This window comes from Chiloscyllium plagiosum, unplaced genomic scaffold (assembly GCF_037043375.1).
Source record: "Chiloscyllium plagiosum isolate Xiang-an unplaced genomic scaffold, Cpla_swu_hap1 HiC_scaffold_43, whole genome shotgun sequence".
NCBI lineage: Eukaryota > Metazoa > Chordata > Chondrichthyes > Orectolobiformes > Hemiscylliidae > Chiloscyllium > Chiloscyllium plagiosum.
The window spans coordinates 30,259,754-30,384,031 of NW_028270181.1; the positions used below are offsets into that span (position 1 = coordinate 30,259,754).

The following is a 124,278-nucleotide window of genomic DNA, read 5'->3' on the forward strand; positions in this document are numbered from 1 at the left end:
CCTATCTCAGTATACCCTGTCTCAGTGTGCTCTGAGTGTACCACGTTTCAGGGTGCTCTATCTCAGTGTACATGTCTCAACGTGCTCTATCTCAATGTGCTCTACTCAGTGAGCCCTATCTCAGTGTACCATGTCTCAATGTACCATGTCTCAGTGTGCTCTATCTCAGTTTGCAGTGTCTCAGCATGCAATATCTCAGTGTGCTCAATCTCAGTTTGATCTATCTCAGTGTGCAGAGTTTCAGTGTGCAGTATCTCCACATGCTATATCTCAGTGTGCAGTATCTCAGTGTGCAGCATCACAGTATGCAGCATCACAGTGTGCAGCATCACAGTGTGCAGCATCACAGTGTGCAGTGACTCAATGTGCTGAAGCTCCGTGTGCAATATCTCAGTGTGCAGTTCCTCAGTGAATAGTGGGCCAGGGTTCTCTATCTCTGCGTGCTCTGCCTCAGTGTGCTTCATCTTTGTCTGCAGTGTCTTGGTGGCGTCTATCTTACTGTGCAAAGTCTCAGTATGTTCTCCCTCAGTATGCATTGTCTTAGTGTGCTGTATCTCAGTATGCAATATCTGTGTGCTCTATCTCATTGTGCAGTATCTAAGTATATTGTGTCTCGTTGTGCAATGTTTCTGTATATTGTGTCTAAGTGTGCTGTATCTCAGTGTGCACTGTCTCAGTGTGTAATACATCAGCGTGCACTGACTCAGTGTGCTCTACCTCTGTGTGCAGTGTCTGATTGAGCTCTATCTCTGTGTGCAGTGTCTCAGTGTGCAGTATCTCAGCCTGCTCTAACTTATTGTGTGGTGTCTCCGTTTTTCAGTTACATAACTGAGCAGCACAATGGCACAGTGGTTAGCACTGCTGCCTCACAGTGCAAGACAGCCGGGTTCAATTCCCGCTTCAGGAGACTGTGTGGAGTTTGCACGTTCTCCCCGTGTCTGCGTGGGTTTCCTCTGGGTGCTCTGGTTTCCTCCCACAGTCCAGAAATGTGCAGGTCAGGTGAATTGGCTATACTAAATTGCCCGTAGTGTTAGGTGAAGGGGTAAATGTATGGGTGGGTTGCGCTTTGGCGGGTCGGTGTGGATTTGTTGGGCCGAAGGGCCTGTTTCCACACTGTAAGTAATCTAATCTAATAACAAAGTACTGTAGAAGTTAATGCTGACGAGGATTTAATAAAATTTGCATAGGCCCTGAAATCATTTCAATTGAATAGTAACCTTGAACATGGTCCTTGCAACATTGGAAAATAAAGATTCATACTTGAAATGCAATGGGACACAAACATGATTTTAGATGCTGCAGGTATCTCACTCATCAATTCGAGTAAGAATAAAGCTTATTGTACATTGCAGTTTTATTCTGTACTGGGAGTGATATTTATTTTTTCGATTGACTTTAGTGGGCACACAAATCTTCAGTTTCAACTTTAGATTCTTTATTTGTGGAACTTACATTTTGGAGACAATTGTAAGTGTTTGCTTTCATTTACAAAGTCTAAAGCGCGTATGTTCACTTTAAAATAGAGAGTGTTCCCTCAATATTGAAGTAAACTTAAAGTGCAGGCTCAGCTGCCTGTATGGAATGGCTCGGAAACAGGCTGTTCCAAAATAGACACATGTAACAATTGGTTGTTAAATGGATACTTGAGTTTTGGTTGCTGTTTTGACAACAATTTGAATGTAACCAATTAGTTTACATTATGCTCAGGTTACCAAAAGCCAATCGAGTTTGAACTTATTGTTTTGACAATTTCAGACCAATGACAGGGAATGATGTTGGGGGTTATGAAAAACATGGGCATTTTGAAAAGTCAGCAGAGCGACTGCCGTAGAGTTGGAGAACGAACTGCCCATCTAACATCTTCCTCTCAAAGAAATTAAAAGGTCCTCTCTCAATCAATGGTACCTTTTCCGGTAAAACACACTCAGAGTAAAAAGGAAGAAGAAGACCCAGAAAGATCAGCAAACGGAAGATTGAAGACAGCGGAGAAGATTAAGTTAATGGAATGTTTAATAAGTGTGTTATTGGAGCAGCATATTAATAGGACTGTGTTCAGTTAGGGGAAAGAATGTTCAGTTTGTTAAGACTATTGTTTGTTGACTATTCCATTTGCAAAATAAATTGTTATTTTTCTTTTAGTAGGGGAGATTAGGAGTTCTCTTTCACTCTCTTACACTTTTAACAGATTACGAGCTGAAATTAGATTTTCTGGACGTCAGGTTTTAATTAACAGAGAGGTTCGACCTCCACGTTGTAACACTTTCTACTAAGGGTTCCAGCTATCCGAATATGCGCGTAATTATAAAGCTCTGGGACCTGAGAACATTCTGGCATTGGTACAAAAGACTTATGCTCCAGCACTTGCCGCTCTCCTGACCAGTATATACAATACTAGTATCTGCCTGACAGTGTGAAAAATTGCCCAGATATGTTCTGTACACAAAATGCAGGACAAACCAACCTGACCAATTACCACCTCGTTGGTCCACTCTCGATTGTCGGTACAGTAATGGAAAGTGTCAAGCAGCACTGACTTCCCAATAACCTGCTCACTGACACTCAGTCTTGGTTCTGTCCAGGCCCCCCCCCCCCCCCCCATTTCAATCTTGGTTCAAACATGGACAAAAGACCTGAATTCCAGATGTCAGTTAAGAATGACTGCCTTTGACATCAAGGCTGCAACTGACCAATTGCACCATCAAAGAGCCTTAGCAAAACTGCAGTCAAAGAGAATTGAGGGTAAAACTTGCTGCTGGTTGGAGTCATACTCAATGGTCATAGTTGTTGTACTTTAGTCAGCTCAGCTCTGGGACATCTCTGCTGGAGTCCCTCAGAGTAGTGTCCTAGGCCCAACCATCTTCAGCTGCTTCATCAATGACCTTTTCTCCATCATAAGATCAGAAATGGGGTGTTTGCTGATGATTTGCACCATTTGCGATTCCTGAGATATGCAGCAGGCCACATCCAAATGCAACAAGCCTTGGACAATATCTAGGATCAGATTAACTACTGGCAAGTAACATTCATACCATATTAGTGCCAGGCAATGACCATCTGTAATAAGAGTCAAAGAGGCATATAGCACAGAAACAGATCCTTGAGGCCAACTAGTCCACGCCGACCATGTTTCCAAATTAAACTAGTCCTACTTGCCTGCATTTGGCTCAAATCCCTCCAAACCTTTCCTATTCATGTACTTATCTAAGTGCCTTTTAAATGTTATTAGTGTAACTGTATCCATTGCTTCCTCTGGCAGTCCATTCCACACACAAACCACTCTGTGTAAAAACGTTGCCCTCATGTCCTTTTTAAATGTTTCTCTTCTCACTTCTAAAATATGGTCCCTAGTCTCGAACCCCACACCTCCCCCCCAGCCCTGAGGAAAAAACACTTGCTATTCACCTTATCTGGCCTGTCATGATCTTATAAACCTCAAAAAGGTCACCCCTCAACCTCAAGTCGCTGCCTCTTTCTATAACTCAAACCCTCCATTCCCAGCAACATCCTGGTAAATCTTTTCTGATCCCACTCCAATTTAGTAATATCCTTCCTATAACAGGGTGACCAGCACAGCACACAGTACTCTAGAAAAGGCCGTGTGGGTGGCACGGTGGCACAGTGGTTAGCACTGCTGCCTCACAGCGCCAGAGACCCGGGTTCAATTCCCACCTCAGGCGACTGACTGTGTGGAGTTTGCACATTCTCCCCGTGTCTGCGTGGGTTTCCTCCGGGTGCTCCGGTTTCCTCCCACAGTCCAAAGATGTGCAGGTCAGGTGAATTGGCCATGCTAAATTGCCCGTAGTGTTAGGTAAGGGGTAGATGTAGGAGTATGGGTGGGTTGCGCTTCGGCGGGGCGGTGTAGACTTGTTGGGCTGAAGGGCCTGTTTCTAATCTAATCTAAACCAACCCATCTTGTACAATCTCATCATGATGTCCCAACCCATACACTCAAAGGTGTGAGCAATGAATGCAAGCATGCTAAAAACCTTCATAACCACCTGTGACGCAAATTTCAAAGAAGTATGTACCTGAACCCCCTAGGTCTTTCTGTCCTGCCATTGTTTATTTTACCAAAATACAATACCTTGAATTTTTCTAAATTAAACTCCATGTGCCATTCTTCAGCTCATTGACCCAATTGATCAATATCTCTTTGTCATCTTAGATAACCATCCTCACTATCAACTATACCACCAATTTTGGTGTCATGCGCAAACTTACTAACCATGCCTCATATAACCTCATCCAAATCATTTATATTAAATGACCAACAAAAATGGGCCCAGTATCAATCCCTGTGGAACACCACTGGTCATAGGTCTCCAGTCTGAAAAACAACCCTCTACCACCATCCTCTGTCTCCTACCATCAAGCCAATTTTGTGTCCAATTGGCAAGTTCACCCTGAGTCCCATGTAATCTTCATTTACTGATTACTCTGCCATGTGGAACTTTGTCAAAGGCTTTATTAAAATCCACATAAACAACATCTACTGCTCTTCTCTCATCAATCTTTTTGGTAACCTAACCATTTCTCCTTGACATTCAATTGGTTTATTATTACTGAAGCTCCCACTATCAACATCCTTGGGGTTATCATTGAACAGAAACTCAAATGGACTAGCCATATAAATAAATGGTTACAACAGCAGGCCAGAGGCTAGGAATCCTGCAGTGAGTAACTCACCTCCTGATGCCTATCCACAAGGCATAAGTCAGGAGTGTGATGGAATACTTTCCATTTGCCTGGATGGGTGTAGCTCCAGCAACACTCACGGAGCTCGACACCATCCGGGGCAAATCAGCCCACCTCTATATTGGGGAGACAGGCCTCCTACTTGCGGAGCGTTTCAGAGCACACCTTTGGGACACCCGGACCAACCAACCCAACCACCCTGTAGCTCAACATTTCAATTCCCCCTCCCACTCCACCAAGGATATGCAGGTCTTTGGACTCCTCCATCGTCAGACCACAGCAAAACGACGGTTGGAGGAAGAACGCCTCATCTTCCGGCTAGGAACCCTCCAACCACAAGGGGTGAACTCGGATTTCACCAGTTTTCTCATTTCCCCTCCCCCCAGCCTGTCTCAGTCAAATCCATCAAATTCAGCACCGCCTCCCTAACCTGCAATCTTCTTCCCGACCTCTCCGCCCCCACCCCAGTCTGACCTATCACCCTCACCTTGACCTCTTTCCACCTATCACATTTCCGACGCCCCTCCCCCAAGTCCCTCCTCCCTATCTTTTATCTTAGCCTGCTGGACAAACTGTCCTCATTCCTGAAGAAGGGCTAATGCCCGAAACGTCGATTCTCCTGTTCCCTGGATGCTGCCTGACCTGCTGCGCTTTTCCAGCAACACATTTCCATCACTTAATGGGCACCACATCTTGAAGCATCTTCTCCATTCACCATCATTGCTCAGTAGCAGAAGTGTGTACTATCTACAAGATGCACTACGGAAATTCTCCAAAGAGCCTTAGTCAGCACCTTCCAAACCCATGACCACTTCCATTGAGAAGGACAAGGACAGCCAATAGATTGGGACACCACTCCTGCAGGTTCCTCTCCAATGACTTGAAAATATATCACTGTTCCTTCGCTGTTGCTTGGATAAAATCCCAGAATTCCCTCACTAACAACAGATAGGGTTTACCTGCAGCATAGGAAATGCAACAATCAAGAATGAAGCCCACAGCACTTCCTTCATGGCAACTCAGGATGGGCAATAAACGCTAGCCCAGCCAGAGAAACACAGATCCTATGAATGACGGCAAAGAAATTCCATGAATTGAAATCAAACAGGTAGAAGAAGGTCAAGTGAACATGCTCAACAATCGTCCCGTCATATCATGGCTGGGTCATTGTGCCTTTTTGAATCAATGAGGAGAATTATTGATAAATCGCACTCTCTGGGCTTCAGAAATAGTGTAACCCACAAAGATCTGGTCCATTCATTGGAGATTGAATTTTGATCTTTAAGAGTTAGCTGACTGATAATCTCAGAGGAGGAGGTACAGAGAGTAGGGGTTATTAATCTCCTCCTCAGTCCATAATAAGGGGACATCAACCGCACTGGCATAAATTAAAAATTATTTTGCATTTTATACATATACAGACACAATCTCTCAAAACCAGCTGCCTAAAAACTGAACGTCAGATGATATTAGAAGGTACCATGCATCTGACTTTTTCTACTTTGCTCATCTGAAATGAAATTAGACCAAAAATTCAGCTTTGTCATGCATGGCACTGTTTGTTACTGTTTCACTGCCTGTTCACTGAGATGCCCCCTTGCTCTAAGTGACCCTTGACCCTAACCTATCCAGGTCGAACTGAACTGCCTGTATCCCAAAATGCCCAACTTGAAATCTGGCAAAACCTCAGTGCCAAGGCTGCCAACGTCGATGGCACTGTTATGAGACAGGGAAAGAATTCAGCATCTTTTTAACCTGCCCAGTGAAGCACAGCTTCTTCGCTCGGCAAGGTGCCAACTACAAGTCAACACTGACATCTAGTGACCACTGTGAGTAAAGTTGTAATGAAACCAAATCAGTGGTCAATACAGTTCGATATTCTGTCTGCCCGGTTCCTTCTGCTGCTTGTAGTTATTTGGAGAATGGTGGTGGTACATCACCTGCACCTCATCCAGTGACCCAACTCAAACCAGCAGTCATTATAACAACAACTCAAACTTGAGAAATATAAACGCATACTGACCTCATGCTGGTCCTGACCATGGCTCTGCCATAAGCTTCCAACCACTGAGCCACTGTGCCATCCTGGAAGGTATTGTCACAGGAGTCTTGGTGAGTGGATGCTGTGCACCTTGTTGATGCCTGATATTGTTGCAACAGTGCCTTGGTTGTGATGGTGAGAGTGAATGTTTAAGGCAGTGAATTTGGCATTGGTCAAGTGGACTCCTCTTTCATCGGTGGTATTGTGTTTCTTGAGTGTTGTTGGAGCTGCACTCATTCAGGAGAGTATTCCAACACATTCCTGACTTTTGCCTTGTGGATGGTGGACAGGCCTTGGGGAGTGAGGAAGTGTGTTACTCGATGCAGGATTCCTGTCCTCTGATCTGCTCTTGTCGCCATAGCATTTATATGGTTCATGCAGTACAGTTTCTAATCTATGGTAACCCCCAGGGTGTTGATATTGAGGGATTCAGCGATGGTGACCTCACTGAATGTCAAGGAGCGATAATTAAATTCTCTCTTGATGGAGACAGTGATTGCCTGGCACTTCACAGACTCATAGAAACTTGAACCCCAACAGAACAAGACCATTCAACCCTTTGAGTCTGCACTGACCCTCCAAACCCAGACTCCCACTCTATCCCTATCTCCTACATTTCCCACAGCTAACCCACCTAGCCTGCACATCCCTGGATACTACGGATGATTTAGCATGGCCAATCCACCCAACCTGCTCATCTTTTGATTTATTTAATATTGCCATTAAAGTGAAAAGTGGATAATATCACCACGTTCCCGCACCATCTTGATTTATAGAATAAATTACCAAATATATTGTACATATGATAAAATGCTGAATAAATTAATAATAAATTGATATTACTAAAACAAAAGCAGCTTCATCTTTCCCTCTAAGTAGCCTTTAGCCTCTCTGCTCCTCCAGTCGCTGCTGTCTGACACCATCCCCAGGGTCTTGGCAACATGCTCCTTTCCTGTCACCACCGGCACCATCGCTTCCGTGTCCACTGCCTCCAAGCTGGAGACGGTCACACTCCAAGGTCCCACACCTCATCCTGCCCTGGGTCCGAGTCAACCAATGAGATCCTGGCACCAACTTGACCGATGGGGTCCTGGCTCCGAGTTGTCCAATGGGGTCTTGGCTTTGAGTCGTCCGATGGGGTCCTGGCTCCGAGTTGTCAAATGGGGTCCTGGCTCCAAGTTGTCCAATGGGGTTCTGGCTCCAAGTTGTCCAATGGGGTCTTGGCTCCGAGTTGACGGAGGGGGCATTGGCTCCAAGTTGTCCAATGGGGTCCTGGCTCCAAGTTGTCCAATGGGGTCTTGGCTCCGAGTTGGCGGAGGGGGCATTGGCTCCAAGTTGTCCAATGGGGTCTTGGCTCCGAGTTGTCCAATGGGGTCTTGGCTCCGAGTTGACCGAGGAGTTCTAGGCTCAATGCCGCCACCCAAGATGGAGACAAAAAGACTGCAGGTGCTGGAATCCAAGGTAGACATGCTGGAGGGTGGAAGAACACAGCAAGCCAGGCAGCATCAGGAGGTGGAGAAGTTGATAGAGTGGGGGTGGGGCCCCGACTTCCTGCAGGAGGACATCAGAAGGAGGCCCCAAGGCAACCAAATCAGTTGGAAAAACAATGATGATTCATCCGGACCTTTGATGAGGGGCCAAGCCCACATTCAGGAGCTGAACGCTGCTGTCCCCACCACTGCCCATCTTCATCCTGGAATGATCTTTGGTCTGTTGGAGGAAAGGCGAGCATAGACAGGAAAGAATCTGGTTTTATATATTCGCGGCATGTGGACCGATGGATCATTGGTGAGGCGGTACACATTTAAAGCAAGGGGCTAGAGGTTTTGGGGGATTGTGAGGCAATATTTTTAACCCAGAGGGTGCTGGGAATCTGGAACTCACTGTCTTTAAGGGGGGATAGAAGCAGAAACTCTCATAACATTGAGGAATTATTTGGACATTCACTTGCAATGCCAAAGCACTCAAGGATCGAGGCCAAGTGCTGGAAAATGGAATTCGGTTAGACAGATGGTTGTTTTTGAGTGGTACAGACTCAAAGGGCCTTTATTTGTGCTGTAGACCTCTATGACTGATCCTAACATTGCCTAATGAACACGAGTACATGTCTATGACATTCTGCCTAAGGATGCTCAGGAGTTTTAGACAAGGCTTCTAAAGGCCTATCACAACATCAGGTATCATTCTAGTAAATAAGCAACTCACCAAGACTCCTTCAACCACACCTTGCAAACCCATGACCACTTCAGAGCACAAGGGCACCAGGTACATGGGAATGCCACACCCTCCAAGTTCCCCTCCAAGCCACGCACCATCTTGAGCTGGAAAGATATCACTGTTCCTTCACTGTCACTGGGTCAAAATCCTAGAACTCCCTCCCTAAGGGCATTGCCAGTGCTCTCTACCACCAGAACTACAATGGTTCAAGAAGTCAGCATCACCTCCTTATGGGCTATTAGCGGTGGGTAGTACATGTTGACCCAGCCAAGACCACCCACATCGCATGAATGTACTTCTTTTTTATCTTTGCCCCATTTCCTGGAAGACCAATATCTCCTTTTTGTGTACCCTGAACTGTGCACAATTAATCCAGGTGTAGTCTGACCCTGGCTTTGTCTAGTTGAAGTATGATTTGTAATCTTTATAGTGTTTCTAGTCCAACAGATACAAAGCTCAGTATTTTGTGACCGTCTCTGTCATTTCAGGACATGTTAATGATCTATGGACTGGGAGCCCCAATCTCTTTGAACTGCAGATGTGCCTGATATTTGCCTCCATTAAAATCCATTCAATGGCCATCTTCAGTTGCAATGTTCTTACAAAAGCAATTCTCCCCATTCTGCTGCAGAGCTGTCACTACTAATTAGAGGTGTTCAATCAGCAAACGTTGCTATTTCATGTTATTAACTCATAACGTATGCACAGCAGTATAAACATTGATCCTCACCTCTGACTATAAATTGTCTCATTCTCAACTCCAAACAGGGCATTACTACTTTACTGGAGTTCCAATAATTATGTTATGATGGAGTGTGTTATCTTGAACTCCATCAAATATTCAGGTCCTATTTTATGCTCATTATCTTAGTAAAGGATAAATTGTATTAGCATTTATCATTTTTGCTGGTTCTGGATTGGTGAGTTACAGGGGGGCACCATTACTTAACATGATGAATGGTAGGAAAAAAATAATAATGATCTTCAATAAGTTGGATGCTTTGACTTTATATCGTATTCAGCCAACATTAGCCAGAAGATCGATGTCCTTAATGTTAAATATTTTAATGAAACTCACGTTATTCTTTATAGACCTGACTACAAATCGCAGCCTGAATTATCGTGGTTAACCATTGAGGGGCTGATCAAATGACAACTTTTCTCTAATAATCACTGAAAAACACAAAATGAACAGATAGTGGTGCAGATCACAGATCTCTTGATTTATTGGAAGTTTCATAATGGGGAAAGTAACTTGTTCAGAAAGCATCGCAATGTGATTACAGTTTGAATTCGCAAGGGTCACTTACACAGGCTCCTTATGGAAAGGATCCTTCAGGCAGCAGAAATGTCAAGACCTTGTCCACGCTCCTCACACTCCTCACACCCACTGTCCACTCTCCTCACACTCTGCACATCCACCGTCCACTCTCCTCACACCCACCGTCCACTCTCCTCACACCCCTCACACCCACTGTCCACTCTCCTCACACTCTGCACACCCACCGTCCACTCTCCTCACACCCACTGTCCACTCTCCTCACACCGCTCACACCCACTGCCCACTCTCCTCACACCCATCATCCACCCTCCTCACTCTCCTCACACCCACTGTCCACTCTCCTCACATCTCTCACACCCACCATCCACTCACCTCACACCCACTGTCCACTCTCCACACACCCCTCACACCCACTATCCACTCTCCTCACAACCACTGTCCACTCTCCTCACACCTCTCACACCCACCATCCACTCTCCTCACACCCACTGTCCACTCTCCACACACCCCTCACACCCACTGTCCACTCTCCTCACACCACTCACACCCCGTGGGCGGCACGGTGGCGCAGTGGTTAGCACTGCTGCCTCACAGCACCAGAGACCCAGGTTCAATTCCCGACTCAGGTTACTGACTGTGTGGAGTTTGCACATTCTCCCCGTGTCTGTGTGGGTTTTCTCCGGGTGCTCCAGTTTCCTCCCACAGTCCAAAGATGTGCAGGTCAGGTGAATTGGCCATGCTAAATTGCCCGTAGTGTTAGGTAAAGGGGTAAATGTAGGGGTATGGGTGGGTTGCGCTTCGGCGGGTCGGTGTGGACTGGTTGGGCCGAAGGGCTTGTTTCCACACTATAAGTAATCTAATCTAACCCACTGTCCACTCTCCTAATACCTACTGTCCACTCTCCTCACACCCACCGTCCACTCTCCTCACACCAACTGTCCACTCTCCTCACACCCCTTACACCCACTGTCCACTCTCCTCACACCCCTCACACCCACTGTCCACTCTCCTCAAGCCCCTCACACCCACCGTCCACTCTCCTCATACCCACTGTCCACCCTCCTCACACTCCTCACACCCACTGTCCACTCTCCTCACACCCACCATCCACTCTCCTCACACCCCTCACACCCACCGTCCACTCTCCTCATACCCACTGTCCACTCTCCTCACATCCACTGTCCACACTCCTCATACACACTGTCCACTCTCCTCACTCCTACCGTCCACTCTCTTCACACACACTGTCCATTCTCCTCACACCCACTGTCCACTCTCTTCACATTCCTTACACCCATTGTCCACTCTCCCCACACTCACTGTCCACTCTCCTCACACCTACTGTCCACAATCCTCACACCCACTGTCCACTCTCCTCACACACACTGATCACTCTCCTCACACCCACTGTCCACTCTCCTCACACCCACTGTCCACTCTCCTCACACCTACTGTCCACAATCCTCACACCCACTGTCCACTCTCCTCACACACACTGATCACTCTCCTCACACCCACTGTCCACTCTCCTCACACCCACTGTCCACTCTCCTCACACCCACTGTCCACTCTCCTCACACACACTGATCACATTCCTCACACCCACTGTCCACTCTCCTCATACCCACTGTCCACTCTCCTCACACCCATTGTCCACTCTCCACACACTCACTGTCCACTCTCCTCACTCTCCTCACTCCTACCGTCCACTCTCTTCACACCCACTGTCCATTCTCCTCACACTCCTCACACCCACTGTCTACTCTCCTCACATTCCTCACACCCATTGTCCACTCTCCCCACACTCACTGTCTACTCTCCTCACACCTACTGTCCACAATCCTCACACCCACTGTCCATTCTCCTCACACTCCTCACACCCACTGTCCACTCTCCTCACATTCCTCACACCCATTGTCCACTCTCCCCACACTCACTGTCCACTCTCCTCACACCTACTGTCCACTCTCCCCACACTCACTGTCCACTCTCCTCACACCTACTGTCCACAATCCTCACACCCACTGTCCACTCTCCTCACACACACTGATCACACTCCTCACACCCACTGTCCACTCTCCTCACACCCACTGTCCACTCTCCTCACACTCCTCACACACACTGATCACACTCCTCACACCCACTGTCCACTCTCCTCATACCCACTGTTCACTCTCCTCACACCCACCACCCACTCTCCTCACACCCACTGTCCACTCTCCTCATACCCACTGTCCACTCTCCTCACACCCACCACCCACTCTCCTCACACCCACTGTCCACTCTCCTCACACCCACCACCCACTCTCCTCACACTCACTGTCCACTCTCCTCACATGCACTGACCACACTCCTCGCACCCACTATCCAAACTCCTCACACACACTGACCACAATCCTCATACCCACTGTCCACTCTCCTCACACCCACTGTCCACTCTCCTCACACTCCTCACACACACTGATCACATTCCTCACACCCATTGTCCACTTTCCTCACACTCCTCACACCCACTGTCTACTCTCCTGGATCCCTCTTATCCAGATTCCTCACAGCTGCTGTCCAGGTCGCTGTCTGGACATTTCACAGCCACTGTGCTGACTCCTCATACTCATTATCCACTCTCCTCATACCCATTGTCCCATCTCCACATCCAATTCCCAATCCCCACAGGCATTGTCCAGACTTCAAACGCCCATAGTCCAGGATGCTCAATGAAGAATAATAAAGATGATAAAAAGCATTTCAAACTGCACCTTTATTGTTATGGCATGTCCTGAGCCATCTCATACTTCAAGCACTTCATAACCGAACAGCAAAATGAGAAAGGTTTGCAAAAGGCAGAAAGTGAAATCCAACCGTTAGCTATGTTGGGAGAAGAGAAAAATTGCATTATTATAGCAACTTCTGCAATGACAGGACATAGTAAATTCACTGAAATTATTTTGAAGTGTTGTCACTGTTATAAAGTAAGTGCAGCAGCCAATTTGCACACAGAAAGCTCTCACATACAGCAGCCATCTGTTTTAGAATGGTGTTGAGGAATAAATACTGGTCAAGTCACTGAGAGCACATTTTTCTTAGCCTACACTATTACATTTTTTTTTAAAGTTAGATTCTTCTGTACACACTCAATTTTACGTGTTATTTATCTTAACTTTCCAAAAAATGTTCCAACAATCTCTCACAAATTCATTCTTAAAGCAAGCCACGTGTTCAGTTCAAAACTGGATACCAGAAAACAGAGAAGAATTCTCAAAGTGTTTGGGGCGATTGGGGTAATTGGGCTGTGTTGATCAGTAGAGATCTTTAGGGGTCATCTCTGAGATCCCAACAATCCGGAACATTCACCCATGACTGTAGCCTTTGTCCATGTTAATGTCTAATGACATTTCGCAAATGACACGAGATTTTATGGGAAGGGATTAAATGATGAACAAATGAGACTGACAGTTATTTGCGAGGTGGGCAGATCAATGATAAGTGAAATGAAATATAGATAAATGATGATGCTAATTTGTATAGATACCAAAATGTCAATTATGATACACAATGAAGGGGAGGTCAGTAAATGGTATGGTGCAATTAGACACTTTGATTTCAGAAAATGACCAAACAATCATAGCAAGATCATATTGTTGAAAAGAGATTGCCAGAGCTACTAAAATCTTGGGCCATTGCATTAAGAGAACAATTTCAAGTGCCTATTTTAAATAAATATTATTAAAAGGACATTGGAAAGGTTTGACAGGGAAGAAGACCAAAAATCAATGAACAAAAACCTTTGATTAGATTAGATATCTTATGGTGTGGAAACAGGCCCTTCGGCCCAACAAGTCCACACCGACCCGCCGAAGTGCAACCCACCCATTCCCCTACATTTACCCCTTCACCTAACACTATGGGCAATTTAGCATGGCCAATCTACTTAGCCTGCACATTTTTGGATTGTGTTAGAATAAAATGGATAAGAGCAAAATGAGAGAGGAGACAAATATTTAAAATGTTTGGTACAGATGATTTAGTCCTGAGCTTGGGAGAGAACTGGAGAATTCATAATGGATGGAGATATTGAGCTAACCGACTTTTAAAGAGTAACCAACTTAGATTGATTTAGTGTCCATTTTAAAGCTCTCAAACCTGGGTTCAATTCCCGACTCAGGCGACTGACTGTGTGGAGTTTGCACATTCTCCCTGTGTCTGCGTGGGTTTCCTCCGGGTGCTCCGGTTTCCTCCCACAGTCCAAAGATGTGCAGGTCAGGTGAATTGGCCATGCTAAATTGCCCGTAGTGTTAGGTAAAAGGGATAAATGTAGGGGAATGGGCGGGTCGGTGTGGACTTGTTGGCCCGAAGGGCCTGTTTCCACACTGTAAGTAATCTAAGTAAACTAATCTAATCTAATGCCAAATATTCTGTTACAACAAAAACATTCATGTAAATGAAGGTTTCATCATCCACTATCTCAGGACGTCCCACAGTCTGCTGAACTGATATATAAACTGCTATAGCCAATTTGCATGCTGCAAGCTCAGTAAAAAGACAGTATGGTAATAACTCAATATGTTGCTTTTATACTGTTGGTTGTCGGATAAACAGGGCCAGGTCACTAGGAAGTAATCCTCTTCTTTAAAAAAAATGCCACCGGATCTGCTACATTCACCTAGGAGGGTAAATTCTTAACATCTCACCCAAAAAGTGACACCCTTGACATTACAGCAGTCTGTGCCAATCTGGATTATGTACTCCTAAATAGAACAGGAACCTATGACAATTTGGCACAGACAGGATGCGTTTAGATTTTTTTTTTAAATTCTGCCATGGGAAAAGGGTAGTATTTGTAGATCATCTTAAATTTCCCTTGAGCTGAGTGATTTGCTTGGCAGCATGGTACCTCGGTAGTCAGTACTGAAGCCTCAAAGTGCCAGGGACCCCGATTCAATTCCACTCTTGGGTGACCGTGTGTGGAGTTTGCACATTCTGCATGTGGCCTTCATCTGGGTGCTCCGGTTTCCAATCCAGAGATGTGCAGACAGGTGAATTAGACAATGTGAAATACAGGAGTGGGGGAAGGAAGGGATACTCTCCAAGGGGGTGGGTGTGGTTATGATGGGCCAAACGACCTGTTTCTGCAGTGTAGGGAATCTGGGATTTCAGAGAGCAGTTAACCGCATTGCTATAGGTCGACCAGACCAGGTGAGAATGGCAGACTTCTCTCCCTAAAGTACATTAAATTAGATTCCCTACAGTGCGGAAACAGGCCCTTCAGCCCAACTAGTCCACACCGACCCTCCGAAGAGTAACCCACCCAGACCCATTCCCCCTAACTAATGCACCTAACTCTACGGGCAATTTAGCATGGCCAATTCACCTGACCTGCACATCTTTGGACTGTGGGAGGAAACCGGAGCACCCGGAGGAAACCCACGCAGACACTGGAAGAATGTGCAAACTCCACACAGACAGTCGCCCGATGCCGGAATCAAACCGGGTCCCTGGCGCTGTGGAGCAGCATTGCTAACCACTGAGCCACCATACTGCCCCATTAGTGAACCAGATGGATGTTTACAGTTGATGATAATTTTGAGGTCAGTATTACTGAGACTATCGATTCCAGATTTCTTAATTGAATTAAAATTTCACCAGCTGCCATGATGGGATTTGAACCCAAGTCCCAGAAAATAAACCTTTGCTTTTGGATAATTAGTCCAGCCTATTACCACCAAGCATACGTTCCCCTCCTCCCCTGTAGTTACAGTAGGCCTCAGTGAGGAGGAGACAGTGAGATATCAGATGTGCAACATTCATGGCTATTCTCTGCTGTTACACAAACAGCTCTCAGTAGGAACACGAATGACAAAAATACACAGTTGACCAACTGACACGACAGGGTTTAAACCTGCATATTGCGCCTGTTTTATTGAATTTGACTCTGGGCCAACAACCAAATATGTCATCTCCTTGCCCCCCCGCCATACACACACACACACACACACCACCCAACATGTCCTCAACTGCCTCTAGCTGCAGCTGCTTAGGTTAGACCTTTCCAGCCAATCCTAACCATGCGTCCTGAAAATTGAGCATTTCATTTTAAAAATGTTGCGTTCTGATTAATTTCCAAAACAAGTTTCTGCTTCACAGCTGACAGATTTTAATCCATAAATAAAATTTCAACGAGTTCATTGGCAGTCACCTGGAGTACTGCTTTGAATCGGTTTTAAAGATTCTAACAGCAGAGGGCACCCTTACACACCACAGATGATAATTAATATCAAACTAGAAACCCAGGTCGATTACAATTTTCCCCAAATGATACAATATTCTTGGATGGGTTAAAGACCTTTCAAATTAAGACAGAATTCTTGACTGTAGAGCTAGTTTCCTCAGCTGAACAAGAACATGAATACATTCACCAGCGGCTACATCAAAAATGGAGAGCCCAGAGAACAGGAGGTGCATGATAGCAAAAAATGATTCAGAAAATTTAGGCCTATTCATCCTCATTCACACTACCCCAAAGCTGACTCTGCCTCAACCTCTCTGTCTGTTGTCTACTCTTTCCTCCTTTAAGAAACCCCTTATTTATTCTTTTTGGGGGCTTGGGTATTGCTGGCCAGGTTAGCATGTATTGACCATTGCCGGATTGCCTCTCGGTGGTGCAGCAGATTGCTTCAATTACATGGCTTGCTGCACCATTAAGAGGATCATTAAGAATCAACTAGTGCTGGGGAAGGAGGGATCTGTTCCAATGGGACAGGCTCCATCTGAGTCATGTTGGGACCAGAGACATCTGACAAACTGCATAATGAATGAACTGTCATGTATTCAAATAAGTACAGCATAGTGGCTCAGTGGTCAGCACTGCTGCCTCACAGAGCCAGGAATCCGGGTTCAATTCCAGCTGTGGGTGACTGTCTGTGTGGAGTTTGAGTATTCTCTCCGTGCCTGTGTGGGTTTCCTCCCACAGATGTGCAGGGTAGGGTGGATTGATGATGGGAAATAGCCCATAGTGTCCAGGGATGTGTAAATTAGGTGGATTAGCAATGGGAAATGCAGGGTTACAGGGATGGGGGGGGGGGTTGAGTCTGGGTAGAATGCTCTTTGAAGAGTCAGTATGGACTTATTGGCCCAAATGACCTGTTTCCACACTGTAGGGATTCTGTGAAACGAGTTCAGTGAATGTTTATGAGTTGCTACTTACAGCGCCATCTTGGGTACAAAGGTATTCGGTGCAGGTTCTTCAGATACAACATTAGTTACAATGTAACAATGTCACCAACATGCAATGCTATCTCAGGTACAGTGTACCAAGGTACAATCCTTAGTTACAGAATAGAGAAATAAACAAAAGTTACATTACAGCTATACACAGTATAACCATGGGTCAGTTACATTCCAGCTATACACAGTATAAGCATAGGTCAGTTACATACAGCTATACACAGTATAAGCATAGGTCAGTTACATACAGCTATACACAGTATAACCATGGATCAGTTACATTACAGCTATACACAGTATAACCATGGGTCAGTTACATTACAGCTATACACAGTATAAGCATAGGTCAGTTACATACAGCTATACACAGTATAACCATGGGTCAGTTATATTACAGCTATACACAGTGTAACCATGGGTCAGTTATATTACAGCTATACACAGTGTAACCATGGGTCAGTTATATTACAGCTATACACAGTGTAAACATGGGTCAGTTATATTACAGCTATACACAGTGTAAACATGGGTCAGTTATATTACAGCTATACACAGTGTAAACATGGGTCAGTTATATTACAGCTATACACAGTGTAAACATGGGTCAGTTATATTACAGCTATACACAGTGTAAACATAGGTCAGTTATATTACAGCTATACACAGTATAAGCATGGGTCAGTTACATTACAGCTATACACAGTGTAAACATGGGTCAGTTATATTACAGCTATACACAGTGTAAACATAGGTCAGAAACACAAGAAGCAAAGTTAGAAAAACAAACATCCCAGTCTCTTTCCAAAGGCATAGGGGGCCTCCATGTGGACTGACTGCTCACTGCCGCTGCTCCAATCAGGCCATCAGGAACTAGGGAATGTAGATAGGGCTTCAAACTAAATAGTGGGTTCAGTCACATGGAAAAGTGTAAAATCAAAAGTAAAGGTAGGATTGCAGGTTTGTAATGGGGCTGATTGTAATCAGGAAATGAGAGGAAGCGACAGAATGTATTATTGCCATTTTGTATCTTTGAACCATAAAAATGTCAAGAAATTCAATAATACAACAAGCTTAAAGGCTTTGTATTTTAATGCATGAAGCATTTGGAATAAGATAGGTGAAATGATGACACAAATTGAGGTAAATGAATTTGATTTCATAGCCTCACAAAAACATGGTTACAAGGAGATGACTTCTACACACTCTCCAATGCATTCACATCCTTCCTGTAATGTGGCGTCCACAATTTTAAACAATACTCAAGTGAGGTCTAACAAGTGCCTTATGCAAGTGCAACATCACATCCCAGTAGTTGTACTCTGTGTCCCTATTAATAAAGCTGAAGATATTGTATGCTTTGGTCACTGCTCTCTTTACCTATCTTACCATCCTCAATACTCTGTGCACACATACATCCAGACACCGCTGTGTCTGTGCTCCTTCTTAGAGCTGTACCCCTATTTTACGTTGTCTTTCAATGTTTTTCCAACCAAATGTATCACTTCACACCTCCCTGTATTGAAACCTATTTGCTACCTTTCCAGCCACTCTACTAATTTGTCAATGTGCTTGTGACATTTCACACTGTCCTCCTCAAAGTCTACAATTCTTGCAAGTTCTGTGTCATCTGCAATCTTTAAATTGTCTGTCTGGATGTATTTGCACACAAATCATTGAAGGTAGTCGGACAGGTAGAGAGAGCAGTGAGTTAAGAATGCAATATCTTCGGCTTTATGGGAAGCTCAAAGAATATTTTTGGAATTTGTTTCAGAACACCACGTTCTAATGCTAACTAGAGGGCAGGCTATGTGATATCTAAGGTAAAAACAATGACTGCAGATGCTGGAAACCAGAGTCTAGATTAGAATGGTGCTGGAAAAGCACAGCAGTTCAGGCAGCATTCGAGGATTTTGGGCAAAAGCCCTTCATCAGGAATACTGCTCCTCGGATGCTTTCTGAACTGCTGTGCTTTTCCAGCACCATTCTAATCTAATCTATGTGATATCTAAGGCAAACTTACTGTGCTTCTGTTTCCAGAAGGCATTTGATAAGGTTATTCTGGAAAACAAGAGCTCAGGAAGTGGGAGGCATTGTGAGAAGATTGGTTAGCTAACAGAAAATAGAGTTGGCATAAATGGGACTTTATCAAGTTGACAAGAAATAACGAGTGCTGTGCCACAGGATCTTTGTTGGGATCTCAACTGTTCACATAAATTCATTAAATAAAGGTATAGTTGCTAGGTTTGCTGCCAATACAAAGACAGAAAAGAAAGTAAGTTGTGAAAAGGACACGAGGAGGCTACAAAAAAGAGAATGATGTGTCAGGCGAGTAGTACAAGATATGGTGAAATGGAATGTAGTGGGTAAATCTAAAAATGTCCATTCTGGTAGAAAAAAATTTAAAATATCTTATCTAAATGCTGAGTTTTCCAAGATCTAGATGGAAGGCGAACTGGGTATCCTAGTGCATGAATCACAAAAGGCGATATGCAGGTTAGATTTTTAGATCAGATTACTTACAGTGTGGAAACAGGCCCTTCGGCCCAACAAGTCCACACCGACCCTCCGAAGAGCAACCCACCCAGACCCACACCCCTACATTTACCCCTTCACCTAACACTACAGGCAATTTAGCATGGCCAATTCACCTGACCTGCACATTTTTGGACTGTGGGAGGAAACCGGAGCACCAGGAGGAAATCCACGCAGACACGGGGAGAATGTGCAAACTCCACACAGACAGTTGCCTGAGGCGGGAACTGGACTCGGGTCTCTGGTGCTGTGAGGCAGCAGTGCTAACCACTGTGCCGCCTTAAATTGATAATATTTCATCTTGTCACTTCTTCCAGCACTGTGGTGATTGTTCAGATCACGCCCATTAGTATCTTTGCAATTGAAATCAAAGATCTGTGAAAGGAAAGGTTGCTGAACTTGTATTTATTGTGTGGAACTGTGAAAGAATCATAAAATCCCCACAGTGTGGAAACAGGCCTTTCAGCCCAACAAGTCCACACCAACCCTCCGAAGAGCAACCCACCCAGACTCATCCCCACATACCTTGCCCAACTAATGTAGCAAACCTACACATCCCTGAACACTATGGACAATTTAGCATGACCAATTCACCTGACCTGCGCATCTTTGCACTGTGGGAGGAAAACAGAGTACCCAGAGGAAGCTAATGCAAACACGAGGAGAATGTGCAAACTTCACACAGACAGTCGCCCGAGGCTGGAATGGAACCTGGGTCCCTGGCACAGTGAAGCAAGTAATTAGCAAAGTTAATTCTCAAATTTACTGGAAGTTTTTGAGGATGTAACTTGTACAGTAGATCATGGAGAGCCGGTAGGTATGATTTACTTGGGCTTTCAGAAGACTATGAATAAGGTTCCACAAATGAGATTAAACCTGCAAAATTAAAGCATCTGGGATTGGGATAGTGTACTGACATGGATTGAGAATTGTTGGCAGACAGGAAACAAAGAGTAGGCATAAACAGGTCATTGCTCAAGTGGTAACCAGTGACTTGTGTGGTATGAGAGATATCAGTGCTTGGACCCCAGCTAACAATGACATACATTAATGATTTGGTTCAGAGGAGCAAAACCAGAAAGGTAGATTATTATTATTATATTGTTATTATGTTATTATTAATAATAATATAGGTGCCCCTATATTCTAGTCACTGAAAGTAAGCAATGCAGTGCATCAGGCAGTCAAAAAGGTAAATGGTATGCTCAACTTCATCGCGAGAGGATTCACGTGTAGAGATGTCTTGCTGCAATTGTACTTGGCCTTATTCAGGCCACACCTGGAGTATTGCTTGCAGTTTTAGTCACCTTGTTTGATGAAAGATGTTCTGTCTATGGAGAATTGCAACAAAGGATTACCAGCCTAAGTCTTGGGCATGACTGACCTACGAGGAACAATCAGATTGCTTGGGATTATATTCACTGGAGTTATAAATGAGGGAATGATGTTCCTGATGATGGAGAGTCCAGGACCAGGGAATCACAGCCTAAGGATATGGGATAACCCTGTTAGAACTGAGATCAAGGGAAATTTCTACACCCTTGTGAGTGGTGAGCCTCTAAAGTTCGCTGCCACAGAAAGAGATTGGATCAAAGTATTGAATGTTTTCAAGAAGGAGTTTTGTATAGTTCTTAGAGCCAAATGAATCAAACAGTATGGGGAGAAATCAGGAGCAGGGGACTGAGTTAGATGGTCAGCCACGATCATATTGAATGGCGGAGCAGGCTTGAAGGGCCCAATGGGGGGGCCTACTTATGCTTATATTTTCTATTTTTCTATGTTACCCAAACTGTTCCCACTTTTTGCTGCATTACATTGCTCAATTGGATTTCTGCCCTCAGTTCATGACCTTTGCATTCCAAACGAGACCACCACACCGGGACATTGAAGTTTAAAAGTGCTGGATATCCAGAAGGCAGAAAGTTGATAGTGTTCTCGGCCACATGTCTACGATGAGCTCTTTCAGAATGGAGAATGAGTTGGGATGAGGAGTCGAACATCGCAGGAGCAGTGCTGCACGTCAGCCAGTGGATCTCCATATTTGTTCAACTGCTGTAAGATTAATCGTCTTCACATCATAGCATAGGAAGAGGATTCAGGATACACCACCAGATGTATCTGAATAAGATACCTGCGTAATTATAAAAAGGCAAACTGAATAGCCCCTTACTTAAATGTGCACAGTACTCCGAACAAATAATATCACAAATTGGGACTAATGACTGTGAGCTTTTAGCCATTACAGAGACATGGTTACAAGGAGATCAAAGCAGGGAGCTAAATATTTAGGGGCATGACCCCTTTCAATTAGAAATACACACAGGACGAAAAAGGTGGTGGGTCGCATTTTTAATACGGGATAGAATAAGTACAATAGCAAGAAATATGTCGAATCCATGTGGATGGAAGAAGGAAAGAACAATGGGAGGAAAACCATAGACTCCCCTAACAGTAGATAGATGGTTGGTCAGAGAATAAATCATTCCTGAAGAAGGGCTTATGCCCGAAACGTCGATTCTCCTGTTCCTTTGATGCTGCCTGACCTGCTGCGCTTTTCCAGCAACACATTTTCAGCAGGGAATAAATCAGCACATAACGAGGGTGTGAGAAAACATGACTCAAATATTCAAGTAGATTTGGACAACTTATTTTTTTAAGAATGAGGAAAAATTCATAGATTATATTCAGGACAGTTTCTGGGAACAATATATTATGGATTTAACTAAGTGTCGGGCTACTTTAGATCTGATAATTTGTAATGTGACAGGATTAATAAATAATCTCAGAGCAAAATATCTCTGAGGAAATATGATTTGGAGATGCCGGTGTTGAACTGGGGTGTACAAAGTTAAAAATCACACAACACCAGGTTATAGTCCAACAGGTTTAATTGGAAGCACTAGCTTTCGGAGCGCTGCTCCTTCATCAGGTTCCAATTAAAGGAACAGGAGAATCGACGTTTCAAGCATCAGCCCTTCTTCAGGAATCATTCCTGAAGAAGGCCTTATGCCCGAAACGTCGATTCTCCTGTTACTTTGATGCTGCCTGACCTGCTGCGCTTTTCCAGCAACACATTTTTAAGCTCTGATCTCCAGCATCTGCAGTCCTCACTTTCTCCTGCTTCCAATTAAACCTGTTGGGCTACAACCTGGTGTTGTGTGATTTTTAACTCTGAGGAAACAGGAAGCATAACATACTGGAATGTAGTATTCAGTTTGCAAGTGAGCAACAGGGGTCGGAAGCAATTGTGTTATACCTGAATAAAAGTAATTACAAAGGAATGTGAGCAGGGTTGGCTGGAGTGGATTGGAAAAGAGGTTCAACAGGAAAGATTGATGATGAACAAAGGCAGATATTTAGGAAAACAGTTCAAGATTCAGAGCTAAGATATATTCTAGTGAGGAAGAAGAATTCTAGGAAGGGACTACAACCATGGAACGTTAGCATCCAACTGAAGCAAAAAAAAACATGCAGCATGTCAAAGATTAGTGATAAACCAGAGGATTGGGAAAGCATTAAAAACCAACAAAAATAACAAAAAGGGACAAAATTAACTATTAAGGTAAACTAGCTGGTAATATAAGAAAGGAGAGTAAGAGATTCTTTAAATATATAAAAATGAAGACAGAGGCTAACACGAGCACACGTCCAGTGTGCCTGCAATAAAAACAAGGTGGGAGGCAAAGACTGAGGATGTCACGAAGAGTCTGCAGAGGAATAGAGACAGGTTATGTGCATGGGTAAAAACCTGGCAGGTACAATGGAATGTTGGAAAACACAAGGTTGTGTAATTTGGCAGGAAGAGTAGAGGAGCTGAATGATATTTAAATGGAGAAAGACCGCAGAAAGCTACAGCACAGAGAGATTTGGGAGTCCTTGTGCATAAATCGTAAAAGGTTAGCATCCCAAGTTCATCAGATAATAGGGAAGGCAAATAGAATATTGGTCTTTACTTCAAAGGAAATGGTCATAGAGATAGCAAAGTCATGCTAAAACTATACAAGGTACTAGTTAAACCATACCTAGAATACTATGGACATGCTTTGTCTTTTTATCTAAGGAAAGATGAACAGGCATTGAAGACAGTTCAGAGAAGTTTCACTAGGTTGATTTGGGGTATGGGGTGCATGTTTTACGATGAGAAATCATGTAGGTCTGCGCCCATTGCAGTCTAGAGGTGACTTTATTGAAACGTATAAGATTCTTGGGGGCTTGACAGGGCAGATGGTGAAAGATTATTTTCCCTTCTAGACTCTTTCAGAAGAATTTAGAACCAAAGGGTATCATCTCAGAATAAGAGGTCACACATTTAAAACAGAGACAAGAAGGGATTTCTAATCTCGGGCGGTAGTGAATTTGTGGAATTATTTCATGTATTTCTACAGAGGTTAGGTCACCAAATATATTCAAGGCTGATATAGACAAGTTTTTTTAATCAGTAAGGGAATCAAAGGGTCATGAGGAAAAGGTAGGAACGAGAATTCTAAAGAAGTGGGCGGCACGGTGGCACAGTGGTTAGACCCGGGTTCAATTCCCGACTCAGGCGACTGACTGTGTGGAGTTTGCACGTTCTCCCCGTGTCTGCGTGGGTTTCCTCCGGGGGCACCGGTTTCCTCCCACAGTCCAAAGATGTGCAAGTCAGGTGAATTGGCCATGCTAAATTGCCCGTAGTGTTAGGTAAAGGGGTAAATGTAGCGGTATGGGTGGGTTACGCTTTGGCGGGTCGGTGTGGACTTGTTGGGCCGAAGGGCCTGTTTCCACACTGTAAGTAATCTAATCTAATCTAAAGTGTCATTCCTGACTCCCTACAAATGCTGCCAGACCTGATGAGTTTCTCCTGTGTTCTCTGTGTTTGTTTTAGGAAAGAGAACTATCATGATCTCATTGAATTGTGGAGCAGACTTGGACTGGCTGGCTGACCTATTTCTACTCTCACTTTTTACGATCTTCTGCACAATCTTTGGAGAGTCAGGAACTGAATTACTTGGAACCATATTCCTAGCCTCTGATCTGCTCCCGTGGATATTTCAATTCCCGGTGAGATTTCCTCTTGTTGGAGATGGAAATAGCCTGGCGCTTGTGTGGCCCTGAGCGTAATTTTCTGCTTGTTAGTCCCAGCCTGGATGTTGTCCAGGCCTTACCACTTTTGAATATGGACTGCGTAAATATCTGAGGAGTGGCGAATGGTGCTGAACACTATGCAATCATTGGCGAATATTCTCATTTCTGAACTTATGACAGAAGGAAAGTCATGACCCTATCCTGAGGAACTGCTGCAGCAATGTCCCGTGGATAAGATCATACACCTCCAGCAAAAACAACCATCATCCTTTGTGCTCGGTGTAACTCCAACCAATAGAGAGGTTTCTGCCTGATTCCCTTTGATTCCAGTTTCTATAGTGTTCCTTTATGCCACACTTGGTCAAATGCTATCTTGTTGTCAAGGGCAGTCACTCTCATCTCAGCTCTTATACCTAGATCTAGATCTAGACTGGCATGAGATCAGCAGCCAAATGGCTCCGGCCTTAACCAAACTGAGTGTCATGTGCAGGTTATTGCCCAGTCTTCCATCAGCTTTTTGATGATCAAGAGTAGATTGATGAGGCAGTAATTAACTGGGTTCAATTTGTCCTTTTTATTTGTGTACAGGACATTAAGTGGGCCATTTTCAGCTCAGGTAGGTTCCATTGTTGTAGCTGTGCTGGGCAGTTTGGTTAGGGGTGCAGAAAGTCCTGGAGCGTAAGTCTTCAGTACTCTTGCTTGAATGTTGTCAGGGCCCATAGCTTTCAGCCATTCCTTGATATCATATGGAGTGAATCGAATTGGCTGAAGACAGTGAATCTGTGATGCTGGGGATCTCAGGAGAATACTACACTTGGCACTTCTGACTGAACATTGTTACGGTTGCTTCAGTCTCACCTTTGCAGTGATGTGCCACATTCCTCCATCATTGAGGATGAAGATAATTGTGGATCCTCACCCTCCACTGAGAGGCTGAAATATCCATTTGTAACTGGATTTAGCATGGATCGAGAGCTTAGAAATTATCCATTGATTGTGGGATCAGTTCGCCGAATCACTTGTTGCTTATTTTGTTTGGCACACAATTATCTCTATGTTATAGTTTCACTCGGATGACATCTCATTTTTAGGGATATCTATTCCTGTTATGTCCTTCTGCACTCTTCATTCATCCAGGATTGATCCCTTGGCTTGACGATACTGGTAGAGTGGGGGATATGCAGGGCCATGAGGGTTGTATATTGTATTGGAATACAATTCTGCTGTTGTTGGTTCACAGTGGTTCATAGATGCCCAGTTTTCAGTTGCCAGCTCCATTCAAAGTCTGTCCCATTTAATTTTGTCATAGTGCCATACATCATGTTAGAGGACATCCTCAATGTGACTTCATTGTCAGAAGAACTGTTCAGTGACCACCCCTACAAATACTGCCACAGACAAATGCATCTGCAACAGGTCGATTGGTGAGGATGATCTCAAGTAGCTTTGTGCCTTTGGTTGATTTCCTCACCAGCTGCCACAGATTCAGTCCAGCTGCTATGTCTTTAGGATTCAACTAGTTCAGACTGCAGTATTGCTACTGAGCAATCCCTGGTGGTGGACATTGAATTCCTCCAGCCAGAGTACATTCTTTGCCCTTGCTGCCTTCGAGCTGGTGTTCCACACATGAGAAGTGGCAACGGTGGGAGAAGGGGCTGGGAGACTGGAGAATTCACAGCCAGGGATTTGAAGACTGAAGTTTTTAATTATACTCTGATGTCCCTTACAGCAGTTATCTCTTTTACAGCTCTCAAAACCCACACGATTTCAGCTGCACAGTGCTGACACGGTGTTCTCTGTGTCATCTTTAATGGCGTCTCTCTCCAAGCTGGACCTATATCTGAGGTCACATGACTAACTTACTGCAGTTCATCTTACAGATGGTTACACTGAGTGTTGATAGTGAAGGAAATGGATGCAATGCTAATCAAACAGATTTCTTTGTCCTGGACGGTGTAGAATTTCTTGAGCGCTGTTGGAGGTGCACTCATTCAGACAAGTGGGAAGTATTCCTGCACATTCCTGAGTTGTGCCTTACAGATGGTGGACAGTCTTTGAGGAGTCAGGTGAGTTAACCACAGAATTCCCAGCCACAATCATGCTCTTTGCGTGATGTTTTTGTGGCCAAAATGTTATTTGCCATTTACCAGCCAAGACAGAACGCTGCCCAGCGTTTGCTGCGTATGAACATGGACTATTTCACTGCCTGAGGAGTTATGAATAGTAGCAGACAGTGTCTGAACATCAGCAAACTTTCCCAATTCTGATTTAGGTGGTGGTGATGGTTGGGCCTATGATTCTGCACCAAGCAACTCCTGCAGGGACTACCTGGAACTGAGAGTCCAAGCCTTGTGACTCCAACCAGTGGAGAGTTTTCCCCTGCTTCCCACTGACATTAGTTTCACTGGAGCTTGCTGAGGCCACACTCAATCTCATGCTCCACTAATGTCAGGGATAATATCACTCGCACTTACTTCCTCTAGAATGCAGTCCATTTCTCCACGTTTGACACAATGCTGTAGTCAGCTGAGTGCCTCCAGCAGAACCCAAACTGAACATCAAGGACCACATTATAACTGCTGTGTCATTTATCCCAGGAGAAAGTGAGGACTGCAGACACTGGAGAGTCAGGGTCGAAACGTGTGGTGCTGGAAAAGCATAGCAGGTCAGGCAGCATCGGAGGAGTGGGAGAATCGACGCAGTGCCAAGTTGGAGGGTTGGATCTGGGATGAAGTGGAGGGAGGGGAGATTTCAAAACTGATGTAGTCAATGTTGATGGCGTGTGATTGGAGGGTTCCAAGGTGGAATATGAGGCGTTCTTCTTCCAGGCATTGGGTGGCTTGAATTTGACAGTGGAGGAGGCCCAGGAAATGAAGTAGTTGGCTACATGGCTGTAAGGTTGGTTGGTGTGCGTGGACCAGAGATATTCCCTGAATGGCTCTGCAAGTTGGCGCTCAGTTTCCCCGATGTAGAGGAGATCGCATCAAGAGTAACAGATGCTGTAAATGAGGTGGGTGGATATGCAGGAAAATCTTTTGTTGGATTTGAAATTATCCTTTAGGGCCTCGGACGGAGGTGAGAGGGGAGGTATAGGTGCAGGTTTTGCACCTCAGGCGCAGCAAGGGAAGATGCCAGGTGTGGAGGGTGGGTTGGTGGGAGGGCGTAGACATAACAGAGGAGTCATGGAGCGAATGGTCTCCGTGGAATGCTAATAGGAGTGGAACGAGAAATATGTTTTTGGTGGTGGAGTCTGACAGTGATGGAAATGGCGGAGCATGAGGCATTGTATCCGGAGATTCGTGAGTTGGAAGGTGAGGACAGGGAAGTTTTATCCTTGTTGCGGTTGGAGGGATGGCATTCAAGGGTGGAGGTGCGGGAAGTGGATGAGATGTGCTGGAGGGCAATGTTGAGCATGTGGGAGGGAAAATCATGATCCTTGAAATAGGAGGTCATCTGGGATGTCCTGGAGTGAAATTGCTCCTCCTGGGAGCAGATACGGCGGAGGCGGAGGAATTGAGTGTAAGAGATAGCATTTTTACCTGGGGGGGGGGGGGCGAGGGTGGAATGGGAGGAGGTGTAGTCCAGGTAGCTGTGGGATTCATAGGTTTGAAATAGATTTCTGTGTTGGGTTGGTCACCAGAGACAGAGACAGAGAGGTTCAGGAAGGGGAGGGAGATGTCGGAGATGGTCCAGGTGAACTTAAAGTCAGGGTGGAAGGTCCTCCTCATGGAAGCACAAAGTGGGGTTTAATAGCATAGACCACTTTGTGTGTGTGTTAGGTATTTTACTAGTTCTTGATTTCATTGAACCTGTGAAAATGTTGAAACCTGAGAACATTGACTGTCCACTGTGTAGAATGTAGCTCTCTCCGGGTTACATATTAGCACCGGGAACCTACTGCTGCTGCTAAGTCCCCGGCTCTGCTGAGCATGTGGCTCCATGTGTTAGTTAGCGCCAGAGTTCCTTCTAACATTGTGCTGCACAGGAAGACTCCCCGACTTGCACAATGAAGCCTTGTTGCTCCCTGACTGCTCTAGGCCACAGACCTGCACCCCCAAGGGGAACCCAGCTAGAGTACGTATCTCCCTCTCTGTCTAACCATGTCGCATGCTGAGCTTGTTTGTCACCGCTCGCTGAGAGCATTTAAGGAGAAGGTGTCAGTTCATTAGAGTTTAATTCATATCAAATAGACTGCTCACCAATCCATGGTACAGTGAAATTCAACTAACAGATAAAGTACCAGCAGGAGACGCTCTCCATGGCTTTGTAAGTAATGGCAAAAGACAACAAGCAAAAAGATCCTGCTCAGTAGGCTGCTGATGTGCACAGAACTTCTGACTGTTTATAACAAAAGTTCAGACATTCATTAGGGATGCTTTTCGTACGGCTCAGTAATTCTGAAAAGTTTTTTTTTACATTCAGTCCAATGTAAAGAAACAGCTCGTCTGAAGAAAACATGTTACATCCTTTGTTATCTTCAAAGTGCATTGATTAGCAGGTCCCAAACAATTTATCGTCCAGGTTACTTAGAAAATTAATGTTTTGACTATAATTTGCCCATGCTCCTTGGCAGCAGACTTGCTGTTTAATAAAAAGACAAGAGGGATAGACTGAGTAATTACTGCTCATTCCTGGTGTGAACAAATTGCAGCAAAAATTGTTGAGGGATAGGATATATTCACTATTCAAAAATGAAACAAATACAGAACGTGCTGGAAGAACTCAGCAGGTCTGGCAGCATCTGTGGAGAGACAGCAACAGAATTAACATCTCCAGTTTAGTATGACTCTTCTTCAGAACTGATTTAAGAAAAGTCACATTGGACTCAAAATGGTAACTCTGCTTTCTCTCCCACAGATACTGCCAGACTTGCTGGGGTCCTCCAGCATGCTCAGAGTTGGTTTCAGATTTCCAGCTTTTGCAGTGTTTTGCTTTCATTATTTGGAAAGGTTAAGCAAGAACAATTACTTGATCTAACAAAGGCTGCATCTGAATAACTTGTTGGAATTTCTTTTGAGGAGGTGACAAGGAGGGTCAATGAGGGGAGCATTGTTGACGTCATGTAGCAAAATCTATGGTCAAGGTCCCACGTAGGCTGGCCAGAAAAATAAAAACCTATTGGGTGCAGGACAGTGACAAATTCAATCCGGAATTGGTTGAGTGGCAGGAAGTACAATGGTTAATTGTACTTGTGATTGTTTCCAGTGGGTTCCATTGGGTTCAATACTCGTCCCTTGTCGTTACTGCACGTATCAATGACTTAGACTTAAATGCAGGGGACCCCTTTAGAACATTTGGAGATGATGCAAATTTTGTTTATGTGGTGAGGATCGAGGCTGCATGATAACAGCGATGGATTTGTCAGGCAGTCAGGAAATTGCCAAAAGGGTTTCAATCGAGAGACTGTAAAGTGCTGCATTTGGAGAAGACATACGAGATAAAGGAATACAGAGTAAACGCATGTTGGAAAGTATTGAGAAACCATGGGACCTTTGAAGTGCATGTCCATTAATCTCTGAAAGTAACAGACCAGATGAATAATGTGCTGAAGAATGTTATTGTTTATGTTTAAATGGCGATGTTGGCAGCACGGGCAGGGTCAGCATTTGCTGCCCATTCCTAATTGCCCATGAACTCAATGTCTTGCTACACCATTTCAGAGGGCAATTAAGAGACAACCACACTGCTGTGGGTCTGGAGTCACATGGAGGACAGACCTAATAGGTATGGTCGATTTTCTTCCTTCACCTACTTTGGTGAACCAGATGGCCCTTTAAAATGAAAGCTTCATGGTCCTCATTACTGAGATTAGCTTTATATTCCAGAGGGTGGCTCAGTGGTCAGCACTGCTGCCTCACAGCACCAGGGACCAAGGTTCGATTCCATCATCAAGCGACTGCGTATGGAGTTTGCACATTCTTCCTGTTTCAATGTGCGTTTCCTCTGGGTGCTCTGGTTTCCTCTCTCAGTGTGTGCAGTTTAGGTGGATTGGCTTTGCTAAATTGCCCTGTAGTTTCCAGGGATGTGCAGGCTCGGCAGGTTAGCCATGGGAAATGCAGGGGTACAGGGATAGGGTAGAGGGAATGGGTCTGGCTGGGATCCTCTTCAGATTGTTGATGGGCTGAACGGCTCCTTTCCAAACTGTAGGGATGCAACAATTCATTCATTAAACACCACCAGCCCCTATGCTGGGAATTGAACCCATATTTCCAGTAGATTACCCTGGTCTCTGGGTTGCTAAGCTAGTGCACTGCCATCTCTGTAGATTGGTGTTTACTAAAGGTCTGGGGATGTGGGCCATAAGGTAACAAATGATCTAGAACCTAATTCTATTGAAGCTGTGTTTCCAGATATTAGCCCAGGTCTCAGGGTTACTAGGATAGAGACATTACCACCCCACTACTGCCTCCCCTAGGCACGCTTCTCTTATTGGTCTAGGTGTAGTGAATAAGAGCAGGAAGGTCATGCTAGATCGCAGCTAGAGTACTCCTTATTGTTCTGGTCACCATCTTACAAAAAAGATCTAATTATAAGAGATTCACAACGATGCTGCCCAGAATGGAGAATTTTAGTGATGAGGAAAGATTTGGTGGGTTCAAGTGATGTTCTTTGGAACGGTGAAAGCCAGAGTGTACAAAATTACAAGGGGCTTGGATAGAGTGGATAATAAGGATCTACTCAGTCATCAGAAAAGTCAATAACCAATAATTTATGTATCTTATTTGGCAGAAAGAGTTGAGGGGAAAGGTTTTCACTCAGGAAGTGCTGCAGATTAGTAACTCACTCTTTGAAAGGCAAAAACCATTTAAAAACAACCCTTTGATCTGTGTTTGAAATGCTGTAACCTGAAGGAGTGCTGACCAGGAGATGGAAGTTGGAGTAATATTGCACAGCTCTTTACCAGACAGCAAACACAAGTTTGGGTAGAACATAGAACATAGAACAATACAGCACAGAACAGGCCCTTCGGCCCACGATGTTGTGCCGAACATTTGTCCTAGCTTAAGCACCCATCCATGTACCTATCCAATTGCCGCTTAAAGTCGCCAATGATTCTGACTCTGCCACTCCCACAGGCAGCGCATTCCCCACCACTCTCTGGGTAAAGAGAGTGACCCCTGACATCCCCCCTATACCTTCCACCCTTCACCTTAAATTTATGTCCCCTTGTAACACTCTGTTGTACCCGGGGAAAAAGTTTCTGACTGTCTACTCTATCTATTCCTCTGATCATCTTATAAACCTCTATCAAGTCACCCCTCATCCTTCGCCGTTCCAATGAGAAAAGGCCTAGTATTCTCAACCTATCCTCGTACGACCTATTCTCCATTCCAAGCAACATCCTGGTAAATCTTCTCTGCACCCTCTCCAAAGCTTCCACATCTTTCCTAAAGTGAGGCGACCAGAACTGCACACAGTACTCCAAATGTGGCCTAACCAAGGTCCTGTACAGCTGCAACATCACTTCACGACTCTTGAATTCAATCCCTCTGCTAATAAACGCTAATACACCATAGGCCTTCTTACAAGCTCTATCCACCTGAGTGGAAACTTTCAAAGATCTATGAACATAGACTCCAAGATTCCTCTGCTCCTCCACCTTACTAAGAATCCTACCGTTAACCCTGTATTCTGCATTCTTATTTGTCCTTCCAAAATGGACAACCTCACACTTGACAGGGTTGAACTCCATCTGCCACTCCTCAGCCCAGCTCTGCATCATATCTAAGTCCCTTTGCAGCCGACAACAGCCCTCCTCACTATCCACCAATCTTCGTATCATCTGCAAATTTACTGACCCACCCTTCAACTCCTTCTTCCAAGTCATTAATAAAAATTACAAACAGCAGAGGACCCAGAACTGATCCCTGCGGAACTCCACTTGTAACTGGGCTCAAGGCTGAATATTTACCATCTACCACCACTCTCTGACTTCGACCGGTTAGCCAGTTTTCTATCCAACTGGCCAAATTTCCCTCTATCCCATGCCTCCTGACTTTCCGCATAAGCCTACCATGCGGAACTTTATCAAATGCCTTACTAAAATCCATGTACACTACATCCACTGCTCTACCCTCATCCACATGCTTGGTCACCTCCTCAAAGAATTCAATAAGACTTGTAAGGCAAGACCTACCCCTCACAAATCCATGCTGGCTGTCCCTAATCAAGCAGTGTCTTTCCAGATACTCATAAATCCTATCCCTCAGTACCCTTTCCATTACTTTGCCTACCACCGAAGTAAGACTAACTGGCCTGTAATTCCCAGGGTTATCCCTATTCCCTTTTTTGAACAGGGGCACAACATTCGCCACGATCCAGTCCCCTGGTACCACCCCCATTGACAGTGAAGACAAAAAGATCATTGCCAACGGTTCTGCAATTTCCTCTCTTGCTTCCCACATAATCCTAGGATATATCCCGTCAGGCCCAGGGGACTTGTCTATCCTCAGGTTGTTCAAAATGTCCAACACATCTTCCTTCCTAACAAGTATCTCCTCTAGCTTACCAGTCCGTTTCACACTCTCCTCTTCAACAATATGGTCCCTCTCGTTTGTAAATACTGAAGTACTCATTCAAGACCTCTCCTATCTCTTCCGACTCAATACACAGTCTCCCACTACTGTCCTTGATCGGACCTACCCTCGTTCTCATCATTCTCATGTCTCTCACATACGCATAAAATGCCTTGGGGTTATCCTTGATCCTATCCGCCAAAGATTTTTCATGCCCTCTCTTAGCTCTCCTAATCCTTTTCTTCAGCTCCCTTCTGGCTATCCTGTATCCCTCCAATGCTCTGTCTGAACCTTGTTTCCTCAACCTTATGTAAGCCTGCTTCTTCCTCTTTACAAGACATTCAACCTCCCTCGTCAACCAAGGTTCCCTCACACGACCATTTCTTTCCTGCCTGACAGGTACATACATATCAAGAACACGTCGTATCTGTTCCATGAAAAAGTTCCACATTTCCACGACATCCTTCCCTGACAGCCTATGCTCCCAACTTATGCTCCTCAGATCCTGTCTTACAGCATCGTATTTACCCTTCCCCCAATTGTAAAACCTACCCTGTTGCACGCACCTATCTCTCTCCATAACTAAGGTGAAAGTCACAGAATTGTGGTCACCATCACCAAAATGTTCACCCACTAACAAGCCCATCACTTGTCCCGGTTCGTTGCCAAGTACCAAATCCAATATGGCCTCCCCTCTGGTCGGACAATCTACATACTGAGTTAGAAAAGCTTCCTGGACACACTGCACAAACACCGCCCCATCCAATCTACTTGGTCTAAAGAGCTTCCAATCAATATTTGGGAAGTTGAAATTGCCCATGACTACTACCCTGTGGCTTCTGCACCTTTCCAAAATCTGTTTCCCAATCTGTTTCTCCACATCTCTGCTGCTATTGGGGGGCCTGTAGTAAACACCCAACAAGGTGACTGCTCCTTTCCTATTTCTGACTTCAGCCCATACTACCTCCAAAGGCAGATCCCCCTCAAACTGCCTTTCTGCAGCCGTTATACCATTTCTAATTAGCAACACCACCCTCCTTTTTTACCACCCTCCCTAAGCTTACTGAAACATTTGTAACCAGGAACCTCCAACAATCATTCCTGTCCCTCTTCTATCCACGTTTCCGTGATAGCCACAACATCGTAGTCCCAGGTACCGATCCACGCTTTAAGTTCACCCACCTTATTTCTGATACTCCTTGCGTTGAAGTATACACACTTGAACCCATCTCTGTGTCCGCAAGTAGTCCCTGTCAGTGCTACCTTCTCCACAGCCTCCCTACATTCTTGGACATCCTGACAAACAGCTAACCTACTTGCTGGACTACAAGTCCGGATCCCATCCCCCTGCCAAATTAGTTTAAACCCCCCCGAAGAGTGCTAGCAAACCTACCTCCCAGGATATTGGTGCCCTTCTGGTTCAGGTGCAACCCGTCCTGCTTGTACAGGTCCCACCTTCCCCAGAATGCAGTCCAATTGTCCAAATACCTGAAGCCCTCCCTCCTACACCATCCTTGCAGCCACGTGTTCAAGTGTACTCTCTCCCTATTCCTTGCCTCACTGTCACTGAGGATAGTGCTGCAAATTGTCTGTGTAATAACACTCAAAGGGAATAGAATCCATGCTTGTAAGGAGCATTCTGACAAAAGAGCAGGCCTACTCAGAGTACTGTCAATAGATAGTTCTTTCAAAGAGTTGATACAAAAGCAAAGTCCAAATGGCTTCCTGTGGGCTGGAGGATTTTAAACCCTCAATTTAAAATCATTCCACCCCTGACGACCAAGACTTCAATATTGAACTCAGAAAATCACACACTAACCTTTCTACCTTTCTCATCTCATCTAAGACATACATCTGATACCACTCCTGCGAAGCAGTCTGAAATGTCTTCACTCTGTTAGAAACACGCCAGACTCCTCTGTGTAAAACAACATTGTACTGAGAGGTGCTGCGATAAGTTGTTGCTGCTTCTAGTGACGTCATTGACAGGCTGGGGAACTGATCCATACAAAGACCCATCTCCATGTCCGACCTGTGCCAGGTTAACTGACCTGAGCTAGGACTTAACAACAAAATGCTGGAAAGGCTCAGCAGGTCTAGCAGCATCCGTGGAGACAAATCAAGAGTTAACGTTTCGGGTTGAGTGATCCTTCCTGAGATGCTGCCACACCTGCTGAGCTTTTCCAGCAACATGTTTTCGTTTCTGATTTACAGTATCTGCACTTCTTTGAGTTTTTATTGAGCTAGGACTTCATTTGGCCTCTGGCTAGAAACGTGAAAGTGCCCAAGAGGCATACAGGCTGTTATCTTAAGCCTTACCAAGAGGCATTGGGCAAAATGTTATGCATAGACTGGAACTGGCTCAGTAATGATGCCTCTTGCAGTTCAATAGTCTTTTAATATTCAGCGAGCTTTTACCTGAATACTTCAGGCTTGGGTGAAGCCGTGAAACTGGAGAGCTTATCAATGAAGTGGGAAGAGCAGTGTCCTCTGGAAACGAGAGGATGGGGGAGAGAACAGTCCCATAGGAGGAGAGATGGGAGAATAAAGGATCAAAACAAACCACCAGGAGCTGATGGATGAAATATAAAGGACTTAAAAAACAAAGTGGTAACCAATTGTAGTTTAGTGGTGTCTCATTACATTCGAGAGGCATTTGTACTGCGTGATTACAGAAGTCTGTTACTTTTTTTTAGAAAAATGGTGTAACAAATGTAGTTAGTGGTATCTTCTGTACATAGGTAGGCATGCAAGCAGGGTCACTTATTTCACAGGATATGGAAGACGGTGCCTCAGATCGTAGCTTATGACTTGGGGAAGACCGTGACAACATCGTAGCCCTCAGGGACAGTGGTCCGCTCCTTGGCGTGCTGTTCGCAGTAGATCTTGTCTCCGATGAAAAAATGTCCTTTCTGCTTCAAGGTTGTTCCACAGTCAGCGCAAGTGTAGCACTCAGGGTGACGGAACTGGTCACGGACTTTCACAATCATCCCCCTGTAACATTGCAGACAGGAAAAAAACAAATCAATTAATTCAAGACAGCCAATGGTGCTGAGTTTCAACCCAAGTCGCTTACATTTTGTAAAACCTTTGCCCCACTTGGTTTCTCCCCTCCCATTCCTGTTGTGTAGGATGTTTCCATGTGTTTATTTGTCCCCCTGGTTGTGACCTGTACTGATTACAGCATCACTCAGTTGTCCCTTGATTTGGTACTGGATCCTGGCTTAATGGTGCTGAGGCCAGTTGGACTGAGCCTCGCTGCTGTAGTTTGGGGATCCATGGACACCAGGAATCTCCGTCATCCAAACCTGAATTGTTCAGTCCAGAAGGAGAGTGCGACTGGGATACTCAACCACATTTGGCATCGCATCAGGAACCTAACCCATACACTCACCAGCAATTAATGTTTCCACTCAGGAGCAGATGCCCAGAGGATTTTCCTTTCTCTTGTGTCTCAGGAAATAAGTCGCTGACCACTCCTGGTTTGCGTCTCAGCGACACATTGTGTAAGTGAGCAAGGGTCTGAGGGGTTAATACTGAGGACTGGGTTAGGTCCCCAACTCTATGAAGTTGCCATACGGATACACATGAGGGCACCACCTCCTGCACAGTCCCCTCCACGTTCCCCTCGGATTCTGCCTGCCTTCCTGAGAGACTGTGAATGAGCCAGTGGAGTTAAGGTGAACACGGACCTCCCTGCTACGTCCTGTCCCATGACTACTATTGAACACTGGAAGTTAAGAACTCATTTATTGAAAAAAAAATTATGGTCTCCATAATTCCCTATATTCCCCCCTCTAGGCACCCCTTCCCCACCCTGCACCCCCCAACCCCAAAGGTTTTGGCCATCTGCTCCTGGTGCTAGACCATGAGGAGAAAGTGAGGACCACAGATGCTGGAGATGAGAATCAAAAGGCGTGATGCTGGAAAAGCACAGCCGATCAGGCAACATCCGAGGAGCAGGAGAGTCAACGTTTCGAGCACAGGCCCTTCATGCCAGGGCTCAACAGCAGCGACTTGTTAGCAATCAGGACTGGGATTGTAGCCAGTTGGCACAACAAATGCACCCGCCTTTACACCCCTCACCTACCATGGTGCTGTGCCACTAGATAAATGGTATTGCCCACTTACACTATTCCGGAGCCACAGGCCTCACACACAGGCAACTTCTGCCCACTGCCAACCGAGGTACCAACCTTCGTGGCTGGGGCTTTCACCTTGCGGAATCCAGACGGTTTATCCGGCTGTTCTGGAAATATCGGGATAAGGACATAGTTACAAAGTTAGTCCATTCCATACTTGCAATAGTTACTGCCCCAACATTGCTCGAGAGGTTACCACACTTAGAAAGTCTCTAACATCCCTAAGGCAAATGGCCAAGGCATTCTCCACAGGATCTCCCAAACCCACAACAGCAGGGCTAAGGGCAGCAGGTTTATGGTTACACCACGAAACCAATTCTCCTACAAGTTCATAACTCAGGCATGTAATGCCACGACACCATTAGTGAACTCTCTCTAACAACCGGGTGCACCTACAGCAGACAGACCTGCACAGATCCGAACAGGTCACCAGCCAGGACCTTCTCAACAACCAATAGGCATGTTTCATTGGTGCTAGCTTTGTCAGTGGCTCCCCTATCCTAGAGAGTTCATTAAAAATAATCTTTTAAGTGTATGTGTCTTGTGAACTGAGTCGCAAAGGAGCAAGTTTATTCAGCATTCACTCCATTCCTTGCACCCCCTCTCCTATCCCTGTGTCGGACAGTCAAACTGTTACTCTTTCCATTTATTCCCAATCCCATTCTCTGGTATGTTACAACTGCAGTTAGTTTCGAATTAGACCTGCTGTCAGTTCAGGGTCAAAAACTTGTCCAACTCTAGACGTCTGGCAGTTAATGCTATTCCAGGACTAGAGCTGTCCTTCCATACCGTATTGAGGGCATGCTGCATTTGCATTAGTGCCTTCTTTTCAGATGAGTCATTAAACCAAATACCCTCTGACCTGCTTGGGCAACGTCGACGAACTGAGCATGCTCGTTTCTCTACCGAAAATTCTTCCCTCAGACCGACCATCAAAAATTGATGATCCGTTCAGCTCATTTATCTGTGTAAATTAGCTTTTCTCCACTGCAATGCATGACTGCACTTTGAAACAAAGTCCTTGGATTTGAGGCACTTTGCAGCACGTAATAATTGAGAGATTTTCCCACTTTGGCCAGAAGAGTGGAAATGCAGGATATTATCTAAATGAGAAAAGATTGCAGAATGCTATGGCGCAGAGCAATTTGGGCGCCCTTATACATGAACCACAAAATGTTAAAGTGCTCTTTCAGCAAGTGTCTATGAAGGCAAATCAATCGTTGATGTTTATCACAAAGGGGCAGAGTGTTAAAGCAGAGAAATCTTCCAGCATCTGTACTGGACATTGGTGAGACTATCAATGCAGTAAAGTTTTGGTCCTGTTACTGAAGCAGGCATGCACTTCCATTGGAAGCGGTTTAGAGATGTTTCACTCGGCTGATTCCTGGCCTGATGGGATTCGTCTTGTGAGAAAAGGTTCAGCTTATACTCACTGGGATTTAGAAGAATGTCTCTAATGCCCTTTTGGGGAATGATATCTGCCATCCATACCCTGTCCAGCCTACACGTGACTCCATACCCACAGTGACAAGACTGACCCTTAACTGTGCTTTGAAATGGCTGAGCAAGCTTAAGAACATAACAACTAGGAGCAAGAGCAGACCTTTCAGCTTCTCAAACCTCTTCCCCCATTCAATATGATTACGGCTAACCAAACACTTCAATGCCTTTTAGCTATCCCTTCTCCATAACCTCTTACACGATAATTGACCTTCATTGCTCAGTCCTTCGATTAGAGTTGGGACGCCATGTTGAGGTTGTACAGGACATTGGTGAGGCCTTGTCTGGATTTGCGTGTCTAGTTCTGGTTGCCCAGTTATAGGAAGGATATTATTAAGTTAGAGAAGGCTCAGAAGAGATTTAACAGAACGTTGCCAGGAATAGGAATGCTTGAGTTATAATGAAAGGATATGCTGGGACATTTTCACTGCAGCACAGGAGGTTCAGAGGTAACCCTTGTAGAAGTTTAAACTGTCTCACAGACAATCAAAAATCGATCAATCTCTACCTTAAACAAACTCAATGGCACGGTTTCCACAGTCTCTACCTCCTTGTCCACTCCCCATAATGCTTTAACCCATTACTAGTTAAAAATCTCCCTCCTCCTCAAATTTATTCATTGTCCCAGTATCCACTCAATTCAAGGACAACCAGGAATGGGCAATAAATGCTGGCCCTACCAAGGGCACGCACATCTGATGAAAGAACAGAGAAACCAGAAAAGCTCCGTTGGGAGTCCAGGCGTGGTAAGGTGCATGGTCTTACACTGCGGTCAGTCTCTGTTGGGCACAGTGACCTTACCATTGCCTTCAGACTCCAGGATCTCCTGTAGCACACGGAATGAGGCTGACTGTCTGGGCAGCTCCTCTGGCTCCTGGTTCTCTTGCAGCATTTTGTAAACTTCAGACTCCGTATCCACGGTGGGTCTGCACGGCTGCTTCACCGGTTCGAAACTGCGATGGAAACAAAAGACAAGCCAGAGGATCAGAGACTTCCAGATTCATTCCCTGATCATCAGTGCGCGGAAAAGTGCAGCGTTGAACAAAGCTTTCCCCAATGTCCGGATCGCATCTTAACTGTGAAGGATGATGGGAAAAGTAATGTTCAAATCGGCCAATTTGTGTCGAATACAGACAGTGACTCTCAGATTTCCACCGGATGGAGATGATTGGCTGGAAGTTCCTGCATGGCTGAAAGTGAACGGGATTAACATTACAGATAAAATTTGTTATCATGTTACTATCCCCCACTTGCTGTATTTTGCTGGAGAAACCACACTGCTTTTATCCAGAGACATTGCTGTAGTCCTACTGGTGAGCTCTATTTGTTAGAATAGATTCTGTAGACTGTTTGTTATAGCATGATGTTTAAAGAGACACTGCTGTATAGAAGACCAGGTGTGTGTCTAGCTAGATACCTGCCCCATCACCAACTCACTGGTTAACACAGTGGTGCAATATGCTGTATAAACTGGTGGTAGGGCTCTTGTTTGCTTGGAGTAAGGATTAGACACCTGGGGTAGAGTTTTGGATTTCTGTTGAAGACAGTCTGCATGTGGGCACAGGTGGTCACTGGCATCAGAACCCAGTGTCAAATTGTTGACATGTTTGTGCTGAAGTGGCATTCTCATTCTGGCTAACCCTACCCAGCTGGTCAGAGGGGAGGGAGAAACCCATTAGGGAAATGATCTATTCAAAAGGCACTCAGCAGAAGCCAACTGGAGTCTTCTCAGCCAGGTTATGGGCCTGTTACTGAAGCCATAAGATGGAGAATGGGGACGAGTGAGTGAGTGGGTCGGCAAGACCCAGGGGGGACAGGAGTGGGGTGGGTGGATGGTGTTGGGGTGGCAGTCACTCACTCACTAGGCACCTGCAGCCCCCATACCCAAGGCAGCTGCTGACTGACTGCTTAGACCCTCTGCATTGACAATATAGCAGCTGAAGTTGAAGATTTGATGGAGGTACCCACCTCTCTCTCTCTCTCTTACAGATGCTGGAAGCTCCCATTTGGTTAGTGGGACTGCAACAGGAGCTTCCCATTGACCCTCCAGTGTTGACAGCCTGTTTGTCATCTCCAATGGAAGCCAATTCATTATTCCCACAACTTCATAGTCTGATGGAGCTCAGAGATACTATACTTATCTCCCACCTGCCAGCACCCGGCCCATATCCCTCCTAACCCTTCCTGTTCATATACCCATCCAAATGCCTCTTAAATGTTGCAATTGTACCAGCCTCCACCACTTCCTCTGGCAGCTCATTCCACACACGTACCACTCTGTGTGAAAAAGTTGCCCCTTAGGTCCCTTTTATGTATTTCCCCTCTCACCCTAAACCTATGCCCTCTAGTTCTGGACTCCCCGACCCCAGGGAAAAGACTTTACCTATTTACCCTATCCATGCCCCTCATAATTTTGTAAACCTCTATAAGGTCACCCCTCAGCCTCCGACGCTCCAGGGAAAACAGGTGGAGTGCGGGGTCTTGAGGGGGAATTGTTACATGGGTGTTAGCTGGAAACATACCAATCATGCAGTAGGATTAGTGAAACGATAACATTGGCCCAACCGACTTGCAAATCCTGCTATCCTCACTGTTCGTTTCTCATGGCCCTGCCAATCTTCAAAGCAAAGAGGTGGGGGATCGAATACCCAAAGATCAGCAACCTTTCGTCAATAATCGCAGTTGGGATTTGGAAGGTGAGGGCTCAGAAAGGGGGGGGAAGAGCAGAGTGTGGAAATCACTCCTACAGAAGCTGGTTGAGGTCAATAAAGGGAAGATAGAAAAGAACACAAGGGAAAATGGATGGATATAGTGCAGCTTATGTGAAGCACAAGTACCAGCAGAGATGGACCAAATGGCCTGTCTCGATGCTGTACATTCTACAAAAGGGTGGGGAGGTCAGGACTCCCTAATGTGATATCCATGTAAAAGTGCTGTTCACTCCTTCCTGTCTACTCGTGACATGCTGAGTGTGTCCAGGTCCCCTCAAACCAAAACCAAAACGAGAGGCATGCAAGAGGCCAGGCTGCGGTGAGGTGCAAGTGTGCAGCATAGAAAGAAAACCACACACACCCGCACGGAGTATTGCGCAGAGCTTGTGTTACCTGATTGCGGAAGGGCTTAGTGTTGAGATCTGTCCCTGCAAACTGTCCACAATGTTTTGTTGAGAATAAAGTTGCAGAGGAGAGTTAAACTGAGTGTGTAGCACTCGCAGCCCTGGTACATCCACCTCCACGGGACCCACTGCACAGTACTGGGCTGCTTGCTTCAACTCCTCGGGTCCAACCCTGAGCCGGCTGGGGATGGAGGAGGTGCTATGCCTCCTGAATAAAGCTGATGGAGAGCAAGAGGGAGAAGGAGCATAGACTGTAGCAATGGGAGCTTTAAAGATTCCACTGGCAGACACTGGACTAAAGTATAACATGTTTAATTTAAGGAAAGATGGATAGCAAAGAGAACAGAGGGATGATTTCATAAAGCAAGTAATGGCATGATGATGAAAAAAAACAGAGTCACCGTCAGAACCTGAGCAAGCATTAATCCATCAGCAATATATTTGTCACAATCACACAGTGCAATGTCAGAGCCACAGTGTTGTCACCAGGATTATTCTTTCACGGACTGAGAATTTCCAAAATATTTTTGTGTTATAATCATTTTAGGAAGTAATTCTCTTTCTTACACTGACACAGTCTCAGGGCCTGTTGCTGATTGTTCCTCATAAGGACCAATCAGAAGTAGGCAGTCAGGTCACTGATTCACTAAAACTGTCCTTAAACAAAGATTTTAAATTGTTTCCAACATAACTTACAAATGTGTCCCCATCGGTACTGTATCCCAGTGTCATACAGTTACAGACTGTCCCCACCAGTACTGGACCCCTGAGTTACACAGTGACAGACCTGTCCCCAACAGTACTGTACCTCAGTATTAAACAGTGACAGACCTGTCCCCACCCGTACTGTACCTCAGTGTTATATAGTGACAGACTTGTCCTCATGAACTGTGTACACTAGAGTTATACAGTGACAAACCTGTCCCCACCAATACTTTAATGTTTTACAGTGACAAACCTGTACCTACCAATACTGTACCCCAATGTTATATTGTGAGAGACCTGACCCCACCAGTACTGCACCCGTGCTATACAGAGTCACACACCTGTTCCCCACCAATACTGCACCTGTGTTATACAGTGATAGACCTGTCCCCACCAGTACTGTACTCCAATGTTATATAGTGACAGACCTGTCCCCACCAATACTGCACCCCAGTGTTATACAGTGACAAACCTGTCCCCACCAGTACTGTACCCCAGTGTTATACAGTGACAGGAGAAAGTGAGGTCTGTAGATGCTGGAGATCAAAGTTGAAACTTTATTGCTGGAACAGCACAGCAGGTCAGGCAGCATCCAGGGAACAGGAGATTCGACGTTTCGGGCACAGGCCCTTCTTCAGGAATGAGCAGAGAGTGTTCAGCAGGAGAAGATAAAAGGTAGGGAGGAGGGACTTGGAGGAGGGGAGTTGGAAATGTGATAGGTGGAAAGAGGTCAAGGTGAGGGTGATAGGTCGGAGTAGGATGGAGGCGGAGAGGTAAAGAAGAAGACTGCAGGTCAGGAAGGCGGTGCCGGGCTGGAGGGATCCGGCTGAGACAAGGTGGGGGGAGGGGGGATGAAGAAACTGGTGAAGTCCAAGTTCATCCCCTGCGGTTGGAGGGTTCCCAGTCGGAAGATAAGACGCTCCTCCTCCGACCGTCGGGTTGTTGTGGTTTGGCGGTGGATGAGTCCAATGACCTGCATATCCTCGGTGGAGTGGGAGGGGGAGTTGAAATGCTGTGCCACAGGTTGGTTGGGTTGGTTCGTCCAGGTGGCCCAGAGGTGCTCTCTGAATCGCTCCGCAAGTAGGCGGCCTGTCTCCCCAATATAGAGGAGGCCACACCGGCTGCAGCGGATGCAGTAGATGATGTGGGTGGAGGTGCAGGTGAATCTGTGGCGGATATGGAAGTTTCCCTTGGGGCCTTGGAGAGAAGTGAGGGGGGAGGTGTGGGCGCAAGTGTTGCACCTCCTGCGGTTGCAAGGGAAGGTGCCGGGAGTGGAGGTTGGGTCGGTGGGGGGTGTGGATCTGACAAGGGAGTCGCGGAGGGAGTGGTCTCTACGGAAAGCTGATAGGGGAGGGGAGGGAAATATATCCTTGGTGCTGGGGTCTGTTTGGAGGTGGCGGAAGTGACGGCGGATGATGCGCTGTACATGGAGATTGGTGGGGTGGTAGGTGAGGACCAGTGGGGTTCTGTCCTGGTGGCGGTTGGAGGGGCGGGGCTCAAGGGCGGAGGAGCGGGAAGTGGAGGAGATGCGGTGGAGGGCACCGTCGACCACGTCGGGGGGGAAATTGCGGTCCTTGAAGAAGGAGGCCATCTGTGTTGTACGTATTTTGAACTGGTCCTCCTGGGAGCAGATGCGGCGGAGACGAAGGAATTGGGAGAATGGGATGGCGTTTTTACAGGGGGCAGGATGGGAGGAGGTGTAGTCCAGGTAGCTGTGGGAGTCGGTTGGTTTGTAGTAGATGTCCGTGTTGATTCGGTCGCCTGAGATAGAAACAGAAAGGTCTAGGAAGGGGAGGGAGGAGTCCGAGACTGTCCAGGTGAATTTGAGGTCGGGGTGGAAGGTGTTAGTGTAGTGGATGAACTGTTCAACCTCCTCGTGGGAGCACGAGGTAGCGCCGATACAGTCATCAATGTAGCGAAGAAAAAGATGGGGGGTGGGGCCAGTGTAGTTGCGGAAGATGGATTGTTCCACATACCCTACGAAGAGGCAGGCATAGCTGGGGCCCATGCGGGTGCCCATGGCTACTCCTTTTGTTTGGAGAAAGTGGGAGGATTGGAAAGAAACGTTGTTCAGGGTGAGGACCAGTTCGGTCAGTCGAAGGAGGGTGTCGGTGGAAGGGTACTGGGTGGTACGGCGGGAAAGGAAGAAGCGGAGTGCTTTGAGTCCTTCGTGATGGGGGATGGAGGTGTACAGGGACTGGATGTCCATGGTGAAGATGAGGCGTTGGGGACCGGGGAAGCGGAAATCCTGGAGGAGGTGGAGGGCGTGGGTGGTGTCACGAACGTAGGTGGGGAGTTCTTGGACTAATGGGGACAGGAGAGAATCCTCCCACTTTCTCCAAACAAAAGGAGTAGCCATGGGCACCCGCATGGGCCCCAGCTATGCCTGCCTCTTCGTAGGGTATGTGGAACAATCCATCTTCCGCAACTACACTGGCCCCACCCCCCATCTTTTTCTTCGCTACATTGATGACTGTATCGGCGCTACCTCGTGCTCCCACGAGGAGGTTGAACAGTTCATCCACTACACTAACACCTTCCACCCCGACCTCAAATTCACCTGGACAGTCTCGGACTCCTCCCTCCCCTTCCTAGACCTTTCTGTTTCTATCTCAGGCGACCGAATCAACACGGACATCTACTACAAACCAACCGACTCCCACAGCTACCTGGACTACACCTCCTCCCATCCTGCCCCCTGTAAAAACGCCATCCCATTCTCCCAATTCCTTCGTCTCCGCCGCATCTGCTCCCAGGAGGACCAGTTCAAAATACGTACAACACAGATGGCCTCCTTCTTCAAGGACCGCAATTTCCCCCCCGACGTGGTCGACGGTGCCCTCCACCGCATCTCCTCCACTTCCCGCTCCTCCGCCCTTGAGCCCCGCCCCTCCAACCGCCACCAGGACAGAACCCCACTGGTCCTCACCTACCACCCCACCAATCTCCATGTACAGCGCATCATCCGCCGTCACTTCCGCCACCTCCAAACAGACCCCAGCACCAAGGATATATTTCCCTCCCCTCCCCTATCAGCTTTCCGTAGAGACCACTCCCTCCGCGACTCCCTTGTCAGATCCACACCCCCCACCGACCCAACCTCCACTCCCGGCACCTTCCCTTGCAACCGCAGGAGGTGCAACACTTGCGCCCACACCTCCCCCCTCACTTCTCTCCAAGGCCCCAAGGGAAACTTCCATATCCGCCACAGATTCACCTGCACCTCCACCCACATCATCTACTGCATCCGCTGCAGCCGGTGTGGCCTCCTCTATATTGGGGAGACAGGCCGCCTACTTGCGGAGCGATTCAGAGAGCACCTCTGGGCCACCCGGACGAACCAACCCAACCAACCTGTGGCACAGCATTTCAACTCCCCCTCCCACTCCACCGAGGATATGCAGGTCATTGGACTCATCCACCGCCAAACCACAACAACCCGACGGTCGGAGGAGGAGCGTCTTATCTTCCGACTGGGAACCCTCCAACCGCAGGGGATGAACTTGGACTTCACCAGTTTCTTCATCCCCCCTCCCCCCACCTTGTCTCAGCCGGATCCCTCCAGCCCGGCACCGCCTTCCTGACCTGCAGTCTTCTTCTTTACCTCTCCGCCTCCATCCTACTCCGACCTATCACCCTCACCTTGACCTCTTTCCACCTATCACATTTCCAACTCCCCTCCTCCAAGTCCCTCCTCCCTACCTTTTATCTTCTCCTGCTGAACACTCTCTGCTCATTCCTGAAGAAGGGCCTGTGCCCGAAACGTCGAATCTCCTGTTCCCTGGATGCTGCCTGACCTGCTGTGCTGTTCCAGCAATAAAGTTTCAACTTATACAGTGACAGACCTATCCCCACCAGTTCTGTACCTCAGTGTTAAATAGCGACAGACCAATCCCACCAGTACTGTACCCCAGTGTTATATACCATGACAGACATGTCCCCATGAATTCTGTACACTAGTGTTATACAGTGACAAATATGTCCCCACCAATACTGTACCCAAATGTTATACAGTGACAGACCTGTCCCCACTAGTACTGTACCACAGTTTTATACAGTGACAGACCTGCACCCACCAGTGCTGTATCTCAGTGAAATATACAGTGACAGACCTGTCCCCATGAGTTCTGTACACTAGTGTTATACAGTGACAGAAATGTCCCCCAAACTACACTGCAGTGTTATACAGAGACTGTAACTATCAGTGAGTGTTGTTTCTAGTTTAAGTCGACATTAACTCAATTATTATACTTGACTGAAATCCGAGTGGCAACACTGCATAACAAGAAGTTAATCATGAGAGATCATCCTGAATCATGCAGAAATAATTAAGTATTTAGCAAAAGGTCAGTCCAAATATTGTCAGTGACTGGTATATAATCATGCAGGTTGGTTTAGTATAACATTTACTTTCAAGAGATAGTGAGATTTGTGAAGACTACTTTTCAAGAATAGGATAGGTTTTGTGTGAAGACATTGAGGTTTTGAGGGTCTCCACTGCCTGGATGGTGTCAGTGCATATTGGAAAGGTGGACGTGGCTGGACTCTCATGCAGTGCGAGTCAGGGAGGCTGCACACAGGCAGCACAGACATTAAACTCGCCCCAAAAGTGTGGGTCATCCTCAGGATGCAGCTTGTGAACGTCACAAGGTAGACTCAAAGCTGTGGTAAATCAAAGTTTCAGGCACCTGCTTACACCCGGCGATCGTTTAACGGGTGGGTTTACCAGGCTGTATGTGCGCTGCAATTGAGCTGGTCTCTGAAAAAATACACAGTGAATACAGACAGAGGAGTTATTGGTGTTTCACACTTTGGAAAGTCAGAACATCAGTTTAAATTAAGCAGCATCCAGCAGACTCTGTAGACCACCTGAAAGAACCTGCAAGGAGAGACCAGAAGACATCAGGGAAAGAGATTTTCTTCCCATTATTTAGCAGTGAACAAATCAACTAGTTCGGGGTAACTCAGCTGGTATAAGTCACTGAACTTTCGAGATCTTCTCCCATGAGCCTTTCTGACAGATAGGAATCTACACCATCACGTGACCACAAGTTTAATTTCCAGGGGAAATGGTTCTGATCAATTCTGACCCAAATCTTGGGTTTGACAGTCATGTACCAATTCAGATTGGCATGTGATATTCTTTGCCCCCATGAGACACAGGTCGGACAATCCAATGAAAGCAGTTCTTCTGTAACAGTCAAACACACAACGAGAGGGAGCACAAACCCACAAGGTGTTCAGCGTGAAGCCGTGCAGTCCGATAGTATCCTGCACTGGTGTAGACGTGAATCCAGAAATATGCGAGGATATGGGGTACTTACGATTTGCTTGGCTCGGGGTTGTTGGAGACTGCTCTTGACTCGAGGGCACTGTTGACTTTCTCCACGTTGGCTGCAGAATAAAGGCCAGCTGGACTGTTGTACTGTGAGGTAATGACTTTGGGAGATGAGCTGGAAACGGCACAGAATGGCTTAGCGCTCCGGTTGTGAGCACTTCCTATGTGTTTAGCCTCCTGCGTGCAAGGACAAAGATAGATGGCTACATGCAGGCGTGAGGTGGTGGCCAAGTAACATGCAATGCCAAATCTCCACCATTAGGGATGTGCAACCACTGTCTACCCATCATGGACATTTTGATATTCAACCCCTCACAATGAGAAATCCTAAAACTAAAAAGAAGAGATTTCAACTTATTTGTTGCACGTCATCAAGGATAGACTGAGGGAGGGAATCGGTCTACTGGAGTACTCTTTCAAAGAGCTGTTATTGGCACAAGGGGATGAATGGCCTCCTTCTCTGCTATTAGTGACCAATTTTAAAACAAACCAAATCTACAGGACCAGTGTGAAGATTCATTTTGTCTCCTTGTCAAATATCACTTTCCACTGAATACAATGGGTCAAACCATGCAGAGTGTAAGATCAACATTGTATCGAAGTTCATGCCAAACAGGTCATTTGGGGTAAAATTGGATCAATGAGCTGTCTGCCCTCTGGGAGTTGAATCCAAAACTTTCTCCGCCACAAATCCACAAAATTAATTGGGTAAGAGACGAAACAGAAACCGAGTAAACCATTCCAGTTGAAAGGCGTCAACAGTGATTACACATCCCTAATACGAATGCTCGCTCAGTGTCCTCCATTCCAACTGTGCGCAAAACAGAGTGGAAAACTGCTGGATATTGCAGCTCACTGTCCACTGCAGAAACAGACCAGAGAAAGAGACTGTACATCAACATACTGGCTGGAATGAATACCATTCATTGTCATCTACAACATACATTGACATAAAATACATACCCAAAGGAAATCAAAGGGCAAAAAATTGCAAGTGATGACCAAGGAGGTGATATTGTGAGGGGTGACCAGTCAAAATCCAGCCAAAGAAATGGATTTATCGAGGGGTCTTTAATTAGGGGATCAGGGCGCCATTTTGGAAAGTTGAGCTTGGAAAAGCTGAAGGACCAGCTCCCATTTTTGTGTGAAAAGATTTGAATCAAGGACAGGAAAGATCTTGATGGAGTTTAAGAATCAGAATTGTAAAAATGACAGCTTTCAGATCCTCAGGAGGAGCATAAACTAAAGCAGTAGGTCAACATAGACAGCAGTGATAAGCAAAAAAGACTTGGAATGGATGACAGCACATATAGCAGAGATTCTAATGAATTAATGTGCCCAGAGGGCGGAGGATGTGAGATGAATTATAGAATCACTATCGTGTCGAAGCAGGCCATTTGGTTTATCAAGTCCACACTGCCCCTCCAAACAAGCATCCCAACCAATCCCTGTAACCCTGCATCTTCCATGGTTAATCCACCCGACCTACACACCGCTGGACATTATTAGATTAGATTAGATGAGATTCCCTACAGTGTGGAAACTGGCCCTTTGGCCCAACCAGTCCACACAGACCCTCCGAAGAGTAACCCACCCAGACCCGTTTCCCTCTGACTAATGCACCTAACGCAATGGGCAATTTAGCATGGCCAATTCACCTAACCTGCACATCTTTGGACAGTGGGAGGAAACCAGAGCACCCGGAGGAAATCCACGCAGACATGGGAAGAATGTGCAAACTTCACACAGACAGTCACCCGAACCTGGAACCCTGGCAGTGTGAGGCAGCAGTGCTAACCACTGAGCCACCGTGCTGCCCAAGCAGCAGGGAATAAGCGACAGGGGAATAATTGAGTAATCATGCTTGATGCTAATGGAGATCCTACTGAGGGTTCAAGCAGCAAAGTGATATGATATTGGTGAAAATGGAAGTCAGTGTGCTGGAGAGAATTATGGGATTAGACAGCCAGCTCAAATCTCTTGGAGGATAAACTTGCTATCACTCCAATCATCCTGGAACTAGGGGAAACAAATGAAGAGCCAAACGTTTGTGGTGGGACCAAAGATTTTGGTCTGACCAATGTTTGGCTGAAATTTACTCCAGTTTACTAAAGACTGGCTAAATAGACTGACAATACCAGGTCAGTGGTTGGGTTGGGAGAAGTGGGGGATTGATAGAGCATCAGTGGATGTGGAAGATGACATGTTCACAGATAGCTTCTGCAAGGGGAAGAACATGCATGAGTTAGAAAGGTAAGAGCCTTGAGACAATAATGGAGAGATAGGAAGTTTATAGGGCAAAGGGATGGGTTAAAGTGTGTCTGTTTCAATGCAAGGAGTGTCAGGAATAGAGTGATGAACTTAGAGCATGGATCAGTACTTGGAACTACAGTGCTGTGGCCATAATGGAGACATGGATTTCACAGGGCAGGCTACTGGAAGTTCCAGGGTTTAGACCTTTTATAAAAGAACGGGGGGGGTGGTAAAAGAGGAGGGGGCATTGTTAATTAGAGAGTGCATCACAGCTGCAGAAAAGAAGATTGTTGAGGAGGGTTTATCTACTGAGTCAGTATGGGTGGAAGTCAGTAAGAGGAAAGGAGCAGTTACTTTATTGGGTGTTTTCTATACACACATCCCCCCCTCCCCCAATAGCAGCAGAGAGATGGAAGAACAGATTAGATCTTGGAAAGGTGCAAATGTAATGGAGTTGTTGTCATGGGTGACTTCAACTTCCCTAATATTGATTGGAAATTCCCTAGGGCAGATGGTCTGGATGCAGCCAATTTCGTCAGGTGTATCCAGGAAGGATTCTTGGCTCAATATGTTGATAGGCCGACTAGGGGGGCAGGCCATATTGGATTTGGTGCTAGGAAACAAGCCAGGCCAGGTGTCAGATCTCTCAGTGGGAGAGCATTTTGGGGACAGTGACTACAACTGCCTCATCTTCACCATTGCCATGGAGAGGGATAGGGACAGACAGTATGGGAAGGTATTTAATTGGGGGAGAGGAAATTATACTGATATTAGACAGGAGCTATGGAGTACAAAAATGCACAACAGAAATGTGGAGGCTGTTTAAGGAGCATTTGTTGCGAGTGTTGGATACCTTTGTCCCATTGAGACAGGCAAGGAATGGTAAGGTGAGGGAGCCTTGGATGACAAGAGAAGAGGAGCTCCTCTTCAAGATGAAGAAGGAAGCTTACTTAAGGTTGAGGAAGCAAGGATCTGGCACAGCTTTAGAGGATTACAGGGTAGATTAGATTCCCTACAGTGTGAAAACAGTCCCTTCAGCCCAACAAGTCCACACCAACCCTCCTAAGAGTAACCCACCCAGACCCACTGCCCTCTGACTAATACAGCTATCGCTACGGGAAATTTAGCATGGCCAATTCACCTGACCTGTACATCTTTGGACTGTGGGAGGAAACTGGAGCACCCGGAGGAAACCTGCACAGACACGGGGAGAATGTGCAAACTCCACACAGACAGTCGCCCGAGGCTGGAATTGAACCTGAAACCCTGGTGCTGTGAGGCCGCAGTGCTAACCACTGAGCCACCATGCCGCCCTAGCTAGGAAATAACTCAAAAACGGCCTGAGGAGAGCTAGGAGGGGGCACGGGAGAACCTTGGTGGGAAGGATTAGGGAAAACCCAAAGGCGTTCTACACACACACACATGAGGAATAAGAGAATGATCAGAGAGAGGGCCAATCAAGGATAGTGGAGGGAACTTGTGCCTGGAGTAGGGGAGGCCCTAAGTTCACAAGAGAGAGAGACCTTGTTGGTAGTGAGAACACCGTGGACCAGGTTAATAGGCTTGAACAGATTGAGATTAAGGAAGTGGATGTGCTGGAAATTCTTGGAAGCATCAAGATAGATAAATCCCTATGGCCAGACCAGATATATCCAAGGTTACTACGGGAAATGAGGAATGAGATTGCTGCATCTCTGGCGATGATCTCCACGGGAGTAGTACCGGATGATAGGAAGGAGGCAAATGTTGTTCCTCTGTTCAAGAAAGGGAAGAGGGAAATCCCTGGGAATTACAGACCAGTCAGTCTTACATCTGTGATAAGCAAGGTACTGAGAAGGATTCTGAAAGATAGGATTAATGACTATTTGGAAAAAGATAGTTTGATTAAAGATAGTCAGCATGGGGCAGGTCATGCCTCACAAGCCTTATTGAATTATTTGAGGATGTGATTTGATGAAGGTTGAGCAGTGGATGTGGTGTGTATGGATTTCAGTAAGGCATTTGATAAGGTTCCTCATGGTAGGCTCATTCAGAAAGTTAGGAGGTATGGGATACAGGGAAATTTGTCTGTCAGGATACAGAATTGGCTGGCCGAAAGAAGACAGCTAGTGGTAGTGAATGGAAAATATTCCGCCTGGAGGTCAGTGACCAGTGGTGTCCCATGGGGATCTGTTCATAGGCCTCTTACCTTTATAGTTTTTATAAATGACTTGGATAAAGAAGTGGAAGGGTGGGTTAGTAACTTTGCTGATGACACAAAGGACAGTGGTGTTGTAGATAGATCGAGGGCTGTTACAGGCTACAAGACATTGACAGGATGCAGAGATGGGCTGAGAAGTGGCAGATGGAGTTCAACCTGGATAAATGCAAAGTGATTCATTTTGGATTGTCGAATACAGGATTAAAGACAGGGTTCTTGGTAGTGTGGAGGAACCATGGGATTTTGGGGTCGATGTACATAGATCCCTCAAAGTTGTCACCCAAGTTGATAGGGCTGTTAAGAAGGAGTATGGTGTGTTTATTTTCATTGACAGGGGGATTGACTTTAAGAGCCATGACGTTTTGCTGCAGCTTTGTAAAACCCTGGTTAGACCAGGCTTGGAATACTGTGTCCATTTCTGGTCACCTCATTATAGGAAGGATGTAGATGCTTTACAGAGGGGGCAGAGGAGATTTACTAGGATGCTGCCTAGATTGGAGGGCGTGTCTTATGAAGAGAGATTGAGTGAGCTAGGGCTTTTCACACTGGAGAGAGGATGGGAGAGAGGTGACTTGATGGAGGTGTACAAGGTAATGAGAGGCATCGATAGAGTAGCTAGACAGAGACTTTTACCCAGGGCAGAAATGGCTCACAACGGGCCATAATTTTAAGGTGACCGGAGGAAGGTGTCGGGCAGATATCAGAGGTAGGGTCATTATGCAGAGAGTGGTGGGTGCGTGGAATGCACTGCCAGTGGTGGTAGTAGAGTCAGAAACATTAGGGATATTTAAGCGACTGTTGGACAAGCACATGGACGGCAGCAAATGTGGGGGGGGTGTAGGTTAGTTTGATGTTAGATTAAGGGAAATGCTCAGCACAACATTGTGGACCAAAAGGGCTGTATTGTGCTGTACTGTTCTATGTTCTGTGAACTCATTGCAGGAATACCCTGCATTCAATCAGACACAGTAAAGGTTGTTGTGCATTTTTCTTATTGTGCTTTTTAAATGAAAAAGAGCAGCCTTCAAACCAACATTTTAAAGCAACTCTCCATGTTTTGAACAACTTGACACTCACGGCTGGCACACTTTCAACAGTTGGGTGAAAGTGGGTACTGCAGATGCTGGAGATTGGAGTCAAGATCAGGGTGGTGCTGGAAAAGCACAGCAGGTCAGGCAGCATCCGAGGAGCAGGAAAATCAGCGTTTCAGGCAAAAGCCCTTCACCAGGAATGAGGCAGGGAGCCTCCAGGGTGGAGAGATAAATGAGGGAGGGGGGGGGAGGGCTGGGGGGAAGATACCACTCTAATCTTGACTCCCGTTCAACAGTTGCTTGAGCAAGGAGTTATTGAAAATTAGGCTGCAAACTGGAAACAAGATGGAGACTGGGGGCTGGTAACAAGCAGTCAATTGCTCTATGGATAGTTATCGGTTAGCAATTACAGATGTCTTTTGGCTATCAACAGCCACGTGATTATTTCCCAGGAAACTGAACCCCTTGAGGCTGGGAACAAGTTACAGAGAATTGATCAGAACCCCAGGTGCTGTCTCGCTGCTCCCTGCAGTTTATCTTGCTTTCAGCATTTGGTTTAAGTTATGACTTTTTAATGGATAGAGATTTTTAAACAGGTGAAATGGACTAAGAGCCAATTGTGACACTGTTCAGGATTCTTGTGTTTACTGATGAGTATAATATGACTGTAAATGAAGCATTAAGGAACAGGCACTGAAGAGGGAACACATGGGATCCATGACTATGTATCAGATCTTTGCCCATTGGTATTACATCTTCTCATAAAACACTACTTTGATTGGTTTGAAGCTGAATTTTTGATTTGTGTTACAAAGCACCTTTAGGGGTCTGTCACTAGTTCATTTTGCTTAATTAAACAATTTTTGTTTGAAAGAGCTCACAAACACAGTGGAGAGGAGGAAGGGCTCCTGTGCCGCAGGGGTAGCGTCCCTACCCCCTGCACCACGAAGCCTCGGTTCAAGTCCCACCTACTCCAGAGGGTGTAATAAAATCCCCAAACAGGATTGATTATAGTAGGAAAGGGGAAGAGTTCTGAGATTGAAATATTGTCCGTCCAGCAAAAGCAAACAGCACTGCAGCGTCGTGTCTAGAATAATCCTGCCTTTCCTGAATCCCTCTCTCCACAGGGTGTTGGGGAGCTAACAACGGCTACCCTCCTGTTCCTTATCCAAGTAAGAATTGTCACGAACAATACAGTGGAGAGCATGGTGGGCTTAGTAGCCATTCCCAGCTGTGAGCAGTGACACAGTAGCAGCTTATGGAGAAACAGATTATTTAATACATTCTCATCTACCCCCTTGCCCTGTCAAACCAAAACTAACCAACCATTACTTCTTTGTTTATTCTTCCTTGGGATATGAGCAACACCTCTATTTATTGCCTATTCCTAATTGCCCTTGAACTGAGAGGCCTGTTCTGTCATTTCTGTCAGCCCTACTGCTGTGGGTCTGGAGTCACATGTAGGCCAGACCAGGTAAGGATGGCAGATTCCCTTCCCTAAAGAACATTGGTGAACTAGGTGAGTTTTTACAATAATTGACACCATTTCTGAGGCTAGTTTTACATTCAGGATTTTGATAATTGAGGTCAAATTCCTTCAGTTGCCCTGTCCCTCAAACATTAACCAAGACATTTTAGCTACTGCTCCAGTAACTTTACACAACTCCCCCCTCTCCCCTAAAAGCATGAAGGGACAAAAGTGGAAACCAATCTTAAATTTAAGACAAAAACCTCAGGATATGGTCACTGCTGGCAAGACTGTGATGTATCCCGACTTCCCACAGCACGGTGGCACATTGGTTAGCACTGCTGCCTCATAGCGCCAGGGTCCCAGGTTCGATTCCAACTTTGGGCAACTGTCTGTGTTGAGTTTGCATGTTCTCCTCATGTCTGTGTGGGTTTCTTCTGGGTGACCTGGTTTCCTTCCATGGTCCAAAGATGTGCAGGATAGGTGAATTGGCCATGGGAAATGCAGGATCACAGGGATGGTCTTTGGAGGGTCAGTGTGGACCCAAGGGGCCTGCTTCACACTGTAGGGATTCATTGAGAATGAAGCAGCTTTATGAAACATTACTGTTGCTTAATATAATGGAGTGGCTTGCCAGATTGAATCAAAGGTCTGTTAATGTAGCATAATGGTAGCATAAGGACTGGAGTCATGTAGAGACCAAACTTTCATGTTCCTAATGGAGGAATTGAATCCTTGCTTTATTACTAAGAATATGACTGCTTCATAGCCACTCCCACTAACACCAAGTTTTCAGTTCCACTTTTTGTTTTAGTTGAATTTCAATTCTCAAGTTTCCATGCTGGGTTCTGAACGCAGGTATTCTCCCAGATCTCCACATTACAGACCCAGTAACATAATTACAAAACACAACTGTCTCCCAATCATCAGTGTGTGTTTAAATATTGCAAAAACCTACAGCACAACATTGTGTTACAGTCTTTATATCAACACCAAAATGACTACTGCTTCATGAGCAGTTACTGTGCTTGCTTGGCATGGTGGCCTATGTGCATGACTATGAACCAGGAGGCATTGGGGGGGTGGTTACCCAGAGAGGCTTCACAGTAACCCAGTTAGCTCCATCATTCCCAAAGCAGGTAACAGTGAGAAGGGGAAGCCTTTGTCTCATCAACAAACAGGGTTTCATTTAAACACACTAGAATCAGGATAGAACAGTTATGACATCTTGTAGGCAACATTTCTGACAGCTGGCATCCAACAGACAAGGCCACATGGACTTTTTTTAAAGACCATGACCCCTTATGTACCAGCGAAGGGGCAGAGGGATCTGGGTGACCTGGTACAGGATCACACAACATTAGTAAGCAGTTGCAGCAAGTAATGAGAAAGGCAACTAGAATATTGCGGATTACTTAAAGGAGAACTGAACGTAAAAATAGGGATGTTTTGCTTCAGTTGTACAGAGCATGGGTAAGACTGAATCTGGAGTACTTTGTACAGTTTTGATCTTTTTTAAGAAAGAATGATAGACGTGAGAAGCAATTCATAGAAGATTGTCTTAAGCTGAAAGTTTGGGCTTGTAATCAATCAAAAAATTAGAAGTTATCACATTGAGATTTATAAAATATATTGGTTCAGTCATTTGTTACCACATTCTGCCTCACAATGCCATGGAGCTGGGTTCAATTCCGCCCTCGGGTAACTGTCTGTGTGGAGTTTGCACATTCTTCCCATACCTGCTTCAGTTTCCCCCAGGTTCTCTGGTTTCATAATAAATCATAGAATCCCTACAGTGTGGAAACAGGCCCAACAAGTCCACACTTGTTGGACCCTCCAAACTGACCCTCCAAAGAGTAACCCACCCAGACCCATTCTCCTACCCTAATGACTAATGCACCTAACCTCCACATCCTTGCACACTATGGGCAATTTAGCATGACCAATCCACCTAACCTGCACACCTTTGGAGTGTGGGAGGAAACTGGAGCACCTGGAGGAAACACACACTGACATGGGGAGAATGTGCAAACTCCACACAGACAGTCGCCCAAGGCTGGAATCAAACTCGGATCCCTGGCGCTGTAAGGCAGCAGTGCTAACCGCTGAGCCACTGTGTCGCTTATTTGGTGGATTGGCCATGCTAAATTTCCCTCAGCGTCCAGGGATTTGCAGGCTGGTATAGCTGTGGGGATTGCAGGGTTACAGGGATAGGATGAGGGGAACTGGATCTAGGAGAAATACTCTTCAGAGGGTCAGTACGGACTTAAATTACCTGTTTCCATAACGTAGACATTCTATGATCCTACGATAAGATCCTGAAGGGATCTGGTAAGGTGGATGATGGGAAGAGGTTTCCACTTATGGGACAGTCAAGGACCAGAGGACATCATCTCAGAATCAGAGGTTAGCTGGCAGAGATGAGGAGGAATTTCTTCTCCCAGTGAGATTAGAGCAAGTAATTTAAACATAAGCAATCTTCCATTTAAGCCAGAAATGACCAGGATTTCTTTTTCTCTCACCAGTTCATGAGTCTTCGGAACTGTGTTCCTAGAGGTGGTGGAGACAGGGTCATTGAATGCTTTTAAGTTAGAGGGTAGATACAATGGATACTGCAGGTAAACAGGAAAATCGAATCCAGGCTGATACAGATCGGCCCGGATCTTATTAAATCACAGAGCAGATTCGGGAAGCGGGGGGAGCAGCTTGAATATTTACTCCTGTTTCTAATTCACATGTTTGCAGTTTTCCTAGTGAGGTTCTCACATTTTTCAAGGATACTCTCTCTCTCTTTCTCTCTCTCCCTCTCCCTCTCCCGGACAAGGAAACACGCCCTCCTCCAACCAGTTATCAATTCTACATTTAGTGACAGTAGTTTGCTGATTGTTTCAGAGTGAGTGGTCTGGGGTCTGCCAATGTAAACAGGACCGTGCGAATGTGCAATCCCCTTGCTATAAGAAATGGGAGGAGGAGGAAGCTGGCCAGCTGCTTGAGGCTGCTCTGTCATTCAATAAGATATTGTGTAATCTTCGAGATCAACTCCAATGAGTTGCCCTGTCCCTAAATCTGTGACAGATTTGTGACAGATCTGTGACAGTGGGTTAGTATAGGTTAGGTGGGCTTGGATCGGCGCAACATCGAGGGCCAAAGGGCCTGTACTGCGCTGTATTCTTCTATGTTCTATGTAAATCCACTGCTTCCTTTGGTGCTGAAAATTCTGTCAACATGGATTTTGATCATACTCCATATCAAAGCATCGCAAGCCATCTGGGGTGGAGAATTCGAAAGATCCCAAACTCTCCGAATGGAAAGATTTGTCCTTATCTCAGTCAGGTAGCTGCCTGATGAGGAAGCAGCGCTCCAAAAACTTGTACTTTCAAATAAACCTGTTGGACTATAATCTGATGTTGTGTGATTTTCAACTCTGTCCACCCCAGTCCAACACCAGCCCCTCGGCATCAGTCCTTAATGGTGGAACACCTCTTCCTGAGGTTCTGTCACATTCACCCGCCGCAAACCACACACACACACACACACACACACACACACACACACACACACACACACACACACACACACACACACACACACACACACACACACACACACACACACACACACACACACACACACACACACACACCATGTTTTAGACCTCCGTCCAGGGACAACAGCCTCTACAAATCTATGGAAAGAACATAGAACATAGAAGAATACAGCGCAGTACAGGCCCTTCGGCCCTCAATGTTGCGCCGATCCAAGCCCACCTAACCTACACTAGCCCACTATCCTCCATATGCCTATTCGATGCCCGCTTAAATGCCCATAATGAGGGAGAGTCCACCACTGCTACTGGCAGGGCATTCCATGAACTCACGACTCGCTGAGTAAAGAACCTACCCCTAACATCTGTCCTATACCTACCCCCCCTTAATTTAAAGCTATGCCCCCTTGTAATAGCTGACTCCATACGTGGAAAAAGATTCTCACTGTCGACCCTATCTAAACCCCTAATCATCTTATACACCTCTATCAAGTCTCCCCTAAACCTTCTTTTCTCCAATGAAAACAACCCCAAGTGCCTCAGCCTTTCCTCATACGATCTTTCTACCATACCAGGCAACATCCTGGTAAACCTCCTCTGCACCCGTTCCAGTGCCTCCACATCCTTCCTATAGTATGGCGACCAAAACTGCACACAATACTCCAGATGTGGCCGCACCAGAGTCTTATACAACTGCAACATGACCTCAGTACTCCGGAACTCAATTCCTCTACCAATAAAAGCCAGTACGCCATATGCCTTCTTCACCGCACTTTTTACCTGGGTGGCAACTTTCAAAGATTTGTGTACATGGACACCAAGATCCCTGTGCTCATCCACACTACCAAGTATCCGACCGTTAGCCCAGTACCCCATCTTTTTATTACTCTTACCAAAGTGAATCACCTCACACTTAGCTACATTGAACTACATTGAAAGGATACAACTTCCGAAGCATTTAGTTACATTGTGGCTCTCTCCCCTTTCCAAAACAAAATGGCATCCAATTGTTTCCACATGGAGTGTAGAAGCATCAATTCTGACAGTAATTGATTAACAGAAACAAAAAATTGCTGTGAAAAGATATGAATGATTTGGAGATGCCGGTGTTGGACTGGGGTGGACAAAGTTAAAAATCACACAACACCAGGTTACAGTCCAACAGGTTTAATTGGAAGCACTAGCTTTCGGAGCGCTGCTCCTTCATCAGGTGGTTGTGGAGGACACAATTGTAAGACTCAGAATTTATAGCAAAAGTTTACAGTGTGATGTAACTGAAATTATCCATTGAAAGATACCTTGATTGTTTGTTAAGTCTCTCATCTGTTAGAATGACCGTGTTAATTTCACTTCTTTTATATGTAAATCACAAAACGTTTTGTACAAGTTACATTCTCAAGTGAACTTTAGCAATTGTTGTCAGCCCAGATAATGTGTTGAAGGTGTTAGCCCCCTGTGTGCTGCTGTCTGTGCCATAATGTTTAGACTTATTCTAATTTCAGTATAGTTTCAGTTACATCACACTATAAATGTTTGCTATAAATTCTGTGTCCTACAATCATGTACTCCACAACCACCTGATGAAGGAGCAGTGCTCCGAAAGCTAGTGCTTCCAATTAAACCTGTTGGACTATAACCTGGTATTATGTGATTTTTTTTAAAAAGATATGAATTTGACGTTTTATGTCTCACACTCATCAGAACTGAACTGCAAGAAAAGCAAGTTTCAAAAGGAAACAACAATTTATTCAGCAAGAATAATGGGTGTTGATTGATTGGATAATGGTTGACATGAAGGATTAGAAGGGACTGTTAACTGTCATGCATGACCAGGCATGTCCAAGAACAGTTCACAGTTTAGATTAGATTAGATTACATTACAGTGTGGATACAGGCCCTTCGGCCCAACAAATCCACACCGACCCGCCGAAGTGCAACCCACCCATACCCCTACATTTACCCCTTACCTAACACTACGGGCAATTTAGCATGGCCAATTCACCTGACCTGCACATCTTTGGACTGTGGGAGGAAACCGGAGCACCCGGAGGAAACCCACGCAGACACGGGGAGAACGTGCAAACTCCACACAGTCAGTCGCCTGAGGCAGGAATTGAACCCGGGTCTCTGGCGCTGTGAGGCAGCAGTGCTAACCACTGTGCCACCGTGCCGCCCAGTTCCTGCTATACTTGGTCCCAATCTGCTTCCCTTGTTGTTTAATTGTCGTTCCCTTTATAAAACTCATTTTCTTGCAGTTCAGTCCAGACGAGAGTGGGAGACGAAAAATGTTGACTCATGTCTCTTGTTCAACAATGTTTAAGTCTGTGGGGAAAGCTTTAAAAGGGACCTAAGGGGCAACTTTTTCATGCAGACGTGTTTAAACTCTGACAACGCTGAACTGAGATTCTGTATTGGTGAAGCAAAGTGAAGCTTTGGTTCAGGAAAGTTCTAAAAAAAAATGCTGCTGCAAAATTAGGCTTCTGTTTTAACTGAGAAGAATAATTGTGGAAATTTGAAACAAAAGACTGTTCAATTGTGGAGGCCACCATTGGTACACCTTGTCCAGCTGCACCATTCTAAAATAGACACTAGGTGGAGCCCACTGTCCATGCTTTATTGCCTTTTCTAACTGAGGAAACCCAAGAGCAAACTCACAGCAATCAGTAACAAAGTAAAGGTAATTCTTTTCATACTGAATGTATTGCAGGATCATTCTGGTTACACAGAACCACACAAATGTATAACCCACACAGCAAGAGTGAGCTGATTTAGACTTTGATCATATGGAATAAAAAATAAATTGCAGAGTTTCTGGAAAAATTAAAGTGACATGGTCCGCAGAGATGGGAAAACGTAGATTCAATTTACATAGAACTGACAAGACAAACACTGGTCACTCAAACAATAGGTCCATATTTTTTTTCCACACAAACTTCCTGAAACCTTCACCAAGCCTATCGCAAGACTGTGTGGAGTTTGCACATTCTCCCCGTGTCTGCGTGGGTTTCCTCTGAGTGCTCCGGTTTCCTCCCACAGTCCAAAGATGTGCAGGTTAGGTGAATTGGCCATGCTAAATTGCCAGTAGTGTTAGGTGCAGGGGTAAAATGTAGGGGAATGGGTCTGGGTGGGTTGCGCTTCGGTGGGTCGGGGTGGACTTGTTGGGCCGAAGGGCCTGTTTCCACGCTGTAGGGAATCTAAATCTAAAATCTAAATCTAAATCTAAATAATCTTGACTGTCTTTCCACTCCTGCGTTTACCTCGCTTCCTTCTAAATATCCGAACATAGGAACAGGAGGTCATTCGGCCGCCTCACGCCTGTCCCATCCTTCAATCAGTTCATGGCTGATCTGTGGCCAAACTCCATGTACCTGCCTTAGGCCCACATCCCATTATACCTACGCTTAATAAAAATTTATCTAACTCAGATTTAAAATTAACAAGTGACCCAATACCTGCTGCCATTTGTGGAAGAGATTCCAAACATGTCCTACCAGTTGTATATAGGAGTGCTTCTTAACTTCTTTCCTGACAGTTTGGCCCTAATTCACAGACTGTGGAAATAATTTATCTTCATCTTATGGTCTGCCCCTTATGTATTCCATATGTTCTCTCTCAGCAAAAGGGTTTCTCCATAATTTCCTATTTGATTTATTAGCGGTAATGTCACTAGTTTAATGTCCCAGACACATTGTTTGAGAATATGGATTCAAATCCCACCATGGAATCTAGGTTCCACTAATTAATCAGCAACTTCAAGCCATTGGTAGTTTGCTTTGTAAAAGCTTATAAGTTTTGCCTTTGGCAAGTCAGGAAATCTGCTGTTTTAACCTGGTCTGGACTACATGTGACAGTAATGTGGGTTTACTCCTGACTGGCCTCTGAAAAGGCCCAGCAAGCTCTTCAAGTGAGGGTAATGTTTGCCTTACCAGTGATGCCAATATCTTAAAAAGGACAATCAAGTCAAGTTGCCATAATCTTACCAGGAGAAAGTGAGGACTGCAGGATGCTGGAGATCAGAGCTGAAAAACGTGTTGCTGGAAAAGCGCAGCAGGTCAGGCAGCATCCAGGGAACAGGAGAATCAACATTTCAGGAATAATCTTACCAGCCCATAGGGGGCTGCTCTCTCTTCAGAGAGAGATGGCCGGTGGTGATTTAGCCTGAAGGCCACCATACCTCAGGCAAGGCGGGGGGGTTGAGAAGGAGAGTCCTTCATGGAACCTGAGCCGGTGATGGGATTTGAACCCACGTTGTTGGCATCATATTGTTTTGTTTACCAATCATCCACCCAACTGAATTAAACTGACCCCCCACCCCAAACAAAAGAATAAACAGCCCCTCTGCATCCCTACCCTTTCAAAAGAATCACATTCTTAATATCCTCAGCCTGATCCTTCATTCCTGGTAATTAGACTCTCATTGATTTATTCTAAAGTGTAGATTATAATCATAAATACTGATATGGTTGTTAGCTTGAACTAAGGCCTGGTTTGAAAGGGTCACTAAATAGACTACCACAATTTTGTCGCTATCCTATTAGATTAGATCCCCTACAGTGTGGAAACAGGCCCTTCGGCCCAACAAGTCCACACAGACCCTCCGAAGAGTAACCCACCCAGACCCATTTCCCTCTGACTAATGCACCTAACATGATGGGCAACTTAGCATGGCCAATTCAGCTGACCTGCACATCTTTGGAGTGTGGGAGGAAACCGGAACACCCGGAGAAAACCCACGCAGACACAGGGAGATTGTGCAAACTCCACACAGACAATTCCCTGAGGCTGGAATCAAACCTGGGACCCTGGTGTTGCGAGGCAGCAGTGCTAACCACTGAGCCACCATCTGCCTCTATCAAACAGTTAGAGCAGGGCTTTCGGATGCGGTCAAGGTAAGAATTTGGGCAGTATGGAGATTGTTTTAGAAAAGACAAATTAGGTTTAACCAACATATTGGCGTTATTTGAAGAGGTAACACATGCTGTAGATAAAGGGAACCAGTGGATATACTATATTCAGATTTCCAGAAGGCGCATTAAAGGTAATTGCAGAAAATAAAAGCTCACGGTGCAACACATTGGCATGGATTAAAAAAACTGGCTGGCAAACAGGAAATAGAGAGTAAGAGTAATTGGGTCTTTTCTCAATCTGGCAAGATGTACGTTGTAGCACAGCGATCAGTTGACTGTGACCGATTTATGTCACTGGATGAAGGGATGGAAGGAATGGTTACTAAAATTGCTGGTGACATAAAACAAGGTAGGAAAGTTGTGAAGAGGACAAAGGAGGCTACAAAAAATATCGATAAGCGAGTGGACCAAGATGAGACAAATGAAAAATGAAAATGAAACTGAGACGAGACGCCCACTCTCATCTGCCCACACCAATGGCATACATTGGGCAATACTGGTGTCGAGTGAGATTCTTTAAAGTTCAGTTGGCCTGGGAGTATTTAATTATAAATAATGATTTACAAATAAAGAATATGAAACTGCTGACTTTGCTCTGTCTCTTTTATAGGAGTGAGCAGGTGTGGGCTGGACAGCCAAATTCTTTGAAATGATCCCCCTGCCCCTGTCCAGTCAAAACACGCATGGGCACGGTCACACTGAACCAACCTTGTTCAGTTCCCTCACACCTTTGGCCTTCATCAGTTCTCCCTTTAGTAGTCAAGGTTACAACAAGATTACACAGACAAAATTTAAAGCTGTCCCAAATTCTTGACAAAACAAGTGGAATACATTTGAGAGATTGTGATGGCTATCTCCAGCTCTTCGCAGCTTTCAATGCCGCCTTCAGTTTAGGGCTATCAAGAAGCTCATTGAGTCATAGAGGAAAAAGGCCCTGCAGTCCAGCCTGCCCAAGTCCTTGTCGCAGCCCACAAAATCACTACTGGGATAACATATCCCAGCTCTGTCACTGTTTCATTCCAATGTTGGAAGGGCCGGGAGGAAGAGAGAGAGATTGACACTATTGGAAAGCACAGCAATCTTACAGGTCCTTCGGCCCAACTCGTCCATGCTGACCAAGTTTCCTGAACTAGTGGGTGGCACGATGGCACAGTGGTTAGCACTGCTGCCTCACAGCGCCATGGTCCCAGGTTCGATTCCTGCCTCAGGCGACTGACTGTGTGGAGTTTGCACATTCTCCCCGCGTCTGCGTGGGTTTCCTCCGGGTGCTCCGGTTTCCTCCCACACTCCAAAGATGTGCAGGTCAGGTGAATTGGCCACGCTAAATTGCCCGTAGTGTTAGGTGCATTAGTCAGAGGGAAGTGGGTCTGGGTGGGTTACTCTTCGGAGGGTCGGTGTGGACTGGTTGGGCCAAAGGGCCTGTTTCCACACTGTAGGGAATCTAATCTAATCTAACCTAAACTAGTCCTATTTGCCAGCGTTTGGCCCATATCCTTCTAAACCTTTCCTATCCATGTAAATGTCCAAATATCTTTTAAATGTTGCAATTATACCAGCCTTCACCAATTCCCCAAGCAGCTCGTTCCATGCATGCACCACCCTCTGCGTGAAAAAGTTTCCCTTCAAGTCCCCTTTAAATCCTTCCCCTCTCACCTTAAACCTTTGCCCTCTAGTTTCGGACTCCCCTACCAGTCTTTAGTGCAGGGAGGCTGGGCGAACCTCCGCTAATGTGAAGGAAAATGGGTCGTTGTTGAAGTTCATAACAAGAAATACGAAGGGCTTTTGGAAGCAGGACAAATAGAGTGACGATGAGCGACTGGTGGGTTCAGCTGCAGCAGCTCAGCAATTGTTAACGTCGAGTCCAGTCTCCACTTTAATCCAAAACTGAGAATTGCATCAGCTCTCTATAAGAGGTTGCACCCTCCTATTATGTTTCCAGGGAAACAGTTCGCAAACACCACCAAACAACTGCCTGCATCGGGATTGAGCTGAGAAATGTTTAGACACTGACAACACTCAGAACAGGACTGGAAACACTTTCAAACATGTACCAGCCCAAACAGCTGATCACCCACATGCTCCTCACGGGACAGGCTGGAAGCACAGGCAGCAGTGGGGGTGGTCTAACCATGGCCCATGCTATACAATCAATCTGCCCAACCTCCACACCCACCTTGATTCACCAAAATGGCTAAAATACCTCTGCTCCCGAGCCTCAGCACAGTCACCCACTGGGTTTCCATTTCTCTGGCAACGGGGACTGGCACATTCCAGTGCCCAGGGAGAGTGGGCACATCAGTCTGAGGGAATGTTGCTCTGCGAGATATAACATCCTCCACTGGTCCCTTAAACCCAAGCCTGCGTCCGCAGGTTCGGGTGGATGTAGAAAACGATATGACACTCTGAAGAAAGTAAGGGAGAACGTTTGGTGTCACGGCCAGTGCTTTCTCACAGCTGACACTGTCTGAACATGATTTATTGCAATCTTCTTTGTGGGAGCTTGCTGTGCAGTTGTGTTTCCTCTGTGATAGTGTTTCCAATCTCACCTGGAAGGAAGGCGAATAAAGATCAGGTGTTCCTGACAGCACCTGATCTGACAGCCAATTGATCAAGTGCTTATAAAGCGCTTTGGACCTTCTGGGGATGCTACAGGTGCCACATAAATGCACGTCCTTAAATTGTTTTTTTTAGATTTAGGCATTACAATCTCTGGCCTATCACCGGTCCTGTCATCAGTTTGCCTTCCCAACTCAAAAGGCAGTAATTGACAAGAATACAATGTCCCCAAACAGGCCACATGTCGAGCTGGTTAGGTGCTAGCTTGACATAGGCAACTGATTGCTCCTGGGGACGATCACCAAGGAGGCCATCAACATAAGATAGTTCAGCATGAAATCCAACTGAAGAATTCAACAGAAATGACTTTCCTTAATCCAGTGCATTATGAGAATTTACAATTCCCTGTCGCGGGAAGAGAGTACAGAACAGCGCACATATATTTTCAGGGAGAAAGTTAAAAAATCACACAACATCAGGTTGTAGACCAACAGGTTTATTTGGAAGCACACTAGCTTTCACAGCACCGCTCCCTCAACCACCTGATGAAGGAGGAACGCTCCAAAAGCTAGAGCTTCCAATTAAACCTGTTGGACTATAACCTTGTGCGATTCTTAACTTTGTCCACCCCAGTCCAACGCCAGCACCTCCAAATTTTAGGGAATGTTAGACAAAAATATGAGACCAAAGGGAAAAGAGGGCTTTAGATGAGAAAGGATAGATAGAGCTGGAGTGTAGCATAAATACCAGAATGGACAGCTTGGACAGCTATGTAAGTATTTAAATCATCGAAGCATTTGCATGAAGTGCCTCCCTACACATACTTCAAGGAAGTTGAATCTTGCAATAAGCAACTTGCGCGTGTCATACCAGTCATACAGGGCTGGAGACAGACCCTTCAATCAAACTAATCAAAGCTGACCATGTTCCCAAGCTCAACCAGTCCCACCTGCCTGCTCCGAGCCCATATCCTTTTAAACCTTTCCTAATCAGGTACTTATCCAAATGTATTTTAAACAATGTAACTGTATTCACCTCCACCACTTCCTGCAGCAGTTCATTTCACACACAAGCCACTTTCTGTGTAAAAACGTCGCCCTCATGTCCTTTTTAAAACTCTCTCCTCTCATCTTAAAAACATGCCCCCTAATTATGAACTCCCCACACTAGGGAAAAGACATTTGCTATTCACCTTATCTACACCCCTCATTATTTTATAAACCTTTATAATGGTTCACCCCTCAAACTCCTAGGCTCCAGTGAAAAAAATCCCAGTCTGTCCAGCCTCTCTTTATAACTCAACTCCTCCAGTCCCAGCAACATCCTGGTAAACCTTTCCGGAACCCTCTCCAGTTTAATAATATCCTTCCTATAGAAGGGCAACCAGAACTGCATACAGTATTCCAGAAGAGGTCTCACCAACATCCTGTGCAATCTCAACATGACATCCCAACTCCTATATTTAAAGGTCTATGCAATGAAGGTAAGCGTGCTAAATGCCTTCTTAAACACCCTGTCTATATGAGATGCAAACTTCTGAGAGTTATGTACCTGAACCCCTGGGTCTCTGTGTCCTACAACAATACCCACGACCCTACTTTTAACTGTAGAAGTCATGTCCTTGTTTGCAATGCAATACCTCGCATTTATCCACATCCCACAAACGAATATGAAAAAATGTCTTTACCTGTTGTTCAGATGCCAAGTTCATCTTATATGCATGTTGCTTTCCTTCCTCATTAGACAGAGGTGACCAGATTTTGGATTCAGACCTATCAAAAGGAAAGGACACTGTACTAATTATTCAATTTTACACAAAACAATCAAATTCACACAGCTGTAAGCTGTGAAATATTCTCCCCAAACCTCTCCGCCTCATTCTCTCTCTTCCCTCCTTTAAAACTCTCTTTGACCTAATTTTGATCAGTTGTCTTAATATCGCCGTGCGTGGCTCAAGGTGAAATTTTGTTGCTGTAAAGTCCTTTGTGATGTCCAACTGTGTTTCAGTTTCTTTATAAACAAGAGCAGTGCATGTTGTTGGTACTTTACCAGGTCACCCAGGCCCGATTGATTTGGTTCCGTACAGGAGAATATTTGGACAGTGAAACAGAGAGTGCTGAACTCTTGCAGCCTGAATCAGTAACAAAGGCAGATATTCTGAAACAATGACAATTGCATTACGCTCGTCAATGTCTTACCTCCATTCTGAATGGAGGGTTAGAGGGGGACGAGAAGGGAGTATGGGACTACAAAGACTTCTGCACCTCCTGATAAGTCCAATTGTGCTCCTTAAGGCACTCGCTAAAAGCTTCACATCTCTACACACAACTCCCTTGAAGTGGCCATGAGGGGTCACATGATTCTTCACTGTCCTTCTTGTACCCATACATTAGAATCCCTTCAGTGTGGAAACGGGCCCTTGGGCCCAACAAGTCCGCACCCACCTTCTGAAGAGTATCCCACCCAGACCCTTTCTCCTACCCTATATTTATCCCTGACTAGCGCACCAAACCTACACATCCCTGAACGCTATGGGCAATTCACCTAACCAGCACATCTTTGGATTGTGGGAGGAAACCAAAGCACCCACAGGAAACCCACACAGACACAGGGAGAACAGCGTTCACGCAGCCGCCCGAGGCTAGAATCGAACCCAGATCCTTGACGCTGCAAGGCAGCGGTGCTGACCACTGAGCCAACATGCTGCATTACAAAAATGTTTCTTCTCTCACATCCCAGTGCTTCCAAATAAACCTGTTGGACTATAACCTGGTGTCGTGTGATTTTTAACTTTGTCCTCGCCAGTCCACATCATGACCCCTAATTTGTGCCATGTAGATAATCGACAGTTTTTGAAGTGTTCAGGAGATGAGTTACTCCCACAGTATTTCTAAGCTTTGACCTATTCTTGTAACCACTATATTTAGGTGGCAAGTCCAGTTGAGTTTCTGGTCAATGATATTCCCCACACTGTTGATAGTAGGGGGTTCAGTGATGGTAACACCATTGAATGTCAAGGAGTGGTGGTTAGATTGTCTCTTATTGGTGATTGTCATTACCTGGCATTTGTGTGGTGCGAATGTTACTTGCCACTTGTCAGCCCAAGCCTGGATGTTGCCCAGATGTTCAGTGCTTGAGGAGTCACGAATGGCACTGAACATTATGCAACCATCCGTGAACATCCCCACTTCTTACCTGATGGAGGGAAGGTCATTGATGAATCAGCTGAAGATAATTGGGCCTAGGACACCACCCTGAGAAAGGTCTGCAGAGATGTCCTGGAGCTGAGATGACTGATCTTCAACCACCACAACCATCTTCCTACGTGCCTGGTATGACTCCAAGCTGCAGAGAATTTGCCCCCGATACCCATTGATTCTAGTTTTGCTAGGGCTCCTTGATCCTACACTTGTCACTCTCAGCTCCCCTCTGGAATTCAGCTCTTTTGTTCACGTTTGAACCAAAGCTGTAATGAGGTCAGGAGCTGGGTGGAACCCAAACGGGGCATCATTGAGCAGGTTATTGCTGAGCAGCTGCTGCTTCATAGCACTGTTGATAACACCTTCCATTATTCTACTGATGGTCAAAGGTAGACTGATGAGCAATAATTGACTGGGTTGGATTTGTCCTGCATTTTGTTTAATATACAGGGCAAACCTGGGCAATCTTCCACATTGTCAGGTCAATGCTAGTGTTGTAACTGTACTGGGACAGCTTGGCTAGGGGAGCAGCAAGTTCTAATACAAGTCCTCAGCACTAATCTTTACTAAGATTACAAAGAGATCTTGATCAATTGGGTGAATAGATTGAAGAGTGGCAGTTGAAGTTTAATTTGGATAAATGCAAGGTATTACACTTTGGTAAAACAAACAAAGGTAAGACTTATACAATTAAAAGTAAGGTCTTGGGTAGTGTTGTAGAACAGAAAGGCCACAATATTGCCAGGAATAGAGGGTTTGAGTTATAAGGAGAGTCTGGATAGGCTGGGACTTTTTACAGTGTCGAGAGGTGCTGGAAAAGCAAAGCAGGTCAGGCAGCATCCGAGGAGCAGGAGAATCTCCATTTCGGGCAAGATTCTTTCGTCAGGAATGATAGAGGAAAGGCCACTGATGCAGCAGCTGAAGAAAGTTGGGCCTCAGACACCACCCCGAGAAACCCCTGCAGAGATATCCTGGAGCTGAGGTGACTGACCTTCAACAACCACAACCATCTTCCTACGTGCCTGGTATGACTCCAACCTGTAGAGAATTTGCTCCCTGATCCCCATTGATTCAAGTTTTGCTAGGGCTCCTTGATCCTACATTCGGGCACACGCGGCCTTGCTGAAAGGCTCTTGCCCAAAACACCGACTCTCCTGTTCCTCAGATGCTGTGCTTTTCCAGCACCACACTCTCAACTCTGATCTCCAGCATCTGCAGTCCTCACTTTCCCCCGGGTCATTTTGCACTAGAGCATAGGAGGTTGAGAGGTGACCTTATACAGGTTTATAAAATAATAAAACTTTTAGATAACATGAATATAAGGTGTCCTTTCCCTAAATGGGGTAATTCAAGACTAGGGGACATATTTTTAAGGTGAGAGGAGAAAGATTTAAAAATGGCATGCGTTGCCTTATTTTTTATAGAGAGTGGCTCATGTGAGGAATGAACTTCCAGAGGAAGCAGTGGATTCAGTACAATTTAAAAGAGAAGTACAGTGGTTAGCGCTGCTGCCTCACAGCGCTAGAGACCTGGGTTCAATTCCCACCTCAGGCGACTGACTGTGTGAGTTTGCCTGTCTGCGTGGGTTTCCTCCGGGTGCTCCGGTTTCCTCCCACAGTCCAAAACTGTGCAGGTTAGGTGAATTGGCCATGTTGCCCGTAGTATTAGGGGCAGGGGTAAATGTAGGGGAATGGGTCTGGGTGGGTTGCACTTCGGCGGGTTGGTGTGGACTTGTTGGGCCGAAGGGCCTGTTTCCACACTGTAAGTAATCTAAAAAGAAAAATGTTTGGAGCGATATGGGCCATGTACAGGCAGGTGGGGCTAGTTTAGTTTGGGATTATCGTCGGCATAAACTGGTTGGGCCGAAGGGTCTGTTTCTTGTTCTGTACGACTCTGTGACACTATTGCTGGAACGTTGTCAGGGCCCATAACCTATTCAGTATCGAGTGTCGCCAACCGTTTCTTGATAATACATGGAGTGTATTGAATTGGCTGTAGATTGGAGGAGGCCAAGATGAATCATCCACTCAGCACTTCTGGCCAAAGGTTGCTGCAAATGCATCAGCCTTATCTTTTGCACTGAAGTGCTGAGCTCCTCCATAACTAGAGGGCTTAGGTTTAAGGTCAGAGGGGAAAGATATAAAAGGGACATAAGGGACAACCTTTTCAGGCAGAGGGCAGTGCATATATGGAACGAGCTGCCAGAGGAAGTGGTTGAGGCTGGTACAATTCCAACATTTAAAAGGTATCTGGATGGGCATATCAATAGGAAAGGCTTAGATTAGATTCCCTACAGTGTGGAAACAGGCCCTTCGGCCCAACAAGTCCACACCGACCCTCCGAAGAGCAACCCAACCCCCTCTAATGCACCTAACACTACGGGCAATTTAGCATGGCCAATTCACCTGGCCTGCACATGACTGTGGGAGGAAACTGGAGCACCCGGAGAAAACCCATGCAGTCACGGGGAGAATGTGTAAACTCCACACAGACAGTCGCCCAAGGCTGGAATTGAACCTAGGACCCTGGTACTGTGAGGCAGCAGTGCTAACCACTGAGCCTCCTTACATAAACACATCAGCGTAAATAGAAGAGAATGCAGATATAGTGTTACAGCGACAGAGAAGGGGCAGAGAAAGATCAACTCTAACATATGAGAGATCCATTCATAAGTATTGAAAGTGTGTTGCTGGAAAAGCACAGCAGGTTAGGCAGCATCCGAGGAGCGGGAAAATCGACTCTCAACTCTGATCTCTAGCATCTGCAGACCTCACTGTCTCCCATTCTTAAATATGATAACAGCGGAGAAGAAGCTGTTCGTAAATCTGTTGGAATGTGTTTTCAAAGTTTTGTATCTTTTGCGCGATGGAAGACAGTGGAAGGGAGTATAAGCAGGGTGGGAGAGGTCTTTGATTATGTTGGCTGCTTCTGCAAGACAGCAGGAAGTGTATACAGGGTCAATGGTTGGGATGGCTGGTTTTTGCGATAGACTGTGTTGCATTCACAACTCGAATTTCTTGTGGTCCTGAGCAGAACAATTGCCATCCCAAGCTTTGACGCAACTGGATGGGACGCTTTCTATGGTGCATTTATAAAAATTGGTGCAAGTCATTGAAGACATGCCAAATTTGCTTAAACTCCTCAGGAAGAGGCCTTGGTGTGCTTTCTTGACCGGAGCATTGATGTGGATGGATCAGGATAGATCATTGGTGATTTTTACTCCTAGGAACTTGAATTCTCAATCATCTCCACCTCAGCACCATTGATACAGACAGAGACATGTCTTCCAGATTAGTGTGGAATCATATTCTTTTGGCAATGGCATGAGGAAGCTCTTTAGTCAATTACTGATTTAAATAATTTACATAATTACTGATTTTCATCATTTATATAAATGATTTGGATGTGAGCAGAAGAGTATAGTTAGTAAGTTTGCAGATGACACCAAAATTGGGAGGTGTAGTGGACAGTGAAGAAGGCTACTTCAGATTACAACAGGATCTTAATCAGATGGGCCAATGGACTGACAAGTGGCAGGTGGAGTTTAATTCAGATTAATGCAAGGTGCTGCATTTTGGGAAAACAAATCTTAGCAGGACTTATACACTTAATGGTAAGGTCCTAGGGAGTGTTGCTGAACAAAGAGACCTTGGAGTGCAGGTTCATAGCTCCTTGAAAGTAATGTCACAGGTAGATAGGATAGTGAAGAAGGCGTTTGGTATGCTTTTCTTTATTGGTCAGTGTATTGAGTACAGGAGTTGGGAGGTCATGTTGCGGCTGTACAAGACATTGGTTAGGCCACCGTTGGAATATTGCGTGCAGTTCTGGTCTCCTTCCTATCGGAAAGATGTTGTGAAACTTGAAAGGGTTCAGAAAAGATTTACAAGGATGTTGCCAGGGTTGAAGGATCTGAGCTACAGGGAGAGGCTGAATAGGCTGGGGCTGTTTTCCCTGGAACATCAGAGGCTAAGGGGTGACTTTATCGAGGTTTATAAAATCATGAGGAGCATTGATACAATAAATAGACAAAGTCTTTTTCCTGGGGTGGGAGAGTCCAGAACTAGAAGGCATAGGTTGAGAGTGAGAGGGGAAAGATATAAAAGGGACGTAAGGGGCAACTTTTTCACACAGAGAATGGTGCATGTATGGAATGAGCTGCCAGAGGAAGTGGTAGAGGCTGGTACAATTGCAACATTTAAAAAGCACCTGGATGGGTATATGAATAGAAAGGGTTTGGTGGGATATGGGCTGGGTGCTGGCAGGTGGGACTAGATTACATTGCGATATCTGGTCAGCATAGATGAGTTGGACTGAAGAGTCTGTTTCCAGGCTGTACATCTCCATGACTCTATAAATGCATGAAGTATGAATGTTAAAATGGATACGTGAGTGCAATGTAGAAAGGACAGATGGTGACAGAATGGACCGATTCCTGTATTGACTGTAGACCTGCCTCCTTGCTTTCCAGAATACTTTCAGAATGGGGCCCCATATGTAACCTGTGAAGAGAGATTCCTAAGGTCCTTTACAAACTATAACTGATTACTGAAGTGTTTTATGAATAAAGTGCAAACTAATACTCCTGTAAATTATGGAGGAGTGTTGCACTGTTGGATGTGCCTTCTTTCAGATAGTATTGTGCCAATGTCATGTCTACCCTCTCACACAGATGTCAATCAACAATAGCGACCATGATAACTATCTGTGATTGTTTTAAAATCCCATGTAATTTACAAATGACCAATAGGAAAGGAGATCTGACATCCTTACTCAGTCAGTGACCTTCTTCACTTCTCCAGTATGAGTGGCACCATCATCTCTCTGATACCTCACACTCACTCTGTGCCTGTTGCTGTACCAACCTCCCACCAAGGCTCACGCTCTAGCATCCTCAATACTGCCCACAACCTCTTCCCTCTGTCACTTCCACCCACTCCAACCTCTGACATCACTAACCCTCAATGCCCTCTATACTGCCCACGCACTCATCCAAGACACCCCCTTCCCACCCTGCACCTACAGTAACAGCTGTGCCACCAACCTTCCTCTCCTGTAATGTCTGCCTTTCTCTCAGTCCAGGAGAGAGGGAGCCCACAACAGGTCAGCAAGTATCAAGGCAGGTGGTGGGCTGCCCATTATTCTGCCCCTTACCACTCCTATGAAGAGAATCTCGACTCATAGCTCCTCAACTGTCTGTTTGTGTCCAAGTCCCTGGAATGGTGTCAGATGTGGCCCTTGAATGACTGGGCTGGGTCACTCTGAGTGAAGGCCACACCCACCTTGACATGACTGAGGCCTGCTGACAACCGCGATAAGCCTACGGTCTGTGCCAAACAGCAAGAAGAGACAGAAGCAATGTGAACCTGTTGCCCCTGGCTGGGTGGGGTTGGGCAGTATAAGGCAGGGGATCTGAGAAGTAGGCTCAGAGTGAGTGAGCACTTGGGAAGTAAGCGAAGAATCCAACTTGGTCCAGTCCACGAGCTAGGTGCAGTCCCTGAGCACACAGTGTCCTTGCTACAGCGTTACAATCATAGGTGCAGTGTTGAAATGTAGACATGTAAGTGGATCAAAGATGTCTATGATGCTCCTTAGACGCTAGCATCTGTCAGATGCCAATGCTCTAATAATACGACTGTATGTAGCTGATGCCCAGAAAGCATGCCCCAAGATGTTGGTGTCCAGTGTCCAACACGGAGCAATAAACAGGCTGAATCCACCATGCCACTTTTTCCAACAGTCTAGTTTGTTTGGTAAAATGGGAATGAATTGAGTTAGGCCATTAACAAGGCATTTAAGAAGCAACTTGCTGCTACCTCAGGAGAAACTCTCCACGCTGTTGTGAAAAGCATAAAAGATGCTCCCAAAGATGAGATGGGCCTCACTAGATTTCTCATCTGATTCTGCCACAAATCTCACCACACACCCGTCTAAGATGCCACCCAGAGAATCCTGAGTTCCATTCCCTTTGCACATGGCAGTCAGATTTGTACAGTGAATAAATTCCTTGCTCTTGAGAGGGACTGTCTATTTTTAGACTGTGGATGCCAAAATGTTTAGAAGAACTGTTCTAACTGCTCAAAACTGCTGCTTTTCTGCCAACTTCAGAATCTGTCAGTCCCAAGATGGACTTCATATTCACGTGAAATAGCTTTGTTTCCCACAGAGCTAAACCCGACCATGATTCTAGCAGATTGTTCAGAGAGGCCAAAAATAAAAGGGACTTCAGTTGTTTGCCCACCACATTTTGTGACTAAGCTTGAAGAAGTTGACCAGCGCAGACTGCAACTCCCAAAGTGCTGTGCAGCCAATGAAGTGCTCTTGTAAACAGGAAATGCAACAGCTACTTCATTAAGATCAATGTTCCACAAACAATATTGTGGTAATATCTAGATAATCTGTCTGTAGGTGAAAGGTAAGGGATGGATGTTCCTCAGGACTCTACACAGACTGCATTACTCTTCAAGGCGGAGGTGGGTACTGCAGATGCTGGAGATTAGATTCGAGATTAGAGTGGTGCTGGAAAAGCACAGCAGGTCAGGCAGCATCTGAGGAGCAGGAAAATTGATGTTTCGGGCAAAAGCCCTTCATCAGGAGTGAGAAGCCCTCACTCCTGATGAAGGGCTTTTGCCCAAAACATTGATTTTCCTGCTCCTCGGATGCTGCCTGACCTGCTTTGCTTTTGCAGCACCACTCTAAACTCGAATGCATTACTCTTCATCTCACAGACAGAATGGGAGAGACCTGATAAAATTCCTGGTCACTTACCAACTCGAGCAAGTTCTTTGTTGGTTTAAATTTTAAAAAACATCCAATTAGTTGCTCACTCTTAAATCTAACACCACAGGACTCTCTTACTTACATTTGTGGGCGGCACGGTGGCACAGTGGTTAGCACTGTTGCCTCACAGCACCAGAGACCCTGGTTCAATTCCCGCCTCAGGCGACTGACTGTGTGGAGTTTGCACGTTCTCCCCGTGTCTGCGTGGGTTTCCTCCGGGTGCTCTGGTTTCCTCCCACAGTCCAAAGATGTGCAGGGCCAGGTGAATTGGCCATACTAAATTGCCCGTAGTGTTAGGTAAGGGGTAAATGTAGGGGTATGGGTGGGTTTCGCTTCGGCGGGTCGGTGTGGACTTGTTGGGCCATAGGGCCTGTTTCTACACTGTAATGTAATCTAATCTAATCTACACGCGCACACACACACAAACGCACTCTCAAGGCAAGTACAATTATGCACTTTAACAGGTTAAAAGCAAATAAAAAGTTTTGCAACTCATGTGATTGCCTTGTGCAGCAAATCATATTCTTCAGACCTAATGAAGAAGTGGTCGTCAGGATTTTGCAGGTCACAAAGTTAGTCATTTGTGGTCTCATTACTCGTTTATTGTGTTGGTTAACCAACAAACAGCTGAGTGGAGATTTTACAATGTTATAGCCTCTGATTCCGAAATGGCACAGATGTTACTGATTATTCTGCTGCTTATTTCCTGACTGATTTCTTAATTTCTTTACTTGATTAGCATTTTAAGATTATAAAGGGACAAAAATTGTTTGCTTTATCATGTGTCTCCTAACAATTGTAATTTATTTTCTAACTATGATGGCAGTCTTAGGTTGATTAGTTATGTCCTACTTTATTGTTTGAAGATATTCATCCTGAAGGGGTTCAGGCAGTCATTATCTTTGCTTCAAAATAAAAAGATCCATTCAATTCAGCAATGTCTTTTGATGGTCTGAGCATTCTTTCATCTATTACATGCATTTTTGTTTCATTGAATCATTTTTGAATACATAAGGCAGGTCACCTGACCTTCAGCAGCCATCTTTACAGCTCTTTGAATCTTTCCTTTAAAAAGTGGGCATTTTTACACAAAATCTACATTGAATAATACTTGTATCATAATTCAGAAAATCATGTCTTTATTGGCTGCACACAATTCCAAAAGAGAACAGTATAACTTTAATGTGCAGATAAGAGAGAAAGGCAGAGCCTTATTTTAATATCTTTCTGATTGTTGACCCTTCTAATAGCACATCTCATCCCTAGGACCACAATTGCAATATTAACCTGCTGAAGCCAATATTCTGCTCACCTCCTTCTGTCTTGATAATAGCAGACCAGCCATTGAACTATTGAGACATTTTACTTTGTCATCACCTCTTCTGAATCCAATTAGTGCAATGAACCACATCCAAGTGGCCCTTCTTCAAGCACAGGCTGGATAGTAGCCATTGGCAAGCTATGGGACTATAGTAAGGCACAGCAACCAAAATCAGTATCTCATACCAACATGCCCTTAGTAGCTTTTACCAGACAAAGAAATCATGGCTCATTTTCTTCCTCCTTCTTCTCATCCTGGAGCTAGTTCCAATGCTCAGGAGCCATACTGACCTATCGTAGTATAGGGTGGATATTGAACCTGCAACTGGGACACAAAAGACAATGCCTCTACCAATTGCCACCAAATAGAAAGGGCTTTGGAATTGCTACTGGTGGAGCTCGAATGCTTGGAGCATAACATGGGAATGGGTGAACTTCCTGCCTTTATGCCTTATTGGAAAGGCATAAGCTTCTAACCGGACCTTTGCCTGACATCAGGAATAAAATCAGACCCAGTGACCGAGTATCCAAACAAAGAAATGTGGTTCAAGCACCAACTTGGAGCTGTCAGGTGGCAGAGAGGTTTAGAGATGTAGTTCTAGAGTTTACAGCCCAGACAGCTGATGGCAATGCTGTAAATGATGGAGAAAAGGAAATTCGGAATGATCCAGGAACAGCCATCTGAAGAGTATGGAGATGTAACGCTGCGACAGGTTAGAGGATGGAGGCTGTGGAGGGACTCGAACACAGCAATGAGAATTTTAAAATGGAGATGTTGCGAGTCCGGCAGCCAATGGCAGTCAGGAAGGCAGGTCAGCCAACACTTCCAGGTCAACCATCTACTCTTGGCTCCAAAGCATCTTGCCCCATAAACCAGTGGAAAGCTTCAGATCTCAAAACGGTTATATTATGCCCTGATAAATTATTTTGTTTTTTACTGCAAAGAGTATACAAGGATAAGTTTACATTAGCAGTGAAAAACAATATATTAATCTAATTCTATTTAAAACTGCTGCGTGTTGGCACAATAACAGTTACACCAAGACAACATCAGAAACGTATAACTTCAAAATAAGAATTTAACTTCACTTAGCAAGAGCGTAACTATAGTAAGTGCAGATTAACCCATCCCTTAAATGGCAACAAATCAGGAAACTGGGTCAATAAAACAACCTGAAGGCTGACAGATCTAAATGCCTGTATATGGGCACAGAAAGGCTTTGCTCTCTTGTTAGTGTCTCCAAATCCCGACAGTAACTTACTCACAACACTGCCTTCCCCAGAAGGGTTACCAACAATAGAAGACAGACGAGAACACCTTGTGATATTGAGCTGGGTATTGTTTGGCTTTGATAGTCTTTCATACCATTTCGATGGGAGACATGCTTTATAAAAACATTCTAGCAGGGCACCTCCCACCATTACTTGGCAGAAGCAAAGATAGCACAGCATGATTTGGGAGTGTGGAACCTAAAGAATATAAAACAGTACAGCACAGTACAGGCCCTTTGGCCCTCGGTGTTGTGCCGGCCTTTAGCCCTACTCTGAGATCAGACCAACCTACATACCCTACATTGTACTATCATCCATGTGCCTATCCAAGCATCACTTAAATGTCTCTAATGTCTCTGACTCTCCTACCACCGCTGGCAGTGCATTCCATGCACCCACCACTCTATGTGAAGAACCTATCTCTGACATCTCCCCTAAAGCTTCCTCCAATTACTTTAAAATTATGCCCCCTTGTGATTGACATTTCCACTATAGACGGAATCTTACATTTTATTTTGGCTGTCCGAGTTGTTTTTTTGTAGTGTTTGTTGGTACAAGGCCTAACGAGTTCTCTCCCTGTATCTTACTAAGCGGACCTCATTAATTACTCACCACACCCCTACAGTGTCTCCCCGATCTCCACACCATTTTCCTACGGTGCTGTTACACCAAGACTGTGGCTATCCTGGAATTCATTGGTGTCCTTTGCAGCCACGCCATCTTTAAAAGGTCATTGTGTACTGGGACAACGGCAGCCAGTCCGGAGGTGTCTTGCACAGTTCCCAACACTTGCACCTGACATGGCAGACAAGGGGATGTCAGCAACTCACTGTGCAGGCAGGGATAGGGAGGTCCTGCAGATGGGCTATGCCAGTCTGATCCAAGGTTGCCATCCAGGTCAGTGAAGTCTTAGCTTTCTGAAGGAAGAGTGTTTTCTCAATGCTGCCAGTGGAAGTGCTACCATTTTCTCTCTGAAGCTCACAGTCACTCTCTCTTCGCTATCGTACCCACCTTCCACCAAAGCTCATGCTCTACCTCTCTCACAGCTTCCCTATTTGCCCGAGGGCACCCCATCCCTTGATACATGCTTACTCTACACACCCTCTGTGCTACCTACTCACTCACTTGGAACGCCTCCCTACTTGCACCTACAGTTACAGCTGTGCCACCCATTTTCCTGGTCATTGATCCTCCCACACGGGTGAAACATTTCTCCCTTTCTAACCTATCTACGTCCCTCACAATTGGTGCACTGGAGATTACATCCCATTGTTCCTGGAGTAATCGCAAATGCAAGTATTTGATGAAACCACCAGATTTCCCAGTTTTACCTCACTGTCTGAATCAGGATAAACCAAGTTCTTCCCATCCACAAAATATAGCTATTTATTACAACCCAATTGTTTTTAACCAAATGGCAAAAAAAAAGATAAGCCCAAAGATGTGCAGGTTCGGTGGATTCGCCATGGTAAATGGAGGGTAACAGGGAGGGGGTCAGGGGCTAGATCGGAGTACTATGCTCTTCGGAGGGTTAGTGCAGATTCGATGGGCCAAACGGCCTCTTTCTGCACTATCAGCATTATATAATTCTATGGTAGCTGCTATTCTATAACTACCTAACTTAAACTCCATCCTTTGCTTAAACTTCCCATAACATACAAACAGATACACCAAGAGATAAGACACAGTGGCTCAGTCTCACAGTGCTAAGGGCCCGGTTCAATTCCAGCCTTGGGTAACTGTCTGTCTGTGTGGAGTTTTGGAGTTTGCACATTCTCCCCCTGTCTGCGTGGGTTTCCTCCAACTGCTCTGGGGTTCATCCCTTAAGTCCAAAGATGTGCAGATTAGGTGGATTGATACTAAATTGCCCATAGTGTCCAGGCTAGGTGGGTTAGCCATGGGAAATGTAGGGTTACTGGGATGGGATAGGGGGAATGGAGCTGTGCGGGATGCTCTTTGGAGGGTCAGTGTGGGCTGAATGGCCAGCTTCCACACTGTAGGGATTCTATGATTTAGTTTTTGTCTGGCTCAATGACACTTCTGAGAAAGCAAAATACTGGAGATCTGAAATAAAAACAAAAAGAGCTGGAGGAGCTCAACGCACGGTGGCACAGTGGTTCGCACTGCTGCCTCACTGTGCCAGAGACCCGGGTTCAATTCCCGCCTCAGTTTGCACATTCTCCCCGTGTCTGCGTAGGTTTCCTCCGGGTGCTCCGGTTTCCTCCCACAGTTCAAAGATGTGCAGGATAGGTGAATTAGCCATGCTAAATTGTCTGAAGTGTTAGGTGAAGGGGTAAATGTAGGGGGATGGGTCTGGGTGGGTTGCTCTCCAGAGGGTCAGTGTGGACGTGTTTCCACACTGTAAGTAATCTAAAGGTCTGGCAGCAACCGTAGAAAGAGAAAGAGAGACTGTTCTGAGTGCAATCAGCCTTCTTATTAAAAATTTGGATAAGCAAAATTGATGTACTATCATCAGGTGTGGCCAACATAAAAATCGATTCGGAAGCAGGTTGTGAGAGTGACATAAAAAGTCTACCCACTGAGACAGACTGGGGTTATGTGAGAGGACAAAAATTTGGAGATGGAATATAATGTGAGATTATACACTTTGACAGGAAGAATAAAGGAGCTGGATAGAATCCCTACAGTGCAGGGAGAGACCATTCAGCCCATTGAGTTCACACCTACTCCCGCAGCTCCCTAATGTATCCAAGAACCCCACATTGCCATGGCTAAGCTGCACAGTATGCACATCTATGGATTGTGGAAGGACAATGGAGGACCTGGAGGAAACCTAAACCCACATGTTGGGCGAATGTGCAAACTCCACATGAACAGTAACCCAAGGCTTGGGCTGAACCCTAAACCCTGGTGCTGTGAGGCTGCAGTGCTAGCCAATGAGCCACCATGCCACCCTGAGAGTGCAGCTCAATTTGTAAATCTAAATCTTCAGGCCCAGTTTGCAGTTTTCTTTTTCTTGCTAAAAGTATAAGTTGTACCTGGCAATTAGGAAAGTCAGTTCATCTATGCATCCCTTTATCTTGCTCTGAGCATCCAGGTGAGTCATCCCATCGGTATTTTCACCGTTAATGGACAAAATCGCATCGCCAATACAGAGTCCAGCAGCCTCAGCCTTGCTCCCTGGAGTTATCTGACAAAAGAAAGACAACATTGTGATCACCTTGGAATCAGACGATCAATTAATACATTTTTCTCTCACGTTCTAGCTCTGCCCTCACACTCCAGCTGTGTCAGTGCACAACACTCTCAGCTCTAGTGAGGAACAGGCAAAATCTTGCTAATAGCTTGCCCCATAATTAATTCCTCATCCAATATCCCTGAAGCAACTCATTATCACATCGTCACTGGCGAGATCTTGCCCTACGCATATTGGCCGACATGTTTCCTCCATCCATTCTCCCACAATTCATTGCAAAAATATTTACAGTTGTTCCTCCGTGTCCACGAGGGTTCTGTTCCGGAAAATCCCCGCAACTGATGAAATTCTCGAGTGTGGAGCTTGTTAAAAACAGGATAAAATGGTTTTAAAAATTGGCACATACGTGCTTTTGGTCTGCAGACATTGACTTTTGTTATTATCTATTTTTGGGCATGGGTAGGCAAATTCTCAATTCATGATTTCACAGTTACAGAGGTTTTGCTGTAATTGACTGCAGAACATTCTGGGAATTTCTGAGGTTGGGTATTTAGAGATTGGGGTATCTTTCTTGTTTACTTTATCCAACATTCCTCGCTGTTGCTGGATTAGTCTCACTGACTCCAGTGGTGACATGTTCAACCCATCCACTGCCCACCTCCCATCTTGTCTCCCCATATGGAGCGACCTCCTGAGCAAGAGCCTGCAGCAGACTCTCACGGAATTGAAAACATGAGAAGTCACTTAAAGTCACAGGGTCACATAGCATGGACACAGATCCTTCAATCCAAATCATCCATAGCCCAAATTAATCAAAGCCAGCATTTGGCCCCTATCCCTCAAAACACTTCCTGTTCCTTTCCCCAACCAGATGCCTCTTACATGTTGCAATTGCACCAGTCTCCACCACCCCCTCTGGCAGCTCACTCCATACACGCACCATCATCTGTGTGAAAAAGCTGCAGCTTAGTTCCCTTTTAAATCCTTCCCCTCTCACTTTAAACCCGTGATCTCTAGTTTTGGACTCCCCCTACCCTTGGAAAAGGATCTTGTCTGTTTATCCTATCCATGCCCTTCATGATTTTATAAACCTCTAAGGTCAGCCCCTCAGCCTCTGATGCTTCAAGGAAAATAGCCCCTGTCTCTTTAGCCTCTCCCTATACTTCAAACCCTCCAACCCCAGCAACTTCTTTGTAAATCTTTTCTGAACCCTTTCAAGCTTAATAACATTATTCCTATAGTCAGGAGATTAGAATTGAATGCAGTATTCCAAAAGTGGCCTAACCAATGCCCTTTACAGCCGCAACGTGACATCCCAAGGTCAAAACTCAAACGATACCAGGTTATAGTCCAACAGTTTATTTGAAATTGCAAGCTTTTGGAGCTCTGCAACCTGGTGTCGTTTGATTTTTGATCATGTCCATCCCAATCCAACTCTGGCATCGCCACATCACTAGAACTGAGTTAGGAGTTCTTTATGACAAACCACATTGGCACTCTCTGAATGATCTGAGTGCTCCTTGCTAAACAGGTTCAGGACATGCTAGGACCCCTGTACAGCCATCCTCCGCTTCTGGAGTCCGAGTACAAAGCCCTTATGATTAGATTCAATTCCCTACAGTGTGGAAACAGACCCTTCGGCCCAACCAGTCCATACCGACCCTCCAAAGAGTAACCCACCCAGACCCATTTCCCTCTGACTGATGCACCTAACACTACAGAGAATTTAGCTTGGCCAATTCATCCAACCTGCACATCTTTGGACTGTGGGAGGACACGGGGAGAATGTGCAAACTCCACACAGACAGTCACCCGAGGCTGGAATCGAACCTGGGACCCTGGTGATGTGAGGCAGCAGTGCTAATCACTGTGCCACCCCAATGCACTCACGGACATAAACAAACAATGATGCACATCGCTGAGGAGTGTCCCTCTACAGATAATACACTGGACAATCACCTTAAAGTCAGCAAATAAGGAGGCTAACACTTGGCTTTGAGGGATGTGTACTTATTCAATAGATAAACTCCTTACAGATAATAGGAGTATTCTTGGACATTGTCCAAAAATCAATCCTCCTGTGAGAATCTTGCAAACAAATGCCAGTTGAGTATTGAGTTGGGAGTCAAAAGTGGGGGAACACAGGGTTCTTTGTGTGTTTTAAATGGCAGGAGGTTAGTAACAGATGTTACCTTTCCCTGTTAACACAACAATCCGTCAAGTGGGATCTTGCAGTTGTGTTCCTACCTCTGGGCTAAAAGACCTGGGTTCAAATCTTACCTGCTACAGAGGTGTGTTATAACATTTCAACACAGGGCATCAAACAAAATAAATAAAAATCAGCAGGTTTGTGTGCTCAGTAGCTTGGTGCAAACTGCCAAATTTGAAAGGACAAAATGCAGAATTTTACTTTCCACAAATAGAGACACATTTTCTGTAAGCCACAGTGCATTATTTTTTGCGCATTCTATTAAGCAATTTAAATTATGTAATTGTACTTTCATTTCCATCATTTTAATGAACGAAAAGTGATTCAGTCCTATTCTTGGATTTGCCTCATGGCGGTAGAATGGTACATCGAAGGAGAAATGGTACCCTAAACAAAGCAGTGCATTGTGGGTATGTCAACAGGAAAGCAGGATGGGAAGATAGTGGTTAAGTAATTTTTAATTGGTGCTGGAGTTGTTAGAGTTCTGAAGCTCATTAGATTAGATTAGATTAGATTACAGTGTGGAAACAGGCCCTTCAGCCCAACAAGTCCACCCTGCCCCGCCGAAGCGCAACCCACCCATACTCCTACATTTACCCCTTACCTAACACTATGGGCAATTTAGCATGGCCAATTCACCTGACCTGCACATCTTTGGACTGTGGGAGGAAACCGGAGCACCCGGAGGAAACCCACGCAGACACGGGGAGAACGTGCAAACTCCACACAGTCAGTCGCCTGAGGCGGGAATTGAACCCGGGTCTCTGGCGCTGAGAGGCAACAGTGCTAACCACTGTGCCACCGTGCCACCCACATTGCGTCTGTAATCATAAATACGCCTTCTTCAGTCCACCATTGAAGATTAATGACACTACACTCTGGATTGCTATCTGTATAACCTTGAAAAAAAGAGGCCAGAGAAAATATATCTGGTGATGCATTTGAATAAAATACTAAAGTAAAACTCAATGGACTAAAACAGATATTAAATTAGTTGGCACACTGTTATAGCAAGGAAAAAAGTATAGAGAAAGACTCGGAGGGCAACTCCAGTCAACCTCCAGGTGGACCAGTTAAGTCAACTGCTCCAAGCACACGCCAGGAGATCTGTTAACGGACCGACCATCTGAGACAGACCTTGCATTGCAGGATTTCTAAGTAACCAGTGTCACTCTGAGTATGTGCTACAGCTGAGTAGTTTAATAAAAGTGGAGCACATTAGGTGAAGCAGTATCCAGGTTCCAAGCCTTTAGACAAAATAAAGGGGTCTTCACACTTACCGTATTTTCAACAACTCTAGTCAAGCGCATTTTAGTGCTTTACTTCAGCAAGGCATTTGATAAGGTTGCCCATGGTAGGCTCATTCATAAAGTCAGGAAGTATGGGATACAGGGAGATTTGGCTATCTGGATTCAGAATTCGTTGCTGATTGAGAGCAGAGAGTGGTTGTAGATGGAAAGTATTCTGCCTGGAGGTGAGTGGTTCCCCGCAGGGCTCTGTTCTTGGACCTCTGCTTTTTGTAGTTTTTATAAATGACTTGGATGAGGAGATTGAGGGGTGAGTTAGTAAATTTGCAGACGACGCAAAGGTTGGAGGTGCTGTTGATAGTACTGAGGACTATTGCAGGCTGCAGCATGACATAGACAGAATGCAGAGCTGGGCTGAGAAATGGCAGATGGAGTTCAACCTGAATAAATGCAAAGTGATGCATTTTGGAAAGTCAAACTTGAATGCTGAATATAGGATTAAAGACAGGATTCTTGGCAGTGTGGAGGAACAGAGGAATCTTGGTGTTCAAGTACATAGATCCCTCAAAGTTGCCACCCAAGTAGATAGGGTTGTTAAGAAAGCATATGGTGTTTTGGCTTTCATTAACAGGGGGATCAAGTTTAAGAGCTGCAAGGTTTTGCTACAGCTCTACAAGTCCCTGGTGAGACCACACTTGGAATATTGTGTCTAGATCTAGTCGCCCTGCTATAGGAAAGATACAGAGGCTTTGGAGACAGTGCAAAGAAGGTTTACCAGGATGCTGCCTGGACTGGAGGGCTTGTCTTATGAAGAGAGGTTGACTAAGTTTGGACTTTTCTCTCTGGAGAGAAGGAGGAAGAGAGGTGATCTGATCGAGGTATACAAGATAATGAGAGGAATGGATAGAGTCAATAGCCACGAGGGGTCATAGTTTTAAGATATTAGGAGGAAGGTATAGAGAAGACGTCAGAAGTAGGTTCTTTACGCAGAGAGTTGTGAATGCATGGAATGCGTTGCCAGCGGTGGTGGTGGAAGCAGAGTCATTAGGGACATTTAAGCGACTGCTTGGACATGCACATGGATAGCAGTGAGTTGAGGGGTGCATAGGTAAGGCTATTTTGTTTTACATTGGTATTAATCCTCGGCACAACATCATAGGCGGAAGGGCTTGTTCTGTGCTGTACTTTTCTATGTTCTATGTTCTATTTTCTGATCTTTTACCCTGTGGTGAGGAACCTCATCCAACCAAGAAAATGAATTTGTAGCCCTCCTTACAATCTCAAAAGGTCATAGGGTTTCCGAGTCCACGAAAAATTTCTGAAGTGTGATCAGCATGTTAATGCAGAAAGAAAATGTTTGGCAAGATCCCAAAAGCAGCAACGTAATCACCAGCAGGAAATTGAAGGATTGGTGGAGGGATAAATGACGGCTGGGCCAACACAGGAATTCTTTTGTTCTTCCTTGCAAAAGCAGCATGGGACATTTTTATATCTACCTCCAGAGACAGGTGACCAGGCAACTGGTGGTGTGCAGTGGTATATCCAGACACATAGTAATACAATAGGCCTCACAGAGCAGGGACTCAGATTCGATTTCAGCCTCGGGTGACAGGTTGTGGAGTGTTTACACGTTCTCCCCATGTGTGTGTGTGTGTGTGTGTGGGTTTCCTCCAGGTGCTCTGGTTCCCTCCCACAGGCGAAAGATATGCAGGATGGGTGGATTCGCCATGCTAAGTTATCCACAGCATTTGGGAACGCATAGGCTAGCTGGATCAGCCGTGATAAGTGTGGGATGACAGGGATAGCAGTCTGAGTGGGATGCCCCTTGGAGGGTTGGTGTGGACTTTATGGGCCAAACAGCCTCTGTAGAGATTCTGCAACAAAGTAGAATACACCAGCCAGGAACAGTGCAAGTGGCCAAGAAATCAAAGGAAAGAAACTGAATACAGTATTTACTTGAATATTTAGAGAACTGAAATATTTGCCCTAGAAGAATTCTACCTGTAGACTTGGGGAGCTGGAATAAAGAGGGGACGGGGAAATTGCCAGCTATTTTCATTTGTAGCTCTTGCAGTGATGCTCGCATTCTACTTTTGGATCTTGTCCGAACTAATTTCTTTTTGTTTTTAAAATAAAAAGCTCCTTCGACTTCTGTTGTTTGTTGCATAGTAATTTTTCTCTAAACACTGCAGCCACATTCCTGAATAGTACAATTCTAAAAGAAGAAACTTTCAGCAAAGCAGATTTTCCCACTGCAACCAACATAAAAACTGTAGTTAGGTTCTGTCTCAGACCTTTCTCACCAGAGAGATAAAAAGCATACCCTGTAAGTTGAAATTCTGTACATTCCTAAATTCCTATATTTGTAAATTAACTGACTTTTAACAATAAAAAATACTGAAGTATGCAATAAATATGCTAAATCTTCCCACCATCTGCTGCTTGCGCCCTAGCTCTCTGGCTAACCTTCCCACTTACCGTCTCTCCCTTTAGCCAATGCAGCCACTAGCTGTGTCCCTCTCTTGAATCCTCACAGTGGACAAGAGCAGGGAAGGGAATGAAAAGAGCTGCAAGTGAGAGGATCGGGTGAGGGAAGCAGTGACAGGGAGGGTCAGGGAAGGTAACAACACAAAAGAGAGTCGGCAAGTGCAAGAAGCCAACTAGTGGTCACTCCAAAATAGAGCTGGTCGGTTCACTTGATACTACAGGAAATGACACTAAAGCAAATTTCCCAATGCAATGCCTGCATAACCATGATGCTAAATGAGGCACCTTCAAATGGGAAGCTACTGCGCTTCCCAGTGGTGGGATGTTGTAATTACAGAGTGACATGTTTACATGCACCATTTCCATTTTAATCTTGGACTTCGCCTTTTAGTCTCACTGCATCCGAACACTGTCTGTGGTCAGCATAAAAATCATAGGACGGGAACAGCTAACTAAGTATTTACACGTGATCACATTGGCACATCAACATTTATCAAAGCAAATTTACAGCAACACATTTCTTTATACATAAAATATGAAAACTTCTTGAGGTTCAACTAGAAGCAAACTTTACTGAAATGTCAAACACTTAATGCTCACACATTCTTTTTCTGTCTCTCTCTCTCTCTCTCTCTCTCACACACACACACACACACACATTCTGTGCCAATTTTAAAAATGTAATTATTCAATGCAGTGCCCAATCATTTATCAAATACATGTAAACAAATGACTAGAATTTCTTTTCTGGAGAAAGATGTAAAGGGAAGCACGAACTCTCCAGTTGGCTCCATTAGTGAATGCACTTCATCTCATGGTGTTCAGAAACAGGACAGTCACTAGTGTGGGTCCAGCTCCTGACTACAATCCATTGACTTCTGCCGCTACTACCTGCTATAGAATCTTGGAATCTTTACAGTGTGGAAAGAGGCCATTCAGCCCATCAAATTTGAACCAATCAGGCTTGCTGCAATGTTCCAGTGAAGCTCAGCGCAAGATGGAAGAACAGCACCTTATTTTCCGGTGGGGAACTCCATAGCCTTCTGGACTCCATACGGAGTTCAACTTTCAGGCTTGACGTACCTTCTCCCGTGTTCTCACCCCAACCCCCACACACCAAGCCTAGTTATCACATGGTCTGTTATTCCAGACTACCCATTGCAAGCCACTAATAAGACCATAAGATCATAAGACATAGGAGCGGAAGTAAGGCCATTCGGCCCATCGAGTCCACTCCGCCATTCAATCATGGCTGATGGGCATTTCAACTCCACTTACCCGCATTCTCCCCTTAGCCCTTAATTCCTTGTGACATCAAGAATTTATCAATTTCTGCCTTGAAGACATTTAGCGTCCCAGCCTCCACTGCACTCTGTGGCAATCAATTCCACAGGCCCACCACTCTCTGGCTGAAGAAATGTCTCCGCATTTCTGTTCTGAATTTACCCCCTCTAATTCTAAGGCTGTGTCCACGGGTCCTAGTCTCCTCGCCTAACGGAAACATTTTCCTAGGTCCACCCTCTAATAGACTCCATTAGCAGCTATTCATTCTCCTAAACTGACCATTATCCACTCCTTTGTCTGTCCAACCGTTTTTTTCTCTTTAGGCTCTACCTCCACCTATCATTTACTCCTTACCCCCTACCCCCACCATATCTTCTGCATAAGCCCCACCAATTTTCGAGCTACCATTAGTTCTGAGAAAGGGTCACTCGACCTGAAACATTAATTCCGATATCTCTCCAAAGATGCTGCCAGACCTGCTGAGATTTTCCAGCAATTTCTGTTTTTGTTTCTGATGGGACAATTCAGAATGGCTAATCCATCTAATCTGTCTATCTTTGGACTGTAGGAGGAAACCATGGCACCCAGAGGAAACTTACATACACTGGACTCGAAGCTGGGTCCCTAGCGCTGTGAGGCAGCAGTGCTAGCCACTGAGACACTGTGCCACCCCTACAGCATGTTAAAACTAAATCCCTGATACATTCTTTAGTCTGCATTAACTAGTTGGTCATAATGAAGGTATGAGCTCGAGCATCTTACAAGAATGAGAGGTTGAGCAGGGTATCATAACTGGCTTCCCACTGACCCTTTTCCAAAACAGACATGGAAGGTACTCAGTCAGCTTTTGTGTTCTTGATGATCTATTGGTAACCATAACTGGAATAATAATGAAGGTTGATAGGCTGTGAGACCTCTTCCTTGTTCGAACAGGATATTCGCACTCACTAGTCAGGCTTGCCCAGAAACAATGTCTCTTTCAACAAGGCACTATGGGGTTTCTTCACTCTCGCTAATCATATTCACCAAAAGAAACAGTAAGAATGGATTGGGAAACTGGAGAGGGTGGGTGGGAAAAGGGTGGGGTGGGATTGAAGGATGACCTGTTTGCAGCCTTTGACATGCCTCAATTCACCACCTTCACCTATTGCCTCTTCAATACCATCCAGCTGTGTGGCAACTCCCATCTGCTGCCATTTGGGTCTGCCCAATGGTAGCTTTAGAATCACCTGCATTGGCTTCTCTTATGGTTCTGCACTGGTTTCTCTGGAAGCTCCCAAGGATCTATCCTCGAATCCCTCTTATTTCAGATCTGTATATTGCCCTTGGTGGCATCATCCACATGTACACTAAAGACACCCCCAACTCTCTCAATCTCACAGCATCTAACATCCAGCATGCAGCATATCCTGAATGTGCCCAAATTCCTTCCAATGAAATATTTGGAAAACCACATCTTTGGATCCCAGGACAAATTGTTACCCAGCAACTGGCTCACTCCCAACCTCTTGAGGCTGAAATAGACTGTTTGCTATCTTGCTACTATCTTGGACCCTGAGATGAGCACAACCCCACTCTATCACCAAGTGCACCAACATTCATCCAAGCTTGGTTCTGCCCCGTTTGAGTTCGTCCACTCATTTACTAGTTCCTGAGTTGACTATTCCAATGCTTTCTCACCAGTCTCCTATTTCTCATCATTAACTTAAGTCATCTGCTGCCCACATCCTTCCTCATACCAAGCCCCATCAACATTTCTACGCTAACCTGTACTCATCGCAATCCAGAAACACCTTTTCTTTCTTCCTTTCAAACGCAGTATTGCCAGCTCCAACCCCACTAATCTCCGCTAATCTATCACCCACTTGGATCTTTTCAGATCTCTGATTTCTGCCTGTTGAGTCTTGCCATTGGTGACAATGTTCTCTGCAGCTTTGGGCCTACACTCTAAATTTCCTCACTAAATTTGGGCCTACACACTAAATTTCCATCACTCTGCCTTTCCTTCCTTTCTTTAGAATCATCGTCTTTGATCAATCTTTTAGTTGCCTGCCCGATACCTCCTCATTTAGCTCAGTTAAGTCTCTTAGGAAGATCCTTGGGATACTTCACTCAGTGGAAGGCACTATTTCAGTGCAAATTGTTGATGGTGAGGCAGAAAACTTCTTAAAATTGTGAAATAGGCTAATGACAGTGTTAGTTTCAACACCTAAGATATAATCATAGCAAGAATTCCAAATAAGGTCTTTGTTGCAGTGCAAGATCGAAATATTAAATGGCATGGATGTTTTTCACAGGAGACTGGATAAGTGCCGAAGGAAGACAGAAATGTTGATACAGTGAAATGCAGTAAATAAATAATGGGAGGAACGTAAGTGAAGCATAAACACTGGTATTGATTCTTTAGAGCAAATAGCCTGTTTCCCTGTTGCTACTGCAAAGCAATCAAGAAAGATTCCTCGCAAAAATAAAGCAAATCAAATTCAAGGTCCAAATGAAATTCTTTTGCCAAGGACATGATTTTGAAATACTGGCCAACTTGTGAACTTGGGATTATGTCGATTGACAGTGAAGAGAAGAAATTTCTAATTCTACCAAAGAATTATACATCTGCCAGTTGAGACAAAACAGCTGAAAGTAGTGCGAGATATGAAACTATCAGCAATTGTCCATGCAGTGTTCAGGCAGCAATATTAAAACAACATCTGCCAAAGTTCGGAAGGGTAAGAGGACTTGATTGACACATAGAAGATCCTGAGCGATCTTGATGGCGAAAACCTGGGAACGATCTTCCTAGGGGAGAATCTAGAACTAGGAGTTCGGTTTTAAAAAACAGAGGGTGGCCATTTAAGACAGAGCGAAGGCAAAAAATGGTCTCTCACAGTGTTGAATTTTTTGGAACTCTTTTCCTAAAACAGTGGTAGAAGCAGAGCCTTTGAGTATTTCCGAGGCTAGCTGGATCAATTCTTGTTAGGCAATGGAGTGAGTAGACCTGAGGGATAGGTGGGGGCATGAGGGTTTGAGGTTACAATCAGATCTTATTAAATGGTGGAGCAGGTTTGAAGGGTCAAATCGCTCCTACTCCGAACTGATAATGTATGTATGTATTAGGAAGCAAGCCAGGCTGGAAGCTCAGTGCTAAAGGACAGCACAGTGGCTCAGTGGTTAGCACTGCTGCCTCACAGCACCACGGATCCCGGCTCGATTCCAGCCTCAGGCAACTGTGTGGAGTCTGCACATTCTTCCCGTGTCTGTCTGGGTTTTCTCTGAATGCTCTGGTTTCCTTCCACAGTCCAAAGATGTGTAGGTTAGATGGATTGGCCATGCTAAATCCGCACAGAGATGTGCAGGCTAAGCGAATTACAGGGATATGATGGGTATGTGTAGGATGGTCTTCAAAAAGTCAGTGTTGACTCGCTAGACTGAATGGTCTGCTTCCATATTGTAGGGATTCTATAATAAATATACTCTGTTTCTTGGGTTGACATCTTCCACTGTGGTTATCAGTGGCATAAGTGTGTGTGTGGCATCTTTGTTTGGCAGATGACAGCCGATTCAGACTCTGGGCTAGAGTAGTAGGCTTAAATTGAGAAAACGGGGAAGAATTGAGGTATATACATTATATCACCACGGGTAAAGTGTAAGGAGGATAAAGACAAATATCCTGATTATGCACAATTTGTCTTAAAAAGCTAGAATTATCAATGAAAGAAGAGAAACCTTCAAAGTTTTGGAGAAGAGTGAATTAAGGAGTAAGATATTGGATGGTGTGCAGACTCGGTGGAGAAAAAAACTGTAATGATACAGAGAGAGACAATACTAGACGTAAATTAAAGATTGTGTCAAAGTATTAGTCCAACAACCCAATGTTGAGTGCAGCCAGTGCTTAATATCTTCAATAAAGAGTAATTAAAAACATAAAGGGAAACAATTCAGCCCACAGTTCTTGTGTTGGATTTTTTTGAAACAGTATATCTGTGTATTGCGGCTACAATAGCAGGTCAGAGGCTAGGAATCCTACAGCGAGTAACTCACCTGTCTCCGCAATGTCTGTCCATCATCTACAAGGCACAAGTTAGGACTGCAATGGAATACTCTCCACTTGACTGGATGAGTGCAGTTCCAACAACACTCAAGAAGCCTGACACCATGCAGGACCCTTTGTTAGCACCCCATTCACCACCTTCAGCCTTCACCCCCTTCAGCATCAACGTACACTGGCAGCAATTTGCAAATTTACATGAACCACAGGCACAACTCACCGAGTCTCAATGAATAACACACTGTGAACACCTACCATTAAAATGGACAAAGGCAGCAGATGAACAGGAGCACCACTTCTACAAGTTCCCTCCACACTACACACCACCTTGACTTTGAATCATAGAATCCCTACAGAGGTGAATCAGGCCATTCAGCCCATCAAATCCACCCTGAGAACTGCAGCAGTTCAAGAAAGTAGCTCACCACCACCTCCTCAAGGGCAATTAGAAATGTGCAATAAACACTGGCCCAGCCAGCAAGCCCATCACACTCCTGAACAAATTTAAAAACTCACTGAGCTTCTCCCAATTACAAGCATTTTTACCTCCAATATTTTCTGGTCTCCTTCTGCAACGATTCTAAACAAAAGCAGACTTTGGTCACTGAACTCCGAAAGTAACACCCACCACTTGCATCACTTGGGAAGTTGTTGAGAATAAAACACTAATGTCTTTTAAAGCCCTTTAGATTTAGCGCTGAAGGAGGAGCAACAGCATTTGTTTGAGATCAGAAAATGTCCAAAGTTGCTTTAAGGTGGTTTCTTCAAAGAAAGGAAAACTGTTTCGTGAGATCAGCAGATTACCCACCACTTAAACAAGCCTTACGCGACCAGTGCAAAGTGCCAGGTGTCAATATTATAGGGTAAAGTCATGAAGAACACAGAAGTAGTACATGTAACTTTTCTCTAGCCTTCTGTGTGGCCTGTTTTAAAAGAATGTTGAAATGTAGTCCTGGCACAAATACTAACCAGCAACTGCTCATGAGAATCATGCCTTCTTAACAACTTGGCCACATTCCCTTTGCTGCGGTGCTCTCGAAGGCTATGTCTTTTTAAAATGCACCAGGTCTTGGCAGCAGTGGGGGTGAAACAATGGACTTTCTGTTCAGACTTCCCACTGATGCACAAATATGAGCTTTGCAAAACCTGTAAGCTCACAAAAACATCCAATGGAAGCTAGTTCACTCAAAAACTGGCACTCCTCTGCCAGCTTTGGTCACCAGGCTAGGATTTAGGACAGTGGGAGAGGGAAAGGGTAAAAGAGTATGTTTGCTTATTATGAAGAAGCATCATTCCTGACAGAGGCCTGTTAGGTCATTCCTTGCTCCCTGCTGAATCTGAGGATGATAGTTATGGACTGGGATTTCACCAAGCCTCAGGAGATGGGCTGAGAGGCTATAAACAAATCACAGTCATTTGGAACAAGAGGAAAACTCTTGCCAGGGTGAAGGGATATTTGGAAAGCAGGAAAACCAGTCATCCAACTGCCCAGTGACAAGCCCATTAACAGCCATTTAACTCACATCAGCCCTGGTCCTAGCAGGAGCTACTTGTCAAGCAGGGAAGGGTATCCTGGGAACATGGTAGCTCCCACTGCTCAGTCAAACCACAAATCACTGAGAGGCAACTGGCCCAGGGAATCATAATCTAGTTACCATACCCCGACTGATTCAGTAACCAATCCTAATAGAAAGGGATGATCAATGAAATTACAAACTTAGGTGAAATGATTAGCAACAGGTTCGTCTAAATTCAAAGAACTTTCAATCACAAATATTCTGGCAAAATTGCATTTAGCTGTGTCAGTCCTACATTAATCGCATTGTCGGTGCTGAGCATTAGCTGGGGAATTAACAGATAAGGGCGCTTAAGAGTGCTTGTGGTACAGTGGTAGTATCCCTACCTCTGAGACAGCAGGGCTAGGTTCAAGTCCTGCCTTTTCCAAAGGTGTGTCATAATGTCTCTGAACAGACTGATGAGGCAAGTACCCATGAGGTGAATGATCTTTTTGCACTGCCCAGTAATGGGATTTACATGTAAACTGGTAACTTCATTGGAAACACGGGTGATTTGGTGATGGGAAAAACAATGTGCAGCGGTGCATAACATCATCTCTGGACAGTAAAAGCAATGTAATAAGGGCTCTTGTGGTACAACAGTAGTGCCCCTACCTCTGAACCAGGCAGCCCAAGTTCAAGCTTTATTGCTGGAACAGCACAGCAGGTCAGGCAGCATCCAGGGAACAGGAGATTCGACGTTTCGGGCACAGGCCCTTCTTCAGGAATGGCCTGTGCCCGAAACGTCGAATCTCCTGTTCCCTGGATGCTGCCTGACCTGCTGTGCTGTTCCAGCAATAAAGTTTCAACTTTGATCTCCAGCATCTGCAGACCTCACTTTCTCCTAGCCCAAGTTCAAGTCCCACCTTTCTCTGAACGGTAGCTTAAAACATCTAGAAACGTTGGAACCTTAAACCTGGAACCTTAGAAACCCATGGCTACTGCGCTGGGAACAAGGCAAAAGGTAAATGCAAGAAAAGATGAAACCCCTATAAATAGATTGAAATGGTGGTTTATGGGCTAGGAGTTATACAGTCATAGAGTAATACAGCATGGAAAGAGACCCTTCGGCCCAAACTGGTCCATGCTGACCATGGTGTCCTCTCAGCTAGTTCCAATTTCCCACATTTGGTCCACATCTCTCAAAACCCTCCCCCTTCATGTACCTTTCCAAATTTTTTTTTTAATGTTGCTATTTTACCTGCCTCAACCAGTTCCTCTGGCAGCCCATTCCATATACGCACCACTGTGTGTGTGAAGAAGTTGCCCCTCAGGTCCTTCTTAAATCTTTCCCCTCTCACCTTAAACCTATGCCCTCTAGGTTTCAATACCTCCATCCTGGATAAAAAGGCTATATGCATTCATCTTATGATTTTATATCCCCCATGATTTTATAAAACTCAATAAGGTCACCCCTCATTCTCCGACATTCCAAAGAATAAAGTCCTATCCTGGCCAACTTCTCCCTATAACTCAGACCTACCAGTCCTGGCTACATCTTCGTGAATCTTCTTTGCACTCATTCCAGTTTAACTATGTCTTTTCAATAACAGAGTTACCAATACTCCAAGTGCAGCCTCACAAATGACTTATACAACTATAACATAGCATCCCAACTTCTATACTCAATACCTCGACTGATGAAGTCAGCATGCTAAATGTCTTCTTCACCACCCTGTCTACCTGTGACACTTATATACTTGTATTCCTAGGTCCCTCTGTTCCACAACACTCCTCAGGACCTTACCATTTACCGTATAAGTCCTACCTTGGTTTGACTTTCCAAAGTGCAATACCTCACACTTTTTTTTTTAGATTAGATTACTTACAGTGTGGAAACAGGACCTTCGGCCCAACAAGTCCACACCGACCCGCCGAAGCGCAACCCACCCATTCCACTACATTTACCCCTTTACCTAACACTATGGGCAATTTAGCATGGCCAAATCACCTGACCTGCACATCTTTGGACTGTGGGAGGAAACCGGAGCACCCGGAGAAAACCCACGCAGACATGGGGAGAATGTGCAAACTCCACACAGTCAGTCGCCTGAGTCGGGAATACTTATCTGTATTGAACTACATCTGCCAATCCTCAGCCCACTTGTCCATCTGATCAAGATCGCTCTGTAATTTTTGATAACCATCCTTGCTATCAATGATACCACCTAATTTTACACAGTTCACAAACTTTCTAATCATGCCTTGTACGTTCACATCCAGATCATTTATATGAATAACAAATAACAAAGGTCCCAGCACTGACCCTGTGGCACACCACAAGTCACAGGGCTCCAGTCCAAGAAATAACCCTCAGTCATCAACCTGTGCTTCCTATCTAACCAATTTTGAATCCAATTAACTCCCCCTGGATCTATGTGACCTAATCTTCACAACTAGCCTACTGAGCGAGACATTGTCAAAAGTCTTACTATAGTTCATATAGATAACATCCACTGCCTTACCCTCATCTATCTGCTTGGTTATCTCTTCGAAAAACTCTAAATGATTTGTCAGACATGACTTCCCACACACAAATCCATGCTGACTATCCCTAATCAGATCTTGACTATCCAAATGTTGGTTGATCCTGTCCCTCAGTATTCTCTCCAACAACTGCCCATCATTGATATCAGGCTCACTGGTTTGTAGCTCCCTGGCTTGTTTCGTTACCTTTTCTAAACAATGGAACGACATTAACCATCTTCCAGACTTCTGGAACTTCACCAGTGGCTAAAGATGAAGCAAATGTCTCTGCAATTTCGTCCCTAGCCCCTCACAATGTCTGAGGATGAACTTGATCAGGCCCAGGGGAGTAATCCACCTTTAACGTGCTTGAAGGCTACAAACACCTCCACTCTGCTAATTTGTATGTGGTCCAAAACATCCCCACATGTTTTCCTTATTTCCTTAGCGTCCATGATTCTCTCCGCAGCAAACACTGAGGAGAAATATTCATAAAAAAGCCAGAGGTCATTGTGCACATCAGTACAAATGACATAGATAGACAAAGGGATGGGGTCCTGCAAAATGAGTACTGGGAGTTAGGTAAGAAGCTAAAAAGCAGGACTTAAAGAATAGTGGTCACTGGATTACTCCCAGTAGTACGTGTCAATGAGGATAGAAATAGAAAGATAGGCCAGATGAATGTGTGACTTAGCAGCTGGTGTAGGGGGGAGGGGTTTCAGTTCTTGGATCACTGGGATCTCTTCTGGGGTTGAGATGACCTGTGCAAGAGAGACGGGTTGCACTTGAACCGGAGGGGGACGAATATCCTTGCAGGGAGATTTGCTAGCGTTACCTGAGAGGGTTTAAACAAGTTTGGCAGGGGGTTGTGGGACTCTGAACAAGAGAGACACCATTGGGAAATCAAGGGAAAATACAATAGCTATCGAGAACAAGTTTACTATTCAGGATATCCAGAGGAGCAGTAAAGGGAGGGACAAGACTTCTGGTTTAAAAGTGTTTTTATTCCAACACACAAGGCCTGACTGGTAAGGCAGAAGAGCTCAGGGGATGGATTGGCTCTGGGGACTGGGATATTATTGCCATAACAGAAACATGGCTGACAGAAGGACAGGACTGACAGCTCAATGTTCCAGGATACTGAAGCTATAGGCATGACAGAAGTACAAGGAAGCAAGGAGGAGGATTGCCTTTTTGATAAGGGAGGACATAACAACAGTCTTAGAAAGGATATTCTTAAGGGGTCATCAAATGAGGCCATATGGTTAGAATTTAGAAACAAGGGGATGGTCGCTTTGTTGGGACTGTATTATAGACCCCAAATAGCCAATGGGTACTAGAAGAGCAGAAGTGTCGAAAGATTGCAGATACCTGGAGGAATAATAGAGTGGTATTTTAATTTCCCCTGTATTGACTGGGCCACCCAGAGTGTAAAAGCCCCAGACACATTGTCAAATGAGTCCAAGAAAGTTTCCTAAATCAATTTGTAGTGGGCCCTACTCGGGAGGGTGCAACACTGGACCTCCTCTTAGGACACGAGATTGAGCACTCTGGGTCCAGTGACCATAACGTTTTTAGTTTTAACATAGTTATGAATAAAGATAGGACAGGTCCACAGGTTAAGGTGCTAAACTGGAGCAGGGCCAGTTTTGGGGCCTATTGGCAGGATCCAGCAGAGGTCGATTGGGTGAGTCTGTTTGAAGGAAGACGAATGACTGGCAATGGGAGGCCTTTAAACGTGTGATATCCACGGACAGTATGTCCCAGTTCGGGTGACGGGAAAAGCTGGCAGGTTTAGGGATCCCTGACTGACGAGGGATATGGTCAGGAAAAAGAAGAAGGCATTCATTGGGTTTAAACTATCGGGTTCAAGTGAATCCCTAGATGACTATGAAAAGCGTAGGAGCACACTTAAGGGGAAATCAGAAAAGAGAGTACGAGACAGATCTGGCAGATAAGGTTAAAGATAATCCCAACAGGTTCTATAGCTATATTAAGAGTAAACAGGTAACTAGGGAGAGAAAAGTTCTCTTAAGGATCAGCATGGCCGCCTATGTGTAGAGCCATAGGAGATGGGGGAGATTTTTAATGAATAATTTTTAATAAGCTGTATGCCTATAATACATAAGTCTGCAAATAAACCTAACTGCAAAAAGAAGGAAGTGCTAACAAAGCGTTACTGTCCCTGGATTATTAATCCAAAACACCAGGCTAATGTTCTGGAGTCATAGTTCAAATTCCCACATTTGGCAAGAGATATTCAAATTTAGTAAAACGTCTGGAAATAAAAACTAGCCGATGTAACCTTGCAGTCGCCTCTGATTAATGTAAATCTGCCATCCTGGCTGGTTCTGGCCGACTGTTAATTCCAGAGCCACAGCAACATTTGTTGCTCTTAACTATCCTCTGGGCAAATCGTGATGGGCAATAAATGCTGACCTAGCCTGTAACGCCCAGATCACACTGGACAACTTTTAAAAAATGAATTCAGCCGAGCTCACAGAGGTTGCAAATTATTTGGCTCAGTCAGAAGCTTCAGCTAAGGAGAGAAATGAAGTCTGTTGAAAGAACAGAGTTTGAATTGGGAGTGAAGATAGAGTCATAGAGATGTACAGCACGGAAACAGACCCTTCGGTCCAACCCGTCCATGCTGACCAGATATCCCAACCCAATCTAGTCCCACCTGCCAGCATCCGGCCCATATCCCTATAAACCCTTGCTATTCATATACACATCCAAATGCCTTTTAAATGTTACAATTGTACCAGCCTCCACCACTTCCTCTGGCACCTCATTCCATACACATACCACCCTCTGCGTGAAAAAGTTGCCCCGTAGGTCTCTTTTATAGCTTTCCCCTCTCACACTAAACCTATGCCCTCTAGTTCTGGACTCCCCGGCCCCATGGAAAAGACTTTGTCTATTTATCCTATCTATGCCCCTCAATTTTGTAAACCTCTAGAAGGTCACCCTCAGCCCCTGACATTCCATGGAAAACAGCCCCAGCCTGTTCAGCCTCTCCCTGTAGCTCAAATCTTCTAACCCTGGCAACATCCTTGTAAATCTTTTCTGAACCCTTTCAAGTTTCACAACATCTTTCCGATAGGAAGGAGACCAGAATTGCATGGAATATTCCAACAGTGGCCTAACCAATGTCCTGTACAGCCGCAACGTGACCTCCCAATTCCTGTACTCAATACTCTGACCAATAAAGGAAAGCATACCAAACATCTTCTTCACTATCCTATCTACCTGTGACTCCACTTTCAAGGAGCTATGAACCTGCACTCCAAGGTCTCTTTGTTCAGCAGCACTCTCTAGGACCTTGCCATTAAGTGTATAGGTCCTGCTAAGATTTGCTTTCCCAAAATGCAGCATCTTGCATTTATCTGAATTAAACTCCATCTGCCACTTGTCAGCCCATTGGCCCATCTGATCAAGATCCTGTTGTAATCTGAGGTAACCTTCTTCGCTGTCCACTACACCTCCAAATTTTGGTGTATTCTACCCACTTTGCTTACACAGCAATACAATGGCACAATGCCCACCAGTAACTCATTTCACTCACAGTATTTTGGAACCCATGCCAGGAAATATAGTTAGAGAGAAATCTGGAAATTGAGAAGAAGCGGGCAGGGGAGTGGGACTAATTAGTTAGATCTTCATCGAGATGTAATAGACTGAATGGCTTCTTCCTATACTGTGCCAATCTATGATTTTACATTGATTCAATGAAATATAATCACACTTTCTTTGCAATTTACGATGTTAAAGAGAAAATGACTTGTATTACTCATCCATTTTCCAAATTTCATATGCAACCAGCCAGCAAGGAGAGAAACACTGATATATTTAATCAAAAGAGTACTTCAAACATCTGGTCAAGATCTTATTTATGCAGCAAATCTTTGACGGTATTTCCAGCTTCAAAAACTGGTTTCCTATCTTCTAAGATGCAAATTGCATTGCCAGAATCTGTGCGAGTCTGTAATACTGACATAGTGCAGACTTTGAGTCAAATTACACTTCTTGCCACAAGCAGTTCAATTTAGCGGCAGAGTTCAGGAACCACTATCCTAACCTATTTCTCCCTCGTACTCCAACTGACAGAAGTCCTAACCTCTTTCGGCCTCGCTTCTGGTTTTCAGATCTCTTGTTGGGTGTCACACAACCACTAATTCTGGATTCAATTGTTACATTTGCTCGTCTGCCCAATATTGACCTTTGGCTAGTGACAACTGAAAATACAATCAAAATATAAAACCCTCTTTTCAGGGCCCATGTTCAGAAATGGAGCTGTCCTTGTATTTCCCTCAGTTGGTGTTGCACTGGTTTCAATTTTTCCTTCACAGGTAAATAGCAACACTTCTTCATGAAGGAAGGGTACTTTTCAGAAGTGGGAAACCAAAAGAACTAACGTTTTCTCCCGAAATACGGGCATTTAAGACTCAGCCACATATTGTGGAGCTGTAGACTTGGTACAAGTGGATACACTGAAAGACACAAATATCCCAGTTGCATTCTTTGGTTCTAAGCCCATGACCAAATGTATCAAGTCCAATTTCACAAGTTGTCACCTTCAGGTGATTAGATCTTGCGAACGCTTAGTTCAATGTAAGTTAATAAGCAACTTCAAGAGGATAGTCTCAGGCAATTAACTCTGTGGAGTTTGTACATTCCCCCTGTGTCTGCATGGGTTTCCTCTGGCTGCTTCGGTTTCCTCCCATAGTCCAAAGGTTAGGAGGATTGGCCATGCTAAATTGCCCATAGTGTCCAGGGATGTGCAGACTAGGTGGGCTCGTCATGGGAAATGCAGAATTATAGGGATAGGATAGGGAGGGTGGATCTGGATGGAATGCCCCTCAGAAGGTCAATGTGGACTCAATGGGCAGAATGACCTGCTTCCACACTGTAGAGATTCTATGACTGTATAATAAATGTAAGCATCTATCAACCCCGTCCTGTTATGAAGTCTGACACTCTCACTCTCGCGGTATTTTATTGAAACCTCCGTGGGATATGCTTGTAAGACCAACACTGTAGCCCATCTCTAATTACCTTTGAACTGAATGGCTTCCAATGACATTGCTGTGGGACTGGAGTCATACACAGGCCAGACTGAGTAAAGAAATACCGCCTTCCCTGAAGGACACTGGTGACAATGATTGTTTCATGGTGGTCATTTTAATTGCAGTTTCTATTGAATGAATTTAAATTCCACCATCTGCTGTGGCTGGATTTGAACCAATGACCCCAGACCATTAAATTCTGAATTTCTTTATTACCAGTGCATTACAACTACTAACTGTGGCCCCAATTTTGGAACATCCAATTGCACAGAAACCAGGCATCCCAGCTCCCAATTGTAAGATATACTGAATGATGAGCTGGGGGACTGCAGCTAAGGGAAGGGATATTTCAGGACAATAGAAGTATTTTCTACTGTCTTAAAAAGCCTATACCCACAACTTCACCCTGAATTCTGACAAACAGTCTGCATATCCCCAGGACATCAGTCTGGGGTCTGGTTTATAAGTCTGTAACATTATCACTACAGCACCACCTTCCCAGAGTGCCTGCAGTGACAGTCAAAGCTACACAAATTTCCTTCCTGATCACTTAAGTGCCTTACAGATGTAATGCTTTATTCATTAGCATTTAGATAGCCCCTTTGTCCTATTTATATTGTGTTCATTTAGTCTATATAGGACACCTTTATTTTGGATTCATTGATTTTGCTTAGGTGTTCTGTGCACATTTGAGTTATAAATAATGTTTTAAAAATTTCAATTCAAAATACCAACTTAAGTGTGAGCACCCCAGTTTCACACTCATTGAACCTTTCAGAACTTCACTTGCCTTCTTATTATTACAGAAGCAAAATCCGTTTTGCTGTTGTGTTTTATGTTTAGATTCTATTGACTTTTCTTAGTGTCACAGAACTGTACAGCACAGAAGAAGACCCTTCAACCAGATATCCAAAACTAATCTAGTCCCATTTGCCAACCTTTGGCTTATATCCCGCTAAACTTTTGCTATTTATATATCCATTCAGATAGCTTTTAAATGTTGCAATTGTACAAGCCCTCACCACTTCCTCTGGCAGCTCATTCCATACACGCACCACCCCCTGCATGATAAAGTTGCCCCTTAGATCCCTTTTAAATCTTTCCTCTCTTACCTGAAACCTATGACCTCTAGTTTTGGACTCCCCTATCCTTGGAAAATGACCTTGGCTATTCATCCTAAACCATTCCCCTCATGATTCTATAAACGTCTATAAAAGGTCACCCCTCAGCCTCTGACGCTCCAGGGAAAATAACCCCAGCCTATTCAGCACCTTCCAATAGCTCGAACCCTCCAATGCCAGCAACATCCTTTTAAATATTTTCTGAACCCTTTCAAGTTTCACAACATCTTTCCTAGAGCAGAGAGACCAGAATTGAACGCAGTATTCCAGAAGTGGCCGAACCAATGTCCTGTACAGCCACTACACAACATTCCAACTCCTATGCTCGATGCACTGACTAGTTTTCTCTTTTGTAAAAGAATTAATAATCAGAGCAGAAATGGAATTCTGCAGTTAATGTGAAGCAATTTGATATTGTAGGGATGCCAAAGTTTAGCCATTATTTGTTAATTCAGATAGTATGATTATTTAAGTAGTTAAGATATTACAATTTATATTGCAATTCAAGAACCAGACATTATGTAGCTGGTGTCCATTGTACATTTGAACAATAGCTGTTTCATGTGCAGCTGAGTGAAGGCAAAAAAGGATCTCTTGGGCCCATGGCCCCAGAATAACATCAAATGCAGTTAAAGCGTCAACCTACATAAAACATAGGGGGCAAGAGGAAGCCATTCAGCCCATTGAGTCTGCTGCACCATTAAAAATGATCTCTTGGGCTTCAAGTCCACTTTCTTGCCTTTGTTGGAGATGGTAATTCCTTGGCACTTGCATGGCATGAATGTTACTGACCACTTCTCAACTCAAGCTGTCTTGTTACATTTGGACATAGACCAATTCAGTATCTGGAGTCCTGAATGATGCTGAACGTTGCATGCGAGCATCTCACTTCTGACCGTCTAATGGAGGAAAGGTCATTGATGAAACAGCTGAAGATGGATCAGACTAGGACACCACCCTGAAAAAAATCAAGGGCTCTTATAGTGCAGTGGTAGTGTCCTCACCTCTGCAACAGATGACCTGGGTTCATGTCCCACTTGATCCAATGATGTGTCATAACACATCTGAAAATGTTGAGAAACATAAGAGCTCTTCTAGCACAGTGGTAATATCTCTACCTCTGAACCTGGAGGTCTGGTTCAAGTCCCAGCTCCTCCAGCGATATGTCCAAACATCGCTGATCAGGTTGATTTAGAAAAATATCATGGGGAGCTCCTGCAGAGTTGACTGACCTCCAACAAGCAAAACCATCTTCCTTTGTGCCAGGTACGACTGTCCAACAAGTGGACAGTTTTCCATGGATTCCCCTTAGCCTCGGTCTTGGCCTAGTGGTATTATCACTAGATTGTTAATCCAGTTACTCAACTAATGTTCTGGGGACCTGGGTTTGAATCCTGCCACCAAACCATCGCTGATTGTCAGGAAAAACCCACCTGGTTCACTAATGTCCTTTAGGGAAGGAAATCTGCCATCCTTACCCGGTCTGGCTTACATGTGACTCCAGACCCACAGTAATGTGGTTTACTCTTCATTGCTCTCTGGCTTGTGATGCCCTAACCCCATGAATGAACAAAAACAGTTCAGCTGGGCTTCCTTGCTGCCACACTTGGTCAACTATGGCCTTGATATCAAGGGCAGTCATTCTGACCTCACCTTGGGATTCAGCTCCTTTGACTGTGTTTATACAAAGGACGCAAAGAGGTCAGGCAGCTAAAGGAACACCATCCAATCCCTGACAAAGCCTATTGCTTATCTATGTGACAATACGCATATTAAATAAATAACTCTTTCAATTCTAGAAAAGAACAGTACCTTGGGAATGAGAAGGTACAGAATTTGGATAAGTAGAACAATTTTAGTTACTGTTTTGTAATGTTTGATCATTGTTTTATATTTAAGGTAAATATCTATGTTCTTTTTTGGTTCACACACTGAAAGTCCTAACATCATTTTATTAGCCACAAAATGCCAAAGTACAAAGGAGACTTGGACCCAAGTGGTTTCGACTGAAGAGGTTAACATGTGAAATATTCTGGTGGCGTACTGGTAATGTCACTGGACTATCAAACTAGAATCCTAGGTCAACGCTTTGGGGAATGGGAATCAAATCCTACTGTAGCAGATGGTGGAATTTTATAAATCTGGTATATCATTAATGGTGACTGTTAAACATTGCCATAAAATCCCATCTGATACGCTAGTACACCTATCAGGAAAGAAATCTGCCGTCTTTGCCTGGTCTGGCCCACATGTGACTCCAGGCAAACAGCCATGGAGTTCACAGACAATTAAAGATGGCCAGTAAATGCTGGTCTTACGAGTGATGCCCATATCTCTTGAAGGGAAATTTTAAAAATTGTGCTGGACCATAGCCCACTTCCAGCGGTGTGTAATCCCTTCTTTGAGCACGGTGATGAGAATCATAAAATCCCTACAATGTGGAAGCAGGCCATTTGGCCCACTCACACTGACCCTCCAAGGAGGAGCATCCCACCAAGATCCACCCCTCCTACCCTATCACCTTGCATTTCCCATGGCTAATCCACCTAGCCTGCGCATTCCCTGGACACTATGGGCAATTTAGCATGGCCAATTCTCCTAACCTGAACATCTTTGGGCTGTGGGAGGAAACCAGAGTGCCCAGAGGAAATCCACGCAGACACAAGGAGAATGTGCAAACTTCAAGGCTGGAATCAAACCTGAGTCCCTGGTGCTGTGAGGCAGCAGCACTAACCCCTGAGCCACCATGGCAAAAGTGAGGACTGCAGATGCTGGAAATCAGAGTTTAGATCAGAATGGTGCTGGAAAAGCACAGCAGGTCAGGCAGCATCCGAGGAGCAGGAAAATCGACGTTTCAGGCAAAAGCCCTTCATCAGGAATGCCTGGAAGGCTTTTGCCCGAAACATTGATTTTCCTGCTCCTCGGATGCTGCCTAACCTGCTGTGCTTTTCCAGCACCACTCTGATCGAAACCCCTGAGCCACCATGCCATCCAGAGGCTTTGCCCGAAGTGTGTCAGAATATCTCTGAACAAGTTGATTAGGAAAACGTTAACCTTGGCGAGGTTCTGCAGATATGCCCTGAGATGACTGAGCTCCTACAATCGCTCTACATTTGTGCTCGATTTTAACCAGCAGAGTGTTTTCCTCCTGACTCCTGTTTTGCTTGAGATCCTCAGGGTAGACGTTTTTAAATTGACCTGTTCAGATGTGCTCTGACCATTTCATGAGTTATCTAAGTACACATAGATTCTGGCAATTTCCTTTCTGTCGTTTTGTGATCTTGCGCATTTTCTAACAATCTTCAGAAAGGAAAAAGACATGCACCACATGTCATAACACCATAAACCACTTCACAGCCAATGGCTTTTGAAATGGAAGAAATCCCTTTCCTTTCCTCACTGCAGGATTTTTGGAAGACTTTTCTACTATGCTTCCCGTTTAATTGGATTTGTAAACCATTTAGAGTCATAGCTGTTTAGTCTAATTTGATTGTGTTTTGGAATGCATTTATGTTGCATTCTTGACATTATGTGTTTTAAATTGTTTCCACTGTGCTCGAGTGCTGTTTGTTCATTAGTACACCACAATCCATTTCCTTTCAGTTGTCTCCACTTGCTTTTGAATACTTCAAGCTACACACTGATTGGATTGTCCCAGTCTGTGATTACCATTCCCAGGGAAAGCCCAAGACTTCAATTTTCTGCACCCTTTATAGGTTCTGGACAAGTGCCCTATGAAGATTAGAACCCTACAAGGCAGAAAGGGACCATTCAGCCCATCAACTCAGCACTGACACTCTAAATACCATCCTCCCCAAACAGTACAGGCCCTTCAGCCCACAATGTTGTGCTGAGCATTCATCTTAATCTAAGATCAACCAAACCTGCACACCCCTCAAATTTACTGTTGTCCATGTGATTGTCCAGCAGATTTGCCATGGTAATCCCGTAGTCTGCGCATCCCTGGATATCACGAGCAATCCACCTATCTTTGGACTGTGGGAGGAAACCAGAGCACCCAGAGAAAACCCACGCTGACATCGGGAGAATGTGCAAACTCCACAGATAGTCACCCGAGGCTGGAATCGAACCCGGGTCCAGTGAGGCAGCAGTGCTGGCCACTGTACCACCCACTAATTTCAGTAGATGGAGCACTGTCAGATGGCATATTGAAAGTGGAGTTAACCACTGCCCCAGTGTTAGCCACACCTAAGCACTGTTTCCTGCAGCTCCTTCGACATATCACATTTGAGGCTGAAGTTTATCTTTTGTGACACAGCTCGATGATTGAAAACAGGAAGTCCCATTTTAGCCAGCACCAGCTTAGTCCACACTGGGGTTTTCCCCATCATCAAAGGCCATTGACAGAGACTGAAGCATTTTGGTTTCTTCTTAGCACAGTCAAAGCTATAGTCAGGACATTCCTCTCCCCTCCTTGTCCCAGTTAATTCAGGTTACAAAAGCAACAAACTGTTGCTATTTTTTGACATCAAGGAATGTTGTTATTTGGCAATGGATAAAGCAGTTTTTTCTTAAACGGAGCAAAAACATTCAATCTTTCATGCAAGATCAGGTCAAAAACAAAAGTCCCTGCTCTTTGGAGGGAAGAAGATTTCAGATTGATGCTCAAGTGTAACATTGACAGAAAACCATGCAACCAAACAACTTGTCACATATCTATCGCTCACCCTTTCTACAGTATTTCCCAATGGAACTTGAAGCAATGTTAAAATCCATGATACCTTTTTGAACTTGCATTTTAATGCCTAACATTAATTCTGACAAATTTACAAATCACACAACACCAGGTTATAGCCCAACAGGTTTATTTGAAAGCACGAGCTTTCGGAGCACTGCTCCTCCTTTAGGCAGTTCTCCTTTAGCTAGTGCTGCCAAATAAACCTGGAATATCACCTGGAATTGTGTGATTTGTAACTTTGTCCACCCCAATCCAACACCAGCTCCTCCACATCATTAATTCCAATTCAAAGTTTGTGAGAAGATTTGTAGCTCGGGTGCTCGTTGCTGTGGTTCTGTTCGCCGAGCTGGAAGTTTTTGTTGCAAACGTTTCGTCCCCTGTCTAGGTGACATCCTCAGTGCTTGGGAGCCTCCTGTGAAGCGCAGGGACAGGCCACTATAAATGCTGGAGGAAACACCACAGAAGCGCTTCACAGGAGGCTCCCAAGCACTGAGGATGTCACCTAGACAGGGGACGAAACGTTTGCAACAAAAACTTCCAGCTCGGCGAACAGAACCACAACATTAATTCCAATGTCAGACAAACTCCCAGACTTTATATCTTCAAGAACGTTTCGACATAATCAATCCATTCTTTAACCCAGAGTCATGACTGCTCCTTTCTGATCACAACACAGTGGGATTCACAGGTCCACAGTACAGTTTTAGGCTCAACAATGATGAGATTCATCAGAAGTTTCAGTCTCGCTGGGAATCCTTCCCCCCCCCCCCTCACACTGCAATGCAGAGCAGACAGAAGCAATGCACTGACCTGAGAAAAGAGCTCCAAGGTGCTCAGATCATTCTAAAGACTAAGGTGAAGATCTTTATTAGTTCTCTTTCTTCATCATTAACAGCAGCTGATACACAGCAGCAAATGCCACCCCTCCCAGCATTTAGGAAGATGAATAGTGTAGAAGTAACATTATTGGTTTAGCAAACTCATGCTACTGCCCTGAAAATGTGAGTTCAAATCCCAACCTGACAGCTGGCAAAATGGCAATTCAGTTTAATAATACTGATCACAAAGCTAAGACTATCTTTCGGAGGTAAGATTTGTAGATCGGAACACTTCCCCTTTTCTTTTCCGTCTTCCTTTTGTATTTGTGCTTTTGTTCTTTATTAATTCTGGGTTCTTGTATCAATGATGCTTTTTTAAAAAAAAAATGTGGGTTCTTGTACCTAAGATGGCGCTGGAGAATGGCAACTTTGTAAATTTTTCACTGTACTCCTGTTCTGGAGTACACGTGACAAAAAAAAACCTAATTCCAATTGTAATAACACTGACTTTTGTATAAACCCATCTAGTTCACCAATCCCTATAAAAGGCCGTTCTTATCTGCTCAGGCTCACAGCAATGGTGTTGACTTTTAATTGTTCATAAGAGCATTTCAGGATAATACTGACTTTGCCCATGGCTCCTGCGTGAAACAGACACCCCATCACATGCAGCAGGATGTAAATCAATTAATTAAGTTCTAATTGTGCAGCACACTCCAGGATCTTTACAGCCAGTTTAAAATAGATCTGAAAATGTGTTGCTGGAAAAGCACAGCAGGTCAGGCAGCATCCAGGGAACAGGAGAATCGACGTTTCGGGCATAAGCCCTTCTTCCTGAGGGGCTTATGCCCGAAACGTTGATTCTCCTGTTCCCTGGATGCTGCCTGACCTGCTGCGCTTTTCCAGCAACACATTTTCAGCTCTGATCTCCAGCATCTGCAGTCCTCACTTTCTCCTCAGTTTAAAATAGGTCCCAGTTAACACAATTGGTTCAGGTCAAGGATATAACAATCTCCCCTACACCTAGTAGGAATATTGTTGGAGCGAGTACTCTGCTTAGTGTTCTTTCATCTGAAGGACTTTGGTTTCAATGCAGGCCAGAGACTATAGTTAAAGAATGAACAGTTAAATGGGGGATTGTGCGGTGTCATGGTTGTTCACTATCTCTGGGCCAGAAGTATGTCACAATATGTCTGAGTAGGTTGATTAAAAGCAAAATCTCCAAAGTCATAATCTCCCCTGTCCCCAAAGACATCCTCATGTTCTGGTATAGAGCCCTGGATTGATTAGCCAGTAACATTTAAACAAGAGCAAACATTAATCCATGACAACAGAATGTAGTCAATAGGAAAATAGCCTTGAGTGGTCTATTTCAATGCAATTATCCTTCATCATAGAATCCCTACTGTGTGGAAACCGACCATTTGGTCCAACAAGTCCACGCTGACCCTCTGAAGAACAGCCCACCCAGACTCATTCCCCTACCTATTACTCTACATTTACCCCTCACAAAATGGACCTAACTTACACACCCCTGAACACCATAGGAAATTCAGCATGGCCGATTCACCTAAACTTCACATCTTTGGATTGTGGGAGGAAACCGGAGCACCCAGAGGAAACCCACGTAGACACAGGGCGGCACGGTGGCACAGTGGTTAGCACTGCTGCCTCACAGCGCCAGAGAACCGGGTTCAATTCCCGACTCAGGCGACTGACTGTGTGGAGTTTGCACGTTCTCCCCGTGTCTGCATGGGTTTCCTCCGGGTGTTCCGGTTTCCTCCCACCATCCAAAGATGTGCAGGGTCAGGTGAATTGGCCATATTAAATTGCCTGTAGTATTAGGTATGGGGTAAATGTAGGGGTAGGGGTGGGTTTCGCTTCGGCGGGTCGGTGTGGACTTGTTGGGCCGAAGGACCTGTTTCCACACTGTAATCTAAATCTAAAATCTAAATGTGCAAACTCCACACAGACAATCACCCAAGGCTAGAATTGAACCCAGGTCCCTGGTGCTGTGAGGTAGCTGTGCTAACCACTGAGCCACCATGTCACCCATTTTTATTCACTCATCAGATGCTGGCTAGGCCAGCATTTATTGCCGATCCCTTAGTTGCCTTTAGATACAACTAACTGGCTAGCTCAGCCATTTAGTAGGCAGTCAAGAATCAGCCATATAGCTATAGGCCTGGAGTCACATGTAGCTCAAAAGAGCAGTTAACCTTCCCTGAAGGACATCAGTGAGCCAGATGGGTCTTTACAAAAATTGACAGTGGTCACCATTTGACTTTTAATTCCAGAGTTTCATTTTATTGAATTCAAATTCCATCATCTGACATAATGGACTGCAGAACATTAATACATCACAACTGGTACATTGTAACAATCTCCCCATCCTGGGAGCCTGGGACGCCAGAACAGCGTCTTGCGTCTCTGTAATATTAGTCAAGTGACAATACCATGAGCCATTGCCTACCCAAAATGATGAGGCTTTGAAGATGAACACCATTCTGATCCCTCTCATCCTAAGATTTAACCTCAGAAACGGAGTAAAACAAGTTATGACAGCCACTATCTAATGCCCCAAAACAAGTTTCAAACACCTTCGAAACAGCACTCTGCAGGCACCCAGCAGCACCCCTGCTGCCTGAAGCTACTCAGTAGGACATTGTTCAGTAATAGGAAAACTAGCAAGATCCGGCTTCAGTTTGTTTATGAGCTTGGCAGAAGGGCCAAGGAAATCATGGAACATGTATTATTTATAATTGAGTATCAGCAGCACACAAAGCCAAGTTCAGGCTGCACAGTCAGAAATACTCATGGACAAATACTTTGGCTCGGCATCGGCTGCTCAGACTTGGCAGTCATCCCTCGTCACCAATCCAGGATGTTGCCAAAGGGCTGAAGACATTCATTGCAGTGGTCACTAGGTTCCCATGCAGAATTCCCAATATAGAACAATGCAATTGGAAAGGAAAAGGATATGGCCAGCTGCTTGCAGGATTCTGGCTGATTTCTTATCCCACTGCACTGTGTCACAATCGGTGCTCCCCTTCAGTCAACCATGAGCATACTCCACCTTGGTGATGACCAGTTTCTCAACGTTAAAGCAGACAAAGAAAGGGCAGGCTTTCCTGCTTTCATTAATTGTCCTGTTAAAGTCGGTGCCACTCTAAAACATGTTGTCCCTTGTTTTGCTCACCAGTTCCTGGCTCACCATTAATGGATGCAGGATACATCAATGCCTTGCCTCACAACTCCAGAGAGAAGATCCAGAGATCCGAGGTGCTCATAGCCAACTTCAACTTGGAATTCAATTGGCAGAAACTCTCAGAGCTGAGTAACACAATTCTGGGAAAATGGTCTACACTTAAAACAGTGCTTTTAAAACTAGTGCAAATTATTATTGTTGTACTGAATGCCACAAATCTCACTCACATACACACACACACCTGAGTGTTACAGAACACAGGCAGTTCAGCCCAAATCATCTGTGCCAACCATAACACCATTCAAAACCTATACCGTATGCCTGTACACGGTCCACATCTCTCGATTCCCTGCCTGCTCACTTGTCTGTCTAAATGCTTCTTAACATATCCGCTTTGCCAACCTCCCCTGGCAGCACATTCCAGACACCTACCACCCTCTGTTTAAAAAGAAAACTCACCTCACACATCTCCTTTAAACTTTAAAGATGAACTTCATCTTAAACCTCTTCCCCCTAGTATTTGATATTTCGGCCTTGGCAAAAAGATGCCAATTATTTACCCTATCCATGCCTCTCATCATTTCAGAAACTTCTCTCAGGTTGCCCTCAGCCTCCGATACTCTAGCAAAAACAGTCCAAGTTTATCCAACTTCTCCTTCTAGCCAAATAATCTGCAATCCAGGCAACATCCTGGTAACCCTCTTTTGCACCCTTACCAAAGCCTCCACATTCTTCCTATAGAGTGGCAACCAGAACTGCACATAGTACTCCAAATGTGGCCTAACTAAAGTGTTATGCAGCTGCAACATTACTTGCCGATTTTTATACTCACTTGCCCCAACCAATAAGGGCAAGTATACTGTACGCCTTCTTTAGCACCTTATCCACTTGCTTTGCCACTTTCAGGGAACTCTGGACTTCACCCCAAGGTCACCTTGCATATCCATGATCCTAAGGGTCTTGCCATTTACTGTATACTTTCTTCTTGCATTTGATCTCCCAAAATGCATCACCTTACACTTGTCTAGATAAAACTCCATCTGCCAGTTCTCTGCCTAACTTTTCAAATGATCTATATCCTTCTGTATCATTTGACAACCTTCCTCACTATCTCTAACTCCACCAATTTTTGTGTCATTTGCAAACTTACTAATCAGACTACCTATATTTTCATCCTAGTCATTTATGTGTGGATGTATATTACAAAAAAGGATCCCAGCACTGATCCTTCTGGATTACCGCTGATGACAGACTTCCAGCCAGAAAAAACACCCCTTCACAATTACCTTCTATCTGAATTTAAAGTTGGTTACAAGACAGACTTTCCAGTAATTCGGGAACTGACTGCTTCAATTGCATCTCTATTGTAACAGCAATGAAGCAAACTTATGCTGACAATGATCTCAATGTACAGAAGATGGTGATGTTCACATCAGGCAGAGAAACTCAGTAGGCTCTCTTTGCTTAAATACCCTATAGAAACTCATGTTATCCATTTTTATATTCTAGCTGGATGGGAACAGTGTAGGGGAGCTTTACTCTGTATCTAACCCTGTACTGTACCTGTCCTGAGAGTGTTTGATGGAAACGATAGAGAGGAATCTTTATTCTGTATGTAACCTTTTATTGAGCCTGTCTGGGGAGTGTTTGATGGAAACGGTGTAGAGAGAGCTTTACGCAGTATCGAACTCGATGCTGTCACTGTCTTGGGAGTGTTTGATGGAAACAATGTCGAGATAGAGAAGCTTTATATTGCTTGAGGATGCGATCTCAGACACTGCTAACATGTAGTTGGGTAGATAACTGTCACCATCTTCATTTTCTGACTAGGTCTACAGGGCTGATGTAGTCTAAGTAACAGAAGAAAACCACAAGATAGCTTAAAACAAGAGGTACAAAAACACTCAGGTACAAGTTATCTTGTGAGATAGACATAGTTACTAAAACTAATAGATGACCTAGAGACAGGTTTGTACCTTTCAAGACCCTCAGATATTTTGCCTTTCCTCACCTAAATCCTTATGGCATCATCGCATTTGGTGAAGTTTGATGCAGTGATCAATATTAACCCATTCAGAATCATTATCTTATAAATCTCTCCCACCCCACCAAGTTTTTATCCCATAATTAACATTTATACATTCACATATGAGTTGGACAAGTTGAACCAAAGGGTCTGTTTCCATGCTGTACAGCTCTATGACATTTAGATTTCCCACTATCCCAATTCCCCTCTGCAACCCACTCAAATTCAGCTGGTCTGAAGGTCACACATTTCTCCGGATTCAGAAGATTGGTAGGCTTGGAGAATGCTGACCTTGGTTTTGTTGTTGAGCATGCGTGGTCTGTTAGTCATTGTCACCATTAGATTTCAGTTTCTTGATTGTGAAATACCTTTTCTATTCTCTTACAAGAAACGTTACAACATATAGAGTGTAAAACATGGCATTAATCTTGAGAACCAGGCTTTCTGGACAACGTAGCATTACTGCTGCAGGCTGCAATCAACCATAATGTAAGATCTGATAACATGTGCCCCTTTATCAAGCTTAAAATGTATTAGATGCCTGTTGGCAAAATCACTTCTTGCCAAAAGGATTTGGTTGGATCATTCATTCTCCCTTGGAATACATTGGATTTAAAAACCGCTTTACAGAACACCAGCATTCTGCCTGCAAAAGCGTCCCTGCCACATTAACACCACTCCCCCCACAACCGATGCGCTTCCCTGCTCCTCCCCGCACCCCCCCCCCTCCACCCCCCACCCATTCCCTGGCCAACACCTCTGTCTTGGGCTTGTTGCAGTGTTCCAGCAAAGCTCAGCGTAAGCTGGAAGAACAACACCCCATTTTCTGCTTGAGGGCCCTGCAGCTCTCCAAACTCAATATAGAGTCCAATAATTTTAAGAGCTGAACTCTCCCATGTCCTAGTCCCCAACCCCACACGCCAGGCCTTGTTATCACACAGTCTGCCATAACACACTATCCATTGTTAGCCGATAACCGTTCTCCATTAACAGTTATTCACTCGCCTAGCCAGATCTTTCACCACTCCTTTGTCCGTCCAACTGTTCTTCTTTCTCTTTACTCCTTAGCCCCTCCCCCAACTCTACCTTCTGCATACAAACTGACATTTTCCTAGCTACCATCAGTTCTGTAGAAGGATCATCTAGACCTGAAATGTTAACTCTGATTTCTCTTCACAGATAGATATGGATCAAGGGCAGGCAGGAGAGATTAGTTTAATTTGGCACCATGTTCGGCACAACTTTGTGGGCCAAAGGGCCCATTCGTGTGCTGTTTTGTTCTCTGTGCTATTAGCCACCCTCCAGTCGTCCGGCACCTGACCCATGGTTATAGAGGATACAAATATGTCTGCTAGGGGCCTCATAATTTCCTCCTGAACTTCAACTACTTCTTTTAAGTTTGATCTTTTCAACTTTTAAGTGCACTGTTTCTTTTCAAGTTTTCACTTGTCGAGCAGGAGTTTTAACTGAACTCACAGAGCCTCCAACATGTATTCACTCCCTGACTGAAATCTGACATGGGACAGATTCCAAAGACCATCGGCACCTGATGGTATGCCCAAATACCTTGGAGTGCCTGGTCCTCCAGCTCCATGCAGCGGCAAGCGTATACTTCTGCGTTTCTCTTACCAGGTCTGAAGCGCTTTTCCCTTTGACTGTAGATTTAGTCTTGTTGCATCATGTCTGCTGAAAACATTTGGTACTGGAAACGCACAGACGGTCAGGCAACATCTGAGGGGCAGAAGAGTCGACATTTTGGGCCCTTCTTCAGGAATGAAATGCACGAAACGTCGACTCTCTTGCTCCTCAGATGCTGCCTGACCAGCTGTGCTTTTCCAGCACCACACTTTTCAATTAACGAGTACGTGATGCCAACCACTGCTAAAATGTGTTGTCAGCATCCTCATTTTCTGACTGGGTCTATGCTTAGTCAAGTGTGGTAAGAGGAGAACCACTGGGTGGGCTAAGAAGAGGCTCTTATCTTGAACAAGCCATTTTGATTCCATGATAGCAATCAGGCCACAAGTTACATTGCTATAATAGGCAATATTACTAACACTACTGACAGGAGAGTTGCAATCTGATTACATACCCTTGAAATCCTAAAATATTTTGCCTTTCCCCACCCAAATGCCAATGACATCACATGATTGTGTGGACCATAAAGCAATCATCAATATTAGCCTTTTTTGAAACATTATCATTTTACATCACTTCACTCTGTGTGGAACCCCACCCGTCCTCGGAGTGCTTGATGGGGACAGTACAGAGGTAGCTTTACACTGTACCTAACCCCCTCTGCATCCCCATTCTGGGACTGTTTAATGGTGACTGTGTCAAGAGGGTTTTATTCTATATCTATTTGATGGTGGTAATGTAGAGAGGGTTTTACCTTCAGTTTAAATATATGGAGGGAACCTTTTTTTTGGTTTAAAAGAGTAGAGGCAGCTTACTCTGTATCTAACCCCATGCTGTACCTGATCTAGCAGTGTTTGATGGGAACAGTGTTAAGGGAGTTTTATTTTTATGCTAAAAGAATCGATAGAGCTTTACTCATTCTCTAACCCCATGCTGGACCGGTCCTAGAAATGTTTGATGGGGACATTGTGGAGGGGGCTTTACTTTCAGTTTAAAAGAATACAAGAAGCTTTATACCGTATCTGTCCCTGTTCTGGGAGTGTTTAATGGGAAAACTCTGTCAAGAGAGCTTTACTGTGTCTAACTCTGAAGTGTCCTGGGAGTGTTTGATGGGAACAGTGAAGGGGCAGTTTTTTGAGTTTAAAAGGAGTAGAGAAGGCTTTATGTTGTATCCAATCCTATATTGTACTCGTCCTGGGTACGTTAGGCAGCCCATCACCGGGACTAAAGGTCCAGTCGAATCAAAACCAAACTCATCCAGGTCCTAGTTTGCACTAACTCCGATTATAGAGTGATAGATTTGTTCTGTTACTGATCAGTCATGACCTTGCTGACTACAATGGTAAGCAGTCTGACACCTCAGTTGTAGTATCATCATCTTTAATTGTAAATCATGCTACCATTTTCCCTAGATCTTTTTCCTTCTCCTGTCCTACTCTGCCATCTCTGCTCCCAATAACAGCCTCTGGCTTCTCCTAGATTTTAACTATTCCATTATTAATGGCAGCACCTTCAGTTGTCAAGGCCTGGAACTCCCTCCCTAAACCTCTCCAATTTTCTAGCTCTCTCTCCTCCATTCAGACATTTTTTGCTCGCACCCACCTTTGGATAAGGATTGGCTTGTGTGATTTATTTCTGATTACTGTGATCTTTGTTGCTTTACTTTGTTACGTTGAAGCTGCTGATACAAGGAACAAAAAGATAAACTTCAGCAAATCGATAATGTTCTTGTCAGGCAGAGTGTTAATTTTCAACTGGACTTTCTTATAGCACCAGGTACAAGTTAACATTTTGCAGCATCATAAGGTCAAATTGTGTTGCATTTCATTTGGATTCAAAAGCAATGGAAGAGATGGGATAAAGTTGAAAAGCCAGGCACGTGCAGCATTAAGAACTCTCAGTATGGAGTCATGATTATATTGAACTTCCAATCATCCAACTTCCAACTAGGAGCTGTTCTGATTGCTCCAGTGGGAAACTGATTTTTATGGGAGCGAATGGCTCTTAGTTGATATAGAGATCCATCCAACATCCAACAGGAACCAATGAGAACATTGGACCCGAAACATTAACATTCTTTTCTCTCTCCACAGATGCTGCTGGACTGACTGAGTTTCTCCAACAGTTTTCGGTGAGGACAGGTATTTGGGGAGGGGGGGTCAGATGAAGAGTAGAACTCATATGGATTCTGTTAAGACAACGTCACTGAGGCTGCAGTTCATTCTGAGGGAGAGATCTACGTTTTGTGCCAAATTCTTTCACTGCTCCAGAAGGAAGGTGAGATGTCACAGGGACATCACCAGACCTCATACCCCGGGGAGAAAAGAACCCTGTTTTCCAACCTGAACATAATGCTGGGGGCCAACAGGGAGAGGAGGGAGAGCGTCTCCCCAGACAGTAACAGGAGGAGGCCCCTGATAATACATTAAGGATGTTTGGTTCCATCTGCCTCCACCTCCAAATTCCTCTTTCTTCAATACCATCTACTCTTCCCTTGATGTGTACGGTTTCCTTTCACGACCTCCCTATCTTCAAAGTGCACGCTCTCTGAGAGCCTTAGCTGTGACAGTATAACAGACACTACAATGTCAGAGATTCTTGCAGGAGAATATTGTTGGACACTACCCCTGACTGGCCCAGCCACTGGAATCATACCTTTACGAGTGTGATCTCTTCCGCAACAATGGTCTTACTGAGCAGATGGCATTGCTTCTATCTCCTATCTGTGACTGGGGGTCCTGTAATGAACAGTCTCTGCTCCCCAAGTTCCACCCACACACTTGAGGTCGAGTCAAGATCAAAGTTGGCATCAGAAGCTGCCAAAAATGTGGGCGCACACACATGTTGGAAGCTCTTGCAGATCAAAGAACAAAGAACATTACAGCACAGGAACCGACCCTTTGGCCCTCCAAGCTTGTGGCGATTCAGATCCTCTATCTAAACCGGTCACCTATTTTCCAAGGGTCCGTAGCCCTCTGCTCCCTGACCACTCATGTACCTGTCTAGATAACGGTATCGTTCCTGCCCCTACCACATCCACTGGCAATGCGTCCCAGGCACCCACTACCCTCTGCATAAAGAACTTTCCACATATAATCTCCCCTAAATTTTTCCCCCTCACTTTGAACTTGTGACCCCTGGTAATTGAGTCCCCCACCCTGGGAAACGTTTCTTGCTATCCACCCTGTCCAAACCTCTCATGATTTTGTAGGTTCCCCCCTCAACCGCCTTCTTTCAAATGAAAATAATCCTCACCTACTTAACCTCTCCTCATGGCTAGCACCCTCCACTCTCTAACATCCTGGTGAACCTCTTCTGCGCCCTCTCCAAAGCATCAGTTGGGTGTTGAGGGAAAGCCCTTCTGGTGATCAATCCCAGTAAATGACTAACAATGCCTTCCATTTGTATGATTCCAGGTGTGGCAGGGAAACCATCAAGTCTGCAATGCCCTGTCAGTCCTGAATCTCATGTATTATTCAGCACTGGGCATCCGATGCTTGGGTGATGGGGTGTGAGCTGCCTGTGAGATCCTGAAGAAGTCTGTGAGAGGATTTCATGGCAAGGCGATTCATGGCCTCTGTTGTGTGCATAGCTACTGACCAAGCTGGGTTTCAGCAGTGCCAAGGGAAAGGATCAGTTGTAGTTGATACCTATTCTCAGTCTTTTCCAGGTAGCTTCACCTCTGCCTGTAGATGCCAGCTTCTCCCTCTGCTCCTCAAGCCTTGAGAGAAAGTGAGGACTGCAGATGCTGGAGATCAGAGCTGAAAATGTGTTGCTGGAAAAGCGCAGCAGGTCAGGCAGCATCCAAGGAACAGGAGAATCGACGTTTCGGGCATAAGCCCTTCTTCCTCAACCCTTGCCCTGACCTCCCGATGCCCTCCCTCTGCGAGCTGCTGCTCCTTATCTCCAAAAACCTCAATGCCTGAGGGTAAGGCACCCTTTTCCAGCTGTACCTTTCGGAGTGTTCAGCTGAAGTCTAAACGTACGTGCCCGCTAACACATGCCTGACGCTGCTTGTCTCACTGACTCACACTCTCTTGGCTTATGCCTGTTCCAACTCGCCTGAAGCAGAGTTCCTGAACCAGGGCTCACAGTCTTAAGACACATTTCGGACTGAGATGAGGAGAATTTGTTTTCAACCCAGAGAGTATCACAGAGTCATAGAGATGTATGGTACAGAAACAGGCCCTTCGGTCCAACTCGTCCTTGCCGACCAGATATCCTAAATTAATCTCGTCCCATTTGCCAGCATTTGGCCCATATCTCTCCAATCCCTTCCTATTCATGTACCCATCCAGATGCCTTTTAAATGTTGTAATTGTACCAGCCTTCACCATTTCCTCTGGCAATTTATTCCACACATGCACCACCCTCTGCGTGAAAAAGTTGCCCCTTAGGTTCCTTTTAAATCCTTCCCCTCCCACTTTAAACTTCTGCTCTCTAGTTCTGGACTCCCCTCCCCGGAGGAAAAGACTTTGTCTATTTACCCTATCTAAGCCTCTCATATTTTTATAAACCTCTATAAGGTCACCCCTCAGCCTCCAAAGTTCCAGGGAAAACAGCCCCAGCCCGTTCAGCCTCTCCCTAAAGCTCAAATCCTCCAACCCTGGCAACATCCTTGTAAATCTTTTCTGAACCCTTTCAAGTTTCACAACATCTTTCCTACAGCAAACACAGTATTCTGAACGTGGCCTAACCTATGTCCTGTACAGCTGAAACATGACCTCCTAACTCCTATAGTGGGTGAGCTTTTGGAAATCTGTGCCACAGAAAGCAGTCAAAAATTCATGTTCAACATTTTCAAGATGGAGTTAGATATAATCCCCTGTTCCCACTTTCCTCCCATACCCTTTGGTCCTTTTAGCCTGGAGTTGGATGATTAGCCATAATCATATTGAATGGCAAAGCAGACTCAAGGGGCCGAATCGCCTACTCTTGGTCCTTTTTTCTGTGAATGCTGGCCAGCTCCACGCTGTTTTGTTGACAGTAGGAAGTCAACAAGCTGCTTAACCAGCTTAAAACTCAAATACTGAGGATGCTGGAGAACCAAGCTATAAATAGAAATTGCTGGAGGAACTCAGCAGGACTGGCAGCATCTGTGGAGAGAGAAACAGAGTAAATGTTTCGAGTCCAACACGACTCTCCATTGGAACGGAGATTTTACTCTCTACTCCTCACACAAAAGGTGTTGGACATGAGGAATGAATATTCTCACATCTGGTGTTGGTTCCCTCTTTTGGATTGTCTGCCTCCATTCCAGCCCAATTCAGCCTCTGAAAGGCTGGCCCAGCTGAACTCTGTTCGACTGTCCTCAAATTCTGCCTGACCTGCTCGACTGTGTCCAACACTTTTAACACCCACCTGAGAGAGGTGTCTCACCCGAAAAACAGCACCTCTAAAAACAAAAGTGAATTTGCTGTAATATTCCATGTCACTTTCTACCACTGGGACGTTGTCAATGGGCTGCCATGTTTGACAATAAGCAATTGCCTGACTAGAATTACGAAGCACCGTGAAACAGAATCAGAGAATCGAACAGTACAGATTTTTCAGGAAACAAAGTGTGGAAAAAAAAAAGTGCAAGTAATAGCCTGAAAGATTACCTCACCCGATGACTTCACCTCAAAGGCTGGCCCGCATTGTGCACCTTTCATGTGTAAACATTCATAGATGTCCTGCACTTTGACCCTTTAACTTGCAGTTAAAACGTTTGACTCGCTTGATTAATAGCGAATCTAAAATTACCAGTTAGAAACAAGCAGCTAATGAGCTGGGAGGGTGTGGAGCTCCTAATTAGCCAAATTACAACCCTGCTCGGATGGGAACAAGCAATAAAGTCACTAACATTAAATCTGTTAAAAAGATACCAGCTATATAATGTACTGTAGGCATAGGGATTGGAGGAAAGCTCAAACATGATCAGATTCGACTGCAATCTGTCAGCACTAGAAACTTTGTTGCGTCATCGCAGATTTTGATGCCCCACCTGCTGACTAAAACTTCAAGGACTTACAGAGACATAGAGTCAGATAGGATGGAAACAGACCCTTCAGTCCAACTCATCCACACCGACCAGGTATCCAATTCTGACTGAGTCCCATTTGCCAGCACTTGGCCCATATCCCTCTAAACCCTTCCTATTCATATACCCATCCAGGTCCCTTTTAAATGCTGTAATTGTACCAACCTCCACCACTTCCTCTGGCAGCTCATTCCATACACGCACCACCCTCTGCGTGAAAACGTTAACCCTCACCATCCTTTTTAAATCTTTTTCCTCTCGCCGTAAACCTATGCCCTCTAGTTTTGAACTTCCCCACCCTAGGAAAAAGAGCTTGTCTATTTACCCTAACCATGCCCCTCATGATTTTATAAATCTCAATCAGGTCCAGGGAAAACAGCCCTAGCCTATTCAGCCCTCCAATCCTGGTAACATCCTTGTAAACGTTTTCTGCACTCTCTCAAATTTAACAAGATAATCCTACAGAACGGAGATCAGAACTGAAGCAGTATTCTAAAAGTGGCCTCACCAATGTCCTGTACAAATGCAACATGACCTCCCAACTCCTATTCTCAATGCCCTGACCAATGAAGGCGAGCATGCCAAATACCTCCTTCACCACCCTGTCTACCTGCGAATCCTTGTAAAGGAGGCCATTCAGTCCATCGAGCCCACTCCACCATTCAATCATAGCTGGTGAGCATTTCAATGCCACATACCTGCACTCGCCCCATCTCTCTTAATTCCTTGAGTGAGATTAAGAATTTATCACTCTCTGCCTTCAAGACATTTAACATCCCGGCCTCCACTGTGCTCCGTGGCAGTGAATTCCACAGGCCCACCACTTGATCTATATTGTATGCCTCACAGTCTATACCCTCGACCAAGCCTGCGCCAGTTAGGCACAGAAACACTGGAGTTTGTGTTTGCTGAACTTCAGGAAGGCGACGGGTACCATCTCAGGAATAAACAAGAACAGCTCTGGTTCAGTGGATGACACAGTTACCTTGGAGTGAGCAGCCTGTGAGTTAAACCTCACACTGTGAACTTAAGCACTTGCTGGGAGTCCATTCAGTTATCGTACCTCAAATATAGTCTTGTATAAGTAAGAAATGTCTTGGGTCTGTTTGTGCTATATATGTAAAGACTGTACAGAATCAAACTGTTCTAGTAACTACGTATGTATATAATGATTTTTTTTATGAATAAAGTACATTTTTGAAATTTAAAAATTGCTCGAGGGCAATAGAGCTAAGCTGTTGAAGGTGCTGCTTCTCAAATAACACAGTATATGTTAAATATCTCAAGGCAAGTTTAAAGGAAATAAGGGGAGCTCTTTCCAGAATCAAAATTGAACTTGATCCTGCAATCAACACCAGAAGAGAAGCAGTGGTCACTTATTTCATTGCTGTATGTGAGAGATCACAATTATGACGAGAGACGGGAGAAGGGTTTTTCACAAAAGAAAGTTAAATGACCTTATGAGAGGTCTCTAAGATTAGATTAGATTACTTTACAGTGTGGAAACAGGCCCCTCGGCCCAACAAGTCCACCCCGACCCGCCGAAGCGCAACCCACCCAGACCCATTCCCCTACATTTTACCCCTGCACCTAACACCACGGGCAATTTAGCATGGCCAATTCACCTGACCTGCAATCTTTGGACTGTGGGAGGAAACCGGAGCACCTGGAGGAAACCCACGCAGACACGGGGGAGAATGTGCAAACTCCACACAGTCAGTCGCCTGAGGCGGGAATTAAACCCGGGTCTCTGGCGCTGTGAGGCAGCAGTGCTAACCACTGTGCCACCCACAGGAAGATTATAAAAAGATTCTAGATAGTAAATTACAGGAGATTGTTTTCAGTGGCTGACAACATTCAAGTGCAAATAGATTTAAAGGGAAGGTTTAAAAAGGTTACTCAATTGCAGAGTGGCCCTGAAATGTACCCCACCACCCTCTGGGTGAAAACATGTTTCCTCAAGTCCTCTCGAAACGTCCTGTCTTTCATCTTAAAATGATGCCTCCTTGTTATGATGGAAACGTTTTCAAAATCTGATAGCTTCTTGAAAGCAAGGCCAATGGGAATGAACGGGAAAGTGAGATTAAAGGAGGCAGGGGACAGCAGCTTGTCCCCACCTCCTCAACCACCACCAGGGATGGGTAATAATTACTGGCCCTGTCAGCAATGCCCAGATTTCTTAAAAAACATCAAAGAAATGTAATCATGAAAAGGAAAGACCAAACCTGGTTGGAATAATAGCACCGTGGAACAGTCCAGAATTCACTCAGTGCGCCTGCTGTTGACTTATATTCATCCACGACAACGTGTTACTGAGCGTGAGTGTGAGAGAGAGT

The 124,278-nt window shown here is 45.0% G+C and overlaps 1 protein-coding gene across 3 annotated transcripts; it reads right to left on the bottom strand.

Moving 5' to 3' along the window:
• Window positions 1-36,173: 36,173 nt before the first annotated feature.
• On the bottom strand, window positions 36,174-121,589 carry LOC122541754 (PDZ and LIM domain protein 1). 3 transcript variants are annotated; one of them, XM_087982481.1, is made up of 8 exons: window positions 121,524-121,589; window positions 81,893-82,044; window positions 68,012-68,096; window positions 47,716-47,786; window positions 42,312-42,617; window positions 40,009-40,160; window positions 37,697-37,814; window positions 36,174-36,559 (listed from the first exon to the last, which is right to left on the bottom strand). In XM_087982481.1, exons 1-8 carry the CDS (start codon window positions 121,572-121,574, stop codon window positions 36,370-36,372), a joined length of 1,125 nt encoding a protein of 374 aa, XP_087838607.1. In that variant the 5' UTR covers window positions 121,575-121,589; the 3' UTR covers window positions 36,174-36,369. The 3 variants fall into 3 exon arrangements, with proteins under 3 accessions (XP_087838607.1, XP_087838606.1, XP_087838608.1); XM_087982480.1 differs by lacking the exon at window positions 121,524-121,589 and adding an exon at window positions 121,282-121,365; XM_087982482.1 differs by lacking the exons at window positions 42,312-42,617; window positions 47,716-47,786; window positions 121,524-121,589 and adding exons at window positions 48,352-48,542; window positions 121,282-121,365.
• Between the last annotated feature and the right edge of the window lie 2,689 nt (window positions 121,590-124,278).

Excerpts from the sequence above, each read along its gene's own strand:
- LOC122541754 (XM_087982480.1), bottom strand. The coding sequence starts at position 121,350 with ATGGAATATTACAGCAAATTCACTTTTGTTTTTAGAGGTGCTGTTTTT. Across the intron at positions 68,097-81,892 it reads CTGACTTTCCTAATTGCCAG|GTCTGAATCCAAAATCTGGT; the intron begins GTACAACTTATA and ends TCCTTTTGATAG. Across the intron at positions 47,787-68,011 it reads ACTTGGCATCTGAACAACAG|AGACCAGCTCAATTGCAGCG; the intron begins GTAAAGACATTT and ends GTATTTTTTCAG.